At 45.8% G+C, this 125,737-nt stretch overlaps 1 protein-coding gene across 2 annotated transcripts; it reads right to left on the minus strand.

The window, feature by feature from the left end:
• Positions 1–67,527: 67,527 nt before the first annotated feature.
• On the minus strand, positions 67,528–105,335 carry NRROS (negative regulator of reactive oxygen species). 2 transcript variants are annotated; one of them, XM_086943948.1, is made up of 3 exons: positions 105,151–105,335; positions 85,818–85,941; positions 67,528–69,696 (listed from the first exon to the last, which is right to left on the minus strand). In XM_086943948.1, the coding sequence occupies exons 2-3, from the start codon at positions 85,923–85,925 to the stop codon at positions 67,726–67,728; spliced, it is 2,079 nt and encodes a 692-aa protein (XP_086800074.1). In that variant the 5' UTR covers positions 85,926–85,941; positions 105,151–105,335; the 3' UTR covers positions 67,528–67,725. The 2 variants fall into 2 exon arrangements, with proteins under 2 accessions (XP_086800074.1, XP_086800073.1); XM_086943947.1 differs by having other exon boundaries at positions 85,818–85,894; positions 105,151–105,299.
• Positions 105,336–125,737: the final 20,402 nt, after the last annotated feature.

Below are 125,737 nucleotides of genomic sequence, written 5' to 3' on the forward strand. Positions count from 1 at the left end.
AGCAGCTTTCAATTGCACTTCGCGGTCGCGTTTGACTACTAATCGCGACCGCGTTTGAAGTGCTGATTCTTTCAGCTGAATTGATTTTTTTACCCAGTAACTGTCACAGAATCATATTGCTTACGATCATTGTATCCTTACTCCTTTTTAGGGCTCGGTCTGCGTAGGCTGCGCTTGCACAGTCTCGCTGGCGAGAAATTTTGTCTTTCAGTATGGGGGCTTGAACCCGCCTCTCTTCTCCATTGGCTGGCCTCCTAAACGGAGGCCACCATTGGAGGAGAGGGACGTCACTCCGTTGAAGACTGGATTCGGGGGCGTGTTTTTTCGATTCTTTCTGTTTTCTTTCTCTCCTCTTCCCATTGGCTGGAATTTTACATTCCAGCCAATGGGAAGAAGAGAGAACGAAAACCACGCCCCCGAATCAGAAAATGTCTGTGATTTTCAGTAGCCATTTCTGCTGGACCGCCGGCGGAAGAAGTAGAGAAGCTGCTGAGTCCTCCGGTGAGTGCTCGCTTTTCTTGCCTCTTCTTGCCCCGTGGTGATTGTTTTTCTGGCTTGTGCGTCTGCCCCCTCGTTGTATTTGCTTTCCGGCCCCATCGTTGTGCGTCTGCTCCCTCGTTGTGTTTGCTTTCCGGCCCCCTCGCTGTGCGTCTGCCCCCTCGTTGTGCTTGCTTTCCGGCCCAAGTGCCCCCGAACTCCTCCCCCCTGCCCGGGCACTTCCCTTCCCCAGCCTGCCAAGTTCCCCCTCCTTCCCAACGTCCGGGTCGGAGCACTGACGCCCCCTCCACCCGTGTGCACCCCCCGCCCGTGATCTGCCCTCTCCTCGGCCACCTTCCACCCTGATCTTTGATTCTGCCCCCCACCACCACATCCACCGACTGCCATTCCCTCTTTTGAGCCCCCGGTTCGAGCTCCGCTGTCACCTGCCGCCCGAGCCTCCACCTGAGCTCTGCTCACCCCGAGGGGTGCTGTCACCCGAACTCTGCCGCCCCCGGATCCGAGCTCTGCAAGAACCCCACACCCACCAATGCTGCCGCGTGTGATGCGGGGTCTGCTGCTGACCGGGGGTGGGGAGCTCAGTTCATTCAAACTCTGCAACTCTCGCAGGGCTCTGGTCCGTGGGCCCTTTGTACACTGCTATAAAAAAAAGGGTTACAGGCTTCTCGCTGTGCTTGCTCTCCTGCCCCCTGGCTGTGCTTGCTCTCCTGCCCCCTGGATGTGCTTGCTCTCCTGCCCCCTGGTTGTGCTTGCTCTCCTGCCCCCTGGCTGTGCTTGCTCTCCTGCCCCCTGGCTGTGCTTGCTCTCCTGCCCCCTGGCTGTCCTTGCTCTCCTGCCCCCTCTTCCCTCGTTGTGAGCGTTTGTTTCAGGCCTCTGTTCCCTGTGTGTGGCTCTGTGTGTGTGTGTGGATCTGTGTGTGTGTGTGTGTGTGTGGCTGTGTGTGTGGCTCTGTGTGTGAGATTGTGTGGCTCTGTGTGTGTGTGTGTGTGTGTGTGTGTGTATGTGTGTGTGGCTCTGTGTGTGTGTGTGTGTGGCTCTGTGTGTGTGGCTCTGTGTGTGTGTATGTGGTTCTGTGTGTGTGTGACTGTGTGTGTGGCTCTGTGTGTGTGTGGCTCTGTGTGTGTGTGGCTCTGTGTGTGTGTGTGTGTGGGTGGCTCTGTGTGTATGGGTGGGTGGCTCTGTGTGTGTGTGGGTGGCTCCTTGTGAGTGCAAATGCAATAGGTCTCGCATTTGCGAGCAATTAAGCTTTTGGCATTGTAAATGACAATGCCATTTATTTATGTTTTAAAAACAAAAACATAAATAAAAATAATGTCATGAGCAATTCCAATAGCCGTAACTTTAACAATGCTGAGACCATTGCATTGTAAATGCTTGTTATTTATGGACTCATTGGCTGCTTAATTCATGTCAATGTCTCTTTTCAAGAGACCAGCACAAGTTCACATAAAAGACTTATTGGACCTTAATACTTACTTTATCCTCCTTTGAGTCAAGATATTATTGAGTTTGAGGATTTTTGGACGTTTAGAAGCATTGATCACTATAACAGCTTGTGGAGTACGAAGAAGCATTCGCCAATCCACCTCTCAATATTAAGTGGAGACATCCAGCTGGTAAGTGGATTTTTTGTCTCTGCAGGGCAGGCACATTACCACCATTTGAATACTAATATAGTGTAGATAGAAGATACTTATATGAGTTGTTTTCTTTTTCTTTATTGTAGGCTATCTATGGTCCTTTCCTCTACCCGATGTTCTTGAGCCTGCTGGGGGAATTAGGAGGTGGCCGTTTGTTCTGGAACTATTCCCCACATCTCCCTCAGTTAGCCTTTCTTTATGAGATTTAATAAGTTCCATGATTAGGGGCTGGCTTTGGGAGTGTGGGGAGCATCTCTTTGTTCCCGTGGATTGGGCAAAACTTTAGGTTAGTGTCTCCACCAACATACAATGCATTGCTGAGTACCTCACAGATGTTTTTTATTTAACAAACAACTAGCAGCATTCAACATATTGTTCAATTTTTGTAGATAAAATCAGCAAGTCTGGGGCGCGTGGCCAAGATGGCGACGGAGTAAGACGTGCCTGCGAGCTCCTCCGGCACCCCGAGCCCTTCATAGCCTTGTGTAGCTGTACTGGGGCGATCTCAGCTCCGGAACCGACTCTCTTGGGGTTACTAAGGTGCCCTGAATGTGTTTGAGCCTTTTCCCGACGAGCTATGACCTGGAACGGCGGACTTAGCCGAGGTTTCGAGGCAGTGACGCACGATAGCTGGTGCGGCCTACATTACATCGCATGGAGTGCATTGGCTCATAGCCCGGGGGACCCTGGGTCACAGCGAGTTGCGGTGTGGTGCGATCACACTGCGGGACCCCCCGATTGGGGCCATCACGAACTTAATCTGCGCCCCTGTGGTTCATCTGGCTAACGTCGCTCGGACGGAGGTTGGCGAGGAGGCGCCGACCTGTCTGGCGGCTGCTGGACAGCGCAGAGGACCGAGGGGAGAAGAGATGCTGATCTGTCCCTACCCCTTATAACCCGGGGGCAACCAACGGACATTAAGAGTACACGGCGATTGCTATCTTCTGATTGCCCCGGCCTCCCAGTGACGGCAGAGCGGAGATCTCGGAGGGGGCGAGGGAGCGCGGCCTGATATCCCGGGACACTCCTGGTGATTGCGAAGTGCGCGGGGGCTGGCCGAGGCTCCTTATCATGACGACGAGGAACCACATGAATAGGACTGGGAAGGACGGCCCTGGAAAGGGTCCATCCGGATCGCCCCCCGGCTCTAGCAAGTCCCCTGTGAAGGACGACGGGGATGGCCCAGTCAGGAAGGCCTTCCTGATTGAACTTTTTGCGTCCATCAAGGACGACATCACGGAGCTGAAGTCACAGCTGGCCTTCGATTTGCGCGAGGTATGCCGAGATGTGGATGGCATCGGAGAACGGGTGGCGACCCTGGAGGACCACGATCTCGGCCTCACTGGTGACGTCCATCAGTTACAGCAGGACATGCTCCGGCTCCGAGAGCAAAATTTAGATAGACCTTCAGACCCACTGCGAAGATTTGGAAAACCGGTCCCGCCATAATGACATTTGAATCCGAGCGGTACCCTCGGAGGGGGAAGGTGAGAATTTGCGGGACTATGTGGAGGCCCTGTTCCTGCAGATTCTGGCGGAGGAGGACCTCTCGGAGATCCGCATGGACAGAGTGCATCGGGTTGGGCTGCCGCGTGGCGCGCGCGCACCAGCGCCGGACATTCTAGTCTGTGTCTACGATTTCCAATTGAAAGAGAGGATCCTACGAAAAGCTAGGGATACCAACAACTTACAGTTTCGAGGACACAGCCCCCAGCTCTTTCAGGACCTGGCGGCTTCCACTTTGCAGAAGCGGCGGGACTTCCGCCCGATCACGGCTTTCCTGCTGGAGCACGGGGTGTCCTACTCCTGGGGTCACCCCTTTCGGCTCATCTTTAGGTGGCAGAACAGGCTGGTTCAAGTAAGATCTTTGGCAGCCACCAGGGACCTTCTGGGTATGGAGGAGGAGGCTGCGTCGGCTGGCGCCAGCGCCTCCCGGGAAGACGTCACCGTTCCCGCTCCCCGGCTTGGCAGAGAGTGGGCCGGCATGGTATGGCGGAGGGCCTGACTCCCTCGGCGAGCCAAAGTGAGAGGGGTGAGGTTCTGGCTTCGGTGGCCCTGGTGACTGATTCGAGCCGGATGGACAGCTCTTCGGCAGCCTAGGCTCCCCAAACAGTGGCCCGTGGGGCCGGAGGGGCTCTACTACCTCAGGTACATTGAGGGACTGTGCTCCATTGGAGGGTTACCCCGACCCTGGACTCGAGGGGGGCATTACCCGGGTCTTCTACCCCCGACCCTTATGGTCATGTCCGGCTTTCATTGTTCTCTTTCTGGTTCTGAAACTGTTTTTTCTGTATGTTGTTTTGAGGCTCCTTTGGACTGGGGGAGGGTTGTTTTGGAATGGGCTTAGTGGTGGTAGCAGTGGACCTGGTATGCTTGCGAGTGTGGTCGGTTTGTTTATGGCACTACGGGGGGCACTATGTGGAGCGGGGTGGGGGAGGGTAACGTCTAAATAATGCCTGTTATGATAGGGTCCTGGAATGTTAAAGGCCTTAATTCCCCTCAAAAGCGTCAGAAGGTGTGGAAATACATTATAGATCATCATTTAGATGTGGTGGGACTGCAGGAAACTCATTTGGCCCGTAGGGACGAAACCAGACTTAAGAATAGGCAATACCCACTGATTTACAAATCCTCTGCAACTACTAAGCACCGGGGGGGTGGCACTCTTATTCCGTTCTACACTTCAGTTTCAACCCATGGGGGTACGAAGCGATAAAGAGGGTAGATGGCTGATGGTGAAGGGGATGCTCCTTGGCAAGGTTTGCACGTGGGTGGTTCTCTATGCGCCGAACACGGGCCAAAATGGGTTCCTTGAGGCTTTCATGAGGGAGGTGGGGGACTTTGGGGAGGGAGCTTTGATAGTAATGGGGGATTTCAATTTGGTTTGGGACAAGGGCCTTGATTGCTCACACCAACAGAGGACAGAGGCGGGCCTCTTCTCCCCTGAGTTGCGTGACGCTATGGACAGTCTGGGTCTTATCGATAGCTGGCGCGTCCTCCACCCCCACGCTAGGGACTACACGTTCTTTTCTCATGTTCACCACACGTACTCGCGACTCGATCACATCTTTCTAAATCAGTTGTTACAGGGGGACTTGCGGGAAAGTAGGATATTTCCACTCTCTGTGTCCGATCACAGTCTGTTGGCAGTATGCTTGACTTGGGCCCCGGAGACATCCCCACACCGCAAATGGTATTTCCCTATCTCCCTTACACGTGACCAGGAGTCATGCAAGAGACTCAGGGCGGCCACTGGCGAATTCTTTGAGTTTAACAAAGCTGGGGGCACCTCGGTTTTCACCCAATGGGACGCCTTTAAGGCGACGACACGGGGCACGTGCATCGCGTTGAACTCCGCCCTGAACAAACTTAGGCGCGAGGAAAGGGAGGTGCTGGAGGCGGAGCTGGCGACACTTGAAACTGCGCATAAGCAGAATCCTTCTCGAAGGACGCTTCGTCCACTTGCTGCAGTGCGGGGTAAACTCAGGGCCCACTATAACAACCGGGCGGAGTATACCCTCCTGCGCTTACCGCGCCTTTCTTACGCTCAAGGCAACAAAGTGGGGAAACATCTGGCTCAACAGCTTCACGATAAGCGTGAGAGGGAATATGTAGGTGGCATCAGGGCGCCCTCCAGCGCCGTGGAGCATAAGGACGCGGCCAAGGCGGAGCCCGTCGGCAAAGTTTATGCCGCCCTGTACTCGGCGGATAATCTGGAGCCGGAAGAGCAGCGGGAATACCTAGGGGCTCATCCACTTCCGCAGGTTTCCAAGGAGTGGAATGACCTTCTGGAAGCCCCCTTCACCAGGGAGGAGGTGTTGACTGCAATCAAGTCCCTTAAACCGATTAAGGCGCCGGGCCCAGACGGCTTCACGGCGCCCTTCTATCAGACCTTTGCCTCTGAACTGGGGGACTTTCTGGTGACACTTTTCAATGGCATGATGGAGGCGGGACAGACTAAGGGCACTATGGCAGAAGCGATGATTTCGATTATCCCCAAAGCCGGGAAGGACCCCTCCAAGTGTGAGTCATACCGGCCCATAGCTCTATTAAATATAGATGCTAAATTATACTCCTCCATCTTGGAGGCTCGGCTCCAGGACCTTATGCCTGCTCTTATCCATCCCGACCAATCGGGATTCATAAAGGGTCGCCAGACCCACGACAACACCAGAAGGCTTATTCATCTGATCGAGAAGGCTAATCGCTTTAAGATCCCGGCGGTCTTGGTGGGCGTTGACGCTGAAAAGGCGTTCGATCGGGTGGACTGGAACTTTCTCTTTAGTACGTTGAAGGCCTTTGGTTTTTCCCCCAAATTCATAGATATGCTTCGGGCCAACTACCATAGTCCTCGATCGAGGGTCATGGTTAATGGCCATGTTTCACCCTTCTTTGCACACTCCCGGGGTACGCGGCAGGGCTGCCCCCTATCTCCCCTACTCTTTGCGCTCAGCATTGAGCCTCTGGCCCTCAGGGTGCGGGATGACCCGGACATTGTTGGTCTCCCCTTTTCGGGGGAGCAACATAAAATTACCCTTTTTGCTGAGGACGTTCTATTGTCGCTAGCAGACCCGGGGAATTCCCTTCCACGGGTGCAGGAAGTGCTCTCTCAGTTTGAAGCAGTGGCGGGTTTCCGGGTCAACCCCGGCAAGTCATACATCCTCAATCTCACACTACCATCTGCTGAGGTGGATCGCATCCGACCGCTCACGCCCTTGTCGTGGGCCAGCTCCTCTATACAGTACCTTGGGGTCCGGCTGACCTCATCTGTTACCACCCTGTATACGGCCAACTTCCCACCTTTGCTGGCCCAGATACAGACCGAGCTTAATCGATGGAAGCCCATGTTCATTTCTTGGCTGGGCCGCGTCCATGCAGTTAAAATGACGCTGCTCCCCAAACTTCTGTACCTGTTTAAAGCACTTCCTATCGCCTTGGAGGGGGGCTTTTTCAGGCGAGTTAAATCCATGATCCTGCGCTATATCTGGCAAGGGGGCCGCGCTAGACTTTCCTTTCTCACGCTGCGTCGGCCCCTGAAGAAGGGTGGGGTCGGCCTCCCAGATATGCACCTTTATTATAAGGCGGCGCAACTCCGAGTGCTGGTCAAGTGGACCCAGATGGAATCGGAGAAGCACTGGTTGCATATGGACAGGAGTGTGGCGGGGAGATCGATATGGGACCTGGTCTGGAAGGCGAAGGGGGTTCGCCCTCGTAACGCCTATATTAGCACTCCTACGAGTACCACCCTTAGGGTCTGGGACTCAGTTTCCAGCGATGAGAGGTGGACCTCCTTCACCCCTATCCATTTTAACCCGGCCTTTCCACCGGCTCTCATGGAGGGCCCCTTTGACGGGTGGAGAGCGGGGGGTTGCCACGCGCTCAAACACCTGTTTCATGGTTATGAGCCGCTCACCTTCCATAATTGCATGCGTGACTACGCGGTGCTACCGTCCGAACATTACCGGCATGCCCAAATGCTGCACTGGGCGTTGTCACCGGAGGTGCGGGATGCAGCGACAAGGCCTCCCACAGATTTCGAATCCTATATCACCCGCGCAACGTCCATGAAGGGGGTGATCTCATTCCTCTATGGTCTTTTATTGGCCACTGCTATCTCGCCTCGCCCTAGATATATGAGTTTGTGGGAAGAGCACTTGGGGCGAGATATCTCTGACGAGGTGTGGACTCACCTCTGGCGTGATTTACACAGACTTAACCATTCCATTGACCTCAGGGAGGCCCATATGAAAACAATGCTGGATTGGTATCTTTACCCGGCCCGGTTGAAAAAGATTTTTCCCTCTGCGTCGGATAGATGTTGGCGAGGATGTGGTCTCTTTTGGGATTTTCGCCATATTTGGTGGGACTGCCCTGTCATTCACCCCTACTGGGAGGAGATATTGTCCCGGATCAAGGAGGTGCTGGGTTACCTGATTCCTGACTCGATAGGCTTCGTGCTCCTTGGTCTTCGTGACCCGCTCCTGGAGCATAAGACTAAGGCGGATAAACAAATCCTTTGGCTCTGCATAGGTGCGGCCAAGTTGACCTTGGCTGCGGCTTGGAAAAAGAAGGAGGCCCCTGCACTTTCCCTCTGTTGTGCTAGGCTGTGGAAGTTGCTGAGTATGGAACGTATGGCGGATGTTTTCAGAGGAGATTTCAAAAACTTCATCTTTAGGTGGGGCCCGCTAGTCCGCTTCCTTTCTCGAGGCTTACCATCGGCGGTCTGTCCGCCCACTTTACGTGCACTCCATTTGTTTCAAGTGTGAGAGACTGTTTGGATGTGTGCCTGTTGCTTGGCTGCCACCACTGGGGGGAGGGGGGTTGGAGGGTTGAAGGAGTTTGGGGGAGGGAGTTTTGTTCTGTCTGTCTCTAGGGGGGGTGGGTCTTTATGTTACACCTCGCTGCATTGTTCTTCTTATGGCCGAGACGTGAGGAGGCGCAAATTGAACTGGTCGAATAAGCCCCTGGCTTGGATGGCTTCTGCCCGGTGCCACTGTGAACCGAAGCCTTTCTAAGGACTCCCCGTCGGGGACAACATTGTTGGCTGGCGGACTTTGAGAATCATCCTGGCTAAGGTGGCCACGTTGTACAATCTTCAGCAATATTACCGCTCCTAGGCCATGCAGAGTGAGCTCCTGCGAGGGCGCTTGTTGTATTTACTGTGTTTCTATCTTTTCTTACTTCTTTTTCTTTTCCTTCTGGTACTCTCAATAACAATATCTTTAACAAAAAAATCAGCAAGTCTATCTTTAATAGCAGCAAACCTTTCAATAACTTGAACGTTAAAGTCTGGGATTCTTTTAACTAGGTCTCTCTCTATTGAGATCATTGCTAAAGCATTCAGTCTTTCCTGAATCATGGTGTTCCTTAAGGAATGTCTGAATTCTTTTCAAAGTGGAAAAACATTGTTCCGCCTCTGCTGTTGTCATTGGAGTGGTAATGACTATTTTTAGTAAAGATAGTATGTGTCTATTCCTATCAACTGCTTCATTGTGTTTCTTTATTGTTTTGCTGTAGACATCGCTTATGTGGTCTTCAATCGGTGGGTCTCCCAACATTCCCAGTCTCCTCAGGTTTTCCATATGTATTTTTGTGTGTGCATGCTTCTTTACTTTATCTGGCAAATGCTTCAAGACCTTTACTCCTTTTTTGTCCAAGGAATTTCACCACCAAACAGCAAGCAGGGGAAGCAGACCAGAGAATTTGTTGAAATACACCCTGTAAGCCAATCAACTTCTGTGTACCAGGTGTTTGAGAAAGAATGTGTGTAAATCTTCCCTCTGTCTTGGGAACTTTGTTGTAGATTTAGGTCTGGCCGCTGATGTCCTAATTGTTTTACAATTAGTTTCCCTTCACGTTTCAGTCCAATGAACGGCTTTGCAAGAAGTTGCTCTACTGTATTCATGGTGTTACCAATGTTAAAGTTACCTTTCAATAATCAAAGTACAACGTATGAGGTTTGATGCATGTAGACACCACCCACCATGTAAACAGCTTACATATCCCTTAACTACTAGAAAGTAAAATATAGCAGCAGTTTCCTTACCTTAAACACTGGAGTTGTTGACTGTGTTGTAAAGGCGCAAGAGCAGCAAAGGAGGTTGGTGCCTCTTCTTCTTTGCCTTATTTGCCCAAAGATTAGGTAAAGTTTGTCAGCCTGAGGCTTTACCAGATGCTGAAAAGCAAATATAACATTTTGTTGTGTCAACCAAACACATAGACTGTAAATCGTAAAGAACCCCAGGCCTCAGATCATAGTTAAAACAGATTCAACCTGTCAAGTGGTGCAGACGTTTCTACCAATTGCACAATACGCATAGTCTCATTTGTTAAAGAATGAGTCGAATTTAAGATCTTAGTGACTCCTGGAATTGGAATGTAAGAATTCTGCTTCGCAATCGATCCATGCAACAGATGCCCAAAGATATGCTATTGTGGGTGTAATTTATTCTTTATTCTAATGCCCATTTATTTTAAATAAAGCAATCTTTTTCTTTTTAAATGCAGCCCGTTTTCCTTAAAGGAAAATGGAATGCGTCCAAAAAAGAAAATGAGGATATAGGTACTCCCTTGCCAAATCCCCATTTGCCGTACATTATCATAATATGCAAACTTCCCTGAGCAGTTGCTTGCGTGAAAATTGTTTGTGAGGTATGCCCTTGCATAGAAACCAACTCAATGCATTTTGTATACAATTTCTAAAGTTGTGAAGTGAACACTGCTAGTGAAGCGTGGTGATGCCATTGTCGACTAATTGCCCTCACTGATGTGTTTCAAGCCTACAGGTTTCTAAGTGAGTGCATCTGCAGCCCACACAGGATCTGGATTGAGTGAAAGAAACAAACACCTTCGGCCTTTGAAAAACCCGAGAGTTAAGGAATCATTGAACCTGCCATGCAGTGATGCGCAGTTTAGAGCAGTATTATTCTGCATAGGCATCAGGGGAGGATTTGTGATACCCGGGGCTGTGTGTGTGCTCTGCTGCAAACAGGGAAACAATACTCCCAAAACTCATAATTAGGCCCTCAATGTGTGGTGGTGTGTGATGTTGAACCACATGCATCACACACACTGAAAGTGCACATGCTGGTAATGTGGGTTTACTGGAATTTTTATTTCACTAATAAATTCAGTTTTTACAGCTCTGCAGATGCGATGTGTGAGAGTTGACTGTTGCACTTTCATGTAATAACTTTTTACTACGTCCAAGATAGTGCTATTTCCACTTGTGTACATGTATTTCCTTACTATGGCTGCTCCACTGACACACTTAAAATTGCAATTCCATTTATTGTGAAATTAAATTACATTGCATTTATATAGCGCTTAGTACCTCAGACAAAGTGTTGACGCGATTGCCAGTGTCCTGCTTGCTTCCCTGAAGAGGGACATATCGAGTACCCACCCAAGTGAGCAAAGTTTATCAAGGTAAGTAAACACGTACAAGTGAATGTGCAATAGTGAATCACAGCACAGATAGCAAAACAGACAGTGAGACGCATAAATCATTAGGCAAGTCCCATACTTTCGGACTGTAGATCCATATTACTAATAGATTGCATGCGGGTGGACCGCGGTTAGGGTCAATGAGGATTCACATAGTCACCCCAAGAGGAGGCATATTGCCCCTCATAAAGTGTGAGGTGGGACCACCTCTGGTGTCACTGTCAAGCCTGGGGCTTCGAGGAGGATGCCAGAGAGCCCTCAGAATGCCTCCCGTCACGTCCGTGAAAGACGCGTGTCGATGACATTGGCTCGGCGGAGGATTGCATTGGACTCCTGTGATAGCTGCACATCCCCACAGGGACTTCACTCCCTTATCAAGAGGTGGATGTGACAAAGCTGATAAAGACTTTGTCCGAACCTCTGCTGCCTCCATAATAGCAGAATAGAGGAAAAGGGGACAGGGGGCTTTAAAAACACCACAGCAAGGGCTTATGGATGTAGCCTGAACAAAGAGTTTCCCTGGCCCCTCCAGGCACCATATTATGGTTGCATTGGGGAGAGAGCAGTAAAGAGAGTAAATACAAGCAAGGCATAACTTGCCAAAGTACTGGCCAAGGCCCTCTACAGAAGGAGGATGTGCCTTTCCTTCTTAGAAGTCTGTCACAGCCCTTGGTGGGGCTGAATGTTTCCTTACTTAGACCAACTCTAGACTGGGTTCTATCTCCTAGCTATTTCCCACGAGGCAGTGTATGCGTCACTCTGGATAAGTCCATGCCTTTGCGGTTACTCATATCATCGTGGACCTCTTGCTTTAGCAGCTAGAGTGGGGATTGCCACCGGACCCAATGCTCTGGTAAAAAGACCCACTAAAAGGTTTATTAGCTTAGTTTTGGATTCTGCTGCCAAAAGCTCATGAAGCGCATTAAGGAGATGCCAGGTCAAGAATGCGACTAGGGGTGAGGGTTGCTGTGGGCACCAAGGGGCATATTACCAAGAATAAGCGATAATTATCGCTAAGCTTGGTTAGCGGCCATAATTTTATCGCCGTGCTTCGCCTATTTTTATCGCTTAGAAACCTTGCTATTATCAAGGTTTATCTCCTAAGCGATAAAAATCGGCCGAAATGCATGAATATCGCTGAAAAGTCAGCAATATTCATGCATTACCGAGCTAATGCTCTTAGCCATGTTATCCACCTACCATTGGATAACATGGCTAAGAACTGCTCTGGGCAGGCGTTAGCTTTTGGAGATATTTGCGCTTAGCGCGAATATTTCCAAAAGTAGGTAATAGGAGATAGCGATGTTAGCGACTGTTTCTAGTCGCTAACATCTTGGCACTCCCACTTTGCATGTCATTAGCGATAATTATCGCTGACATGCAAAGTGGGCCCCAAGATGATCCCTATCTCCTACTAGCTGTCGCTAACTGGTGTTAGCGACAGCTAGGTAATAGGACGATAATATTTTCGCGCTTTAGAGGGAAAAATTCCTGCTAAAGCGGCGATAAGGCCCTTGGTAATATGCCCCCAAGTTTATTTAAGGAGACAAGGAAAGAAACATCGAAAATGAAGAAATAGCAAACAACAAAAGGAGAGAGGAGAATAGAGGGAAAGGAAGATTGGAGGTAGAAAGTAGAAAGGTCATGATACAGGGTAAAAAGCATAAATGAAGTATGAAAGCAGGGGCGGCTCTAGGCTCATGGCGGTCCTGGGCAGGGAGCGAAGATAGGGGGCCCCGGAAGAGGGGGTCCGGGCGGGGCGGAATGTTGTGTGCCCCCTATCCCACCAGAAGGAGCGGTCCCTATCTAGCGTTCTTTGGATATAAAAGGCGAATTATGAGTATAATTTGAAAGGTCCTGTGTACCCAGTATTTTTGGCTTGAAGGCGATGTTGAGTGTCTGATAACGGTACAAAAGGGGGTGGTGATGGACGGAGCATCTGAATCAATCAAACACTCACACCCAGTCAAAAGATCTGGGTTTAATCCATCACCGTTCTTTTGCCCACTCAGCCACCACAGTTCAGACATGGCTATATGCAAATCAGTCTGACCCTGTGCCTCATGGGAACAGTCCAGCCCGAACTGCCAAGCCATGTCTTCCCTGGACCGGAAACAAGCTTTCAAGGACCGGTTTCTGGCATTCCAGAGTGTCTGATAACATCTGTTCTGGGACTGCAGATGCAAGGTACAATTGGAGATGGGGTGATCCTATACGTTTTTTTGCCTCTCAATCCTTAACACTCACAAGCACAACTCCTATCCTAACATACAGCTTCGTGCAAAGAAAGAAAAAATAGCTACGGTACTTTGTGAGGGGATAATTCTTCTCCCTAACAGATCAATAGAAACCAGCGGGCCAGCAATGGATAGGGAAAAAAGAAGCCAATCAGGAACCAGGAGGAAAGCAGGCGCGGAGGCCAGAGAAGAGAGAGGGGGGGGTCAGGGTGTTTGGAAGTGGAACAGAGCCGAAGGGCGCCAAATCCCTGTCACTGGGGCTGCCACGAAAATATATGTCCATCCTCAGAGGATTATTATATTGAGGATATATATTGGCGTGGCGGCCCCTGGGGTTTGGCGTCCCTGTGCATGTGCACAGCTTGCACATGCCTAAGGCCAGCCCTGATGAAAGTAATATAATCTGACCAAGTCAGGAAGAAAGGAAGTGTGAAAGTATAGAGGAAAGGAGGATGGGCTGAAAAGAAAAAAAAAAGATAACATCGGATGGATGGATTGATAGATCAAAGGGTATTGGATGGAATGGTGGAAGGAAGGATGAGTGAAATGATGCATAAATGTGTGAACGTATGTCTAGAATGGTGAAACAATGGATGTATGTGTGAATTGATGGAAGGATGGAAAGTTGAAAAGATGCATGAATGAAGGGTGGATGAAAGTGTGTGAAAATGAATGAATAGACCGGTGAATGTAGGGTGAATACTGAATAGAGCTATTCTGGGAAGGGCCGCTTTGTTCACTCTGTGTCATTCAGGGCTGGAGTATGCTTTTGCTTTTTGGAGAGTCCAAATGGGTTGGTGCGAGTTATATTTTGAGGTGAGGTCTTCTTGAAGGGGTTTATTTACGCAGAGGCAGGTTTTGTATCGGGAGGCTAAGTGCTCATCATTTCGAAGTTTCATGGTCACTAAAGGGATTGTTGTGTCAGACTGAATAAATTATGCTTCAAACGTTTCTATAATTATATTAAGTATTTTATTTAAATACAAAGGGCCCGCAAGGAGGCAAGGAGCTCGTAGGAGTGATGACAGGGAAGAACAGCTGGGGCTGGAATGCGTTGACAGGGTGACGCGAGCTAAATAAAGAGGAGGGTTCCTAATGACGTGAAGGGTGGAAGACCAATGGGAAGGGGAAATTCCTTGTGATGCAGAACTTCTGATATCAAACGTGAGGCTGTTCCGCAACAAAGCAGACAGGTTATACAACATCTCCCCATTTTAAACAAACTAGAAATTCAATACATATTAAAATCTCTGAACTTATTTGGAAAATGGGATAATCTTCCAGAACTAGTGCATGTGGCTTCAAAAACATCTGATGCAGAGGCACCCTTAGTACTGAATTGAGAACTATTCAAAACGTTTGCACTGTGTGTACTAGACTCCTGAGGATTTGATACAATCAAACTTTTACTGCAACCTTACCCTTCACTTTCATTACTAAGACCAACCGGTACATCTGCTGTAACATCATGAGAGGTGCAATCATTAAAGTTTTCAACCGTGACTGAGCACCCTGACGAGGTAATATAGTCATTTTTAGAAGATTGTACATCAAACCAGAAACTATTAGGAAGTAAGTCTGAATTGTCCATATGAGCATTTGTCATAAGTTCTTTTTGACCCTTTTTCAGCTTGATGACAAAACTTTTGTTTCTCCATCCTAAGTTAGGCAAACATACTGAGCCGCCAGTGACTTCTATGACTTCACAGGGTTCATAGTATTTGGAATTTCCTTTTTGCTTAAGAACTGGCTTCTTTACAATGACCCAATTTCCTTTGGAAAAGTCCTTGACAATTGCTTTATAGGTCTTGTCGTGGTACAGTTTTGCCTTCATTTGTTGCTCACAAATACTGTTCTTCACCTTTAGTTGAGAGTCATCCAATATTGTCACGCCCTTATTCAGATTTTGATGATAGGAAAATTTGGGGGTGATGGCAGTGTTACCCTGCCTCCCTCTCATAAGAAAAAATGGTGAATAACCTGTGACACTGTTGGTCGTGTTGTTAAACATATCAACTCTTTCTTGAGTAAATTCTACTACTGGAAAGTTAGCTGAGAGGGCCATATGAATACTATCCTAAAGAAAATGGTTGACCCTTTCGACTTGACCATTTGATTTAGGAGAGTACAAAGGGATTTTCTCTTGGCGAATTCTGATTTCTCCTCAAAAATGATACCATCAGATCTGATGTAAGCTGTTTCCCATTGTCTGACACTAGAATTTGGGGAAACCCTTCTAAAGAAAAAAGAAAATCTAAAAATTATATAACATTTCTCGAGTCTATTGTTGATACAAATCTGAAATAAATCCACTTACTGTAATAATCGCGCAATACGATTAAAAATTTAGAAGAATGTTCCAATGCATGGAATGGGCCAGCAAAATCTACAGCAATTTTACTCCAAGATGCACTGGGTATGTCAATTAACTGCATTTCTTGCACTCTAGGCTTCCAGTGTTTATCAGAATTTAAACAAATAGAACAAGAATCAACAAATGAATTAACCTCCAAATCCAATCCTGGCCACCAATAATACTGCTTCAACGCCTTCTTGGTCATAGTTGACCCAAGATGGGGTGCTAATTCAATAAGGGGTTTCCTCACCTTGGTTGGTGGAATTAACAAATCACCTCGTAATAAAAAATCATTTTGAATACTTAATTCATCTGCTACTTGAGCATACGTTTTAAGATCAGCGTATAAATTTCTAATTGGTGGCCATTCAGTCAAAATATACTTTTTTTCCTTTGTTAAAACAGGGTCCTTGTCTAAGAGTGACAGCCATTCGGATTCTTCACAAATTTGTGCAGTTTGATTGAAGCCATTTATATAAGATACTACACATTCGATGTCATCTTCAATTTTGGATTCACAACTATCTAACGGCAGACGTGATAGGAAATCTGCTCTTACATTACATTTTCCTGCAATGTGTTTTATGGTAAAAGTATACTCTTGCAATTTAGATAGCAAACTAACCAACCTTGAAGAAACATTTCCATTGCCTCTACCGCATCCATCCATTAGATAGGTCAAAGGTTTATGATCTGTGCTCAATTCAAAACTCTTTCCCCAAAGGTACATCTTGAGCTTCTCCACAGCTCACACACAAGCAAGCGCTTCTCTTTCTATGGTGCTATAGTTTTTCTCGGCATCATGTAAACTTCTAGAAATAAAAGCTATAGTATGCACATTACCTGCAATCTTTTGAGTGAACACAGCACCTATGCCTACAGAGCTAGCATCAACAGTGATGACATTAACACCATCAGGATCATAAGGTTTCAATGTTGGCGCTGTCACAATGGCATTTTTAATCACATTAAATGCTGCATCCTGATCAACAGACCATACACATTTTTCACCTTTGCGTAATAACATATGTAATGGTTCCACTTTTTCTGAGTAACTTTCAACAAATCGTGAGTAATATTCACTAAGCCCAAAAAAGATCTAAGAGCATCTTTATTTTTAGGTATAGGGGCGTCTGTTATAGCTTTGACTAAGTTTAATTTTGGCCTGATACCGGTGCCATTCAAAATATGACCCAAATATTCTACTTCCGTTTGAAGAAACTTACATTTGTCCTTGGCAACTGTCATCCCGCTGTCGTTCAACCTGTTGAGTACAGTATCAAGTTTCAAGTTGGACTTGATGGTACGCAGATTTGAGATCTATAAGGGAAAAATACTTTGAACCTTTGGGGGCAGCTAAGATTTCCTGCATTTTCAGCAAAGGAAAACAATCAACTAAGATATTTTTGTTTAGCGACCTCAAATCGGCTCATAAACGTACCTCGCCATTTTTTTTTAATCAAAATAATAGCAGAAACCCATTCTGAAGAATTTGTCTGCTCAATCACACCTTCTTCAACTAACCTGTTGAGAAGTTTTTGTAAATCTGCCCTCACTGATAAAGGAATAGATCTTACCTTATGCTTCACCGGTATAGCGTTTTTCTTCAACTTTATAGCATGTTCAAAACCTCTAACACATCCGATTCTGTCTTCAAAAAGAGTCTCATATTTGTTTAGTATAGAATCCACATTGTTTAGTGATGGTGATAGCTCATAAGTAGTTACTGTCTGCACAAAATTCTCATCAAGGACAATAGGATCATCTGCACCAGGCTTAAGAATGATGCCTAGCCGTGCCAAATTCTTCCACCCCACTATATCTCTGCCTTTTTCAGCCACATATACTTTTGTAGAAGTGATCCTTCCTTTAATGTCCACATTGTCATGAAAATACCCTAACATATTTATATCAAATTCCCCAAAGGCTTTAGGATTGATATCTGTGGCAAATAAATCTGTATTAGGCCAATGCGTCTCATATTTCACATCTGAAATAATAGTTATAGGCGAACCTGAATCAGCCATGATGTTAACTTCGACTACACCAATGTGTCCAATGCCAAGGGGACCTTTTATGGTATCAGATCTATTGCCAAAACAATATTGGAACACTTGTCCTCTTCAAACTCCTCTACAGAACTAACCTTAACTTTCTGAAATCTTTGCGGTTTGAAATTATTGCATACAGTTGCAAAGTGTCCTACCTTAAGACATTTAGTTCACTTCCTCCCTTGTGCAGGACACCCATGAAAATCCGCCTTATAGTTCTTTGAGCCACATCTAAAACAAACAAAAACATTTGAATCTACACTTTTACAATCTCTCCCTTTTTTGTCATAGTACGTTATATTTTTCCTATGATCATGCACATAGTACACTTCAGTTTTTGAATTTTTATCAGAAGCAAGTACTTTAGATGTTTCCAACGACCTCTCAATGCCTTTAGCTATGTCAATAGTTTCTTGTAAAGTAGAGTTTTTGCAAGATAACACTCATTCTTGAATTTTCTTTTCAAAGCAATAAAAAACAAATTGGTCTCTGATATATATATCAACCATGTCAGTAAATTCACACTTTGTGGCTAAAACACGTAATGCAGAAATTAACTCTTCAATTGTTTCATTTTCCAATTGTTTACGCATTGCAAAATGATGTCTGCCTATCATTATGTTGGGCTCTTCTCCAAACTGTCTTTCTAATCTTTTAATTGCTTCCTGGTACTCATCCATGGGAATAAACTGAGGTACTTCATATTCTGGCAAACTGTCAAAAATCTCCTGGCCAGCTGCACCTAATAACCCAAATAAAATGGCCTTCTTCCTTTCCCAATCATATTTTCTCTTGTCTATTGCAAACAAATAGTTCTCAAAAGCCCTTAACCAGTTTTTCCATCTCATGACTGGTTTTCCTGAATCAGTTAAAAATGCAGCAGGGGCATTGATGTTAGAGTTAGTAGACATTTCAGAACTGCCCCCCTCCATTTCTGTTTTTTAACTCTGAAAGCTATTTTGCCAGAAATATTTACTTTTAAGCTGAAGAGATAAAATACTGCTTTTCCTCTTTTCAAAACATGAACACTTATGACATTATTCACCTTAGATTACCATGGAAAATGCAGTTTTTTTTAATGTATTGGCAGAATCAAGTTATTTAATGGTAATCACAAAATAATGTTAATTATCCTTGTTAAATTGAAACCGATTTAATATTACCTCTGATTAAGCTTATGAAGAGTTATCCTCACGTTAAGCCTTCGGCTGAGGAAACTCTATCGGCGCGTACCGCCGATCAGAAAACAAAATGGAGTCACGCAGGGTTGTACGTGCCCTCGTAACTGCGTTGCTCGTGACGTAATGCTTTGACAGTTACAGCTGTAACTAACAATGTCAACCGCCTCAGCTGATCACCGTACGTCGTTGAACTTCACATACTGTCAACCTCCACACACCCGAGCATGTAATGAAAATATGTAATAATAGTCGGACCGGCAAGGAAAAAATTGAAAATAGTAACTTGCCTGAAAAACTTCTTCTTGAAGTTTGACTTTCAACAAACTTGCTCGAAATTCTGGGAACTCGTCGTGTCGAGGTCCGTGACGTCGCACCATGAGAAATCTGTAACGTCGCACCAAGAAGAATAATCAACGAAGTTTAGTACGACAGAATTACCCCAAATTTAGACAAATTACAAGAAACTTGCCTTCAGTAAAAATTTGAAGTCATCATGAAATAATATCCTCCACACTTCTGCTTCAGCGGGCCTTATCGTCAAAATTTCGGTATCCTGTCCTCGTCGCCATTTGTTGTGTCAGACTAAATAAATTAAGCTTCAAACGTTTCTATAATTATATTAAGTATTTTATTTAAATACAAAGGCCCGCAAGGAGCTGGGAGGAGTGATGACAGGGAAGAACAGCTGGGGCTTGAATGCGTTGACAGGGTGACTCGAGCTAAATAAAGAGGAGGGTTCCTAATGACTTGAAGGGTGGAAGACCAATGGGAAGGGGACAACCTTGTGATGCAGAATTTCTGATATCAAACGTGAGGCTGTTCTGCAACAAACCGGACAGGTTATACAACAGGGATGTTTACAAGTCAGGTGCTTGGCCGGGCCCAGTCATGAGCAAGTTTTGATCATCAGACAGTCTATTACAGAGGACTGTATCTGTGAGGAATTCCTTGTAATTTTCAATGACATATAGGGCTTGTTCAAAAATGTTCAACACAAAATTAAACCTGCTGTTCATTAGATGAGATCTATTCCCCATCTCATAAAAGAACATTTTGAAAAGGAACTCAATAGATTGAAAAGGCATTGGATGGTTGAACCTATTGAGAGTTTGGATTGTTTGGCACCCATTGTTATAGCCAAGAAAAACCATGGTAACAATATAAGACTTTGTGTGGACCTTCAAGACCTCAACTGCTGAAGCATATGGATTGCTAACCCATTGTGCATTGCACGCGTGGGTTCAGATCCTATCCTCAGTGTTATAATAAATGTACTGTGGGTAAGGGTATAAAAAGGCTTCACTCTGGTACCAGGAGATAAGGCTTTATTAGTGGTCTCCACTGCTCCATATCACAAATAGCTTGCTTGCCTCACAAAAGCAAACCTAACATTCTATGTCAAGCTCCAGACCTAACTGTAGGAACATTCTAAGGTGCTAAAGGGAGGAGGGGAGAGGGAATGTACCAAGTGGGTATATAACCAGAGGCCAACAGATAGCTCACCTGTTGGCATCTCAGTTCCGCAGTTATGGGTGCCAACATCTGTTTCTTCTTGAAAGTATTCTGGAAGATTTTCTGGAAGAGGACTTTAGTCTGATCCAGGTGACAGCAGTCATTTTTCTGGCTTATCATTATCATGTTTTATAGAGACAAAGAAGCTAATTTCACAATTATGTCCCTTAGGTGGGCCCCTGGTCTCATCATATACAGTAAGGCAGCCACCATGTCAAATGTCAGGGCTTGTATATGGGTGGTGACCATATTGGAGATCTTGTTGTGGACGTCAGTGAGGCATGTCTGCAGGTTCTCCTTAGCCAGGGGAATTGGGGCACCCTTTTTCGGTGTCATCTTCTCAGAAATGTTCTCCAGCCCAGTGACCCCAGACACATCTCTCTTGAGGTATTCCACTCCACTCCAGTAGTTGACCAGTCCCTTTTGCTTCCTTGGCTTCTTGGGTCACATAACAGGAGGTGACAGCATCTCACCTTAGAGGTTGCTGATATATTACACAAGGAAAAGCCCAGGCGCTGTTATGGGTCAGCAATGTATCTCTTTCTGCTCCGCTCTGCTTCACCATTGCCAGGTGAGGGGCCAGTCCTCAGTGCAAATCAGGTGACAGTTCCTCTCCTTCCTCTGTGATTGGGAGTGTTAAATGGCAGATCCTCCCCTAATGTACCACCACGATCCTCAGATACAAGGCTACCTGCAGTTGGGCTGCAGTCCAAAGCAAGCTGCAGGACCTGGAAGAGCATGTTGGCTAACCTCAGTTTTTACCTAGTCACCAGTGTTAGGGCTCAGCAGGCCATTCCCTGCAGCTGGCAGTCTCCTCCCATGGCCTCCGCACCACATTAGTAACACAGCAGACATTGAGGACGGGCCTATTCTGGAGCCTGCGTCTCCTGTCAAGATGGCTAGCATCTACTCATGAGCCATGTGATGATAAGCGGTTTGTGCCTCCTCAACCAAAGTCGTTACCTCTCAGCCACTTGGCTCAATGCGGGCACCGCTGGACAGGCTCACGTTCCCTGGGTTCCCACTGTTCCTCCCATTATTTTAGAAGGCAAGATGGGCCTAGGTGAGGAAGGCCATGCTGGAGCTCATCAGGAAGACATCATGCACATCCCCCCAGAGGTCACATTTATCTTTATAGTCTTTATTTGATGTATAGGTAATGAATGATCTTGCAACACACAGTTAAAGCTGTGTATAGCAAGTCCTGAGTGCAAACAATTACACATTATTCTTTTTACACTTGCTTTCCTGGCAGGGCAACCTAGCCTAGGGAGGTATGCTTTGAACCAATGAATTCCTTTGATAGTACAGTATTAGGAAATATAGGGTTTTCCCAGTTCCATTATAGCCCGAGATTTAGCAATGTCACCAATGTCACCAAATAAGAAGCGCATAAAAGGCATTTGGGAATCACTAATAATACATAATTGATTCATTATATTACACAATTGTCAGTGCGGAACAAAATATAGATAGATAGATAGATAGATAGATAGATAGATAGATAGATAGATAGATAGATAGATAGATAGATAGATAGATAGATAGATAGATAGATAGATAGATGTTCACAAAAAAGCAAATGTTAAAGGCATACTTTTACCACTGATAACATACCTTCTTCAGAGCCTATGGCTAATCCTCCATGCTAAAATACACAACACACATTTGTGAGATGAGCACAATGGCATACAACCTTAGAGCCATGCTAACAACTCCAGTATGAGTTAATCCACCTCTACACATTGGTGATGTTTCACAAACATGCCAGGGGTAGTGGAAGTGGCATTACATACTCTTTGACCTTAGTGGCATCACAGAAAGTGACAATATCTGACCCTTGACCCCGACTTTTTCCAGGAACGGCTGTCACATGATGCTAACATCAAACTCACTCTCTCTTTAACCCCCTTACACTCACTCATTTTCACTCGCTCCCACTCTTAATCTCACTCAGACTCCCTCATAATTACTGACACTCAGGCCCAGGTTTACTAACACTTTGCACCGCGTTTGTGTCACTTGTGTGTTAGAGTGGGATTTACAATCCAACGCAAATCCTGGTTTGTGTTCAGTAGTATTCTAAAGTATGTTTTGTGTTATTTTGCATAAAATGTGAGCTCACTGGGTAGTGCATGGGTGCCCTCATGCAACCGCCCATGGGTTTTGATGTCAAAATAGTTGATGTGAAAAGAATTTCAAATGCGATTTGAACTTATTGAAATTCTTCATACACCCCTCAAAGAACTTATAGTACGTCAAAGAGACTGTACCTAGACTTTTTTTATTCATATGAAACTTTTCAGTAAATGGAGCCGAATGTCTTTTTAAACTTTCGTGCGTTACCGGATGTACACACCTTGGTATTTTTTTAGAAATATAAAACGTTTCATACTTTAACAATTGTGCGCTTAAATCCAGCTCAGAAGATATACAAAATCATGATGGTAGTTGGGTCAACCCGGACCGTTTATTAGAGGTAGATCGTCCGACTCCACCGGAGGACACCCCTAATAAAAAAGACATATATATAAAATGCGGACTAGCCGCTGTATCGTGCTAGCAAACTATAACATATAAATCATTAGAAAAAACAAAAGGAATCGAGCAAAATCAGTAGGCCACTGATGAGATCTTTTTTTGACCTCGCTAAAATAGAAAAATTCGGAACAACCCCTCATGAGAAATATGAAACTAGTAAGAGAAACCGAGCTCGACGCCATGATGGCTGCAAGACAGCTCGGCTCCGCCGTCCACCCCACCCAAAATAAGGACAAATATTATAAAGATACACAACACACCAGCAAAGTAACAGGGTAAAACGTTTTATTAAATAACTATTTACATGGTAGCCTACTGCAACATGAAAACAACACTTTCAATTGGTTCTTAATAGTTTCAATTCTGGAATTTACACGCAGCACTCCACCCACTTCCCTCACTATCTTTTCTACTCTCAAGAGACAACAACGTCCTACATCTTTTGGAAGACTTTGGTGAAATGGCTACCGTATCTCATTCATCTTCCGAATCTGACCAAAATGATCGACTACCTTTAATAAGAAAAAATAAATCTTTCATCTGGCAATTTTTCACTTATCCTGAAGATCAAAAGAAAGTGAATGCACCAAAAGTAACCTGCACGATATGTGACTTGGTTCTCTCAAGAAGAAATCCAGCAAAAAAAATATTTCTTTTCCATACATACCATGGAGCGGCATGTCAAACAAGTGCACCCTCTGCAATTTGCAGAGGCAACGACAAGAGCCCTGGCCACGCTATTACCATTAGAGGTGGCCAGCACATCTTCTGATCGACGACCTGTATCTCCATGCAGTGCAGAGATGGACTTCAGATATTTAACTATATATGGTCTATAACCTATGGTTTTTTCAGTGTTTTTCTTTGTTTTTTAATAGCAAATATCAAAAGCTTTTTTGTGGAAAATGACTACAATTAGGTATACATAAGCGGCGTTCATTTATGTTCACCACAGCCATTGTTAAAAGTAAAGTGAAAGTCGCGAAACAGTGGCCACGCCATCTAGTCCCTTTTAGGCCCCACCATGCACGTAAGTAACAGCCATTTTCTGTGTCATGGCCTCTCTGCCCACTGCCAATAGCCTATGATTGTTCAAAATTGATTCTCTTTGGGTCATTCTCTGTTCACAAATAAGCATAAAGTCGCAATACTCTATTTAGTTTTTGCAGATAGTGAAGGATAGGTAGTGCACACTTTTGTCCCCTTTGTAACCCGTCATGCCTATCTCTGCCCCGTTTGTTGCTAGTTGGTTCAACCCGGACCGTTTATTAGAGGTAGATCGTCCGACTCCACCGGAGGACCCCCCTAATAAAAAGGACATATATATAAAATGCGGACTATCCGCTGTATCGTGCTAGCAAACTATAACATATAAATCGTTAGAAAAAACATGAATCTAGAGAGAGGAACCGAGCTCGACGCCATGATGGCTGCAAGACAGCTCGGCTCCGCCACCCACCCCGCCCAAAATAACGACAAACACTATGCAAATATTATAAATATATACAACACACCAGCAAAGTAACAGGATAAAACGTTGTATTAAATAACTATTTACATGGAACCTACTGCAACATGAAAACAACACTTCTAATTGCTTCTTAGTAGTTTCAATTCTGAAATTGAACACCCAGTACATCCAGAGGTCATGTCCGACAAGTTGTGTGGGGGGATGCCTTGCTAATGCCGCCACCCCCACCACCTTCTGTAGGAAGGACTCTGGATATCCTTGGTCCCTGAGAGGCTTCGATGTCCCTGCCTTGCACAAATGTCATAAGTTCTGGATGTTGAGAGCCATACTTCAGGGTCCGACAAGTTGTGTGGGGGGATGCCTTGCTAATGCCGCCACCCCCACCACCTTCTGTAGGAAGGACTCTGGATATACTTGGTCCCTGAGAGGCTTCGATGTCCCTGCCTTGCACAAATGTCATAAGTTCTGAATGTTGAGTGCCATACTTCAGGGTCCAAGAAACGCGGACTCGGAGGGGGCGCTTGGCTCCTGCCCCCTCCCCAAGTCTTGTTCCCCTGGTATGGCCTGAGATCGCCCACGACATAGGCGGCCGGCTCCCGGGGTCAGGCGGAACTTCTTGCCTTTTGATGCCTCTTCCATTCTGGACCTTGTCCCACAATCCGTTTGACCTGAAGACACGTCCTGCGGTGCCCTGGTCCAACCATCACATTTACACCGTCTCACCCGCCATCCGGCTGAATTGCACCCACTCTTCCGATACAGCGACAGGCGGCTGCCACGGAGCTCAGGAAATGGCGGTCGGCTCCACAGACTTGGGCCTGGCCTGCGAGGATGGCTCTGGGCAACCCTGGAACTCGGACGCTTGACTGCTAGGGCATGAGCCCCATTCCCAAAAGCGTCCCGTCAGCCTTGAAGATTCTACAAGAGTCACCGAGGCCCCCGACTCCTGCAGACTTCCGGTGGGGAGCGACTGCCATGATTGCTTGCGGAATGGCCACGAGGTGCTCTCATGCTGACGCCAGCTTCAGTCTGAAACATCCAGAAACACTGTAGACTACCAATTCAATCAGTTCCGGTGGAGCCCCAGCGACTTATCGCGTTCTTGCGTAATCCGTCATATGACGCGCCGCGTTAGCGCACCCGGAAGTGCTCCGGTGCGCGAGGTGCGAAGCGCAGCTTCCCGGAAGCAATGCGGAGCGCGTAACGTAAGCAATTACATTTCAGTTGGTTCTCCCTCACAATATTTTCAATGTCACATAAAACTCACCCATCACCCACTGCCATCTCTGGCTGTTTCCATGGTAACACCTCATTCTGCACCTGGCTGAAGGCACAGGTCAAAAGTTCATATCTCAACATTCTACAGCAAAGTAACAACACTGTTTTCCCTCCAGAAACACCTGCCAATCCACAGCTCTGTTACATGTCTTTTTTTTTTCACACCCAATAGTACTTTTCGTTTAACATAAACATTAACATGCAACGTACTGTTCAATCTCCACTTCTTACAATCAACCAATCATTTTTATTTTTTAAACCACACCCAGCCTCTTCCTTTTTCTTTATTTAGAATTTCAACTTCTAACTACCATTCCACTTCCAGAACCGATCGGAGGACGACTACAAATCCCTTGAAAATGAAGGTCTGGCTAATAGGACACAGTTATATTCACTGGAGTGAAAAATATGCAGTAAGCAGACGAATTTGCAACCTCAGCTTACCAAATGTACACATAACATGGATTTCCAAAAGAGGATTGAAATGTCACCAATTGATTCCATTGGTGAAAACTTTTATGCATCTCCCAGAACCAGACCTTATAATTGTGCACTGTGGTGGAAACGATCTAGGCACAATCACTGGGGTAGGTCTGGAAATGCTTCTAAAAGACACCTTTCGACAATTGATGACACTTTTTCCTCGATCTGCCTTGGTATATTCCAATATATGCCAAAGACAGAAATGGAATTGGTCCAATCACCATTGTGCACAATTTGAGAAAGCAAGGAGACATGTAAATAAATCTGTTTCTGCGTTCCTCAGAGATTATAGCATGGGTTCTATTTACCACAACAACTTGCGATACCACATGCAAGACGTCTATAGGAGAGACGGTGTTCATTTCACGAATGAGGGAAACAGAATCTTCCTCTGCAACATCAGGCTCTGCATCGGTACTTACTTATAAATGCAGAAAACACTCAATTAACACAATGGCTCTTTTCAGAGCCACCTTATATCTAAGCACTCAAACTTCTGATTTATCTCCATTTTCACACTCTTGTAAAAAGGTGTGCGCAACCGAGTGCGCGCACCACGCAACTTTAAAAAAAAAATATATATATATATTTTCGCCTTTAAGGGCCTTACTGCACACCCTGAGAAAACCTACGCAGCAAAACAATCTCTACCTTCTCCCCTTTCGATATTCCAACGCTTTGAAATCAATAATATATTTACTCGCAATCACAAAATGGCGGTCAACACTTCCTGATTTCCTTCGAATCGAACGTTAACAGACGTCACGCAACAAAATTCCGCTCGCGCGCGCAGCCGTTTGGGTGCGCGCACGTGTGCGCGCGTCTAGATATATAATTGACTTTAACTTTAATTTCCTCAGCAACTACTGAACGGATTTACACCATTCCAAAAAAAGCGTAATCTGCGAGCCGGACTGTACAGTTTTGCCAAATTTCTTATAAATCCATTCACCCGTTCGACCTGTAGCCGAGTCTAAAGGTCCTATGGAAAATAACATGGAGAAAACACGTTTTGGGACCCCCCTTTTATCTCAGCCCCCACTTGACCAATCCCCCCCAAACTTTCAGGGAAGGAGCGCAGCGGACCGAGCCATCTTCTTTGAGAAATTCGCTAAGATTCTTCAACCAGGGCCAAAGTTATTCCAAATAGAATGTTGAGGATTTCCTATGGAAACTAGGTCCTAACTATAACTACCTACTGGCGACCGCCAGTAGGTAATATATATATATATATATATATATATATATATATATATATTACCTACTGGCGATAGCCAGTAGGTATATATAGTTAGGATTTTTTCTCTATGGAACTTTTGAAAATTCTATGTCTAATAACTTTGGCGTTTGTGGACGGAATCGGCTGAAATTTTCAGGAAAATGGCACATTTTGTTTCTGAGCAGCCCCTGAAAATTTGGGGGGGGTTCCGTCAAGGGGGGGCCGAGAAAAAAGGGGGGTCCCAAAACTCGTTTTTCCCATTCATTTTTCCATAGGGCGTTTGGCCTCACTTTTAGCTCGAACGGCTGAATGGATTTGCACGAAACTTGGCAAAATTGTAGGGACTGTTAGCCCGATGTGCCTTTGCTGGGTCTCAATATATGTGCTCCAGTGGATTTTGAGAAATTAACGTTTAAAAAAACAGATATATCTGTGACAGCGTACCGGATAGCGCTCCAGTTCGCGTACTTTTCGCGTAACGGAGCTTTGCGAAGCGAAGCTGATTGGCTCTACGGTGTCTGTCAACATTCTAAACAGTCCGGAGCGGCCGCCATCTTGTTTCTCGGTAGGATCGAGAGACAAGAGGAGGCCAAAACGAAGGGGGAAATGAAGGAAAGGGGGCAAGGTAGACCCCTTTTGACTCCCTAGGATTGATGAGGGGGATATTAAAGTGCCCCGCGGGGCAAAAGAAAAAAAAAGAAAATTGCGATTTTTCGCCGTAGAGGCACTTCCCGGTACGCCAACCGGGCAGCTAACCGGCAGCGTAACGGGAGTCCGACATCTTGTGTTTTTGGAGCGTCCAGTTTGCGTCCCGGGTAGCGTTCCGGTAAGCGTAACAAGGGGAAAACCAAGAGTAACAGTAAAATAAAATTTAAAGGAATAGATTTCCACCAAACTTGGCAAAATTGTAGGGACTGTTAGTTTGATGTGCCTTTGCAAGGCCTCAAGATATGTGCACGTGTGGATTTTGTCTAATTAAGGTTAAAAAAATATATATATATCTGTAAGCGTGCTCTGGCGCGCTTATGTTACGGGTTTTGTTTGCGCTGCAGAGACGATACGTCACGTTTATGCGACCCGTCATGAGGCGTCTCACGTGGCTACGTGATACGTCACGTAATAAAGAATATATTTTACAGCTATAGATATTAGATTTTAAAAAACCAATGAAATTCACTGAAAAAACCATAGGTTATAGACCATATGTAGTTAGGAATTTGCATTTACAAAACCATGAAAATTCACTGAAAAAACCATTGGTTATAGACCATATATAGTTAGGGATTAGCATTTACAAAACCTTAATTTATTCGCACAAAACCATAGAAATTCGCATATATAGTTAGTTGCAATAACTATATATCGCGCACCCGCAATCCACTGCTGATGATGTCACATATTACATCATTCATGACATAGTCAGTGACATCACTGATGAAGTCACTGATGACATCTCAAATGACATCACTGATGACACCTCAATTGACATCACTGATGATATCACTGATGACATCTCAAATGACATCACTGATGACATCTCATTTGACATTACTGATCACATCACTGATGATATCATTCATGTGATAATACGATGAACCTCTTCAGACTCTAATATAACCTTAGATACAATCAGTGTAAACAGACACTCACAGACTGTCACTCATCCATGGAGTTACTCACACACCTAGTCAGTCATGCAAAGAATCAATCACACCTCCATTTCCTCAACAATACAGTTATACACACCTTACTTAATCAAACATATACTAACACATATTTACTCTCTTATACAATCACTGATACAAGTTCACAATGATCCATACAGCCACTCACACATTCACTGGCTCTTATGCACTGTTATTTATATATGTCAACTCTTACATGTACTGTGTTTTACATATGTACTTACTTTGACATGTAGCACTGAGAAATCCAATCACTCGCCAATACACTCATGCAGACAGTCAACCGCCCATACAGCTGTTTCCACATGCACTTTTGAACCCATACATCTAGTGAATCAACTGCTCACACATCTATGCACAGAGTCACATACCTCCCAGCCACCCCCACACACACACTCACTCTCCCATACAAATATTTGGGCAACCAATCAATAACCCATATAGTTACTCATATAGCTACTGATCAACACATGCAGCAGTTTACAGAACTACAGAAATAATGATGCACAAATTAAGACAGTTTAGTCACTAACCCATGCACTCAGTGAGACACATTTAATCATTCTCTCATACAGTCAGTCATGCACCTACTAAATCCTTCATCCAAACACTTATACATCCACTCATTCTTCAATATGTAAGACATATTTTAACTTTACAGAAACATACAGTCACTGGATGTTGTCATCAGTGATGTCATCAGTGATGTCATTTGAGATGTCATCAGTGATGTCATTTGAGATGTCATCAGTGATGTCATCAGTGATGTCACTGACCATGTCATGAATGATGTAATATATGACATCATCAGCAGTGGATTGCGGGTGCGCGATATATAGTTATTGCAACTAACTATATATGCAAATTTCTATGGTTTTGTGCGAATAAATTAAGGTTTTGTAAATGCTAATCCCTAACTATATATGGTCTATAACCAATGGTTTTTTCAGTGAATATATATATATATATATATATATATATATATATATATATATATATATATATATATATATATATATATATATATATATTACCTACTGGCGATAGCCAGTAGGTATATATAGTTAGGATTTTTTTCCTATGGGATTTTTGAAAATTCTATGTCGAATAACTTTGGCTTATGAGGACAGAATTGGCTGAAATTTTCAGGAAAATGGAATATTTTGTTTCTGAGCAGCCCCTGAAAATTTGGGGGGGTTTCGTCAAGGGGGGGCCGAGAAAAAAGGGGGGTCCCAAAACGTGTTTTTCCCATGCAATTTTCCATAGGGCGGTTGGCCTCACTTTTAGCCTGAACGGCTGAATGGATTTACACCAAACTTGGCAAAATTGTAGGGACTGGTAGCCCGATGTGCCTTTGCTATGTCTCAAGATATAGGCTCCAGTGGTTTTTACGAAAATTAACTTTGAAAAATATAAATTGGGCTACATTGGGCTATATATATGTTGGAGCCCAAATGTAGCCCAATGTAGCCCAATGTAGCCCAATGTAGCCCAAAGATGGCCACCAGAGACAAAAAAAACAAATGTAGCCCAAATATCAGCCAGATGTAGCCCAACTATAGCCCAATGACAGAGTGTCCCAGAGTGTTCTAAAGAACAACTAGAGTGCTAACAGTCCTACTTATTACAAAGGTATGGCACACCTGAAGCCATCTTGATTGGAATAAAGTGGTAACTCTTAAAACATTTAATTTAAAAAGGAACAAAATGAGGGGGTTCATTTTGCCATAGAAAGTATGATTAGCGAATATATGACGAAATCCCGCATACCATCAGTCCGCAAAAAAAATCCCGCATGTACTATTAGGCCGCAAATTAAAATAACGAAAACTTTTAGAACGAATATGCCTTTAGCATACACTAAACAACTAAACTACCCTAAACCCTAAAACACTACCCCCAGCATGACCCTACACTACACAAACAGTACAACACTACCCTAAACCCTAAAACACTACCCCCAGCATGACCCTACACTACACAAACACTACAGCACTACCCTAAACCCTAAAACACTACCCCCAGCATGACCCTACACTACACAAACACTACAACACTACCCTAAACCCTAAAACACTACCCCCAGCATGACCCTACACTACACAAACACTACAACACTACCCTAAACCCTAAAACACTACCCCCAGCATGACCCTACACTACGCAAACACTACAACACTACCCAAAACCCTAAAACACTACACCCCAGCATGACTCTACACTACGCAAACACTACAACACTACCCTAAACCCTAAAACACTACCCCCAGCATGACCCTACACTACAACACAACCCTAAACCCTAAAACACTACCCCCAGCATGACCCTACACTACGCAAACACTACAACACAACCCTAAACCCTAAAACACTACCCCCCAGCATGACCCTACACTACGCAAACACTACAACACTACCCAAAACCCTAAAACACTACCCCCAGCATGAGCCTACACTACGCAAACACTACAACACTACCCTAAATCCTAAAACACTACCCCCAGCATGACCCTACACTACGCAAACACTACAACACTACCCAAAACCCTAAAACACTACACCCCAGCATGACCCTACACTACGCAAACACTACAACACTACCCTAAACCCTAAAACACTACCCCCAGCATGACCCTACACTACGCAAACACTACAACACTACCCAAAACCCTAAAACACTACACCCCAGCATGACCCTACACTACGCAAACACTACAACACTACCCTAAACCCTAAAACACTACCCCCAGCATGACCCTACACTACGCAAACACTACAACACTACCCTAAACCCTAAAACACTACCCCCAGCATGACCCTACACTACGCAAACACTACAACACTACCCTAAACCCTAAAACACTACCCCCAGCATGACCCTACACTACGCAAACACTACAACACTACCCTAAACCCTAAAACACTACCCTCAGCATGACCCTACACTACGCAAACACTACAACACTACCCAAAACCCTAAAACACTACCCCCAGCATGACCCTACACTACGCAAACACTACAACACTACCCAAAACCCTAAAACACTACCCCCAGCATGACCCTACACTACGCAAACACTACAACACTACCCAAAACCCTAAAACACTACCCCCAGCATGACCCTACACTACGCCAACACTACAACACTACCCAAAACCCTAAAACACTACCCCCAGCATGACCCTACACTACGCCAACACTACAACACTACCCAAAACCCTAAAACACTACACCCCAGCATGACCCTACACTACGCAAACACTACAACACTACCCAAAACCCTAAAACACTACCCCCAGCATGACCCTACACTACGCAAACACTACAACACTACCCAAAACCCTAAAACACTACCCCCAGCATGACCCTACACTACGCAAACACTACAACACTACCCTAAACCCTAAAATACTACACCCCAGCATGACCCTACACTACGCAAACACTACAACACTACCCAAAACCCTAAAACACTACCCCCAGCATGACCCTACACTACGCAAACACTACAACACTATCCTAAACCCTAAAACACTACGCCCAGCATGACCCTACACTACGCAAACACTACAACACTACCCTAAACCCTAAAACACTAGCCCCAGCATGACCCTACACTACGCAAACACTACAACACAACCCTAAACCCTAAAACACTACCCCCAGCATGACCCTACACTACGCAAACACTACAACACTACCCTGAACCCTAAAACACTACCCCCAGCCTGACCCTACACTACGCAAACACTACAACACAACCCTAAACCCTAAAACACTACCCCCAGCATGACCCTACACTAAACAACCACCACAACTCTACACTACACTAACACAACACTACACTACACAACACTACACTACACTACACAATCACTAACCCACGAAAAAATTAACACAAACCCACTTACCTCTCTCGTCATCGTGGTTTTCACAACGCAAATGCATTTACCATACATGCCTTTAAAACGTAATTCTTTGTAAAGGCATGCGCGATAAATGCACATGCGTTTTGAAAAAATGCGGGATAATGGTATGCGAGCTCAATGACCTTGCGGGATAATGGTATGCGGACTGAAAGTCTGCGGGATAAAAAATGCGGGAAAATGGCTGCAAACCATGATTAGCAGCAGACTTCCCTGGTGAGCACTAGCTTTACTACAGTGATCTAATGAGCAACTAGAGTGCTAACATTCAGAATTTATGGCAAATGTGTGACACATCTGAATGCCTTCTTGATAGAACCAAAGTAAACAAGCATTGAAAATGCAATAGATCTCGCCCTCGTTTAAGTTAAAGCCATTCTGTTTGTAATGAGGTGGCTTTTTAGCTTTGCTTTTATTAGTGTTTTTAAAACTTTCATGTAAATAACGGGCATATGTATGCATATATGTATATGTATGCATGCATTTATATTTATATAGATATGCAGATTACATATGTTTATATATGTATATTACCTACTGGCGATAGCCAGTGGGTATATATAGTTAGGATTTTTTCTCTATGGGATTTCTGAAAATTCTATGTCTAATAACTTTGGCGTTTGTGGACGGAATTGGCTGAAATTTTCAGGAAAATGGCACATTTGTTTTCTGAGAAGCCCCTGAAAATTTGGTGGGGTTTCGTCAAGGGGGGGCCGAGAACAAAGGGGGGTCCCAAAACGCGTTTTTCCCATTCATTTTTCCATAGGGCGGTTGGACTCACTTTTAGCTCGAACGGCTGAATAGATTTACATGAAACTTGGCAAAATTGTAGATATGGTTTGCCCGACGTGCCTTTGCTATGTCTCAATATATGTGCTCCAGTGGATTTTGAGAAATTAACGTTTAAAAAAATATATATATCTGTGACAGCGCTCCGGTTAGCGCCCCGGTTCGCGTACCTGACGCGTAACGGAACTTCGCGAAGCGAATCTGATTGGCTCTCCGGTGTCTGTCAACATTCTAAACAAACCGGAGCGGCCGCCATCTTGTCTCTCGGTACGATCGTGAGACAAGATGTGGTGAAAAACGAAGGGGGAAATGAAGTAAAGGGGGCAAGGTAGACCACTCCTGACCCCCTAGGATTGATGAGGGGGATATTAAAGTGCCCCGCGGGGCAAAATATTTTGCGATTTTACGCCGTAGAGGCGCGTCCCGGTACGCGAACCGGGCAGCTCACCGGGCAGCTCACCGGGCAGCTAACCGGGCAGCTAACCGGCAGCGTAGCTGTCAACATTGTAAACAGTCCGGAGCGGCCGCCATCTTGTCTCTCGGTAGGTTCGAGAGACAAGATGTGGTGAAAAAAGAAGGGGGAAATGAAGGAAAGGGGGCAAGGTAAACCCCTCCTGACCCCCTAGGATTGATGAGGGGGATATTAAAGTCCCCCGCGATTTTTCGCGGTAGAGGCGCTTCCCGGTACGCGAACCGGGCAGCTAACCGGCAGCGTAACGGGAGTCCGCCATCTTGTGTTTTTGGAGCGTCCGGTTCGCGTACCGGGTAGCGTCCCGGTAAGCGTAACAAGGGGAAAACCAAGAGAAACAGTAAAAAAAAAATTAAGGGAATAGATTTCCAGCAAACTTGGCAAAATTGTAGGGACTGTTTTGTTTGATGTGCCTTTGCAAGGCCTCAAGATATGTGCACGTGTGGATTTTGTCTAATTAAGGTTAAAAAAATATATATATCTGTAAGCGTGCTCCGGCATGCTTACGTTACGGGTTTTGTTTGCGCTGCAGAACCGATACGTCACGGTTATGCGACGCGCCATGAGGCGTCTCACGTGGCTACGTGATACGTCACGTAATAAAGAATATATTTTACAGCTATAGATATTAGCTTTTAAAAAACCAATGAAATTCACTGAAAAAACCATAGGTTATAGACCATATATAGTTAGGAATTTGCATTTACAAAACCTTGAAAATTCACTGAAAAAAACATAGGTTAGAGACCATATATAGTTAGCTGGACATTTTATTGACATAAAACCAATGAAATTCCATATATAGTTAGTTGCACTAACTATATATCGCGCACCCGCAATCCACTGCTGATGATGTCACATATTACATCATTCATGACATGGTCAGTGACATCACTGATGACATCACTGATGACATCTCAAATGACATCACTGATGACATCACTGATGACATCTCAAATGACATCAGTGATGACATCATGACACACCAATACCAGTTACTACATACGCACCCACTGATTCCTACGTCTACACACACATTCACTCATTCACCCATACAATCACTCATACATACAGTCACTCATTATTACAACACTATCATATGCACTCATACACCTATGCAGACACTCACACACTGCCACTCATCCATGTAGTTACTCACACACCTAGTCAGTCCTGTAAAGAATCAATCACACTTCCATTTCCTCATCTATACAGTTAAACACAGAACACCATACTTCAGTGACATCACTGATGACATCTCAAATGACATCACTGATGACATCTCAAATGACATCACTGATGACATCATGACACACCAATACCAGTTACTACATACGCACTCACTGATTCCTACGTCTACACACACATTCACTCATTCACCCATACAATCACTCATACATACAGTCACTCATTATTACAACACTATCATATGCACTCATACACCTAGTCAGTCCTGTGAAGAATCAATCACACTTCGATTTCCTCATCTATACAGTTAAACACAGAACACCATACTTTTCACACATATACTAACACATACTTACTCTCTTATACAATCACTGATACAAGTACACATTGATATGCACAGAGTCACACACCTCCCAGCCAGCCACACACACACTCAGTCTTCCATACATCCACTCATTCTTCAATATGTAAATCATATTTAAACTTTACAAAAACACACAGACACTAGATGATGTCATCAGTGATGTCATTTGAGATGTCATCAGTGATGTCATCAGTGATGTCATTTGAGATGTCATCAGTGATGTCATCAGTGATGTCACTGACCATGTCATGAATGATGTAATATGTGACATCATCAGCAGTGGATTGCGGGTGCGCGATATATAGTTAGTGCAACTAACTATATATGGAATTTCATTGGTTTTATGTCAATAAAATGTCCAGCTAACTATATATGGTCTCTAACCTATGGTTTTTTCAGTGAATTTTCAAGGTTTTGTAAATGCAAATTCCTAACTATATATGGTCTATAACCTATGGTTTTTTCAGTGAATATATATATATATATATATATATGTTACCTACTGGCGGTCGTCAGTAGGTATATATAGTTAGGATTTTTTCTCTATGGAACTTTTGAAAATTCTATGTCTAATAACTTTGGCGTTTGTGGACGGAATCGGCTGAAATTTTCAGGAAAATGGCACATTTTGTTTCTGATCAGCTCCTGAAAATTTGGGGGGGTTCATCAAGGGGGGGCTGAGAAAAAAGGGGGGTCCCAAAACGCGTTTTTCCCATTCATTTTTCCATAGGGCGTTTGGCCTCACTTTTAGCTCGAACGGCTGAATGGATTTGCACGAAACTTGGCAAAATTGTAGGGACTGTTAGCCCGATGTGCCTTTGCTGGGTCTCAATATATGTGCTCCAGTGGATTTTGAGAAATTAACGTTTAAAAAAACAGATATATCTGTGACAGCATCCCGGATAGCGCTCCAGATCGCGTACTTTTCGCGTAACGGAGCTTTGCGAAGCGAAGCTGATTGGCTCTCCGGTGTCTGTCAACATTCTAAACAGTCCGGTGCGGCCGCCATCTTGTCTCTCGGTAGGATCGAGAGACAAGAGGAGGAGAAAAACGAAGGGGGAATTTAATGAAAGGGGGCAAGGTAGCTCCCTCTTGACCCCCTAGGAATGATGTTGGGGTTATTAAAGGGTCCCGTGGGCCAAATAAAAAAAAATTGATTTTTCGTGGTAGAAGCGCTTCCCGGTTCGCGATCTGGTAGCGAAACGGGAATTCGCCATTTTATGTTTCGATTTAATTAAATTACAAGATGGAGGAAAAATAATGTGAGAAATGGGTATAAGGGGGTACGGGAGACGTATCCTGACCCCCTATGTTTTCTGAGGGTGGTTGAGGAGGCTCATATATGTTGATACTTGTCTTCCAGCGGCTGCGCATGAGCGTTTTTTTTTGTTGCTGCGTGACGACATGGAGAGAGAGAGAGAGGGAGAGAGAGAGAGAGAGAGAGAGAGACGTGTACAATAATAGGCCATTTAGTGCGCACACAACACAGAACAGCAGGGGTTAAGTAATATGGAAACACAGGCAGAGGGACGACGTAGATCCATACATTACGTACACACAAACTCGGGCGGGGGGAGACAGTATATGTATTATATACAAGAAATCCAAGACAAAACATAGAACAGTTGCTGGCCAAAAAGATCTCTTTCTGCATGCTGCGCATCCTTAGCATCCTACTTAATTCATCTGGGGGCTGAGCTCTTTTTACCTTTTTCTTCTCTCTTATCGTCGGCTGCCTTCGCTGGTGGCTTTGGTTGCAAATACTTACACGTTTGTCAATTGGTCGGGAACTAACCTGGTATGGCTAATACTCAGGGGGGATCTTCGAATTATTTTTAGCGAATGGGTTTCCAGGCTGAGGCAACGGTAGGTGTCAGTCGGTAGAACAATGGGGCAGCTTTGAGTTTCATGTCTATGAGGGTGCGAGAAGGAGGTGGTAAATTTTAAACATTGGCAACATTCCTAGTCCTCCTGACGGAGGGTACTTGGGTAAACCTCACCTCGGAATATTCCTTAAACTTTCCCTATTTAGTTAAACGTAGGAATTTATTCATTGGTGCACGTCATTCTTGGTTGTATTATTCGGGGTGCCAAGCGAAGTCATATGTTGTCATCCTGTAATAACCCGTCAAGTTTCTGCTTCAGGCTGCCCTCCCAAGCGCTGGGTTCAGAGAGAGACATAATCATTGTTTGCTCGTTGTGTATAGGCACCATATTCAAAGCCTTTTTCCCATCCCATCGGCCGTTAAGTCACCATTTTTCTGTACTTTAATCGACGTTCCGAAGTGACCTGCAGAAAAGAGGGAAAAAGAAGGGGCGGGGGCAGCGTTTAAAACACATCAGCGCGCATAAACCCGAAAAGGCTTTTACTTACTACATACTCGGCCTATCTCCACAGGATGCAGTCCCTACCATCTCGGCGTTTAAGCCCAGGGGGGACCGGTAATGTGGGAGAGATAATTATCGGAGGCCTGTGGATAGCATAGGTCGCCCAAGTGCGTCATTACGGATCGTGTGCAGGGGAGGGTCAAAACAAAGGGCAGTCGGTGTAAAGTGGGGGCGAGCTCGTGCTCTCCTTTGAGGAAGAGAGATAACCTACAGTGGTACGGGTCGTTTTCGTTCGTACTAGGGGGGCCAGGTGACATTCGTTCGGGGTGGCTTAGGGGCATTTAAAACAACTTCCCTGATACAGGTAGCATATAAAGTAGAGGCTAAATACCAGGATCTTTATCGATTGCTTTATGCTGTACAAAAATGAAAAACACATACAACAAACCTGGACCATTCATATTTGCAATGTTTCTGCGTACTATACTTTTTAACCCTTAACTAATCGAGCTGCTTCATTTCACCTGCTTTTTTTTTATTTATTTTTTATATCGGAAACAGTGGCCATTTATTCGAAACTTACCAATCTACGCGTTACAACTACGTTTGCTTTTTCAAAAACCTTTAATAAAAATGTTGGTGCACAAATACGGGCCTACAACCCCGTGGGCCGGCCACGGAGCAGGCTGGAACTGTAAATGGGGGGGGGGGTATTTATTTGTGGAAAACATAACAGAGTCAGTGGTCGTTGATTTCATAGTAAAAAGTGCGACAAGTGCAACAAAATCATATCGATAATTCATTGTGAGCAAGTACCAAAAGTGTCGACAATTCGAACCTTCAATAAATACAGTAATCAATGATGCATTAGAACTTAATATCAATTCATTGTCCGAACGTGTAATCAGTACCCGTCCCATGTCAATTCATTGTTCGAACGTATAATCAATACCCATCCCGGATCAATTCATTGTCCGAACATATAATCAGTCTTATCCCATATCAATTCATGTGCTAAAAACTGCATACATATCTTATGATATCAAGGCTGAGCAATCGGGGCACAACAAGGAGTTGAGAGTTTCATTTGTACCGGCGCCATTTTGGGTGAGGTCAGGAAGGTCCAAGTATAGTCAAAATGTCTCCACCAACTCGTGGTTGGACCGGGACCTCTTTCGGCAGTCCAAAAGTTTTCGTTGAAGGGTAGCAGAGGGGACTGGCGACATGAACCATCAGTGAAAGTGGGGTGGGAGGCAACAATCTCTCCTACCGGGTCATACTGGTGTCCCACCGGAACTGATCAAGTTGGTAGTCTTGCAGGATTTTGGTCATTTCAAGACTGAGGCCGGCGCCGGCATGAGCGCGCCGACGTCCCGCGGCTACGTCGTGGTCGTTCCGTGGGTGATCATGGCAGTCATTCCCCATCGGGGGTGTCTGCGGGGGTCGGGGGCCCCCGTGGCTCTTATAGAATCTTCAAAGTCGAGGAGAACGTTTTTGGACGCAGGACTCATTTTCTAGCTGAACTCAGAAGCGTTGTTGCACCGCAACAGTGGACGAGGCCCTGCTGGGTGAGTGGAGCGCCGCTGCATCGCAAGAGTGGAGGAACCCTTGTCGGGTGAGTGGAGCGTCGGGGTGCAGCTGAGGGGCCCCCACCTGGGGGGGTGGGAGAGGCTCATTCGCGCCGCCTCTCCCTCCCAGCGCACCCCACGCCGACACCTGGCGTTGATATCCGTGATGTCCGGACCAGGCGATAAGAGGGGGGGGTCGGAGGCAGAGGCAAGACATCCCCCCCCCGTGGCCTGCAGGGCGCCGCTTCAGGGCCGAACGGGGAGCTCATACCAAGCCGGGGCCAGACCAGGAGATATGAGGGCAGGGGGGGGGTCGGTGGCATGTGCAAGACATCCCCCCATTGTCGCAGCCATTATTGAAGAAAGAAGAGGGATCCCGTCGGCCTCGGCTCCTCTCCTGGCCCAGGGGGGGGGGGCGGTGGCATGTGCAAGACATCCCCCCGTTGTCGCAGACATTATTGAAGAAAGAAGAGGGATCCCGTCGGCCTCGGCTCCTCTCCTGGCCCAGGGGGGGGGGTCGGTGGCATGTGCAAGACATCCCCCCCGTTGTCGCAGACATTATTGAAGAAAGAAGAGGGATCCCGTCGGCCTCGGCTCTTCTCTTGGCCCGGGGGGGGGGGTCGGTGGCATGTGCAAGACATCCCCCCCCGTTGTCGCAGCCATTATTGAAAAAAGAAAAGGATGGGACAAGGGATCCCGTCGGCCTCGGCTCCTCTCCTGGCCCACCTTACGCGACCACCTCCCCGGCCAACGGCTGCCAGCAGAACTCGCCCTACACGTGCCGAAGGCCTCGTCTTCCGGATGGGCGTAGCCGCGAACCTGTTGCACTTTGGGAGTTTCCGGAATGGGGGTAGGTATCTGCTGATTTGTATCTATTTCATGTTACCGTTATTGGGCGTGGCGGGCGGTGAGACAGACATGCTTGGAGCAGTGGGGGGTGGCGGAGCCTAGCTACCTCGTGGCTGCCGTAACGTCAAGCTTGGCTTCTCTTACCACTTTCATGTTTCTTATTTCTAGCGAAGTCAAAAACTCATCAGTAGCCTACTGATTTTGTTCGATTTCTTTCCCTTCCTTTTCAAGTGTGTTTCATGCTAAAGTTTCTGTTTAACAGGATACAGTGATTACTTCGTATTTTACATATGTCTTCTTTATTAGGGGTACCCTCCGGTTGAGCCAGATGATGTACCTCTAATAAATGGTCCGGGTGGAACTAGTTTATCAATCAGTGGGGAGTAGATGGGCATGACAGATTACAACGGGGGACAAAGGTCCGCATTACCCACCCTTCACTACTTGCAAAGACTAGACAGAATATTTCTATTCCACGTTATTTGCAAACAGAGAATACCTCGAAAGAACTATTCCTTGAACAATAAATGTCCAGCCAATCAATCAATCAGTGGGGAGAAAAACAGGCATGACGGATTACAACGGGGGACAAAAGTCTGCATTACCTATCCTTCAGTATCTGCAAAGGGAGACAGAATATTCCTATTCTTCTCTGTTTGTAGACAGGGAATATCTCAAAGAGCAATAATCGATAAAAAATTAGTAGGATTATAACACTTTAATAACTTATAAATATATACATCGCAACAAAAACAGTAAACACCTTAAAACATTTTTTATTAAAACAGAAGCAACAATGACAACTAACAGTAGTGATATCCTGGGCGGGTGATGGAACTGGGATTGTTAATGGAAAAACATCTACAGAGAAAGCTATTGGTGAATTATACTTCTCCGGAAATTTAAAACTCACAAATGTTTCATTTGTGTAATCGTTTCATAAACATGTACATTAAAAAACGAAATACGCTCCACTGTTTTAGAAAATCTTTACAACTTGCTAGATCACCCTTTAAAGTTACAACTACGAAAACCTACTTACTTAAGCTGTTGAATTTGGCTTCAAATGTAAAGCATAAGTTCAAGCTAGCATATCATATGTCTAAAAGGTTTAACATAATTGATATGCAAATTTGAATACTACCCTATCTTAATGGTGACACCTTATCTCTCCAATATCCCACAATTTCCATGAGCAAAGCAAAAGAAATTCTGAGGCCCTGAAGAAATAAGGCTTACTGTGGGGTTCAACTCAATCTGGTGTTTGGGAGATTCCATGTTTTAGGGTGATATTCTGTGACAGGGTGCAGGCACCAGAAGAATTTTAGCCTAGTTCATCACATTGGAGAATGAGGGTCTGGGAAAATATCTAATCTGGTGAAGAACCATTCGTTCTTTAAACCCTATGGTGACCAACTATAGTTTATTCTCTATTTCGTTCCCTTGCCATAACAAAATAAAAGTCTTGGGTTATTTATGGAAGGGAATACTTTTTGTTCCTTCCAATTTTTAAAAGAAAAGAGGAGGGGGGGGCAGCGTTCAAAGCATATCAGCATGCATAAATACGAAAATGTTTTTACCTACCACGTACTTGACATTTTACAGCTTTTCATATTTGCTATTAAAAAACCATTGAAATTCACTGAAAAAACCATAGGTTATAGACTATATATAGTTAGGGATTAGCATTTACAAAACCTTAATTTACTCGCACAAAACCATAGAAATTCGCATATATAGTTAGTTGCAATAACTATATATCGCGCACCCGCAATCCACTGCTGATGATGTCACATATTACATCATTCATGACATGGTCAGTGACATCACTGATGACATCACTGATGGCATCTCAAATGACATCACTGATGACATCTCAAATGACATCACTGATGACATCACTGATGACATAACAAATGACATCACGGATGACATCTCATTTGATATCAATGGTCACATCACTGATGATATCATTCATGTGACAATACAATGCATCTCCTCACACTTTAATATAACCTCTGTTACATCAAGTGTGAAATACAGAATATAATTTTTTTAACCATTGACACACCAATACTAGTTACTACATACGCACTCACTGATTTCTATGTCTACACACACATTCACTCATTCACCCATACAATCATTCATACATACAATCACTCATCTTTATAACACTATCATATGCACTCATACACCTATACAGACACTCACACTCTGCCACTCATCCATGGAGTTACTCACACACCTAGTCAGTCCTGTAAAGAATCAATCACACTTCCATTTTCTAATCAATACAGTTAAACATAGAGTACCTTACATTTTCAAACATATACTAACACATACTTACTCTCTTATACAATCAATGATACAAGAACACATTGATCTGCACAGAGTCACACATCTCCCAACCAGCCACACACACACTCAGTCTTCCATACAAATACTTGGACAATCAATCAATAACCCATATAGTTACTCATATAGGTACTGATCAATACATGCAGCAGTTTACAGAACAACAGACATAATGATGCACAAATTAAGACAGTTTAGTCACTAACCCATGCACTCAGTGAGACACATTTAATCACTCACTCACTCATGCACCTACTAAATCCTTCATCCAGACACTTATACATCCACTCATTCTTCAATATGTAAGACATATTTTAACTTTACAGAAACAGACAGTCACTGGATGATGTCATCAGTGATGTCATCAGTGATGTCACTGACCATGTCATGAATGATGTAATATGTGACATCATCAGCAGTGGATTGCGGGTGCGCGATATATAGTTATTGCAACTAACTATATATGCAAATTTCTATGGTTTTGTGCGAGTAAATTAAGGTTTTGTAAATGCTAATCCCTAACTATATATAGTCTATAACCTATGGTTTTTTCAGTGAATATATATATATATATATGAATGGAAAAGGTCAGGTCAAATTCCTCCCAGCTGTTCAGCTGTTTAAACAAAGACCGAGTCCCAAAGTTTTTGGCAAAAGGGTTTATTCCTGCAAACTCAGCAGCGCAGTAGATTGTATATATTACCTACTGGTGGTCGTTATAGTTAGGATTGGCTACCATATGAAATCCGCAACATTCTATTGGGAATAACTCTGGCGCCGGTTGAGGAATTTGTGTGTAATTTTCCAGAATTTTGGCCAGCTCCGCTGCGCTCCTTCCCTGAAAAAAAGGGGGGTCCCAAAACGTGTTTTCCCCATGTTAATTTCCATAGGACGGTCTGACAAGTCTATAGCCCGAACCGCTGAACGGAATTACGCCAAAATTGTAGGGACTGTTACGCAGATGTGCCTTTGCTATGTTTGGTGAAAATTGCTCCAGTGGTTTTTACGAAAATTATCTTCAAAAACACATATATATCTAGAGGTGCTCTCCGAGCGTTGACAGGTGCGCTACGGGAGTGCGCAAGCGGAAAGCTGATTGGCTGTTGGGTGTCTGTCAACATTCTAAACAGTCCGGAGAGTCCGCCATCTTGTGTCTCGGTAGAATCGAGACACAAGAGGTGAAAAGGAAAGGGGGAAATATTTAAAAGGGGGCAGAGTAGACACCCCCTGACCCCCTAGGTTTTCTGAGGGGGGCCTACAAGGACATTGAAGGGCTAAAAAACGTTTTTTTTTTTAAAATTCGTGGGGTAAACGCTGGCGGCGCTCCCCAGTATGCTCTCAGGTACGCGCACCCTGAGTGCACCACGGGGAAAAACAGTGTAAAAAAATAGAGTACAAAAATAATGTTGAGTGTTTAGAGGAAAGTGATGCATTGCTGGAGTGTGTCACAAAAGTGGCACAACTCCAGCAATGCATCCTTTCACATGGGGCAAGTCCCATGTGAAAGGGCCTGCACCAGTCTTACGCCTGCTGTGAGACAGGGGCAAGATTTTGACACAACGGCATCCTAAAAGTGACGCAGTGAAATCTCTTAGATTTCACTGTGTCACCTCTACGACCCTTTCTTGCGTCAATACACCCCTTTTGCATACATTACACCTGACGTAGGTATAATGTGGCGCAGGGGTTTACAAAGTGACGCATCTACCTAGATGCGTCACTTTGTAAATATGACTGAACAAGGTGCATTTTTTACAGCACTGGTGCGTCACAAAAAGTGACACACCGGTGGCATAAAAGTGATGCATGGCCTCATAAATGAGGCCTTCAGTCTTCTACTCATGCGTCATATTTAATATATGACGCATTATGTCGCAAGTACTTACAGATACGTTAGTATTTCAGACATATCTGTAAGCGCACAAGTGATACATTGCTGGAGTGTGTCACAAAAGTGACACAACTCCAGCGATGCATCCTTTCACATGGGGCCAGGCCCATGTTAAAGGACCTGCGTCGGTGTTACGCCTGCTGTGAGGCAGGTGCAAAAATGAGGCCTTCAGTCTTCTACTCTTATTTTTTCTTTCACTTTTTCTGTTTCTTCACTGCCTTACTTACCTGGTCTCACACTGACTTGTCTTTATCCAGTCTGTATCTCCACTCTTTCCAAAACATCACTGCTCTTTTCTTACCCTTCCACACCCCTGTTCCTTTACTACATTTTCTTCGCATATCCACATTCCCCATGTTCACTCTCCTTCTCCTCACTCTCCTTCCCCACACTCACCTTCTTTCAGTCCCCCTACTTCACTTCCCTTCTCCTCTCGTCCCTTTCTGTGCTTTCTTACTCATTTTACTCTCCTTTATCAATGCACTCCACTTCACTTACTCTTTTTCATTTTTTTAAGAACACAGCTCTTTGATGAGAATTGGAGGTAGTTCTGAAAAGAACTTTTTTTTTCTTCTTTTTTCCTTTTTTAGAACAAAAACAAAAACAGGGAATGGAAAACTGCTCAACAGGAGCAAAAAAAACAAACAAATTTAGGGCTGGGAACGGCAGCGATGGTTCTCCAATGCTCGAACCATGAGCAGAACACTTTGTTCCCCATTGCAAAGTAGCTGATCACAGTCTCTGCATTTAATAACGCCTTTATTAAAAGCAGGCTGAATGTTAGGAATCAGCTCTTGCGATCGCCCCCTCACTGAAGTAGTTGCTCCTCCGGTTGAAGTAGAGGCCCCATCACTGGTAACCTCTCGTGCCGGAGCCCTGACACTCTCCCGGGCAAATTTCTGAGGGTGCCTCCTCTCAACATGGCGAATCATAGTGGAGTTTCCAAAAGAATGTTTCTTGGTGGGGTCACCCTGTGACAGGACCGTGTGACAAATCCTGCACTCCACCTTTGGAGCATTTACTTTTTTCTGGTCATTTGGAATGGAAAAAAGCTTCCATATGAAGTGTTCTTTTATTTTCGGCTGAGGAACCTCTTCATCAAGAAATCCATCTGAGTCATCTTCACTGCTGGATGGTCTGGCAGCCATGGTAATCCAAGATATTAATCCAACAAAGATCCGACAGCAGAAAGACAGGTCTTGCAGTCACAAAAGTGAAAGAAGAAGTGAAGGAAATGGGTGGGGATTTCATTCTTTGTAAAAAAACTGTTAGCAACCAATGAAAGGAGTTATTTTAAGGTCACATGACTTGACGCGCTTACGCTGCGCGCACCGAAGCGCTTCCGGGGGCGCTTACGCGCCGCGAACGTAGGCGTTTCCAGGGGCGCTTACGCAGCGCGAACGTATGTGCTTCCGGGGGCGCTTACACGGCGTGCCTAAGTGACGTTTCGATAGCTTTACGGAAATGCAAAATCATTTTCATTTAGTAAATCAAAAATACTGCTTTTATAAGTATGGTACTAAATGTCTTCCATTATTATTTACTTTTCATACATATTTTTTTTTACGAACGCAGAAATATCGCTGTCGTTGCGCTCTCGGGAGAGCTTACCGGTGCGCGCACCGGGACAAAATGTAAAAAATATATATATACATTTAACAAATGTTTTTCCTAAAAATATATGAATAATTAATTGTTGTAAAAAACAGCTAACAAAAAAAAAGAATCGTAGGTTACAAAGTCCATATACAAATGAATTAGCTTTTAAAAAAACTATAAAATTCACTGAAAAAAACATAGGTTTCACAAACGTTATAGTTAGGAATTAGCTTTTAAAAAACCTTTGAAATTCACTAAAAAAACATAGATTTCACAATTGTTATAGTTAGGAATTAGCTTTTAAAAAACCTTTGAAATTCACTGAAAAAACCATAGATTTCACACTTGTCATAGCTAGGAATTAGCATTTAAAAAACCTTTGAAATTCACTGAAAAAACCATAGGTTTCACACTCGTTATAGCTAGGAATAAGCATTTAAAAAACCTTTGAAATTCACTGAAAAAAACATAGGTTTCACACCAGTTATAGTTAGCTGAACAGTTTACTCATACAAAACCATTGAAATTTCCACGTTATAGTTAGTTGGACTCACTATAACTCGCGCACCCGCAATCCACTGCTGAGGACTGAGAGGACTTTATTTCCCAAGACCCACCATTTTACAGGGTTCCTTATACATACTGGAAAATTAGCTTTAAAGTATGCTGGCATTTATCAAGGGTGAAGCAGATAGATGGCGACAAACCACTAGTAGCAGTGTTTTCTCTTTCCCTTAAGGATACCTTTTTTATATGTAGAATTAAGTGCACCTGGCATAAGTGGAAAAATCATCAAGGGGGAACTCACATGAAGTTTTGGACCCAGTCCCCACAAAACACTTCTGAGCGTCCATGTCTATGCAAGCACATGGATTCTTACCTCACTAAGCACCGCAAAATCAGGGGCTATTTTAAAACCCTATGACCTGTGGGAAACCAAAAAGGGAAACAAGGGAAACAAATACACCTTTCATAAGTAAAGATATTTAAATGCTTTAGAGTTGGGGCTTACTGGTTCCTTCTCCTGGGAAGCCACCTATATAATTACCCTAACATGCCAAAAATAGAAAATGTAAAAATAATAGTCTGACTAATGTAAGGTACTAATGGAAAATGCTCCTGCTTGTGCAGGAAGTGTTAAATCTGGAGGACAATCACCTAGCCAAATGTTCTCCACACTAGGGATTGGACGTTGAAATAAATTCTGCAACACATTCATCTTGGATTTAGCATTTCCTTCACAATCTTAATCAGGCCCCTGGTATCAAACCCTATTGACACATGTTTCTTCATCAAGTGAACATAGCCAGTGCCTAGATGCATTAAGTGGTAATGGCAAGGGGGATTCAGTTTTGACTTTTGATATGTATGTGGGCAGCGGACAGAGAGAGGGTTTGGGTTTGGAAGAGTAGGGAGGAGTGCATGCCAATGTTAGATGAGGGCGGCTTACAATCAATGGTAGCAGAGCAGAGCAAGGATGGGGAGCATTGTCAGACACACTGTAGAGGTGCGTAGTGTTGTGAACTTATCTAGGACCCTAATTAAATATTCCCGATTCATGCCCTCATGTGGTTATAACAAATCATATCCTTATAAAGGCATGAGAATCATATCCATATTTAGTCATAGCCAATGCAGTCCAAATACGGCAAGGCTAATTCCCTAGACTCCTAGAAAGTACAACGCGTTCCTTAAACAAATCAAGCCTCCAGCAGCCCGGGAATTTCCCCTGCTTCTGTTTTGATTTGTCCTAGAACTCCTGAGAGTCCTGTAAGAACTGCCAGTTCTTAGTGACAGTTCTTAGTGACGTCTTATGTCCAACCTTACGTCAAACACGGCACCTTCCAGGTATAAATATACCAGCATTTGCCTTAAGCAACACACAGTGGTTTGGAGCAGAGCGGCTATCTACTTACCCAAAGCCCAGCTGATGCGAGTGCCGAAGGAAGCCGACCCTCCCATTTGACGCACTGAGAAAGACGCTGTCTTTTCTCCTGCCGAGAAATCCAGCTCCAGTGTTTCCAGTCACCCTTGCGGGTTGCTGGGAGATCGAGTCCTGAGAAAGAGATACAAGACCTCCTTCATTCTAAAACCAAGGTACGGAGCTGATTAGATCCTTAGAGAATTCTTGATTCAGATTCTTGGCAAAACTAACTTAACTTAAACTGCAGCTCACTTACTCCTTCCCACTTACTAGGCTTAGGTTAGGTACACCGGGGTAGGCGTATTTTAGAAGCACCAGTTGAGTACGTTTAGTCAACTTTTATCATTCTATGTATTGTATATATTTCATCTGTTTTAAGTATCATATGGCTCAGAAACCATATAAATGCTTTTACAGTATTATTTCATAATACTCCTTTTACTGTACGCACTTTACTTTATGACAAGTATGGAAAGGGGCGACCACTCGGTCCCCCCGAACGTATGGTGGAGTACCCCGATCTCCCCGGGAAACCATTTTGGGCGGGAGGCGTGTCACGGCTGGTATGCCCGAAGCGGCGTAGCCGGGGCGCGCCTTTTCCCGCCCAAGAAGGGGTTGTCCTAGACACCAACACCGCCAGCCACGCCCGGGGGGCGGTTTGGAGGAGGGTCTACGCCCGCCCGACGAAGGATAAAAGGAGCGACAAGCCAAGGAAGCATCCTCTTGTTCCTGTGCTCTGAAGCTGCACCCACGCGTCACACGTGAGCTCGAGACGGAACGAAGAGCCAATTTTGAAATTTGTAATTTCTCTTTTTTCTCTTCTAGCGCTGCAAGTCTTGTCCAGGACCTTCCATCTACGTGCGGAGAATGCCGGGCAAAAGGGTCGCAAAGAAGGTTAGCACCGACCAAATGCTCTGGATGCTGGTGAAAGACATGGCGGAGATGAAGAAGAAAATGGCGGCCAGGGATGGTACAGGACGGCCAAAAAGAACCATCCCAGTGGAGGTCCCTGCCGGGAGACGGAAGAGGGCCAGGAACGGGGCAAATGAAGATGAGGTCCCAGTTCCGGAGGCTCCCCCGGCGAGCCCTCCCAGTCCAGTGGAGGCTCCGGCGCCGGCTCCCGTCGAGGGGCAACCGATCCCCGTAGTGGTTATCCCGGTAAACGAGGGGGACATGCCCCCGGAGTTGGCCGCCCAGCTGGCGGCATGGTTGGGTAGTAACAGCGTGGGTTCCACTGCTCCAAGGGACACGGCCGAGGAGGCCAAGCAATTAATGAGGCAGATGCGGCAATCACGGGAGGCCGCAAAACCACCTTGTCCTTTTGTTTCCCCGCAGGCGCCCGTCGGTCACCCAGGATCAGGCGTTGGTACGGCAGGGTCGGCAGTTGCAGCGGTAGCTCCAGGTAAGCCATTACCGATGGTTGGGGAGGGATCGGTACCTTCAAGGAGGGAGAAAATTGTACAACATATCCCGAAGGAGGTGAAGGAGAGGATATGGGCTGATAAATATGTAAACATATTCTCCTTGTTGTCCGATCACTACGAAATTGAACATGTAAAAAATCAGAAAGAGTTCTTGCATCCAAGTGTATGGCGAGCCAAGATGGCCGGTTTTAGAGTTGATGAATCGTTAGGCAATTGGGGCAGAGCGTTCGGAATGTTCATTGCAATTATGGGGGAACGTAGGCCCGATTTGTTGGGAGAATTGGCTGTGTATCAGACACGTATCATGGGTTTTTATGAAACGTATGGAGGGAATCAATGGTTTGCCTATGATAATATATTTCGTAAATCTAAGGAACATGATGCATCCTTGACATGGGACTGTTTTGACTCCATTTCATGGCAAAATATGGAAGTGGGGAAGTCACCAGTAGTGGGGAGTGAGATGGCCGGGTATTCCCGCCATTCGTCAGGGACGCCCTTTCGAGCAGGTTCCAGCAATGACCGGAACTCGAAGACTAGTGGCAGCACAGGGAAGAAAGGGGTCTGCTGGGGCTTTAACAGGGGCAAATGTACTAGGCCCCAGGGTTCTTGCAAATTCAGGCACAAATGTTCAGGGTGTGGTCAGTCCTCCCATCCGGAGACCACGTGCAGAGCCAAGACTAGTGATACGGGGAATAGGGGTAGCGCCAAACAGGTGTGAAATGGTCCAGGGTACACCGCTACCGACCCCGGTTGATATCATGGCAATGATCCCTTGGCTAAACGAGTACCCAGATCATATCTCCGCTGGGGTGTTGCGAGATGGTTTCTCATATGGTTTCCGCTTCCCGGCGGGGGATTTTCGGGGTGAGGCACAATGTAAGAATCAGTTATCGGTGCGAGAGAATGCGGCGGTGGTACAAGCAAAGATTGGTAAGGAGGTGGCCCGAGGTCGGGTCGCTGGACCATATGATAACCCGCCAGTTGCTAATTTTGTTTGTTCACCCCTCGGTGTAGTCCCCAAAAAAGAGCCGGGGGAATTCAGGTTGATACATCATTTGTCAGCTCCAAGGGGTCTTTCGGTGAACGATGCGATTGACCCTGATGTCTGTTCAGTGCGGTACGCATCATTCGATGAGGCCGTCGCCATTTTGAATCGCCTAGGGCCCGGAGCGCTGATGGCTAAATCAGATATCGAGTCAGCGTTCCGGTTGCTCCCGGTACACCCAGACGATCAGCGTCTCCTTGGTTTCATGTTTCAGGGTCACTATTACATGGATAAATGTATGCCAATGGGTTGCTCCATCTCTTGTGCTTATTTTGAAGGTTTTAGTTGTTTTTTGCAATGGACCTTCACAAAAATAACAGGGTTTACTCATGTGATGCATTATCTTGATGATTTTCTGTTCCTGGGGGCAGCTGGGGACATAGAGTGTACACGGGCTTTGAATGCATTTTGTGATCTCATGAGGCACTTTGGCGTGCCATTGGCGCCCGGTAAGACAGTGGGGCCGTCTACTTCACTCGAGTTTCTTGGAATAGAGCTCGATTCCGAAGAGGGGTGCTTCCGCTTGCCCAAAGAAAAGGTGGCAAAATTCGAGACATCGCTCAAAGCATGCATTAGCGCGACCAAAGTAAGATTACATCAGTTACAGCAGGTCGTGGGTCAACTGAATTTTGCCCTGAGGGTGATCCCAATGGCGCGCCCATTTTCCCGCTCAATTGCACAGGCCATGGTTGGCCTTAAGGAAGGCCACCACCGCACAAGGCTCTCGGCTGAGGTTCGGCAGGACATGCTCATATGGTTGGCATTTCTGGCGGATTTCAACGGTCGGGTCGTGTGGAGCAAACCCGGGGTCTCCTCGGAGGAGTTAGGGTTGTGGACAGACTCGGCAGGGAGTGTAGGATTTGGCGCCATTTTTGGCAATCACTGGTCAGCACAAAGCTGGCCGGCGTGGTGGCACGAGAATGGGCTCACAGGTAACATAGGTTTTCTTGAGCTTTTTCCTATTCTGGTGGCCTTAAAAACATGGCCCGAGGGTTTTCGTGACCGCACTGTGGTGTTCTGGTCTGATAATATGACCGTTGTTGAGTGTATCAATAGTCAGGCTGCCCGCTGCAGATGGATCTTGAGATTGCTGAAGGAAATTGTTTTGCTCTGTATGAGACTGGACGTACACTTTAGGGCAAGACATGTGCCAGGGGTGTTAAATCAGGCTGCTGATGCGCTTTCTCGTTCCCGTATGCAGGCCTTCTGGGGTTTCCTACCCTCAGCGGACCCGGTAGCGGCTCCTTTTCCCGAAGCTCTCTGGTCTCTCGGTGCCCCGGACTACAAGACCTCGTGGGAGAGAGTCTAGCTCCCAGAACAAGGAAGGCATACGAAGGGGCGTTCCGGTCTTATTGGTCCTTTTTGGGTTCTGCTGGGGGGGAGCTATGGGGCCAGGAGGAGTATGTCCTGAAGTTTCTGTTATCATTACGTCAGGCAGGCAAATCAGTAGCCACGGCGCAAAGGCACCGGGCCGCTATTTCTTTCATGACTCGAGCTCATGGTCTACAGGACCCCACAGCGTCTTTTGTGGTTCAGAAGGCGCTACGTGGGTGGCAACGCCTTGAGGGTCGCAAAGTAGATGATAGACACCCGATAGGTCTGGAAAGGTTGGCCCTGTTGATGTCAGTCCTCCCTGCAACATGTTCATCACAATATGAGACTGTGCTGTTTAAAGCCGCTTTTTTATTAGCATTTCATGGGGCTATGAGGGTAAGCGAGCTTGTGGCAAGGAATAAGCAGGATACGGGGGGGACTGTGCCGAGAGCACATCCGCATTGCTGGGGAATCAATGATAGTCTCCTTTGCCAGGTCCAAGACCGATCAAGGAGCAAACGGCGAGTGTGTAATAGTCCGCCGTATTCCCGGATCGCCCATATGCCCAGTAGCCTGCGTGGAGGAATATTTGGCACTGAGGGTGGCAGCATGGGGGGGAAGCTTACTGAGGCATGCCGATGCCACACCGCTGACGAGGTTTCAGTTTCAACGGGTGCTTGCGATGGCAATTACAGCCGCAGGGTTAAACCCGTGTGAGTTCGGGACCCATTCCTTCAGGATAGGGGCTGCAACAGAGGCCACAGCCAGGGGTCTGAGTGTTGATTAAGTGAAACAGTTGGGGCGTTGGTCCTCGAGTTGTTATAAACGGTACGTGCGGTTCCACATGTTATGAAGCTAATATCATGAACTCACGCTTCTTGTTTTTGTTTGGTTTTACAGTTTCGCATGCTTACGAGGCGGGGCAGACTGTGCAGTCGACCCGACACCGGGGAACCAGCGGTCAAAGGACACCGGCTGTGGACAGAGTGGTGTGGGTCGTGGGCCACTCATACGTGAGGCGTGCCGCAGACGTATTCAAAGCAGGTGACATGATTCACATGGCTGGGGAATACGGGTACAGGGTGACCTTCTACGGAAGGGGCAGGCTCTGTATTGACCAGTTTCAGGTGTTTATGGAGGGTTTGTTAGGGCGGACGAGGTCACCGCCGTCTATACTCATAGTGCATCTTGGGGGCAATGATTTGGTGACCATTGGTCGACGAGTGCTTCTCGAAGTAATACTATCCACTGTAAGTTGGTTGGCAAAGAGGGTCCCTGGGTGTACAATTGCATGGTCCCACATGATCCCACGGAAGGTGTGGCGGGGGGCTAATTCTGTGTCTGCTTTAAATCACTCCGTGAAGAAGGTAAATAACAAACTTGGTAGATTGTTTCGTACGAATACATTACATTCTATTCCACATGGGTGTATCAGGGGGGATCGGATGTATTTGGAGGACGGGGTTCATTTGTCCCGGGTGGGGAATGATTTACTTATAGGAGACTTCATAGCTTGGTTAAAGAATTTGTAGCCATGACCTTTAAGTAGGAGTTTTGTGGGGGGTCCGGATAGCCGGTCAACTATCCGGGCCTGTGGCGGTAAGGTCATGATCGGTGAGCAGTAATTGGAAGATCCCTAGAGGTTTGGGCGTCACCCATTACGGATGGGAGCGCCCGGGGGAGGCGGCCATTGGCCCCTCAAACGGGAGGCGGTCCCATCTAAGGATGGGACGCCGAAAGGGAAGGCGGCCATAGGCCCCTTCACTGGGTAGGAGGGGATACGGACCCCTCCTTGGAATTTCCCGGGGCCCGGACATCTGCGACGGCAGGTGTGGTAAGTTGTGTGGGGTGGGAGGGGGGTCTACGCTACCTTCTAGACACCTCACACGAGTCCTCGGACGACCACTAAGATGGCGTCGAGTTAACAGGGGGCCCCCGCTAAGGCAAGGGAAATTGGAAGTTGGCACAGAGGTACAGTCCTCTGTGCGCCCGCCCCTCACAAGTGAGGGGGGAATTGGTAGTGGGGATCTGACACCGGTTACGACCTTGCCGTTGGCCCGTAACGTTAGGATGTACAATTTCAATGTTCAGAAATGCATTTGCAGGATGTTTAGTATCGGCTAGGTGAACCTTTGTATTAGAGATGTGTTAAGGTCAGCCAAGAACATCGTACTGTATAACTGAAATTGTACATGATATGAAACTGTTATTTTAATGTTTTAATTTTGTTTCATATTTTAATAAATACGGCCGGGAAGGGTAACTCCCTTCCCACCTTCCAAAAACTCAGAACCGTTTCCGTCTTCCCATCCTTGGGGATTTGTGTTGAGAGGGGGTGGCGGGTATCTCGGCCATATGGAAAGGGGCGACCACTCGGTCCCCCCGAACGTATGGTGGAGTACCCCGATCTCCCCGGGAAACCATTTTGGGCGGGAGGCGTGTCACGGCTGGTATGCCCGAAGCGGCGTAGCCGGGGCGCGCCTTTTCCCGCCCAAGAAGGGGTTGTCCTAGACACCAACACCGCCAGCCACGCCCGGGGGGCGGTTTGGAGGAGGGTCTACGCCCGCCCGACGAAGGATAAAAGGAGCGACAAGCCAAGGAAGCATCCTCTTGTTCCTGTGCTCTGAAGCTGCACCCACGCGTCACACGTGAGCTCGAGACGGAACGAAGAGCCAATTTTGACCCACCCACCAGCCCCTGTTGACAGCGATTTGTTGGAATAAAATTGATTGACGTGAATTGGTTTCGTTTACAGGTTGCCTTGGAATAAAGTTGATAATGTGTGTATAATAAAGAATAATTTCGTTTCCAACATGTTCCCATTAGCTGAAATGTTTGCGGATAAGTTTAATGATGATGCTCAGTAGAGTTGGTTTCCTTTACAGGTTGTCTTCGAATGAAGTTGGTAATGTCTGTATAATAAATGATGATTTTCGTTAAACATGTTTTCTTAGCTGAAATGTTTGCGAATAAGTTATAATGGTGATGCTCAGTAGTGAGATCGTTTGAATGTAATTTCCTTTTTGTTAGCTTAGTTTAAAAAAAATGTCGTATTTATTTTTTGGTCGGGCGGTAAGGTCATGATCGGTGAGCAGTAATTGGAAGATCCCTAGAGGTTTGGGCGTCACCCATTACGGATGGGAGCGCCCGGGGGGAGGCGGCCATTGGCCCCTCAAACGGGAGGCGGTCCCATCTAAGGATGGGACGCCGAAAGGGAAGGCGGCCATAGGCCCCTTCACTGGGTAGGAGGGGATACGGACCCCTCTTTGGAATTTCCCGGGGCCCGGACACCTGCGACGGCAGGTGTGGTAAGTTGTGTGGGGTGGGAGGGGGGTCTACGCTACCTTCTAGACACCTCACACGAGTCCTCGGACGACCACTAAGATGGCGTCGAGTTAACAGGGGGCCCCCGCTAAGGCAAGGGAAATTGGAAGTTGGCACAGAGGTACAGTCCTCTGTGCGCCCGCCCCTCACAAGTGAGGGGGGAATTGGTAGTGGGGATCTGACACCGGTTACGACCTTGCCGTTGGCCCGTAACGTTAGGATGTACAATTTCAATGTTCAGAAATGCATTTGCAGGATGTTTAGTATCGGCTAGGTGAACCTTTGTATTAGAGATGTGTTAAGGTCAGCCAAGAACATCGTACTGTATAACTGAAATTGTACATGATATGAAACTGTTATTTTAATGTTTTAATTTTGTTTCATATTTTAATAAATACGGCCGGGAAGGGTAACTCCCTTCCCGCCTTCCAAAAACTCAGAACCGTTTCCGTCTTCCCATCCTTGGGGATTTGTGTTGAGAGGGGGTGGCGGGTATCTCGGCCATATTGCAATTGTGGCAATTCATTTCTCTTGCATGAGAAAGAAGACTGCTCAAAAAATAACAACTTTTATTGAAAACGCCCGTCTCTCAATTTCTCTGCACTCTGGTGAAACTCAGCATGCAGGATTGACTGAGTGAAATAGCTATCTGTTGTTTTCACATGACTCTGGACATATACTCCTTATTCTGGAGGGAGCAAAGTTGTCATGTTTATGCAGTTGTCAGAAGCTAATCGTTTCTTGTCTATTCAGGAAAGTGAACTCATTCCTGTTCACTCGAGAAAATTTCTAGTGACCTCTGAGCTAGCTGGCATTCATAATTAAGTCTACCATATTCAATAGAGACCTAGTCGACCTCAGTCCTACGTCTAAACTATTGTTTATGTTATTCCAATGCGCAGAGCCTATAGGGAACTACACTACATGGCGCCCAACGTTTGGTAAGGCGATAATCTAACGCAAGATACTAGAGTAACTCAGTTATGCTTTTCACACAGACCCCTTTTCCCGTAAAAACTCCAATAGACATCTGGAGTGGGTTAAAGGTTAATATCTGCCAGAACATAGTAGGAAGAGATTCCTATGTATTAGTTTTTGGTTTAGTCAACGTTGAAGGATACAGTGTTCCAAAATATTGTGCACCTAATCTTTGTTTCCTTGAAACATGCTCTGCAAACTTTCATTAAACAATGTCAACTAACGGCGACAACAAAACCGGTGGAGCTGCAGTAGATGCGAATCAACCGAGTTCAGACGTTACAGGGTTTAATGAAATGACCCGGATGCTCTAATCATCCCGGTCAATATAAGGAAAACTATAACTATAAAACTTATAGAAAACTGAGTATCATCAAGAGGTGGTACAGTTGTATTTGTGGTTGAGACCCATGAATGTCAGCAGACAGAGGTATTCTATTCCTGGATACATTTTCCAGCAGCACGCGCTGTGACACACGAGTTCCACTTCTACAAAATAGAGGAATCTCCAGAGGAATACTCTCCTTTTGAGGAAGTTGAAATTCCACTAATATACCAAGAGCACCTGCTCTGGTTTAATGGCGCCCTAAAACATCAAAATCATATTACCAGGCTCGGTCCACTAGGTAGACCAGGAGCCACAATGCTGGTTCTAGCCAGCTACACACCACATCCCGACATTGAAAAAATGTCAGACGGGAACTTTTAGTTCAGCTAAAACAGCTAATTAAAATACATAGACAATTGGTCCAATATGTCATGCGCACTTCAACAGTCCAACCTGCAAATATAATTCCACAGCACACCCCTCATCAGGGGAACACAAATAAAATTACACCACAGAATATACAATCATGTATTGGTAAAGTACCCGCAAAACGGGAACAAATTCCATTCTGGTTAGCTCAAAAAATCACTCAAATAGAGGCAGTATTTCCTGATACTACCCCTCACGACAAACACAGAATTCTGACTATCTGTCTTCCAATGGGGATCGCACCACATGTGGAGGACTGTGACACTTGGGGCACAGTCTTTGCTTCTATCTACACAAAAACACATGGTGTTCCGTCTATGGCGGTTATACCAGACATACTAAGACAGATTCAAAATGAATACGGTCCAGAACCTGCTTTAACTCTAGGTATGAAATTATTTAAGCAGGTCTCTGCTATATTACTAGCCAACATAAAAGGAGAAGCAGCATCTGTGGCTATCCGCCAAAAATGTAAAGAAACAGACATAGCAGAACAACCTTTTGAACTTGACAGAATAATTGAAAAATCCTATGAAGAATTAGGTAGAGATCGCTTGGGTGGTAAACCAGTAAAACCACAACTAACTGAAAATCCTGAAAAAACTTTCATTAAATAATTTAATTACTCAAAAGAAGAAGTGGGAGGGTAATAAACAAACCTCTCCCAGAGAAAAACAGTTTCAGACCAGAGGAAGGTCTCCTCAAAGAAGGGATAGATCTCCAGAAGGATGAGGCAAGTCTCCCCAAAGGGAGCCCTCTGAAAAAAGATACAACCTTAGAAATAGGGACAATTTGAGAAAACCTGACAGATATCAAGATATTGATACACGCCCCTCTCAATCTTTTCAGACTTCCTCACAGAAATCTGAAAGAAAAGGACAGTCAGAACATAAAGCTCATCAAAGTAAAACATTACAATTTCCCAGAAAGAAGGTAGCCAGTATTAAAGTAAAACATGCCGAGAATTCTGAGGACACAATTGAAAAACGGAGAGTGGGCCCAGACAATGCTAGACAGCGCAGCAGAAGTGACCATAGCTCGCAAGATCCTGATGAATCTTCTGGAGACAGTGGACACGAATGAATATATTCAAGTGGAATCTGCAGACACCAGAGTTAGCGTGCCCCATAAACTATGTGAAATAACATTACGTATAGAGGGAGATAAAGATAAAACTAGGAAAATAAAAGGTCTCTTTTGGGAGAATCTATCTAAAGGTTATGATATCCTTCTAGCAGAGAAAGACTGGCCACCAGAGTTTGTCAGGGAGTGCCCACATGGTGAAGAAATGATTATGCCTGCCTTCTCAAATCACATTCCAATTCATTAAAAATACACATTTGCAAGAATATGGGCAGTGGCCCAAGCCCCTGCATTATATAAAAATCATGTGGGACGGGATGAGGGTTCTCCTCACCTTAAAATCCAGTTAAAAAATCAACCAACTGCACAGAGGCAGTATCCTGTTAAGCAAGAAGCTAAAAAATAAGTCAGAGAAATTTTAGATCAACTTGAATATCAGGGGGTGATTGAAACATGCACCTCACAAATGAACAATCCTTTGATTCCTGTCTCCAAGCCAGACGATTCATATCGTCTAGTTTTGGACTACAGACACCTAAACCCTTGTTGCAAAACATTTGCAGTACAAAACTCACACAGTGCAGCACTAATGAATAACATCGTGCGCAAGAAATATAAAACGACATTAGATATTTCAAATGGTTTCTTCTGTCAAAACATAGCACCGGAAAGCAGATATTTGACCGCTTTCTCCAGCATGGGGACCCAAAAAAAATGTTGTCGCCTCCCACAGGGATTCAAGAATAGCCCAGGTTTATTTTCAGCCAGGGTAACAGAGCTACTACAGATATATGATGATGAGGCATTATCTTATGTCGACAACATCTATCTTACAGACGATGACCTGGAGACACACTTGAAAAGAGTGAACACCATCATACTTGGGTTCGCATCTGAAGGGTACAAATTTAACTTTAAAAAGTCACGAATTGCCCACCACACTGTCCTATTTTTAGGATATAAATTATCAAGTGAGGGCAAAAGCCTAGCAGACAACTTCTTAGAAAAGTGTGCAGTACTCCAAGCTCTAAAAACGCTGAAAAACTTACAATCAATTCTAGGTTTTCTGAATTTCGGAAGAACATACATTCTAAATTATGCAGAGAGGGTTAAACCTCTCTATGAACTAATAAAACCTGATTTTAAACCAATTAATTGGACTCAGAAACACACAGTAATTTTACGATTGTTACAAACAGACATGTTAACTAAAACAAAACTGCAAACACGCGCAAACGAACGCAACCTTGTAATCCGAATCATCCCAGGAAGATGCGGATTCACATACCTGACCTCTAATGAGGGAGAAACGGTACCAATAGCTTATAAATCACACTTGTACACACAACCTGAAATGAAATTCAGTTCTACTGAAAAAATTCTGACTGCGGTTCAAACTGCTGTAGCAAAAGAAAGAGCCCTCGTACAAAGTAAACGTTTAATATTCGTTACACCGGTACCTGCCCTAGAAGCGGTAACAAGAGCAAGCATTCCCAATGCTAAAGCTTTACATCCGAGATGGATACAATGGGTTAATTCTCTTGCTGCATCAGATGTAGTTTATGAATTTGATCCTAACTTGAAAAAACACAAGAATTTCTCCAATACGAATATGAATGTCCTCTGCCGACTGACATCCTGCCTCTCGAACATTACGGCTGTATAATATATATAGACGGTTCAGCAAAACCCGCAGTTGGGGGTAAACAAGCCTATAGTGCTGCGTGCGTGATTGTTAAAGGTCGTTGGCACGAAGGAAAATTTAGACCATTGGTCACTAAAACTCAATCACTCAGAGAATGTACAGCTCAGCGAGCTGAACTACTAACTTTGAAGATGGCGCTTGAAAATGCAGATCGCGAATTCGCCACACTGATAGTGTGCGATTCGTATTACTGCGTCGAATCTTGCAATAATTCCATGCAGATCTGGATTGAAAACGGTTACAAAGATGAGACAGGTGCCACAATAACATATAAAAAACTATGGGAACAAGTAGCTCTTTTGCAGAAAGAACTACGAAAGACTCACGTGATACATACGCAGAGTCTTCAACGTGATGGCGTTCACGTTGCAGGGAATTCATTGGCTAACAAAACCTCGGCGACAGCTGTTCAATTGGCTTCCGTAGCTACAAAAAAGTGTACCGAAAAAGAAATAGACGGTGAAACGCTGCTAGGAGTAAAAGCCTCATTGAAAGGCAACTATGCAACATTACCTCTAAATTATCCACTCTGAAATACATAATTGATGCGAACTCCGTTCCTTTTGCTCAAATCCCTGGAGTGGGGGATAGAGTAATTCCAAACACGAACCGGAGAGTCTTCTTGATTCAAGAAGCACACATGGGATTGGGTCTGAGGCACCAAGAGATCCTGAAATCACTAATAGAATTACAATCACGATACTGGTGGCCGGGAATGAGCGTGCAAGTATATAACTTTGCAATGGAGTGTCGGGACTGCAATAGAGATCGCAGTTATGAACCGGACCAGATATCTGACTCTAACACAGTAAGACCAGCCCAGACACCTTTATTAGACAGCATTAGACTATCTACATGCAGGCGTCCGACCGGACAAATGCGATCCCATAAATATTAAGACGAGATTCATTTGGATGTGGCCCCAGCGCTCTGCTGACGCCAGAACTGTTATAAAAGATTTGCGAGTCTTTATCGGCTAATACGCAATTGGCATGCTACATTCTGACCAGAGTCCTGCGTTTAGCTCACGGACTTACAAGGAGGCCATGGCCAACATGGGCATTGCGTTGCGGTGTTCTAGTCCATTCCATCCCGAGGGAAATGCGGTAGTGGAGAGAAAAAACCGTGGCATAAAGCAATCTATAACAGCGAGGGTATTAGGTTTGGGTGACGGGTGGGTCAAACATCTAATAAGTGTCCGACGTAGTCTTAATAATCTGCCAAGAAATTCTCTAGGAGGTATCACTCTGTACGAACTTTTGTTTGGTACAAGAATGATCATTCATGATCTCGATTGTCACACTTCAGTGGTGAAACAAAAAACCTTTGATATCAAAGATCGTTTGGCTGTTTTACAGGACTTGAATGAAACAGGAAGGAGTCTAAGTAACACAAAGCTAAATCCAAAGACCACTGTAGAAAAACCGCCTGTCCCAGCAAAACCTGTCTGGATTCCAAAGATTGGGGATCTGGTCAGAGAAAAGATCGCGGTGAAGAAGGAATTTGGGCCTTCTTACAGAAAAGCAGTACCTGTCTTAGCTGTCAGCGGAACAAGATCAGTAGTACTACCGCCCCTTGCTGGTAAAAAGGAGAACCGAGTTATATCAATCGACCTGGTAAAACCACAATCATGTGGCCAATCATAAGTAGTAGGCTGAGCGGACTCCCAAGAAATAGCAGAAGACCAATATTTGCTACAATCCAAGAGGTTCAAACTGAAAGATTAATCACTTTTGATAAACCTGCAGTGAATAAAAAAGGACTATGCAACAAAGCCATGGAACGTGTGCCTCTTGAAACCCAAATTGCAACAGTTCGTCAAGAAACACCAGTCTACAACGATGTAGCCTCGGACTATACTAACTTGAAAAAGGAAGAAACAAATCCAAAGATCAATGGAAATCCGGAAGCAATTCCACCAATTGACAGAACTGCATCTGGCTACTTTATCAATTTCGATGACTTGAAGAAACACTAGCAACAAAAACTTTAAAAACGAAAATTACAGAGCTCTCTCATCAACTCAGAGAAACATATCTGATTCCACCATGGATTGAATTATGGATTGTGTTAGGCGTACTTTTCCTCCTTCTATGGCTCATCTTGGTTTTAAGTTTGGGTAGATTTATTGATGGAAAATATAGTACAATGGACACAGCAAGTCAGAACATCAACTTGGTCCTGAAACCACACAGATCTTCTCACATCGAAAAAAGAGAACTATCATCAGTGAACATCACAGCCATCCCTATACCTGGTGGTATAGCATGGGACAAAACTGACTATGAAATCTATGGCCCGGTTGAGCTCTTGAAATGTCCACACCAATTCAAGATCTCTTTAAGTGACTTTGTATCACCTAGTACTTTCTCTGATGATTGGGACTTTGAAAATATTAATAATATGATGTCAGATTTAGAAATGTCAGCAAAATTTACAGTACATGATTATTTACAGGGTTCTTCGAATTATGAAGAAATGTATTGCTTCAATCACTTTGGGCATCATTATCTGCATAAATCTGCTAATCCTAGAAATGTTTTCAGTTATAATCAGTGGGAACATTGTCCAACTCCACCAATAGGCAGTTCAAAAACATTTTATGAAAAGTTCCCATACTTCTCAGGGTTTAATATCACTAATCCCGAAACGTTTTATTTCAAAATGTTAAATAAGACAGGAATGAAAAACATGTTGACAAATACTAAACTGATTTATTCTGAAAAATTTTATGAAAAAATGTCTACATTTGGTTTTGAATTTTGGAAAAATAACATTGAGACAAAAACCATCTGGGGTACAATAGAGTGGCAGGTACAAGGTTTAGAATCATTATTTAGAGCCTGCATGATCCCAGAACAAATAATGTTCCTGAATGACACCATTCAACAAACAACCTGTCTTGGCCTAGCCAAGATAAAAGAATTAAACAACCCGTCTATACCAAAGCATATGCCTGATAGAAACACCACTACAGATGAGGGGTTAGACGTGTCCTATATTTTAAAACAAAACAGAACTATTCCTGATTGGAACAAATGGTTGATCTGGCCCACAGACACTAATAACTGTCAAGATAGTTACCTGAACAAAATACAGGGGTTCAAACAGAACAGGCCAGACCCAAGATATTCCCAGAGACAACATCCAGGGCTAATTACAACATACAGTGTAGGAAAATTATGCTTCGATTGGCTACAGAAATCCACACTACCCGAAATTAAGCAACACTTGACTTTACTTAAAGAAGGTGCTGACATGCGAGATTTCATAATGGGACCTCGCAAACAGAGTCAAAAACGTTTCATATATGCCGGTATATATGCAGCTTACAATGAAGCTTGGAAAATAACACAAATTGAAACTGCTGAAAAAATACGAGAAATTGATTGTATTAATTTGGAAAAATCACTTTCTGTAGTGGGCAATGGGTTAACGACTCTGTCCTCCAGAATTTATTTACTGGACAGCATTGTATCATCTGCTATTGATATAATAGAACAGGATATGCTAATGTTACAACATGGCCAGTCCCAATTACGTTCTATTTTACAGCTAGGCTGGACGTTTCAAAACCTCCATTCAGGCTACATGGCATGGCGTCTAATCAACACAACGTCATTATTTTCTATCTTTAACCTTATTGATAGACAAATCTCGTTGGCACAAAAGGAGCAGACTATACGGTGCTTAGCATTGAAAAACTAGAAAGATTACCATTGACAATGTCAGAAAGACCTGTCATTGAATGGATAATACATGGCACCATTACAATCCCAATAACAACTTTCCAGTTTCAATACTGCCAAAAGTATATACCAGCAGGCCTGTATGAAAGGTTGGGTAAATGATACATCAAGTCAACCTGGAATTTACCTTATACACATAGATGTTATAGTGAAGGGAAAAAATAGGTATTTCTTAGTGGTAACAATTGTAAAAAAATCACTAAGCGGTACACTTCTGTGTCAAGGTATTAAATTGCATGGAGCTTGCGAAGGTTCATCAAACAACCTTTCATGTCATCTGCACGGCACCCCTGCTACACAGATAGAGCGCTTTTTCAGGCAACTTTCTAACGGTAGCTATGTTATAATAATTGACCACAGCTGTTGTGGCATGATGCCAGGAAAAGCCTATCTCGTGAGCGTTACTTCCAGGGTCATTTGTTGTATGCAAGTATTGTATCCAAACAGCAATCCAGACATGGAGGCAGCAATATGGCCTTCTGTGAATATCTCTTCTATTCGAATTGATACTTTAAGCAGAATGAAGTCTATTCTTTTACAGACAACTGTGCCATTAACCTCGTCCAAAGAGACGTATGACCTGCAAGTTTCAAGGACAGCAGCAGAGATACATACCCTATTATCGACAAATTGCCCGTGCATTTCATAGAAATGTTAAGTCAAATCTTAAACATGTCTGATACCAGTGGCATCGCACATGTATTTAAGACAATTTTTTCAGGACTGTTAGCACCCTTTGAAACAGTTCTGGGCATCTTCCCGAATTTTGTGCATTCCTTTTTCGGTGGCCTGCCTCTTATTTTGGGACTCGTAGCAGGAATTATATTTTTGTTCCTTCTGCTCCGATATGGCAAGTCAAGTCACAGACAAAACTCAGGCTACGATGGAAGAAACGATCCTAGCAATACGATACCGAGAACGTATCACTAAAGTCCTCGGATTGGCCCAGCTAAGAGATCTGAATACTACCTGGTTTCTTTCATTCAGACCAATCTGGCAAGATTGCATCTTACCTGTGCTTCGATGTCTGCTATGCGGAGAAGAATGCGTGTTGGACGTCTGTCTTACACTACCATCAGCAGTACCAATGGATATCGATGCTTTGCTTCATTCGGTAACGGCTCATGCAACGTGTTGTCCCCAGCGGCTACCTATTCTGATGACGGCATTCGTGGAGACTTCACCATTACGATTAGGTGGCGGTGAAGTACAAGATGAAAGCGGCACCACACAGGTACAACCTTCTGTGACAATTGCTGATCTAAAAATCGATGATGGCAATGCATTGCATATATGCACTATTTCCGATTTCTCTGAGTTGGCCCAACTTTCACCTACTGTTGTAGACAAATTTTTTGCCGGCCTATCTGAGGTAATGTTCTCTCCTAACAACGGGAATAATATTTTAAATAGCGAGCACACAGCGTTCCCTGAACTCTGAATTCAGCCTTCAGTTTTTATAAACAACACTACTGAAAACATTTGGAACTATTTTTTTTCCCATGAAAGCAAAATTATTTTTTCCCAAGTTCCCAAAATATTTACCTTTTTTTTGGCACATGGTACTCTGCTTAAAGTAGAACTATTCTTAGAGAACAGAACTTCTATTTTTAGAAACTCTAGAGACAATATTTTGAATCAGCCTCCAGCACACGTACAATCTTGTATAAATATGCGATGAAATGGTCTCGACCTTTTTTTCTGTATTAAGAGCCATTTCATAAATGTAAATTTCGTGATTCATTCAGTGAAAATTGTAATGCACTACAGAAATTTTATCTGAATGATACCACTGCTTTAAAACGTACAGTATAATACTCATTTTCGAGTATCTATACCATTTCAAATGCATTTTATGTATTTTGGGGAGGGCTGGAAAACACATGCATATTTATATGTTTATATATTGCTTAGTATTTAGTAATGATGGACATTATACGTGGAGTGGGTGTTGTGAACGTATCTAGGACCATAATTAAATATTCCCGATTCATGCCCTTATGTGGTTATAACAAATCATATCCTTATAAAGGCATAAGAATCATATCCATATTTAGTCATAGCCAATGCAGTCCAAATACGGCAAGGCTACTTCCCTAGACTCCTAGAAAGTACAATGCATTCTTCAAACAAACCAAGCCTCCAGCAGCCCGGGAATTCCCCCTTCTTCTGTTTTGATTTGTCCTAGAACTCCTGAGAGTCCTGAAAGAACTGACAGTTTTTAGTGACAGTTCTTAGTGACGTCTTAAGTCCAACCTTACGTCAAACACGGCACCTTCCAGGTATAAATATACCAGCATTTGCCTTAAGCAACACACAGTGGTTTGGAGCAGAGCGGCTATCTACTTACCCAAAGCCCAGCTGATGCGAGTGCCGAAGGAAGCCGAGCCTCCCATTTTACGCACTGAGAAAGACGCTGTCTTTTCTCCTGCCGAGAAATCCAGCTCCAGGGTTTCCAGTCACCCTTGCGGGTTTCTGGGAGATCGAGTCATGAGAAAGAGACACAAGACCTCCTTCATTCTAAAACCAAGGTACGGAGCTGATTAGATCCTTAGAGAATTCTTGATTCAGATTCTTGGCAAAACTAACTTGACTTAAACTGCAGCTCACTTACTCCTTCCCATGTACTAGGCTTAGGTTAGGTACACCAGGGTAGGCATATTTTAGAAGCACCAGTTGAGTACGCTTAGTCAACTTTTATCATTGTATGTATTGTGTATATTTTATCCGTTTTAAGTATCATATGGCTCAGAAACCATATAAATGCTTTTACAGTATTATTTCATAATACTCCTTTTACTGTACGCACTTTACTTTATGACAAGTATTGCAATTGTGGCAATTCATTTCTCTTGCATGAGAAAGAAGACTGCTCAATAAATATCAACTTTTATTGAAAACACCCGTCTCTCTATTTCTCTGCACTCTGGTGAAACTAAGCATGCACGATTGACTGAGTGAAATAGCTATATATTGTTTTCACACGACTCTGGAGATATACTCCTTATTCTGGAGGGAGCAAAGCTGTCATGTTTATGCGGTTGTCAGAAGCTAATCCCTTTTTGTCTATTCAGGAAAGTTAACTCATTCCTGTTCACTCGATAAAGTTTCTAGTGACCTCTGAGCTAGCTGGCATTCATAATTAGGTCTAACATATTCAATAGAGACCTAGTCGACCTCAGTCCTACGTCTAAAACATCGTTTATGTTATTCCAATGCGCAGAGCCTATTGGGAATATAGGAATAGAGGAGAGTGGGGCTTTTGTGAGGGGTGAAGAACTACAAAAAGGGGGCAGTGCAAGTCATCAGTAAATGGAGGGCTTGGATAGGACACGAAATAGAGGATGGTGTCGAAACAATAAGGAGAATGGCATGCAATGGACAGTGGAAGCAGACAGAATTGAGTCACTGCATAAGATACAAAGGTAGCAGTGGATTGTCAGACTGACACTAAAGGGCAAAGTAAGAAAGACACTGAGGCACAGGATGGCTCTTAGAGGTCTCCCCATTTAGTACTAGTGTCCAGTGTCAAGCTGTTTCAGTTGTCATATATTTATGTATGTTATATTCCACATTTTAATACTAAATGTGCTAACCCATGAGTCCTTTAACAGACCATGTTAAAATGTTAAAAGCAATAATAGACGATTATGTATTTGACAGCCTGTAATACTTGGCCAAGGGTGCCTTGAGCTATGGGAATGTGTTAGAAGAGCATCATATAAGCAAGCTAGTTTCAGATGACTGCCTTTTCAATATACTGTATTTCATGAATGGGAGCTTGCAAATCATATGTGATAAATCACTCCTTTTATTCCCTCCTACATTTTGGATGACCACTGAAAAATCTCACTATATTTAACTAGGTTAATCATTCCCCCCTTCACAGCACCGCATCACATTTGCATGCTACAGATTTGCAAATTCAACCTCACTCAGCATTGAAAGTCTGGTCTGTGACCTCATGGTTCTATTCCAGAACTATATAAAGTCAGTAGCTTCTAGAAGTCCTGCACCGTCGTTTCACAACTTTGAGTATGTTCTCTTTGAATGTAAGAAAGACAATGATTAAAGCAACCACTAGAGTTAGACTAGTTGGAAGAATGAGCACTAGATACATCAAGGTAGTGTCTGTCATCTTCCACCGGCAACTCTGTACAATGTTCTCTGGTAGCTGCATAACTGGGAAAATATTAGAAGAGTGGTTGCAGGTCACTAACCAATTGTCAGCTATATGTACAGTCCTGAGATTCATGAGGAAATTCCACCAGGTCATCTTGCAACAATCATAAGGGTTCTGGCTGAGGTAGAGTGTGTGCAGGCTTTTTCCAAGTTTCTGTTGAGCCATTTGCAGTGGGAAGGACTGGAGGTTATTGCTTCGGACATTTAGAGTGTGTAGCTGCAAGTTACTCAGAGATTGGGGAAGGTGTGCAAAGGAATTCTCAGACAGGTCTAGAAATAGGAGGCTTTGGAACCTAGAGAAATCAATATCTATGCTGTTGGATGAGAAGCCTGTATTACTTAAAGATAAGTATTGCAGTGTTGAAGCCACATCTTGCAGTGGGCGAGTACCCAATATTAGTGCCCCATAGTTATTAGAAAGGTCTAAATGGGTGAGTGAAGTTCCAGTAAAAGCATGGGTGACTACCAGACCACACCCCGCAAGGTAAAGGTGCTTCAGTGATATAATGTTCCTGAAGTCAGTGCAAGCCTGATCCTCACCCTTGTCAGCCTGGACTATCTTCGGACAGAGGTCCAGATGATTGTAGCTGAGGTCAACTGTAGTTATGTACTTCATGTGCTTAAAAAGTTGTGCTGGTAGCCTATTTAACCTGTTGGTGCTTACATTCAAGGTTCGAAGATTTGGCAAGACATTTTTTGAGTTTGGGTCCACCTGGACTTTTTTAAGCTGGTTCTGGCTAAGATCCAACTCAACTAGTGACCCAGGGGGATTCAGTTCAGTTAAATGGATACTTTGAAAACAGTTCTGGTTAAGCTTCAATTGAGACAATGAAGTCATCATTGCCAGGAATCCTTCAGGAAGATACCAGAACTCATTTCTGCCCATGTCAAGTAAGTTCAGAGAAGATAAATTCCCCAGTGTAATATCTTCCCAAATATTGACAGCTGTTACGTTGGTGATATTGTTGCTAATGACAATGAATTTCACTGTGCCATCCTGCATAAATGTGGCATTAGAGAGTTTTTCATAAAAATTCATCCGGTTGTCTGATAGGAGAAGAGAGCGTAGTTTGTTGCGCTTAGGCAGTAGTGGGAAAAAAAACAGTTGGTTGCTGGACAGATCCAGTGTCTCCAAATCAAACTCATTGCTTGATTCATCTGACAGAAACCACTCAATGCTGTTGTAACTGGCGTTTAACACCCGCAGCTGAGTAAGGCTGAAGCCCACAATACAGGTTATTTGGTTGTAGGCCAGATTCAGCCTCTGCAGCCTCTGCATGGCCATGAAGGTTCCTGCCTCTATCTCATATATGTAATTTCTCTCCAAACTTAGCTCCCTCAGCTCAACCAGATCAGCAAACGTCATTGCATCCAACCTCATGAGAACATTCCTGGCCAGTGATAAGGTCTCCAATGTGGACAGGTTCTGGAGCAGTGTAGTCGCCATATCCTCAGTGAGATAGTTCCCAGACAGATCCAACTTCCTTAGAGTTGGGACACCACGAAGAGCAGCAGCTGTCACATTGTAGTTTACAAAAACACAATTGCCTTCTAGGTTTAGGACTGAAAGCCTTCTGCTGACCAGGAAGGTCCTTGGCTCAATGAGTTCTAGTTTGTTCTGGCTCAAGCTAAGGCTCCACATTCTGCCATAGTGCTGCAAGGAAGAATCTGTAAGAGTCCGCACCTCATTAAAGTCTAAGAATAGCTCCTCTGTGTTAACTGGAAGGTCCTGCGGGACTGCTATAAGATGCTTCCTATTGCAATCTGCTGCTCTGTGGACCTAGGAAAAAAGAGACTTATTAGTTACTTATAGGTACTGCAGAGTAGATAATAGTATATAGACAAATCTGCAACATGCCTTTAGTGATTGACACAATTGTTCAATATCTACTGAACTTATTTCTTTAAGCACACCCAGCCTTTTACAACGTTCATTCAATTAACATTTTTTCTCTTCTTCCCAAATTCTTTCAGGTGCTTTCATAGTATTCTGCCTCATTTGAGTTCAGTAGTTCTTTCCTTGGTACCAATAGAACACTAGCTAATGACTTGCAAATATGGATTCTGTAGGATGGACTGTCCCACCGAAAATGAAATGCAAAGAAAACCCCGGAACCCCGGAACTGGACTGACTACTCACACATGGACATGGGAAGCTTGAGTGCTCTGGATTTAAGATCATTAAATACTCCTACAGATGTGTGTAGGGCAATGGGGTACTTATCTGTGACTTGCCATTTGCTGCAAACCCCGTATCTTGTTTTTCAAAATTCACAAGTGGAAGTGTTATGTACGATATAGATCCCGGAAGCATGCACAAATTGTAGGTGTAGTCATGTTACCCAACCTGCATGGCTCCGGCAGCTGACAACACATATGCAAGCAAAAAGAAGTGCAGAGCCGGAGCATGGAAAGAAATCCAGATCAGAAGTAAGCAGCAAGCAGACGTTGACCATCACAGTAGCTTGTCGTGACCAGTCCTACTGCATTGACAGTATTTATTTATTTATTTAGTTATTTATTTATTTATTTATGCTGTTGATTACTTAAGTCCAGCCCTGAAAATAGTTAGAAATGTGTACTGGAGTATCCATCAGAAGGTGTGTAAATCACAGGTTCTTAGAACTTCTCTTGAAAAACTTTTGTCAGTGCGTGAAAAAAGCCTTCTTATTCGTATAAAATTCACATTTTGCGCACGACAGGCATCGCTGTACATACTTGTAAAAAGGGTAAATTACATCTTGCAGCTGAACTTACACTTCGAAATGACTATGAATAATGCTCCTTGTATACAGTACTTTGGTGGCAATCACTGAAGTAGTGCTGCACGATATGTACTGTTTTGTGTGCTGCTTGAGGGTGCAATTTATTTTTGTCACCATGCAGCCTCTCACCTTAAAAGCAGTCCGAGACATGAAGATCTACTGGGCTCAGCAGACCACCATGTCTCGGACTGCTTTTAAATAAAGCATTTTTTTTTTAATTCATCTCGTTTTCCTTAAAGGAAAACGGGATGCTTTTTTTTTTAATGAAACATTTTTGTTTCCTTTTATAAGGGTAGGTAGTAGTCCCTGGGGCTACTGCCCGCCGCTAAAAAATATTTTCCCCTGCATTTGCAAAGGGGAAGGGGTCCCCTGGGGACCCCTTCCCATTTGCGAGTGAATTACCACCCTCTTGAAGGGAAAGGTAAATTGCGAGTGTTCTGCGACTGCAATTGCAGTCGCAAAACATTCAAACATGGGGTAGAGAGTCGCTATTAGGAAGGAAATCCCTTTAACCCGTTAACCGTGGCGGTAATTCAGCCGCGGTGCGGGCGTTTCCGAGCATGGGTGGAATGCCGTCGGCCAACGGCCGACGGCAGCACTGGCGAGGTAGCGTTGCCGTCGGCCATTGGCCGACGGCAGCGCTTAAGGGGTTAAACGCCTTTTCCTAATAGTGAGTCGCAATTCCTATTTAGCGAGTCACAAAATAATTGTGACTCGCTAAATAGGAATTGTACATGGCCCTATTCGTTTTTGCAAGCACAAACAGTTCGCTAACCTGTTTGCAATGAAATTTAGGGTCGTACATCTGGCCCCATGCTTCCCAAGAAGGAAGATCTGCTGTTGGTTCATCATTTGCGTTTGGAAGGCCAGAGCATCTTACTTTCTGAATATAATCATGGAGTTCAAATTGTTTGGATAAACTATAGGATTCTGTGAAAGATTAGAGTAACATTTTGATATTCCCTAAAAGTATTACTATACATACTGGCACATGCATCAACCAAATTAGCTCCTGGTAAAATAGCGAATCAGTAAAACAGGCCGTTACCGAACACAAAACCTGAATTACCAATGCATCAACCCAAATACTGAAAAAAATAAAGAATCTCAAAAAAACCCTCAGTAAATTACCAAATCGCAAAAAAGCGAATCGGTAATACTGAGAAAAACATCGCTATTAAAAAATCGCAACGAAATGCATCAAAATTCGCAAATACCAAAATTCAACCAAATCGCAATTTAGCATGAGAAAAATAAGGGGAATCTCAACCAGGAGGTGAAGCTGGTTGAAGGAAAAAAAAAAGTTTTACCTACAGGTGGATACAATCAGAAACCCCTCAAGTATGCTTTTGGAGACCCTGTATGTCTTCCAAAATGGCTACCATCTACGTGCTTGCTGGGAGGAGGAGAATCAATGCTGCAGCACAGTGCTAGAGGAGGATCCAGGAGAGGGTATTCAGGGTGCTCATCACATTGCTGGGCAGACTGAGGAACTAATCTATGACAAGTACAGACTGAATCGTGCCATGATCATGCGCCGCATTGCTGACCTGGAACCACCACTGCAGCACCAGACCCGTAGGACCATTGCCATCCCTGCCTACGTCCAGGTCCTATGCAGCCTGCACCTGCTGGCGTCTGGAAGTTTCCAGGGGGTCGTAGCGTTTTCCGGAGGCGTATCGTAAAGCGCACTATTACGCTTCTTCTGAAAATTCCTAGATGCCATGCTGACAATGATACATACCCACATCGCCTTCCCCACAACTCCACAGCAGTTGAACTGCACCAAACAGGATTTTGACCAGATGGCACAATTTCCCCATGTCATTGGATGCGTTGACTGCACGCATGTCCCCATCTGTCCCCCCTCAGCCAACGAATACATATTCCGCAACCGGAAGTCCTATCACTCCATAAACGTGTAGGTCGTGTGCAATGCCAAGCACATCATTACAGACATTGTAGCGCAATTTCCTGGAAGCACACACAACGCCTACATATTCCGACACAGTGACATCCACAGGTGTCTGCTCAACTGTGAATTTGGAGAGGGACACCTACTAGGTACATACTTATGCCTAATCATCAACTCCATCCTCACATATGTGATTGTATTCATGCCGCTAACCCTTTGCTCCCCACCCTGCAGGTGACAGCGCATACGCCTTGCGTGAATATCTCCTCACTCCCTACCTCAACCCAGCAACACCTCAGGAGCAGCACTACAACGCAGCACATATCAGTACCAGGAATGTGGTAGAGCGAACCTTTGGCATCCTCAAGAGTCGCTTCCGGATCCTACACAAGACAGGGCATTAGAGTATGACCCAGTAACCTGCTGCCAATAATAGCAGTGTGTGCCATGCTGCACAACATTGCCACAAGTGGGGGGATAACAATAGAGGTGAACGGAGATGACAACTTTCGTGCAAAGCATCCCCCCCACAACACCGACAGGCACAAGTGCTTAACACAGCTGAAGGTCAAAGGAGGCGGACATACATCACACAACATCACTTCAGAGACAGGTAAGAATGAGCCATCACTACATAATCTGGTGTGCAAATGTTTAATACACATGAGCACTTGTTAATTGTATATGAATGATACGTCTACATGATGCAGACTCAAAACATTGTCAGCGATACATATCCGTTGGCATCATGGGAGTATCTTGAAGTAATGTAGGTGGCCCATGGTTACATCACCATGGCCAAATAGCCGGTAGTACATGGCTATTTGCGCCTTCCACGTACTCCCAGCCTCCTGTCGCGTGACTCCTCCACATCACCACGATGTGTGTCAGTGGCTGTGGAGCTGCGCGAACTGCGCCTCATGTCGCTGTGTTCCGGCACAGAGACACTGCTGACGCTTGATGCTGCCTCACTCCCCTCCTCCACTCCCAAATTGCTGGCACAAAGGGCCATATGTAGGTAATTGGCATTTACGGATTCTAAAATACCTAATTTTACTGATTCGGTATTTCAGAATCGGTAAATGTTATGTAACAAAAAAATCGCTAAATATTACTGAATCAGTAATATTCGGTATTACCGAATCTGTATTTACCGATTCAGTAATTCCCATTCATTCCTATGGGCCTGGAGGCCCATAGGAATGAATGGGAATTACCGAATCGGTAAATACCGATTCGGTAATTTGGGGAACACATTCAAGGGTGGCAGGGGTCACATTGACACCCTGTTGCACCCCTGAATCGTGCATGTGTGCACATGTGGCACACATACATGCCCTAAGGGCATGTATGTCTGCCACATGGCACAGTTAAAAAAGCACAAATTTGCTTTTTTAAAGGTTTACGATATTTACCACCAACTTGTAGTTGGTGGTAAATAACGAATCCTAAATGCACATAAGCACTCTAATATGTGCTTCCTACATAGCATTTACCGATTCGGTAAATGATGATTCGGTAAATACAGAATCGGCAAATTCTGTATTTACCGAATCATCACCTACATAGGAAATGGCTCAATACTGGTCGGTAAGACTGAAATTTACTGAATTTTGGGTTTACCAACCGGTATCGAGCCACCTACATCGGGCCCTAAATGTCCCAGACTGCAGATGCTCCACTGCAGTGGTCACTTGTCCCAAGGTCTTGGCCACATCAATAAAGTAATGGCCCAGGTCGACCTGCAGTGACACAGATCTTCGTGAAAGTACAGCTGTGCTGTTGCAGAGCTTTGTGAAGGCCCTAATGGATGCATTGGAACGGAGCAAGTTCTGGCAATGCCTCCTGCGCTCGCTGTGTTGCCCTGCTAGGACCGCATGGGTTAGCTCCTGTAGGCGCACTTTGATTTCTCTATTCCCCTCTGCAACGGCTGTGATCATTTCACGCACAGCGTCTGTCATCGTGACCATTTTGCTAGCCAATTTTGCTATGTTAATGTTCATTGCTACTATGTGTCTCCCCTGCAGGTGATGAACACGCAGCATCTGTGACTCAACCACACCGTAGCTGTGTGCAGGCTCTTCAGATCCCTCTGCAAGTCTTCCCAGGGGCCTACGCCGCTGTCTGACTCGGACACGTGCTCGTGTTGGAGCTGGCGGAGTGACATGTGACTGTTGTGAGACATTTGTGGCTGCTGGACTCTGCTCCGTCTCCATCACCTGCAGAGAGGGGACAATTGCCCTGCGTCTTGGTGGTGTTGTCTGTGGTGGTAGGGGTGCTGATGTTGTTGTTGGTGGTGGTGGTGGTGTTGTGGAATGACGTCCCTGCGGAGTCTCTCCATCGGTCCCTGCCTGTGTTTCTGATATGATGAGGCGTCCGCTGTCATCTGAGTACAGGGGTGATGCATCTGTGTGTGAAACAGTGCATACTTATGATATTTACTGACTGTATATGTTTATCATTTTGCATACTTTCTACTTCATAAATGACATATTTGGACAGACTGTTGGCCCTGTGCTTCTGGTCTCATTTCTTTAAAATATTGGATCATACATGCGCACTTGGATGACATAACTACAACTCCCATGATGCAACACTTCTGTGAGGGTATGTGTGTTAGGCACTTCTACCTGTGCACTGTGATTGGCCTGGTGGGATGGGCATGGGTATACAACACGCTGCGTATCAGCACAGGCATGCATCTTACCTTGTTCTCCAGTCGCAGCGCCGGAAGTATCCAATTGGGTGACCCCCACGACTGCCTCAGGCTCAATGATACCCTCAACGAGGTCCTCCAGGGCTGTGTTGGGAGTGACTGTAGAAGTCCCCCTCCTGTTATGTTATGTTATTGGTCTCTTATATAGCGCATGACTCACCCAGAGGCATCTCAGCGCTTACTTAGGCAGAAAGAAACCGGAGGAAAAAAAGGAATAACAGAGCCGAAGAAGGTTAGAATAAGAAGGCCTTGAGTTGTTTCCTGAAGACCAGAGAGGAGGACCATTTACGTAAGACCTCAGGTAGAGAATTCCAGTATTTAGGGGCAATATATGAAAAGGCTTTGCCCCCCAGAAGAGTGCGTTGGATACAAGGGATCTTCAACAATGCCCTAGTATTTGATCTCAGGTTACGGCAGGAGATCTGCTTACAAAGTTTCTTTTGCAGGTAACCAGGACCAGTACCATTGATGGCTTTAAAAGTGAAACAGCAGACCTTAAGAATGATCTCTTTTTCACTGAGAGCCAGTGAAGCTCTCTGAGCAGAGGAAGTGATGGAGATCCTGGGTGGTGATTTAAGACCACCCTTGCCACAGTATTTTGGATGACTCGAAGTTTTGCTACCAAAGTTTCATCCACTTCGGCCAGTAGAGCATTTCCATAGTCCAACCGACTCACCACCATCGCCTGGACCACCGTTCTGCCATGTTTCACTGGTAATTATGGACTGATTCTAGGAAGAAGAGGAAGACTATAGTAGCAGGAGCTTGTGATGTTTTTGACATTTTCCTTCATAGGCAATTTGTCATCCAAATGTATACCCAAACTCTTCACTGATGGTGAGGGGTTGGGCGCCCTTTTCAGCTGGGTGGGCCACCATTCGGCGATATTGAGATTATTAGTTCTTCCCAGAAGCATAAGATCCGTTTTCCCTGGATCCCTGGATTGAGTTGGAGACAGCATTCTGTCATCCAGTTTGAAATGGCCATCATTCCAGCCGAAAATCGCAGTCTCGCCTCATTAGGGTTTGATCCCATAGGGAAGATCAACTGAGTGTCGTCAGCATACGATATAATCTCAAAACCGATGGGTCGAACAATCTTGGCCAGTGGAGTCATATATATGTTAAAGAGAGTAGGGCTCAAGCAGGAGCCCTGTGGTACTTCCTTATCAAACCGGAATTTTTGAGACCTGAAAGGACCCAACGTGACAGTTTGCCCTCTGTCCATCAAAAAGCTTTTTAGCCAATTCAGGGCAATGCCCTCAACACCACACTCCTGTAGCCTCTCCAACAGCAATCGATGGGAGACAGTATTGAAGGCTGGGGAGAGGTCCAAGAGGATGAGTATTGTGGAACCATCCTCATCCAGGGATTGTCTTATTGAGTCAGTGACGCCAATAAGGCGGTCTCGGTACTAAAGCCTGGCCGAAAGCCTGATTATGAGGGATCCAGCAGGTTATTCATCTCTAAGTAATGACTCAATTGTTTATTTATATGTGTTTCCAGTATCTTCCCCAACAGGGGTGGCAAGGATATTGGTCTATAAATATTCAATACTTTAGGATCTGCTGTTTGTTTTTTAAGAATTGGTTGGACATATGCTTCCTTCCAGACTGTTGGAAGGAAGGCCATTACAATGGAGGAATTGAGAATTTCCTGAATTGATGGGGCACAAATGGGAGAAAGAAGAGCCATTGTATTAGGGGAGCAGATGTCACTCGGATATCCCGATTTTGCTGTCTGAAGTTGATGTTTTGTATCCTCCAAAGAGATAGTTTTGAAGTGCTTCAGATGACGGCAATGCACTATAGTGGCAGCATCAGTGTCCCCAGTAGATCTACTATAATCAGGATTGCTGGTAGGAAAACTGTCATAAATTAGTGAGATTTTATTTTGAAAATATGTCGCTAAGGCGTCACAAAGCTTGTGTGTTTCTAGAAATGATTTTTTACAGGCGGGAGGGGAGGCAAAGTCTTTCACGATATCGAACAGTGCCTTAGATGAGTTTCCGTCTTGTTCTATTTGAAGCTGTATAAATGTGCATCTAGCCATTTTGATTTTATGATGATAGCGAGACAGAGCTGCTTTATATCTTTGTTTATCCGCCTCATGTTTAGTTCTTCCCCATCGCCTCTCTAAGTTTTTACATGAGGATTTATCAGTTTTTAGATCCCCTGAGTACCAATGGGCCGATTTCCGCCGGGTAGAGGATTTCTTATTGCACTCTGGGATGACTACATCCAGAGTCTGTGTCACCGCCAAATTGAAACTAGCCAACTTAGTGGAGTTGTCCTGAAGATTTTGACCGGAGTCCTTGTAAAAAAGAGGGAAAGTCTCCTTGAATGCTTCCAGGGTAAGCTTCTGCCAGGGTCTTCCCCTTTGAGAATTTAACGGGTTGCAAAGCTTTCGGTTAGAGCAATCCATGTAAGGCGGACATGAGAATAGAATCAAATAATGATCGATCCATGTCAGAGGGCACTATAACTGAAACTTTAAATGTTCCATATTCGTGAAGATCAAATCCAACATGTGGCCTGCGCTGTGAGTGGAGCCGCAGACCTGTTGTAATAAGCCCATGTCCTGTAGACTTGAGAACAACTGAGTGACATCAGGGTTAGACAAATCCTCTCCATGAAAATCAAAATCCCCCAATAGGATAAAATTACTTGACGCAAAGCCTGCGTAGCTATGAATTCCGTCAAGTAATTGACAAAATTCATTTTCTGTCCTGGTGAACGATAAAGTAAAGCTCCATCCCAGGTCACGGTAGGCGACATGGAGACCCTAAAGATACCCACTTCCACTGTATCATTACAAGTTGTCGCCAACCATTGGGCTTGTAGATGATTTTTAAAAGTTAGCCCGATTCCTCCTCCCAATTTTCCCTCTCTATCCAAATGGTTGAATTTATAGTTATCAGGGATTGCCAGATAAATCGCAGGGCAGTTATAAGGAGTTAGCCATGTTTCTGTAAAAAAGCAAATGTCTGGAGAGTAGGTGGACAACATATCCCAGATTTCGATAGAGTGTTTTACCAGGGATCTTGCATTACATAAAATATAGCTTGGCCCAGAGTAAGCTTGCGAGAAATCCTCAGGACATTCGCTCAGACCGAAACCCTCGATACAACACTGATTCTTTCAAGTATTACAAGTTACAGGCCCTTCTAGTACTGCATGAAATTTAGTGGAACAGATATTTATCGCTTCTCGATTATTAGAAACAGAAGAACTAATCTCCAGTAGCGCTTTCCTCATGTAGGAGATGAACCCAGCAGGTAGGGTCTTGGGAGCGAGTTGGGCAGCATTTCCCGCCTCCCGGCTCGGACTGGCGGGGATGGGCACAGACGGGCTTGCCTTTGGCGTGCCATCGGCGCGCCCACTGCGCGTACCACCTGATGGTGTCATTATATACAGCAAGAGCAGTAGGTGGACAAATAAACTAGCCTGCTAACTTGGATTCCCCCCAAGATGGAGTCTAGTGTTCTGCGAAAGGAAATCCTTCCTGTGTCACCCAACAGCTCCTACACGGCTGCGGTGCAACAGTGGAGTAGCACAGCAAGCGGAGAAAATATTGCGGTGAGTTAGTTAAAAATATACCAAAGCAAGAGTTAAAAAGCCTCTACGAGTTATGATTCCCGGCTTCCGCCTCAGGAATCCCCTAAGTGTCTGCTCGTGCAGCCAGGTCCGGATTATATATGTTGGCGGCAGTAGGTGGACAAATAAACTAGCCTGCTAACTTGGATTCCCCACAAGATGGCGCCTAGTGTTCTGCGCAGGGAAATCCTTCCTGTGTCCCCCAGCAGCTCCTAATTGGCTGTGGTGCAACAGTGGAGTAGCGCGGCAAGCTGAGAAAATATTGAGGTGAGTTAGTTAAAAATATACCAAAGCAAGAGTTAAAAAGCCTCTGTGAGCTATGATTCCCATCTGGCAGCTGCATCCTTCACCCTTTCAGCAATCCTCTCCTTCACCCTTTTTCTGAGGTCATACCACCTTTTCTTCAGGTCATCTATGCTGCGGTGCGTGACTCCAACCACATTCACCCTCTCCTTCATGCGCAGCCAGATCTTGCGCTACTCCGCCTCAGGCACCATTAGTGACAGCTTACCAAACAGCTTGTCATGCTTGCTGCTCACCCCCTCAATCAGAAGTTCCAGTTCCTTGTCAGAAAACGTCCTCCTCCTCTTTCTGGGCGTGTCTGTATTTTGGCGTGCATCCTTCTCCATCCTGGATTGCAGTGGTGTTGCTTGTTTGTGGAATTAGTGTTTCTCTGCTCAGCTCCTGTGCTCTGACTCCTCCTCTGGGCTCCTCAGGGCACTGAATGAAGCATGGGCTGGATGACTTCCTGGTTGTGATGTCATCAACCTGCTTCCAAAAGCGACTCTTTTTTTGCGAATTCGCTAATACCGAAATCGCAAAAACCGATTCGGTAGTTGCTAATTCGGTATTAGCTAATCTTTATTTATATACCTGCTATTGTGGTTTTGGTATATTTTAATGATTTTTAGCGATTCGGTAAATAATACCGAATCTGTTGATGCATCGCGGAAAACGAATCCTTATTTGCGACTTGTTTTACCGAATTTTGATGCATGGGCCCATATGTCTTTAGGAGGAGGGAATATGTGCTCTAATCATTAGGGGGCATATTATCAAGGGGGTTTATCTCCGCTTTTTTGGCTTTAAAAGCCAAGAAAGCGGAGATAAAATTATCTCCCTATTACCAAGCTGTCGCTAACACCAGTTAGTGACAGCTAAAAGGAGATAGCGACCATCTTGGGCCCCGCTTTGCATGTCAGTGATATTTATCACTAATGACATGCAAAGTGGGCGTGCCAAGATGTTAGAGACTGAAAACAGTCCCTAACATCGCTATCTCCTATTACCAACTTTTGGAGATATTCGCGCTAAGCGCGAATATCTCCAAAAGCTAACACCTGCCCTGAGCAGTTCTTAGCCATGTTATCCAATGGGAGGTGGATAACATGGCTAAGAGCATTTGCTCGATAATGCATGAATATCGCTGAGTTTTCAGCGATATTCATGCATTGCGGGCGTTTTTTATCGCATTTGCGATAAACCTTGCTAATAGCAAGGTTTATCTGCGATAAAAATCGCCGATGTGCGGCGATAATTTTTGTCTCTAAACAAGTTAGAGACAAAAATTATCGCTAGTTGTTGGTAATATGGCCCTAGATTTGTTGCAACCTTACATGATCTTGCTACGTTTTGTGAGTTCAATAAATATACCACCTAACTAACAAGGCATCAGTTGTATGATTTAGCCAAAAACGTTAAAGGTCTTATGAGAGTATACCAATGTCATTAATAATGACATACAAAAGTATTGCATCCACTACATCGTCTACCACAATATCATCAAGGTAAGTATATATTTGCTAAACAGGTGTGCCCCCTGAATATCAATACATATTATTGTGGTACGGAAACATCAAGGACAAAATATAGAAACCAAAATTTCGAAAGGTATGTATAGAATTTCTATACCGATCTACACAGATGTGTACCTTGACAAGAAATATATCTACAAAGTGCATAGATGTGGAGTTTTAACTGTGTGTGTAAAGTGTGAAAGAAGGAAGGAAGGAAGGATGTATGCGACATGGAGATCATTCACAATGGACAAAATGCTAAACGTTTTCCAGGCGTGAAAGCTGAATATCAGGCTTGTGATTTCTTTATGCTTTTTGCTACTGTTTGCAAGACAATGTTTGTGATGGAGCCGTGATATGTGCTACTGATGATGTTGAAAGGTTATGAGAGTGTGGGAATGTATAGTGCTCACTGTTATGGGCTTGGCCATATGTGAGGAAGTGTGTGAGGATCTTCATGTTAAGGGGAAGACTGGAGACAAGACTGACAATCTACTGTCTGATTTGGGCTCAGCTTTACAGTAGTGTCAGTAATCACATTTCATGCAATGTGGAGTGATGCTTAGTTTATGTCACATGATATCTCTCTTGGACAACATGGATGTTTGAATATTTTGGTTAAAATATTGTAAATAAAGATATGTGTATTAAAAGAAAAAGTATAAGTGTCTCTCACATGGGGAATAAACAATAAGGAGGAGGCACAATGGCAGTTTAAGGTTTTGAGGCATGCTAGACAGATAGCAAAGATGAGGAGTAAGTGCTAAGTAAGTATGAAGCCTGTTCTTGTAAAGGTTAAGGGGTTCAGGGATACCATCAGGACTGGACTGGCGTTTCCCAGTGGGCCCGAAGGGTGGGGGCCGGTTTTGTACTGGTGGGGGCCGTTTTTGTTGGTGGCTGGCGGGTTTTGCAGCAGTGCTGCAAAATCAGCCCCTTGTAGCAAAAGCACAACCAGATTCACCCCCGCCCCCCCACCCGAGGCCAATCAGACATAATTGCCAGGGATGATTTGCGATCCCAGACCGCCACTGGATGCCATTAGGCTCAGAAGTGGTAGAATAGAAGTCAAGCACTGTGCGTGGAATGGGCCATTTGGCTTATGTGTCGCGGGACAAGTATAATGAAGGTATACCTGAGTCCATGGGGTCTCCTTTATGGTTACCCCCTTATTTATTTTATTTATTTTCAGAATTTTGTATAGGGCGAACAAGATCCTTGCAGATATCAGAGCGCTTTACATACATATGAGATGAGAGCGCAATAAAGATAAGGCAATTCGTACATACATATAAAAGGAGACCGCAATAGAGAAACTTAATAAGGCAATTTGTGCAGGGAGCGCACAATGCCAGGTAGTAGAGTGTGATTGTGTGGTCGATTGAGGCACTGAAATACAAGGGGGAGGAAAACAGGCAAACAGTAATTGCATAGTTAATGTTCAAGTGAATTTAGCCATGAGGATATATTTGACTTCTTTTTTGAAGGAGGCAGTGGATGAGATGAGTCTTGTTTCTGGCGGGAGGGCATTCCAGATCCTGGGGGCCATCCCTGAGAAGGAACGCTTGTAAGTTTTTTTCTTGTGGAATCTTTGTGGTTTCAAAAGGGGAGTTTCTGTGCTTCTTGTGGCTCTTGAGCCTCCTGAGATTGTCACTTTCTAGGTAAAAGGAAAGGCGAGCTGAACAGGTGGTTGGATTTGAGCAGTCTAAACAAGTTTGTTTGACTTAACTGCCATTGGCTTCCGCTAATAACCATTGCCTCCCGTGGAGATGCGAGCCTTTTTCAAAATATGAATTCTAGTAGATGTACCTTCAGGTGGAGTTGTGGCAGCAGTCACAGCACATTACTGCCTTTATTATCCCACATTGTATCTTTACATTTTTCTGAATCCCTGTTAGTTTGTTCTTACCATCATCCGTTTGAAACGGCTGCTGTTCCACATATTATGGAATTTCATTTTGCTGGTGTCATTCTAACATAATATATAAGTGTGTGTGCAAACTTCGGAAGAAAATGATGGTGTGTTGGATAAGTGATGTCTATTTTGGAAGAAAGAGGGATTATTCAGGGAAAGCAAGGATGTGTTTTTGTCAGAAGAATTTAGATTTTTTAGAGCATGTGGTGGTGTCCAGCGATAGTGTGGGTTGTCAACAATAATTGGTGTATAAAATGTGTGTTCTCCTCCACCACCGAGTGGAGAACAGATGACATCCTTTTTGAGGTTTATATGACTTTTATGCCAAATGTTTAAAGAACTTTGCAGGTGAGCAGGATATCTTAAATAGTTTATGCACAGCGTAGAATGTATTTTTAAATAGCTAAAGGCATGACTGGCATGAATATGTGAAGACTTAAATCACATTGTGCCAGCACTGTAGTCATTTGTTGCTGGGCTGTAGTGTTGTATCATGGTCGATGCCAGCACATATGGTCTAGGGCGGTACTGATTCTGATGAAGGAAAGGTCTGAGTACATACTGGTTTTTACTTCAACAACTTGGAGCCCTTCTCATTCATTGAGAGGAAATACTGTTTATGTTGGGACAGTTGAAAGGTTCAGATGCCACCTGTTTGAGGGACATTTCATATTCGCACAGATGATAAACCACTCACATTGATCAACCCTGTGCTGAAAACATAGAGAAATCCAAAGCTTTGTTAAATGAAGCTGATAGTTGAAGCATGGCCACCATAGCAGAATGCTGAAGTTGGGTTGCAGCCATACTGGAAGACAGCTCATTAACTATCCAGTGAGAATGGTGTACTGATGTGATGTGATACACTTCTCCCTCGCCTGTTTCCGAGGCCCAAGGTAGCAGTATTAGCCCAATAGCAACATTTAGGCGGATGTATGTCGTTACTACGCATGCTTTTACAACGCATGCCTTTACCTCGCAGGTTTTACAACGCAAGTCGTTACAACGACTTGCGTTGGGGGGCGCTGGATAGTGAATAGTTTCATTTACTATTCCAACTCCAGTCCCCGTGGATAGTAGGGAAGGTTTTGGATAGTAAATTAAACTATTCCCTATTCTACAGCGCCCCCCAGCGCAAGTCGTTGTAACAACTTGCGTTGTAAAAGTTGTGTGGTAAAGGTACTGCTTGGTAAAAGTTCCGTTGTAAACGCTGTTCCCCCATTTAGGCATAACCCTAACTCAGAAAATAAGCCATGTAGTTTACTAGAGGTCTTTTCTGGATGGTAAGCCTTTGTATTTAGAAATCTCTATGATGGCACACTTTTTTCCTCTCATTGAATGGTGACTGTTATGTTCTATATTCTGCGTCTGCTATTGTATTAAAAGGATGAATCTGCAACATATCAAATACATTTTTCCATGTTTTTCTAAAGTGGAATTACAATAAATCCCCTACACGAAAAGGACATGTCTATCTACCGCCGTGATTTAGAATGGAATTCGGGGAGAAATTGATAAAATCCCTGAAAACAGAAAGAGAAAGACGAGGTGCTTCTATTTCACCAAATCCGAAAAAAAAACACAGTGGAAGAAATAACACCATAAATTGAAGGGTTAAATGACATCTGAATAACCGATAACAAAAGGAATTCCCAAATAGGAGAGGAAGATTGAAGGATTATTTTAATGAAAAATCATAGTTTTCTACATAAGGTTTCCAAAATTGAGAATTGGAGAATCTGTCGGCAGTCTTTCCAGATGATCCATTGGAGACTAAATTAAAGCTTTTTATACAAAAAAAAATATTGTGTTTTTAACTGTCCTAAGGAAGGTGGTATGAAACAAGGCTCCACCGAAATGCGTCGACATAAAAATGTATTTTTCAAAAACTTTTTATGCATATGGTTGTGAATACATGTGGAAATTTTGGAATCACGTATTGAAATATGTAATTTTTGCAGTAAATGTATTAATCCAGTATAGAGACTTGAAGATTTATGGCCTCTTGAGAACAAAACTGTTAATACTGAAGAGAAATGTTTTTAATTTTAATTTTGTTTTAATAAAACGAAACAATTTACAACTGAAATAGTGAGATTGCATATTCTTATCGAATTTAGCGCCTTTTTGTGGTTCTACTTACACCAAGGGAGCACAGTCAGTCCTAGTATGTTGGAGATGTGTTTTGATGAAAGAGTGTAGATACGTGGTTTGTAAATGTTTGGGTCAAACATAATATTTTTAAAATAGACGCTTGAGGAATCACCAAGGGAACACCTTTTGACTGACGATTGTGACTTACCCAGTTCCCTTCCAGTTAATGTGTTACTCTCTACTGTTTTTTCCTTATACACACATACATACATACACACACACACACAGAGATTTAATGTATTGAAAAATATTTATAATTATTATATTTTTTTAATAAATGTAATAATAAGCTCAAATGAAAAAAGAAATTCATCTTTTAAATTAAACAAGTTGTTAAATCAATTAAATGTGTAATGTTCAGCTAATGTAACAAAATATCAAATAAAAGTGATAGTGAGAAATATTTTTAAATTATAGTAAAAATTCATATTTACAAATACATTTAGTATAATGTATTCATTTTCTTACTGAATACACATCAATTGAAAAGTTAATTTGCTGTATAATTGTATGTTATTATTGCATATTGTTATTTAATATTTAAATTATTTTACATTTATGTTGTACATTAGAATATATTAAAAATAATAAACTTTAATCATTTTTTTCTATATGTAAAATTACACATAAGTGTAGTAGCAAATGTACATGTGAATAAATATACACACATATATTTATCTTTCAAAATCGGATCCATAATGTTTCCCTTTGAGATCCAACCTCAGTGTTGTACATAACCTCACAGAATCTGGTAGTCCCTTTCTCTCCTTTTCATTTTTGATGCACAGCTTATTGATAAGCATGCTAGTGAACATGTGTGTTCCTATCTAGATTCAAGCCCTCATCAGAGCTTTAAAGGCTATAGAATTGAGTAAATGTTTTCTAGCCTTTATCATAGCAAATGGAATCCTCCCATACATGCATATGTCTAAGCTCGCCTCCTTCTGTTACAATATCTCCTCCAAGAGCTCTCTGTAATTTCAACCTTCTATAAATCAACCCACCTTATTCTTGAAAGTTTAAAAAACAAGTATTGATGAACACTCACAAGTTTGCAGGGACCCTGGTAACCTGGCAGGACTGCCATGACCTTGCTCTTCCATGCCACAGCCAAAAAGGTGAGACCTAGGGAGAAGCAGAAAGAGACAATCTCCATTTCAGAAGTGATGCACCTGTCAGGAATAAAGACAAATAAAAGACAATCAGATATGCTCACATGCATAGGCAATGACAAAGGTAATCTAGATCTCTACCGATCAGGACAGACCAATCTTACAGAACAGCAGCACTGTACGACCCAGGAATATTTGATTGGTCAATTTTGAAATGAGATCACTGTTTTAGGGACAGGCTTGATAAAGGTCTGCTGGCTGAGGAATGTAGCCAAGCATGGCGTAGCAATTTCATTTAGCTTTGTGGTCCATTTCACTTCCTGGACGTCAAAGTGTGTGTGTGTGAACTTGGGCACTAATAGTTGCTGCTTATCAGTCTGTGTCAGACAGAGTCCACACCAGTTCTTCCCCATAGTGGATATAAACTTACTTGGGATTTTATTTGTTTTCCTATAATGAGCGTGCAAAGAAGAGAGTAGTAGATTTCTACCCAATTTCCAACCTTTTGACCATAGTAGTTTTTTTTGCCAAAATTCCAGAATTACGGGTAAGCAAGACCTCTGAATGATTTTGAAAGAAAACTGTTTCTAGGAATCTTTATATAAGTTACATCAAATAGTGAACATGAGTTATTGTAACAAGCAGTTGACACATCTCAACTGTTTCTAGGAATCTTCATATAACTTACATCAAATAGTGAACATGAGTTATTGACTCAAGCAGTTGACACATCTCAACCTTTCTTTAAATTTGCAGTCTACCACCGAGCATAGGGGTGTCTTGTAACCAATGTTGAAATCTAAAGAAAGAATTAACATTCAAATAATTTATTGAGTCCCATAGCTGACACCGTATTAAATCGGACAGAGCCCTTCTTACCCGCATTCCATGTCCTTATTGAAGTTAAAAAAAAGTAATGGAGGGAGCATTGTACGGCCAAGAATATTAGAGTACTGTTCTCACTAGATTGCAAATCTCTTCCACTGGCTCCATGTGTTCAGGTTATTCTGATCAATCTCCAAGTAGACAAATCATAAAACTTTCATCGTCAGTCACAAGCCAATTACTTTTCATGCTGCCTCATACACCAGGTTGACTGGAAAGTGACCAGACGCTTTGGGATTTAAGGTCCCAAATCAATATTCAAATAAATATTTATTAATCCATTGATGGATGGGGTCTTAATGAAAGCAAACGAAAGTGTCCAAAGTCAAAACCCATGAGGCGTGGAGTATGGTAACTCCCACGGAAGTTTGAGTAAATGCAAAGACCCCATCCATCATTGGATTATTACTCCTTTATCAATTTTAAATATTGTATTCAATTACACAAGTAACCATAAAAGTACAAACGTAAATAAAATAATAAAAATACTTAAAAAGACATTTACACCCGGCAGCATATCCAACAAAGATAATAAAACCAATGCGATCATAAAAAATGTAAAACCGCTAAGGGCTAAGCACTTCGAAAACAGTCATCGAATATCGGTCCCGCACTGCCGTTTTCAGAAACAATCAAACATGAAGATGCATTTCTCATTATTTCATTGAAGCAAGGTCTCATAGGTTTCACAAAAAACTGTATTGCAGTGGCGAAAAAAAACTTTTAGTGTATATTAAATTAAAATCACAGAACAGTAAAAATGTCTCATTGATTGACCTGATCTCCCATTGGAAGGACAGGTACAAGAGTCTAGACTGGTTTGAAAACCGAGTGAAAAGCTTAGCAGATTATTGACCTGCTTTCCCTGAGGCAGAAAAGCAGGGAGTGCTCCCACTGCCCCATCGATCTTGTCAGATACCTTTGAATTGGGATACGCCCCATCAGGGTTCATGTTCAAATATACTACCACTCTTGGTTTGTCACACTCATTCTCCAGTCTCTCCGCATGTTTGAATTCAAACCAGGCGGTACACAATGTCTTTTGGTAATGGAAAGAGGGTCAGCCTGTTTCTCAAATAGTTGTTGGAGGCTTAACTTATACATACAGGCTACAACGTATGGCAACCACATATTATTTCTACCTTTGTTACATGAGAGACAATCAAATATAATATTATGTGTAAGATCTACCTCTGCATTTTTCCAGATTGCAAACAAGAGGAGCAGTGGGCTACTGCTAATGAAGTTCTCAACAAAAGGAATATTCAGTTCACTATGGCTGAAGAAGGTACCGCTCGAGATTGGTGCCCCCCCGGATTCTCCTCCAAAATCTATTCTCTTCCGATTGAATTTGGGGACATGTATCAATGTCCCAAATTTCAGCCCCTTAAGTGGAAATTAGGAGATAATGTTTCTTAAAGATGTTCAATAACGGAACCAAGGTTCATCCCTTTCTGGGGAGAGGTAGACTGAGTATAAGCCCTGCTGCTCTGAAAAGTTTGCTCCAACTAAGTGCTATGTGGGATTGCCAAGATCCATTGTCAGAAAAGATCATGCCAAGGTAGGAAAAAGTGCTTGTGTATTGGAGTGATGGATCCCTCACTTTCAGGTTAACCCATGTATGCTTCTTTGGGGCACACAACATTATAAAAGACTTATTCAAATTAGTCTGCAAATTTAATAGCTCCATAAAATTTACAAAACCACTTACCAAATGATGCAATGCATTAGGGCCGGGGGCCATCAATACGGCGTCACCAGCATAAAATAATGATGGCAAGGGAGAGCAAGGGAGAACCTTTTATTTTATATCTGGGCTAATAATAAGTAAAAATGGGTGAAGATCATTTATATACAAGATAAATAAAAGCAGAGCTAAAACGCAACCTTGTCTCACGCCTCTAGGAATGCTAACATCTCCAGAAACCTCCCCCTGAGTATTAATTCTGATCCTCACTTTCATGTCCCTGTGCAAATATGCGAGAAAGTGCACAAGTGCTTTATCTAATCCTAGGGATAATAAAATGGCCCACAGCTTTGAGCAAAAGTGGTGGAAAAATCCATAAAGGCCAAATAAATTGGGGACTTCTTAGCTAAAGTATATTTGTCTATTAATAAGCTTAAATTAAGGCACCCCACTACTGTGCCAACTTTGGGTCTGAAGCCATACTGGATAAAGTATGGACTTCTCTTTGACCCACTCCTTTATACGATTATATAGGACCCATCCTAAACTTTTTAGGGTGGCATCGATTAAGGATATGGGTCTATAACAACTAGGCAAAGAGCGATCCTCTTTTTTTTAAAAATAGGGACAATTATGGAATTAGACCATGTATGTATAAGGTGCAGGGACAAAGGCAAGGCTATTTAACACATTTAAAAATAGAGGTGCCCAAAACTCAGGGTTATATTTTGGGAAATCTCTGGGTACCCCACCTGGCTTGGGAGCCTTTCTCTTTACACTCTGATGTAATACCTCCTCTATTTCTTCAAGGGTCAATAATACTAAAGCAAAGTCAGGCTCAGGCAGAATGTTTACATCAGGTTGTTCCAGGGCATATACATTAGTAGAATGTGCCTCCCAGTTCTTGCTAGTGATATTGAAGCTTATCTGAGTCGCTTTTAAGTTTGATTGTTTCATTTCTTTAACAGCATTCCAGAAAACATTATTATTATTATTGCTAGCTGCTGTAACTAGTGAATCCCACTGGCTATTTATCAATTCCGCTTTCCTGACTGAAATACCCTGTTTATATTGCCTATGGTATTCGACCACTATCAGAGGGTTCCTTGGTGGTGCCTTGAGGGCACATCGCAGCTGGCGACTCGCAACAGAGCACGACCGATTGAACCATCTGGGCTGGTCTGAAATTGGATTACTTGAGACCATAAGCTCTTTTTTAATTTTAATATAAAGGTGAGTGAAAGAAGCGACTTTGGGGTTGACATTAACAGTCTCAGTAAGACATGCCTTAAACAAGGGAAGATTTTCACCAATCCTTTTTTTGTAGTGCTCAGAAGCTGCTGCTCTCCATTTTGGTCTTAGTCCATCACTGGAAGCTGGCAGGCCCAAACCTCCTTACTATATAAAGATTTGGGAGATATAACAAAAGATATTGCAATGGGGTCATGATCACCATCAAAAGAAAGTATCACTTCACCATGAAGTAAAAAGTCAAGGTCAGAGGAAACAAAAATGTAATTGATTATGGAGGAATGGCCTTTGGCCCTGAAGGTGGAAGGTTGTTCTGTGCCACTATATGTAACTTCCAAGGCATTTTCTAAGTCTTGGGCGACCCAAAAAGATGTCAACTCGTCCTATTGCATCAAACCTATTTAGATCAGAAATACTATCAGTAACATTGCCGAATGGGACCCTACAATGGAGGGAGAGTGAGATAACTGAATTAAGTCTAGCATTAAAATCTCCTCATATACAAAAACCTGCGAGCTGACTGCTATTACTTACACATTTCTGGATTGAGGATATATTCTTAGATAAAGATATACATTTACTATTGGGCAAATCTGTAAAATCGTTGTTATAAAAATTTGTAAAATTAATGTTAAACCTCTTTAATATCTGCCGGTCAGGTACTTTGCATCAGCTATCTCAAGGGCCTTAACACTGCCACCAGGTTCAATGTTTACCCAAGTTGCCTACCCGCCTATCACTCGCCCAAACCTTGATAAAGATGCTGGGTTATAACAACATACAAAACCGGCAATATGAACAGTATTCTTCAACCCGGTCTCCTGGAACATTAATATATCATATTGGCTGACAAAAGAGAGCCAATCCAAGCAAAGCAACTCAGAGCGTAAACCAAGTATATTCCAACTCAAAATGTTCAATTCGTGATTTTCCAAGTTGCCAGTTGTACTTGGTTTGATTATAGCTTGTGGTACTGGATCAGTGGTCAAATTACTTATTGCCATACTTAGCTGGCCTAAAGGGGTAAACATTTGTCAATCGAGCCCATCAAGGCCCTCTAAGCTTGCAAATATATTTTCTTCTATAGAAAATAGGGTGGGGGCAAGAGCCCTCGCAGGTGATGGTTTGTAGAAGTAGCCTAAAGGGAGGCAACAGATGTTAGTATCGAGGCCATTAACGGCCTCCTGACAGTTGAGTAGATTGCGTTCAATTGCAGGCCTGCTAAAGTCAGAATCAGAAAAAGCTTTATTTGATTTAAAAAAATAGATACAATCATAAAAGCTACATAGATATATACAACATTTCATAATTACTAGATTTCACTGGGCCCTAAAATCCTTTTTAAAAAAGTATTAAACTAATACAATCATTGTTATAAACATTTTACATATAAGGATCAATTCATTACTCAATTATGCATAATCATTAGTTTCCGCTTCCTCAAGATACTCTTTAAAAAGCCAGTCATTACCATAATACATTTCTCATTTTCTAATTCTTGTAAACTTAGGTACGCGGGTCTACATTGTCGCCAATAGCCCTGTCTCAAATATTGCTTGATCCATCTTCTACGTTCACAGTCATAATATTTACAAAATAAAATAAAATGGAAGGTGGACTGTACAGACAAATTATCACATGGGCAAAGTTCCAGGCCTGCTAAAGTGTATAATAATACCATCGCCTTTAAAGTTCTTCTTGGAGCGACTGACCCATCCCACCTTCCTTACCATCAATACATTTTTACTTTGGGCAAGTCTACAATTTTTATGTTTACTAAGCCAGTCCACACTTTTATTGCGCAGTTCCTCCCAGGATTCTCTTTAGCAACCCTCAGAGGCCGTCCCCCGGCTAGGACCACAATGTAGGGACAAGATGCAGGTGGAAGGTCCAGAATGACCATGCTTGTGTCGGCCTCACAGCCTATTAAAGAGCTTTCAGGATCGTTATTTGTTTAAATGGCTTTATGTCCCGATTTACAGGTGGTACTGCTGTTGTCATCGGTCTGGCCTTTCTAAAGGGATTTAGTGTCGATTATAGAGATATTTCCTAGTGAAGTACAAATGGTACTTGGAATATGTCTGATTTGGGAGTTATGAAGGGCCTTAATTTCAGCAAGGCGGCCAGTTCCTTGTGTTGCATTATCACATAACGTGGAAAGCATAAACAATGCAGTTAATGGGGTAGCACAAGTTCCACTTCCAGAGATCTTACTGACATCCAACACTGCAGGGGGGGCGCACAGAGTCTAATTTCCTCTCTATGTTCGTAAAATGCACCATTAATGGCTGAAGTATGTCATCCAAGGTATTACTGATTCGACTGCACAGGACTTCATGTGAGAGAGAGTCGTTACTGGGTAGAGGGAAATTAGGGAGTGCACTACCGCTCAAGTCAATATTATCCGGATTCTGAGATAAAGACTGCTGAGTTTTGTCAGGTTGGGAGGGCTGAAGTGGCTGTGCCCATGTAAGGAGTCAGTTGTTTCCATTTATGGCTCTGGTAGGTTGTTTTCTTTTGTTAACCACCTGTTTATTTTGTACTCTTTTCCTTTCTGTTGCTGTATTTTTGGAAGAAAGGTGGTCTGCTGTTGAATGGCCGCATGGGTCTGGATTGTTGCTAGCTCGAGGGGTTGGGAATGGGGTTGGAATGAAGGTTCTACCTACGTTGGTGCGAGGTATAGCACTAGAAGGTTGAATATCACCCTCCGATGCAGCTGTATTTTGGGCATTACCCCCAGATACTGGATCCTGTAGCAGTCTCCCCTTATTCCCATAATCAAGTGATAGATGTTGTTCAGTCAATTCAATTTCGTTGGTTACAATCCCCACCACTCTCTCCAGCATGGACTCGATAGACACAGAGGGGAGGGGGACTACACAACTCCCTTCAATCCTCTGTTTCACCATTATAATAAAATCGTCACTCCACCTGACTAATGAATACCTTTGTGGTAGGATCTGGAGTGGTGAGATAGAGCCAAGAGGAAGGGACCGGCCTTGTGCAGCCGCAGACGGGAGTCCAGCAGGGAAATTATAGGTGCATCTGGGCGCAAGGATTGGCGTAGCGGCTGCTGCCACAAAGGAAACTGGTGCTGGCAGTCCGCCCCACCAGCTGTTCGTCACTCCCAGTGATGCATTGATTGTAAGAAATATATTTCCCATACATTTTCTGCCACTCAAAGCACTTCTAAGGGTGGTATGCAGTCTCTAAATTCCAAATTTACTCTTGAATGATCTGCCAACTTGAAGAACAATCTCACTATTTATTTAAGTATTTGTTTGGGAACGTAGAAGTTGATGTTTGGTCACTTTCCGGTCATCCAGTTTCTTCTACTCTTGGATTGGCTTGCAGGAACTTTCAGTGTATATACAGATTATTTGAACATTGCACTATCTAGCGCTCTTGAATCTTGAGTGGAGAACATTCTGTTGAAATTCCGAGGATATGTATTGAACGAGCCCTGAAGAAGTGCTATTAAACAAAACTCGTTGGCTACAGCAAAAATCCAAGATGAAATGCTTTAATGAAAGAATTAATGAATAAAAAATACCTTTTGAACAAGGAAAAATATTCTGGGGGTGTGTGAATAAATATTGCTGTTGAATTACTGCTGTTAATAATCAAGTTGTTACCAACTAGGAAATTGTTGGGGTATGGGTGCAGAGTCACATTTTCTTTGAATTTGAAGGAGATTTATTTCCTGGCTTTGCAGAAAAAGATGGCTGGCCCTCATGACTCGAGCACCACAATGGTTTGAATTACAAGCAACCCTTGAATGTGTTGTGTGTGGTATATTCGTGACTCAGCCTCTTCTTTATAAATAACCTTGTCCCACACTGCATCGCGGTCAGCCTAAACTTGTTATTTTGCCACCGTTCTAGCATGTCCAGATGACCACAAGTGATAGATGTTGTTTGTAAGAAGTTCGCCTGACATATGATGTCCACTATTTTAGTGGGCACCTTGCACCAGTCTAAACGACCCTTATTGATGGTGGTTGTAAAGTCAACGTGGAGTTCGTGGAGTGTGGAGGGCTGAGCTTTGGTGCAAATGGCACTTGGGTCTGGGACTTATCAGAAACTTAACCTCCCTCTCCCCTCTAGAAGTGAGCGCACTCGTTGCTTCATACGAACTCCCCCCGAACCAGCCTGCCCTGGCCCCACCCGTGAATTCGACCCTCTCCTCCTCGATCCAAGTCATCACCGGAGTAGGTAGGGACCTGCCCTCCCGTAGAACCGTCAGACCCCCACTCTATCTGTCCCCCATTCCCAGAGCCAACCCTGACAATCTGAAAGCAAAAGAAGACCCGCCCCACTTGAATTGCATGCTTATCAATAGCCGGTCTGCAGTCAAACATGCAACGGAAATAGCTGAATCCATCCTCTCCCATGACCTGGATGTAGCCTTCATAACTGAAACGTGGCTAAACTCCCTATCCCACCCCATTCTGGATATGCTGGTGCCTCCCGGCTTCTCAATTATCTGCAAAGACAGGCCCATTCACAAAGGTGGCGGCATAGCGATCATCTACAAAAGCAACCTCGCAGTCTCTGAAGCTCCCTCCTACCTGCACAGCTCCTTCGAATGCCTGTCGGTCAACATCAAATCTCACGGTCATAGCTCTCGTCAGTGCCACCTCCTCTACCATCCCCCAGGCAATTCCAACAAATTTAAAGCTCAGTTATCGGATCTGATCACCCAATCCGCACTTAATGGCGACGACAATCTTATTATGGGCGACCTCAACCTTAGATGGAACGACCACAAAAACCCGCTGATTCAATCTCTCAACACCCTTCTACAAGACAACAACTTGGTCCAACATTGTTCAGAAGAAACACACTACAGAGGAGCGACCCTGGATGCCATCATTGCGAACAAAACTGCAGTCTCGATTGACCACATCATCCCGGTGGACTGGTCAGACCACCACATCATTTTATTTCATATCATCCAGCCGGCTGTGTCACTCCCACCCACTCAAGCCCCCCCCAAATGGGTCAGGAACACCTCCAGAGTTCCCCGAGACAAGCTTGAGGAAGGACTCAGCACTCTCCTCCCGAACACGTCGGAGCCCCTCTCTACCTCGGAACTCACCTCGCTCTACCATTCCAATCTAGAGCTCGTCCTAGATCAGCTGGCACCTCTGAAACTAAAAAAACCCAGAAGCATCCCCTCCAGAGCATGGTTCTCTACTGACATTAATGAGGAAAGAAGACACCTTAGATCCTTGGAAAGAACTTGGAGAAACAACCCCTCCGCCATGCATCGGGACCAACTCAAGGCAGCCCGCAAAATCTACCATACTCACATCAAAAGTAAGAAGACTTCCTTCTTCAGTTCTGCATTAGACAATGCGAGAAACCGCCCCAAGGAACTCTTCGACATCATTAGAAACCAAACCTCCATTCCCAAGGCAGCCAACTTAGCTGCCTCCAAAACCCAATGCGACAACTTCGCAAGCTTCTTCAATGAAAAAATCGCCAAAATCGATCGCTCCTTCATCCAGAGCACTGCAATCATCCACAACCCCCCAGTAACCTCATCTTTCCGCTGGTCTTCTTTCCAGCCGGTCGAGGTTGAAATGATAAGCAATCTTATCGACGCAGCGAAACCCTCCTCTCACTCTCTCGATCTACTTCCCTCGAGACTGACCAAGGACCTGAAGCTCACCCTAGCCCCAATCTGGGGCAAGATCATCAATAGCTCCTTAAGCGAGGGCCTCATCCCTGACTGCCTTAAACTAGGACAAGTCACTCCTCTGCTCAAAAAACCCGGCCTTGATCTCACCGACATGATCAACTTCAGACCGGTCTCGAATCTTCCGTTCCTAGCCAAAATTCTGGAAAGATGTGTGCTTTCACAATTAAACCAACACTTAGAGAATTCTAACCTACTGGATCCTCTCCAATCCGGGTTCAGAAAGGGCTGCAGTACGGAAACCGCTATCCTAAATGTCCTTGATGACTTGCACATGTCACTTGACTCCAACCAATGTAGCCTCCTCATTCTCCTTGACCTCTCGGCTGCGTTTGACACAGTTGATCACTCCCTCCTACTTAATGTCCTCCGAGAAAGAGCGGGCATCGAAAACACAGTCCTAAAATGGTTCGCCTCCTTTCTTAACAACCGCTCTCAAAGAATAAAGATCAACAGTTTCGAGTCAGACCCCCTCCCCATCAACAGAGGTGTTCCCCAAGGATCAGTACTCTCCCCGCAACTTTTCAACATCTACATGGAACCCCTCACCTCTCTCCTAAGGAACTCTAACATCCCCTTCCACCTGTACGCGGATGACACGCAACTCTACTTGGAAACCACTTCGATCGCTGCCATTCACAGACTGAATGCCACACTCATGGAGGTTCAACACTGGCTCTCAGCCAACCACCTCAAGCTGAACGAAGAGAAAACGGAAGTCCTCCTAATTTCGAACAAAGATGAAAACCCACAAATAGTGGAATGGCTCAAAGCCTTAAATGCCCTCAATGTCTCTCTTACTCCAACGGACTCAGCAAAATCACTAGGAATCACTCTCGACCCCAAACTGGACATGAAGAAGCTCATCTCCAATACCGCCAAAAGCGCGTTCTTGAACTTGAAACTTCTCTACAAAATTAAACCCTTCCTCCCCCCCAAAGATCTGAAACATGCCACCCAGGCACTTGTGCTCTCAAGAATTGACTATGGCATTGCTGTACTGACTGGAACAGCCAAGTCACACCTGGGACCCCTCAACTCCACCCTCAACGCTGCCGCAAGAATGATCACAGGAACTAAGAAATTTGACCACATCTCACCGGCACTCAAAGAACTGAAATGGCTCCCGATTAACCAACGAGCCAACTTCCGCACAGCTTGCCTCACACATAAAGCCTTGCATACAGGCAAACCAGAATACCTGGCCTCAAAACTCAAAAGGGCTGGACAATCCAGGAACCTCAGAAGCTCCAACACACTCCTGCTCATCCCGCTGAAATCACAGAAACGCAAGACCTCAAACAAATCCTTTGCGGGGAACGCTCCCAGGATTTGGAACTCCATCCCCCCACATATCAGAACGACCGCCTCCTTCCCACAATTCAAAACGCTACTTAAAGCCCTCTTCCTTGAACGCTCCGGTGCTTAGCGAGAAGCCCATCTCCCAACAGCAGAAATCTGATAGCCTTTGCGGAACTCAGAACTAACTGATTCGCCCCCGAACTCCGTCTCTTACTACGTTATCATTGTTGTTGTTCTGTTGGTGTACAGGCTATATTTCCCTCCTATCGTTTCCGATTCTTGTTTTCTATGCTTATTGCCCTGGTTGCATCTCTCTATTTGCTGTGAAGTGCTCTGATACCCTCGGGTCCAGCTAGCGCTATACAAAACTTCAATAAATAAATAAATAAATAAATAAACCCCAATGCACAACTGTGAGGGTGCCTCGATAGTTGCACTGTTAGCAAAATGCAGGATGTCCAGGGTGTCCGGTCCCACGTTTCTTGTGTCTGCCACGGGTCTCAGCTTTGCTGTGGATGTGGGTCGGAGTCAGAGAAGTCTGAGAGTCCAGTTCCTGAGCCGCTGAGTCTTCGGGATCCATCAGGAGCATCAACAAAGCAGACCGGCAAGTTACTGGCGGTGCCTGTTTGCACAGGGTGGTCACTCCTTGACCACAAGAAAGATGTCTTCAGTCTTCTAGTCGATATAGAATGTTGAAGGTCCAAGAGTTTGTATCAAAGTTTCTTTCAGGATTAATCTAAAGTCTCTAGACACAGCTCCTATGTTTATACTGATTTTAGGTGCTGGATTACCTGCTAGGTCCCTCCTATGGGTGGACCCTGAGAAGGGGTGGTTACACCCCTTTTCCTTTGTCCAGTTTGGCGCCAGAGCGGGCTGGAGTACCCCAGCAACTGGTTTGAACCGGGCTATGCATGGAGCACCTTGTGTGCCCCAGGCAGTATCTGGAAAAGCATCTTTCCATTCAACCCACCATGCCCCAATACACTACAGGCTGTCTGGGGAGGTGCTAGCACCTCTCTCGACAGGAAACCTATTGTCCAAGCCTCCCTTGCTGGAGTTTCCCCAGCTGCAGGAGGTCAGACTCGTGTCTGTGGCAGCAGCATCCATTTTGTGATGCTGAGGCTTTGTTTAACTTTAACCGGTAAAGCAGTAACTACATGTCTTCTCTCTCTAGAAGGTAGGAATGCTACTCCCAACGCCAGAACAGGCGGGGGGTAGTATTCCAAAGTGTTTGACACCTTACACAACATGTTTTGATAAAGCCAAACCAAAGTTAGCATTAACCGCGATGATTATAATGCACTTAAGAGTATATGGTATGGCTATATCATAGAACAGCTATAAGGAGTTGGTTCCGAAAGCTGTAGAAGGGCTCTGCTCATGCTAGAGCACCCTCTCACATAAAACCAAGCACTCTGACTTCAGGATTGTCAAGGCCTGTCATAGGAGTGACTTATAGGTATATATGTGTCTATATATACAGGTAGATATAGGTATACTATAACTAAGCAAGGGTTGATTACACCACCTTGCCCAAGCTGAGTGATCAGCCTGTGGTGTCAGTTTGGATGGCCAGCCAGGGGTGGCATAATACATGCTGCAACCCCTGGTAGGCCTTGGATGCACCTATGCCCTGGGTACCTATGGTACACTGTACAGGGGCTCCCAAAGGTGACCCAATACCCAATCAGGTATGTACCTAAAATACATGGTATCAATTTAGAGAGAGAACAGCTGGGTTGTGGGTCTGATTAGCAGGCCCACAGCCACACTAAAGTTGAAAAACCAGAGAATCACAGCAAAAAAGTGGGGGTGACAATAGGAAGCAGACCATACTCTCCTACATTGTTCAGTCAATTTAATTTTGTTGGTTGCAATCCCCACCACTCTCTCCAGCATAGACTCGATAGACACAGGTGGGGGGGGGGACTACACAACTCCCTTCAATCCTCTGTTTCACCATTATAATAAAATTGTTGCTCTCACCTGACTAATGGATACCTTTGTGGTAGGATCTAGAGTGATGAGATAGAGCCAAGAGGAAAGGGCCGGCCTCGTACAGCCGCAGACAGACCTCAGACGGGAGTTCAGCAGGGAAATATAGGTGCATCCGGGCGCAAGGATTGACATAGCGGCTCCTGCCGCAAAGGAAACTGGTGCTGGCAGTCCGCTCCCACTGGCTGTTCATTGTTCAGCCGCTGCAGGAGTCCAGCAGAGAAATTATGGGTTCCTCAGGGCTCAAGGATTGACGTAGCGGCTCCTGCCGCAAAAGTAACTGGTGCTGGCAGCCCGCCCCCACCAGCTGTACGTTTCCACCCCGCTGTGGGAGTCCAGCAGGGAAATTATAGGGGTGCAAAGATTGATGCTGCAGCTCCTGCCACAAAGGAAACTGATGCTGGCAGTCCGCCCCCACCGGCTGTTCGTCGCTCCCAGTGATGCAGTGATTGTAAGAAATATATTTTCCATACATTTTCTGCCACTCAAAAGCACTTCTTTGGGGGATATCCCGTCTCTAAATTCCAAATTTACTCTTGAATGACCTGCCAACTTGAAGAACAATCTCACTCTGTATTTATTTAAGTATTGATTTGGGAACTTAGAAATTGATGTTTGGTCATTTTCGGGTCATCCAGTTTTGTCTACTCTTGGATTGGTTTGCAGGAACTTTTAGTGTATATACAGATTATTTGAACATTGCACTATCTAGCGCTCTTGACTCTTGAGCGGAGAACATTCAGTTAAAATTCAGAGGATATGTATTGAACGAGCCCTGAAGAAGTGCTATTTGACAAAACTCGTTGGCTACAGTAAAAATCTAAGAAGAAAATGAAATGTTTTAATGAAAGAATTAATTAATAAAAATATCTTTTGAATAAGAAAAATATTCTGGGGGTGTGTGCATTTTGCTGTCCAATTACTGCTGTTAATAATTAAGTTGTTACCAACTATGAAATCGTTGGGGTATGGGTGCAGTGTCATATTTTCTTTGATTTTGAAGGAGATTTTTCTCCTGGCTTTGCAAAGACGGCTGGCCCTCATGACTCGAGCACCACAATGGTTTGAATTACAAGCAACCCTTGTATGTGTTGTGTGCGGTATCTTTGTGCCTCAGCATCTTCTTTATAAATAACCTTGGTCCACACTGCATCGCGGTCAGCCTGAACTTGTGATTTTGCCACCATTCTAGCAGGTCCAGATACACTCGGTAACACTAACACAGCCACAGCATGCCTTTCAGATTTACACTGACATCCAATATCACAGACAGACACACAAGTCTAAACTACTACAAAATACGCGCAGGCAAACAACGAAAGAAAACACATAGAAATGTGCACAAGCACATGTACGAATGAAACTCAGTCTATTCCGAAGTTCCGAGCTCCACTGCACCCCATAGCACAAACCCACGAATTGCCACCGACACACTTGTCACCAAACAATTCTTGTCTAGGACGATAAAATGCATCTCTAATTTGTTTGATTTATTTGTAATCTCATACTCACAGAGGTTAAAAACAACCATATTTTTGCAGGAATGGCATGAAATTATGTACTCTGGGAAGCCGACAGCATGTGTTGATAGGCAGCACCACGAGCTAGACCATACACCATTTTTTAGGTTGAGCCTAGTGCAGCGCACATGCACTTCTCTAAGGGGAGGCTTCTTGTAAGCACTCCAAGCTTCCCAGAGATGTCTCCATGTGGGTCTCCATGTGGGTCGGGAAACTCCCACACATTCCATTGACCTTTGCGTGCAGCTTTCAATATTGAAAGCACACAATTGGCCAACGACGGGTGCATGTCCCACCTTTTCTGTAAACGTACACTCCCATGGTGTATGGGTCTCGGGCGCGGACAGCGGCGCGCAGTGTGGCAGCTGCATTCCTCCCTAGTCATGGATAATTAAACACATCGTGGTTGCTTTCACTTTCGCGGCCGTGCTTGTTCTTGAGTGTCAAGAATACCCCTTTCCAAGCATTTCAGCTTCTTGGCCAATGGGAAATGCTGCTCCCTCAGTGAACCATCAGTTGTTTAAACCTCTTGCGGTTTCTAAGATCATGCCACTTCTATTGATAATGGTTGCCATGATGTTCACACGCCCATGTTCTATTTGTACTTGGATATTTATGTATGCTAAATATTGCAATTTAAAGCTAAGGCAGACCTCAAACGCATGTTTACGAAAGAAGGAGAAATTACAAACATAGTTTTGCCAGTTTCTCGCATTAGGAGCCTTAAAAAGCTAAAACAAAACTTGTATAACACGATTCTAAGCACACTTTCAACACTATGAGCATATTTTGAAAAGAATTTCCGATGCAAATCGTTTCTAAAAATCTGGCAACGGTTTGCAGTCGGCACAGCCCTGACGCTCCCGTCGCCCCCTACCCCAAGGCATATTCCTGCAGAGGAGGGTTAAGATAGCTCTGGCATTACATCATCAGTTTGAGGCAGTACGCACGTTATTAACCTGTGAGAGGGCTGATCTTTAAAACCACACTGGGTTTATAGGAGATGTATTCTGGCCTATACACCGTTTTATATTTTAAATAGCTGCACTTTCCAACAAATGTTATTCTTCATCAGTCATTGTTTTAATTTAGCCTTTAAAAAACACAAGCATGAAATATCCTTTCTTAAACCACTATCGGGGTGTAACTATCAACAGCTCAGCAGGTGCTGTGCAAAGGGCCCAAAAGAAGCAAGGGGCCCCCTTCATATGGCTGTCTTCTAAAATTCAGCATGATATTTTGTGTGCTGGAGGCCGGAAGCATTTTTCTTGCTTGCATGAGGATCCAAGGTAATCTTAATGCGTCTCTAGATGGTTTTGTTTTCTGTAAGCTATAACATTGATTCCAACTAGTTCAGGTATATAAGAGATTAACCCCTGTGTTGTTCGTTTTTTATGTTCTTTGAGTTACAATATGATTCTGTGTCAGGAGAACCTTATATTCCAGTCCTGGACTTTCCTTTTGCATATCATTGTTCTCACGTGTGGTCTTTCGATGTGTTCAATTGAACAACTAAACCACAACTACAAGACCCAGAATGCACTTGAGCGGTAAAGGAAAACTTAACGTTGGAAACAAATTGTTCTTGTGGCATGCACAGTAGCCCTCTTTCCAACCCAGAACCCCCTTTTGCAGGTCTTGGTCTTGTCCAGTTAAGTTTTGAGCGCCAAGATAATCTTCTTTACTATGAGAAGCGAAGACACTGAAAATTTAAACTCATTTGACCAGAGCCCCCAAGATTTCTATGTCCTTCGATGAGTAGGTCATTTAGTCTAGGCTTTTGCTTTGCATTCTGGAACTTGTAGTTATGATTGTATAAAGGGCCAAACTGCACTACAAGCCCCAGATAGCAATGATAAAACCTGGACTATTCAAGCACACACACACAATTTCTTTACAAATATCTCTGGCTAAACACTTATAAGGTCCCAAAGGCGAGACCTATTGGCTATGCCAATGCTTGTTGTTTATAGACACCTTTCTTTAACAGATATATTAGGAATGCTGCTCACTATTCTGGGCCGGCCTTTAGATTCTGTTCAGTGTGGAGATTTGAATCGATAGTGTGACCTTGCAAAATTCCACATTTGTAGCATGGATTGGTGCCAAAGAATGGTAATTGACGAATGATGGATATTGATCAGAGAGCGAGTAGGGATAGCAAGTTGATGGCCACCAATGCGTAGTTATGAACTGGTAACTATTGTTCAAGAATACTTACTTTAGATAAATCCTGGCAGGCACAAGACCACAAAGGATATAGACAACGGATTTATTTACTCCAAAGACTGCAGCAGCATTGGTGATCTGTAGACACCAGAGACCAAATATTGACAGGTGGGCAAGAAAGACCAGTTACTTGTTGTTGGACGCTAGAGACTGGAACTGGTCAGATGATTGGTAGACACCACAAGCAAGTTATGAAATATGTATAGTTGATTGGAGTATAATGAAGATAAGCTATGGGCCAGCAAAGGTTAGAAAGACCAGCTAAGGATGTGCTTTAGGGACACCAAAGTTCCATTATGCACATATGGAAGACGGATACGAAAGGCTTTGTTGTTAACATACAACAGGGGGACAATAAAACAAGTCAAAGATCTCTATTGGGTTGACACTAAAGACCATTTACAGACAGCCGGAGGATTGACACAGGTAAGTAGATGAAGATTAAAATAAAATTAAAAATTATGTTTAAGAATTAAAACCTTTAATATTTTTCCATACACTTTCCCACAGGCATATCTCTGCCACAGAAGTAGTCGTATCTTTATACTTGTAAATTCAGTCCTGAACTGAGGAGATGGAAACATCTACGTCTACACTTGTGTGTACATCTAGATTCAGAAATGGTGATTAGGAAAAACGTGTAGGATTACACCTAGGTGTAGAAGCAAATATACAAATGTATGTTTAGATTTGTAAATCGGGTCTGAAGTGTTTGCGCTAGTATGAAAGTATTACAGATGCCACCGCTGTGATGTGGCACAAAATCAAACCACTGCTGAAATTTGTGATGGCAGTCTCCAAAGACCAATTCGCTTGAGGTTAAATTGGTGAAGGATTGCCTGGGAAGGACAGACAAGGGCAGATGATGAATTTGTACCAAAAACTGTACATGGTCAGGTGACATTTCTGCACCAAAGACCAGCTATACTCGGGTGATGAACGGACAGTTTTGGGTAGGTGTGCACCAAAGACCCAATATGGAGAGCTGGTCAATGGACACTAATGAGCAGTTATCAGTAGGAGCTATAAGGGGGCCAAAGATCACACATTGACAGAACTTAGGTAAATTTTTGGGGAATTAGTGGATGGATGCCAATGAACAGGATGTATATGTGTGTTGGATGACTATGGTAGGTTGTGTATGGCCAGATGGCAGTGGAACACCTATTGTTTGGTATAGAAAATAGCACTGGGGTGGCCAAAGGCCGCTTATGGGTGTTTTAAATAGACAAAAGTCTGACTGTCGATTGAGAGTGGATGGAGACTACAGGATGATTAAGAAAACTGTGTTATAGGCACAAGACGCCGAAATATGTCAGTTGTTGTTAGACAAAGAAAAACCAAAGGGGATGATGGACAGAGCGTTGACAATACAAACACTCACCCCCAGTCAACTGATCTGGGTTTAATCCATCACCGTTCTTTAGCTCACTCCGCCACCCCAGTTCAGACATGGCCATATGCAAATCAGTCTGACCCTGTGCCTCATGGGAACAGTCCAGCCCGAACTGCCAAGCCATGTCTTCCCTGGACTGGACTGGAATCAAGCTTCCCAGGACCGGTTTCTGGCATTACAGCCGTCTTGAATCCAGTGGCAAAGTGAGCAAGGGACTCACGTCTGAGCATACCCTGCCAACTTAGGGCGAACAAAGAAAAACCAAAGGGGATGATGGACGGAGCGTTGACAATACAAACACTCACCCCCAGTCAACTGATCTGGGTTTAATCCATCACCGTCCTTTAGCTCACTCCGCCACCCCAGTTTAGACATGGCCATATGCAAATCAGTCTGACCCTGTGCCTCATGGGAACAGTCCAGCCCGAACTGCCAAGCCATGTCTTGCCTGGACGGGAATCAAGCTTCCGAGGACCGGTTTCTGGCATTACAGCCGTCTTCAGCCGGGCTTGCTTGAATCCAGTGGCAAAGTGAGCAAGGGACTCACGTCTGAGCATACCCTGACAACTTAGGGCGAACAAGTCCCAACTAGAGGTGTCTGACAGTGATAGCCTAATCATAGCCAGGAGAGGTTGAAGGATCACATGTGGCAGATGGGCAACATTGGCGTATTGTGCATCAATGTTTAATGGAAAAGAAAAGCTAATCGGGGTCACTTTGCATAACCCACTGAAGGTGCCCGAGTGGGTAAGAGACTTTTAGGCTAAATATGGATTACGTGATTGACGTGCATGTCATACCCAATATGTAGTAGATGGAAACGACAAGCTGATTGTATTCATATATAGTCAATGCAGTTTAGAAAAGAAGCATGTTTACGTTTAGTAACAAGTACTTTAATGACCTCCACTAAACGTTATCCTAGTTAGACTAATGAGTATTGTTTTCATTAAATACCCTCTAGTAAGATGTTTTCTGTCGATATTCGAGTCACACACTTCCCATCAACCTGGATATCTTTCTCACTGATTCCCGCAGCTCTACATGAAGGCACTGTCGGGAAACGTCCAAGCAAACACTGATCTAAGCTTTCCTTTGACTCGGATCAGCCCCAAGGGCGGTGATGTCAGCATAATGGTGGAACCGGTGTATCTCCCTGAAGCCTTTGGTTTGCGGCTTGCATCCCTGCGCCGGGTCTCGTGTAGAACAGGCACAACCTCCTCTCTCTTTTTTTATTTTTTTTGCTCTGTTGGTCACCCACATCCAGTCCCGCAAAGGCTTTGAATACCAGCGTCACTCACCGTACACAGCCATGCAGGCAGCTTTCCCGGGCTGGCCCTGGTGATGACGATGGGCGCACCACAGGGATCGCACCTGCGGCTCATCCCGGGTCATCAAAGATGGTGCGAGGGGTGTTCAGAAAGCCCGTGCATCATGACGCGGCTCACTCCCTGCAGGACGACTGCTGTGTCTTTTTTCTCTTACTGAGATATCATTTAGAAGTTGCGGAAGGAAGTACCGGAAGTTAAAGTCACATGGACTGCCGAGCAAGCAGAGCGCAAGTTACTTGCTTCTGTGCCTCAGATCTGCTCGACAAATAGTAAAACAAACTTTAACCCAATCACAAAAATACTCTACACAGGAATTAAGGATTATGGTTTACTTGATAGACAGGCGAATATGTATGTGCTGAATGCCCCGTGGTGTTATTTCAGTTTATTGTTGAGTAATACGCGCGGTGCTGCTTCTTATCAGCACAGCTAATGTCACGGGGGATGGAAGCACGTAAAGGAACTTCTCAACTTTGCTTCATGTCGCCTAACAGCCCTTACAGATTATCGGATTTGCCGCTGGCCTAAACACTGCAGGGAGGAACTTCACGAAGGGGCTTTCTTGATACACAGTGTATTTGATAACAGCTTGGAGTCGGACTTTACGCATCGGTTAAAACTAGATACGACGTTCTAAAGTTTTATTAGCTTCCTCCTCTATGTTTTTCAATGAGAAACGATATTAAGATTTTTTATATTATAGCTTGTTGGGTGGTTAGGAAAACCACTTCAACGTAAAGAGAAAACCAAATAAAAACTCAAAATCCTTAGTTACGTTATTAAAAATATCAAAAAGAGCCTCAAAGTTCTTCTTACATGTATACCAGAATAATTGATATAGTTATGCAATGTATATGAATCATCGTATTCTGTATACTCCACATTTAACTTATGTATTTAAGTAGGGGCATATAGGGCTGGGCGTAGTGCCACTACGCACACTACGCACACTACGCAGAATTTTGGAGAAAAAAAAGTGGAAAACGGGGGGCACGTCCTGAGGGTCCGTGTGCCCGGGACAGGGGTCCCTTGTGCCTGGGCAGACTCCCTGATCTCCCCGGGCCGGTTGGAGCCCGGGAGCCCTGCAGCCCCGGAGCCCTGCAGCCACGGAGCCCTGCAGTCCCCGAGCCCTGGAGCCCCGGAGCCCTGCAGCCCCCAGAGCCCTGCAGCCCCGGAGCCCTGCAGTCCCCGAGCCCTGGAGCCCTATAGCCCTGCAGCCTCGGAGCCCTGCAGTCCCCGAGCCCTGGAGCCCCGGAGCTCTGAAGCCCCGGAGCCCTGCAGCCCCCGGAGCCCTGCAGCCCCGGAGCCATGTAGCCCCGGAGCCCTGCAGTCCCCGGAGCCCTGCAGTCCCCGGAGCCCTGCAGTCCCCGAGCCCTGCAGTCCCCGAGCCCTGGAGCCCCCGAGCCCTGCAGCCCCCGGAGCCCTGCAGTCCCGGAGCCCTGGAGCCCCGGAGCCCTGCAGCCCCGGAGCCTGCAGCCCCGGAGCCCTGCAGCCCCGGAGCCCTGCAGTCCCCGAGCCCTGGAGCCCTGCGGCCCCCGGAGCCCTGCAGCCCTGGAGCCCTGCAGTCCCTGAGCCCTGCAGCCCCGGAGCCCTGCAGTCCCCGAGCCCTGGAGCCCCGGAGCCCTGCAGCCCCCGGAGCCCTGCAGCCCCCGGAGCCCTGCAGTCACTGAGCCCTGCAGTCCCCGAGCCCTGGAGCCCCCAGAGCCCTGCAGCCCCAGAGCCCTTCAGTCCCGGAGCCCCTGAGCCCCGGAGCACTGCAGCCCCGGAGCCTTGCAAGGGCAGGCGGGAGCCCTCCCGCGGAGGCTCGGGGCAAGCAAATTGGCGTAATTTCGGTCCCGGCCATCTGGTCGCCCCTCTCGCCTCGGCCATCTGGTCGCGACCAAAGCTTTCCTATAGGGCGACAAGATGGTCGGGCTTCCCTGGAAGTCCCGATGACGTGCCATTCGCCTCCCGGATCCCAGGCAGGGCTCCAGGAGGTCGGGCACGTTTGCGCCCTGGGTCCCCTCTGTCACCTTGAGTGCACGGATTACAAGAAAGGGGGGTAATTTTCCTCCGGATTACTAGGGGCAAGGGTATGCCTGGACACCCTCCCAGGAGGGCGGTTCCCTGCCGGGGACCAGATGGGCTGTGTTCCCGGGCAACACCTCCCAGGCGTCTGGGGCTCCCTCCTCCGGCCCGCGGCGTGGGAAAGTACACAGGAAGGACTCCATGGGTCCTGGGCCCTGCAACCCCAGAGCCCCGCAGCCCTGCAGCCCCGAGCCCTGGAGTTCTGGAGTCCTGGAGCCCTGCAGCCCCCGAGCCCTGGAGCCCTGGAGTCCGGGAGCCCTGGTTTCCTGGAGCCTCGGAGCCCTGGAGCCCTGGAGCCCTGGTTTCCTGGAGCCCTGGTTTCCTGGAACCCTGGAGCCCTGGAGCTCTGGAGCCCTGGAGCCCCCGAGCCCTGAAGCCCCCGAGCCCTGGAGTCCTGCAGCCCCTGAGCCCTGGAGCCCTGGAGCCCTGGAGCCCTCCCGCGGAGGCTCGGGGCAGGCAGATTGGCATCATTTCGGTCCCGGCCATCTGGTCGACCCGCTCCCCTCGGCCATCTGGTCGCCCGCCATGCTTTCCTATGGGGCGACCAGATGGCCGGGCTTCCCTGGAAGTCCCGATGAGGTGCCATTCACCTCCCGGATCCCAGCCACGGCTCCAGGAGGTCGGGCACGTTCGCGCCTAGGGTCCCCTGAGCCGTGCGGTGCGCACTTGTTCCCAGAAAAAGGGGTAGCCTTCCTCCGGATTACTAGTGACAAGGTACTCTGTGACGCCTCCCGGGCTGGCGGTTCTTTGCCGGGGACTAGATGGGCTGTGTTCCTGGGCAACACCTCCCAGGCGTCCGGGGCTCCCTCCTCCGGCCCGCGGCGTGGGAAAGTACCTGAGAAGGGCTCCATGGGTCCTGGGCACTGTAACCCCGGAGCCCCGCAGCCCTGCAGCCCGAGCCCTGGAGTCCTGGAGCCCTGCAGCCCCCAAGCCCTGGAGCCCTGGAGCCCTGGAGCCCTGGAGCCCTCCCGCGGAGGCTCGGGGCAGGCAGATTGGCATCATTTCAATCCCGGCCATCTGGTCGCCCCTCTCCCTTCGGCCATCTGGTCGCCAGCCATGCTTTCCTATGGGGCGACCAGATGGCCGGGCTTCCCTGGAAGTCCCGATGAGGTGCCATTCACCTCCCGGATCCCAGCCACGGCTCCAAGAGGTCGGGCACGTTCGCGCCTAGGGTCCCCTGAGCCGTGCGGTGCACACTTGTTCCCAGAAAGAGGGGTAGCCTTCCTCCGGATTACTAGGGACAAGGTACTCTGTGACCCCTCCAGGGCTGGCGGTTCCCTGCCGGGGACCAGATGGGCTGTGTTCCGAGGCAACACCTCCCAGGCGTCCGGGGCTCCCTCCTCCGGCCCGCGATGTGGGAAAGTACCCGGGAAGGGCTCCATGGGTCCTGGGCCCTGCAACCCCGGAGCCCCGCAGCCCCGCAGCCCTGCAGCCCCAGAGCCCTGGAGTCCTGGTGCCCTAGAGCCCTGGAGCCCTGGAGCCCTGGAGCTCTGGAGCCCTGCAGCCCTGCAGCCCTGCAGCCCCAGAGCCCTGGAAGGGCAGACGGGAACCCTCCCGCAGAGGCTCGGGCAGGCAGACTGGTGTCATTTCAGTCCCGGCCATCTGGTCGCCCCTCTCGCCTCGGCCATCTGGTCGCGCCCAATGCTTTCCTATGGGGCGACCAGATGGACGGGTTTCCCTGGAAGTCCCGATGAGGTGCCATTCGCCTCCTAGATCCCAGCCAGGGCTCCAGGAGGTCGGGCACGTTCGCGCCTAGGGTCCCCCGAGCCTTGCGGTGTGCACTTGTTCCCAGAAAGAGGGGTAGCCTTCCTCTGGATTACTAGGGACAAGGTCCTCTGGGACCCTTGTCGGCCTAGCGGTCATCAGCCGGCAGCTAGGCTGGCCAGGATGCCGCCCCAGACCTGGGTCCGTCCCTGGGACTGACACGTGGCAGGGTGCCTGGGACGTGGTGCAGAGGGCCCGGGGAAGGCTTCCCCTGCGCCTCCGTGCCCTGGGAGCCACGGCTGGGTCCAGTGGCCCCGCCGGGCCCCGGGTCGGGTGCTAGGGCCCTCGGCCCTGTCCCCCGACCTGCCGCACTGCCAAAAGCCTGGGACGGGGTTCCTTGGTGCCCAGGGAGCCTCCCCGTGCTTGACCGGGTTCAGGAGCTCCGCCCGGGGCCCCTGAGAGCCCCGGGGAGGGTGGCCTCCCCACCCGGGGCTCTGTCCTGGGTCCTGCGGCATGGCAGGGTGCCCGGGACGGTGTCCGGCTGGCCGGGGGAAGGCTTCCCCTGCGCCTCCAGGCCTGGGAGCCCCATCTGGGTCCAGGGGCCACGGCGGGCCCCGAGTCGGGTGCTCGGGCCCTGGGCCCTGTCCCCCGGCCTGCTGCACTGCCAAGGGCCCGGGTCGGGGTTCCGTTGTGCCCGGGCAGGCCTCCCCTGCTTGTCAAAGTGCCCGGGGGCCCCGGGTTGGAGGGCCTGTCGGAGCCCCCTGGGAGCCTCCATGGCTGGGGCCCAGCTGGGGCTCTGGGCCTCCGGTCGGCCATGCCGCGGAGCCCGCTGACTCCTTCGTTGGGGCACAGGGTGTCCAGATGGCTCCTCTTTCGTGACCCGCCATCTGGTCGTCGGATCCCCTCGGCCATCTGGTCGACCGCAATGCTTTCCTATGGGGCGACCAGATGACCGAACTTCCCTGGAAGTCCCGATGAGGTGCCATTCGCCTTCCGGATCCCAGCCAGGGCTCCAGGAGGTCGGGCTCGTTCGTGCCTTGGGTCCCCTATGTCCCCTCGGGTGCACGGATTTTCAAGAAAGGGGGGTAATGTTCCTCCGGATTACTAGGGAGAGGGTCAGTCAGACCTCCAGAGATTCTGAATCAGGGGAAGGCAGCCCTGGGGCCTGCCCGCCGTGGCCCCCAGGGTCCTGGGGACACCCCTGCCTCTCAGCCCCTTGCCGATGGTCCTTTTTCTCTGAGTTTGAGGGGGATGGTGTCCCGGGGCCTGCCTGCCAGGGGCCCCCAGGGGCCTCCAGGGGCCCGGGACGCTCCTGCCTCTCAGCCCCTTGCCGATGGTCCTTTTTCTCTGAGTTTGATCAGGCACAGACCTCCGTGAGGTCCGGCCATGCTGAGAGGGGGAAGGCGTCCCAGGGCCCGCCCGCCAGGGGCCCCCAGGGGCACCCAGGGGCCTGGGGACGCTTCTACCTCTCGGGCCCTTGCCGATGGTCGTTTTTCTCCGAGTTCAATGGTCGTTTTTCTCCGAGTTTGATCCGGCATACTTCCATGAGGTCTGGCCATGCTGAGAGGGGGAAGGCATCCCGGGGCCCGACCGCCAGGGGCCCCCAGGGGCTCGGGAACGCACCTACCTCTCAGCCCCTTGCCGATGGTCCTTTTTTCTCCAAGTTTGATCAGGCAGACCTCTGTGAGGTCCGGCCATGCTGAGAGGGGGAAGGCGTCCTGGGGCACGCCCGCCAGGGGCCCCCAGGGGCCCCCAGGGGCCTGGGGACGCTTCTGCCTCCCAGGCCCTGTGGTATTGGGTTCCCAAGGCCTACATGTTCCGAAGATAACCCACTTACACCGAAAGAACTGTTGGCACGGAAACTGAAAAATGCAAAGAACAAGTTTATTAAGACCCCATGGGGTGGTGGTACATTCCTACAGCACCCTTCGGTAATGCAAGAAGTATCACACCGAACATCGGTGTGACCCCCTCTTTTATACGTTTAACAGGTAATAAAAAGAACAGGCGGTACAAAATTACAGAGTATTATGGACATATATGGTCATGTTTTGGAACACTGCCAGCTCATTGGAGGGTTTCAAACCCACTGGTCAGTTTGCGACACATTCCTAAGGGGTGACTGGTCAATGGGGACTGCGCATGTACAGGCTTGACCGTTACTAAAAATAGCCTGTTGCTGGGCAAACTCAAGTGGTCAGTGGCACGGACAACGGACTAAAGGCCATGCTGGCCTCGACGCCGCTCATGATCTAAGATGGCCGCCGCAACACACAAAATGGCGTTTTCAAGTTTGGCCAATATAAGAATGAAACGTGTAGCTACAGTTAAACGCTAACTCGGCCATCATCAAATTACGACAGACGACCCTTTTAGCGTTCAGCTGAAGCTACCTCATAGTGAACATAATCTGGGTGTTCATCTTCGATATCGATCAACATTATCTGAGTTACTTCTTTATGAAGCATCATTTTGTCATGAGCAAGAGCTCGTCTTGATGGTATACAAGCCGATAAACACATAGAACACAAAGCTGGACCACATTGAATGCATAAACATATAGAAAACAGTATCCCCACAAGAATACATAAAATCGTTAGCAGCTTCCAACCCCAAGTGGTGAGCATTGACCAGAACCACCCTGAGAGAGTCCAAGTACCATTATCTGGATGTATTTCTGCAGCAATTTTATGTAGTTTAGAAATTGCATCATAAACAGATGGTGAGTTGTCAGGCACGTTGACACAACAGCTACTTCCGATAATTCTACATGCCCCCCCACGGTCGGCTAGAACTACATCTAAAACCATCCTGTTCTGTAACGTAACAATTCTAGAGATCTGCAGTTCCTCAGTAATGTTCCCCAATGCTATAGCAGTGTCATTTGCTACAGCCTCAACCACACGAGTCAGTCTTCGTATTTTCCGACTATTCAGAGCTGCCCCAACAAATGAAAACAGTCCAAGATTAAAATCCACATACTGTTGCAAAGCAGTGTCTGTCTGGTCTATGTCATCTAACACAACGGCACGTTTAACACGGTTCAGTATGAAATCGTGATACAAAATATAGTCATTATGGTACATTGGTGGGGCAATGAATACAGAAGGCAGTACAAAGGATACATAACAAGTACCTAACCATCCCAAAGGGAGCTGATGATAACCCTTCGTTCCGCAAATAAAATACGTATTTCGTGATGCTACAAATGATATACCATTCGGGCTGTCAAACGTTATCGTGTTATTACATTCGCTTTTCCCAACCGAAATCGTGCCTTTATTACGTATACATAGATCAGCTTTCGTGGCAATGACATTTATAACATGAGAGCTGGAGACATTTATGTTACGTTGATTGCTGTAAACACGTGGGGCAGAGATATTGTCAGGCCGGTATTCTTCCCATTCAAATCTAGTACCCTCAGCTTGCGGATACCCATCTCAATCATGGTAGCACACTTTATTTAAACGGAAAAGCACCCCCCCTTTGGTTGGCCATCTCAAAGTGAAGAGCAGGGTGTACCAGGCGTTACAGGATCCATTATGTGAGAACGGAAGTGGAATAAGTGGAGTGCCCCCTTTCTTCTGGTGCCCCGGTAACATCCCACACACCCAACAATTTGAAGTATTGGTCATATTATGCGTATGATGCAGGATCTGAATGAAAATTATTCAGATAAGTTTGTCGGTGCCGTTCTTCATGGTAAGGCAGAGTGAAGTGAAAATGTTCAGATGGAGCCGGGGTAGTCGGCAGCAAATGTTCACGTGCAGGTACCACAAGTTCAACTACCCAGGCTATCACTGCTATTACCACAATCGTTAGAACAAAAAGAATGGCACCCAGTATACGTTTATCCCGTGATGCTGACAACGCCATAGTTCGATTGTAGTTCAAAAAAGTCTTAAATGTTCAAAAGTTCAGGAAATGCACAAGTTCTCAAATGTACATATGTATGTATTATACCTAAAAAAGAAAAAATACGGTGCTGAGCTCCGAGGTAGCCGTTGTTTTCTTCTCCGGGCCAAGACGGGTGTCGCTACACTTGGCAAAACTGATCCCCCCCCCCCTTGGAATTCCCGGTTTCCGTTTCACAAACCTGGAGCGGTAACCAATCCAGTTAAAAAAAAACAACCCCAAAAATAAATCTTCTTATCGTGGCCGTAGATTGTAGCGCTCTCGTCCAGAAACGGTGTGGTCCGGGAAGGCTCCCTCAACTTCGGCCGATGTCACTGCTGGGCTCTTTTCTTTATCCAGAATCTCTTTATAGTCGGTCAACACAGCAGGATTCACCAGGTCAGGAGAGACACGACGGCAGTGAGTCGAGTGTATCCACCGCTTCCTGTTGGTTACTCGTACAGCCGTGCGAGTAGCCAGGAGGACCTGCTCGGGGCCACGCCACCTCGGTTCCAAGCTGTTCGTCCTCTCAAACGATTTAATCATTACATGATCACCAGGGCGAAGATCATGGCTCTCTCCAGTAGAGTTGTCAGGGAGCGCTTCTCGAACCTGTTGATGAATAGAAAGCAAATCATTTGTCAATCGTGCCAAATAATCGTTCATCATTATACAAGGCACATCATGTATCAATCGCGGCTTGGGCACCCCCCAAATATTCATAGGCCTTCCGAACACCACTTCATATGGTGTGAGGCCTGTTCGAGAGTGGGGTACTGATCTAAGAGAGAGTAATGCCAGCGGTAAAGCATCCGGCCATTTCAGTGACGTGGACGCCACGATCTTAGCCAATTTTAGTTTCAACGTAGCATTATACCGCTCCACAAGACCTGCTGACTGAGGGTGGAACACAGCATGAAACTTCTGCTGGATCCCTAACCCCTTCAGCACGTATTCCACAATTTTCCCGACAAAATGAGGCCCATTGTCGCTCCACAAAAATTTGCAAACTCCAAATCGAGGGAAGTACTCCTTGAGCAAAACCTTAGCTGTTGTCAGCGCTGTATTGTCTTTCGTGGGGAAGGCTTCAACCCATTTGCTAAAAGCACATACCACCACTAGGACATACTTGAGGTTATTGCAGCGCTCAAGCTGGATATAATCCATTTGGAGTACCTCGAATGGTGCAGAAGGTGGAACGAACCCTCCTTTCGGGGTATGGGTCCCCTTAGCAGGATTGTGCTGTAAACATACCAAACAGGTCTGCACTACTCTCTTAGCTGTATTAGCTATCTCGGGATGCTCCCAAACTCGTGTTAACAATCGAGTAATTGCAAGAGCTCCCACGTGCGCTAACCCATGTGTCATTTGGACCATCGCTTGCAAGTAAGCTGCAGGCAATTTCCATTTCTCCATGTCTTTGCTTCTCCAACACCCTTCATCGTCTAGCACCCCATCAGTTGCCCATGCCGCAAGTTCTGATTCAGTAGCTGATTTCTGAATATCTAATATTTCCGCTCTAGCATCATTCCATCGCTCTGCTTGGGATTTGGTCACATACATGGGTGAGTTAGCTCGGGACATAGCCGTTTGTCTCGCTATGCTGTCCGCAAAGGCATTTCCTACTTCATCAGTGATCTTTTTATGGGCGCTACATTTTATGATCGCTACTTTCTTTGGACAAAGCAACGCATTGAGGAGATCACGCACCAATTCTCCGTGCATAATGTGTTCTCCGTGAGAAGTTAAAAACCCACGCTCTCTCCAGAGTAGACCGAAGTCATGTGCTACTCCGAAGGCGTACCGGCTGTCTGTGTATATGTTCACACATAGGCCAGCACTCAATTCGCAGGCTCTTGTCAGGGCTATCAGCTCCGCTGCTTGAGCCGATTTCTGTGGTATTCTAGCTGTTTCTACCACTGTCTTAAGTGTCGTTATTACGTAGGCTGCGGAAGTCGTGCCATCTGGCAGCCTCAGACATGATCCATCAACCCACAGTTCCCCATCCACATCTGAAAGCGGCATATCCTGTAAGTCAACATGACCCTTTGTCTGTTCCTCGGTGAGGAAAACACAGTCATGGTGTTTTTCTTCCTGACCCTCCTCGACTGGATAGGGCAATAAAGTGGCAGGGTTCAGAGTAGCACATCTTTTTAGTGTGATATGTGGCGCCAACAGGGTAAGCTCATATCCTGTTAACCGTGCACTAGTGAGATATTGGGTCTTTGTTTGGTTTAGCAGGGCATCTACTGCATGAGGAACCAACACCAACAATTTGTGCGATAACACTATTCCCTCACTCTGCCGTATCGCTACTGCTGTTGCTGCAACTGCTCGGAAACACCCAGGTAACCCTCGCGCTACAGGATCAAGAATGGCAGAGAAGTATGCACATGGCCTCTGCTTGTCCCCGTGTGCCTGCACTAACACTGATAATGCACACCCATCTTTCTCGTGTACGTACAATGTGAAAATCTTCGTATAATCTGGCGTACCTAATACGGGTGCAGAGCAAAGAGCTTGCCTCAATTGATCAAAAGCATTTTGACATTCATCTGTCCATTCAAGGGGCATTGGTGTCGTTTTGGACAGTAACGCTAACAAAGGCTTGATAATGTGCGAAAATCCCATAATCCACTGCCTACAAAAGGACGTTAACCCTATGAAGGCGCGTACATCTCTTTGCGTGCGGGGGACTGGTGTATCTAAAATTGCTTGAATTCGATCTGATGTTAATGCACGTCCCTCCTTAGACAAAAGATGACCGAGGTAGGTCACCTTGGGTCTACAATATTGAAGCTTTTTCTTAGAAACCTTGTGATTATTCCGTGCCAAAAAGGAAAGCAACGCAATCGTACTCTCCTCACATTGCGTATAAGAATCTGCGGCAAGCAGGAGGTCGTCCACATATTGGATCAGAACAACCCCCGATTGCAGCTCAAAAGAATCAAGCTGTCGTTTCAAAGCCTGGCTATAGATACTCGGGCTCTCAGTGTAACCTTGGGGAACACGACAAAATCTATACGATTTATTATTTAACGTGAAGCCAAACAGATATCTGCTATAGGGATGGACAGGGATAGAAAAGAAAGCATTCTTCAAATCAATTACACTAAAGGTCGTAGCCGTTGGTGGTACCAGCGTAAGCAAGGTCGTAATATCGGACACCACCGGGTATTGGGGAACGACAATTTTGTTGATCTCTCTCAAGTCAATAATAAAGCGATAGATTTTGTCATCAGTATCTCTTTTAAGAATCGGGAGAATAGGACTGTTACAAACATTATAAGAAACCTCTTCCACCACCCCAGCCGCAATCAGATCTTGGACAATGTGTGTCAGGGCAATTTCTCCTTCCTTCGAAATCTTGTACTGTGGCACCCGTGGCAGGGAGGCCCCCTCCTTAAAAGTAATATGAATGGGTGGAATACGCATCTCCCCCACATCCGTGTCTGAGATCGCCCATAACGTGTGCGGGAGAGAGGCCAAAGCGGGAATGTCTGATATAGTATAGAACCTATTCGGATCAGGGTAGTTGTCATTCAGAATAACCCGCACTCCTTCAGGAGCACACCGGATCGTTGCTCGAAAATATTTGAGCAAATCAAGGCCCAAGATATTATCTGGGGTATAGGGAGATAACAAAAATTGGCCAAAACTAAAAAATGTATCAAGACAGAGTGCAAGGGGCTTGGACAAAGGGCTAGGGGAGGGTGTGCCATCAAACCCTACACACGTTATCATTTCGCCAGACAGGGGAGCCCTCGGAACCAATTTCTTTGACAGAGCGCTACGAGTAGCTCCAGTGTCGACTAAGAATTGATCAGTAGAACCCAAAATGCCCGCTGTTATATATGGACCTTCCTGATCTACCGGCACTTCAATTGGCTCCGCACCCCATCCTACGCAATCCTATGCATGCACATAATCCTGATGCTCCACATTCTCACCCTCTGAAATCTGATATTGGTTCCGTCTATCAAAAACATTTCGTTCATCCTGGCCACGGCCCCCTTGCTCAACCCTTCCACGATCACCTCCGCCACCTCTCGCTCCCGTATAACCACCCCGCGACCTACCACTCCCTCGACCACGCTGGCTACGCTGCTCCCGTAATACCGGAAAATCCTCAGCCCAATGACCAAACTCCTTACAATACGCACATTGATCCTCCGCAATATCCGTACGACCATACGACGTATTCCCTCCACCTCGTCTACCTCTATCATTCCCTCTACCCTGTGTTCCCCGAACCTGCGCCAACATCACCTTCGTTTTCAATTCTTTCGCCTTTTTATCAACACTTTCTTTAGCCTCCAACTCCTGCCGCTCGTAATACTGAGCCATAGTTAACAAAGACGCAGGGGTCGCCGTGGCCCAGGAACTTTCGCTCGATTTCAATCGCTTTGCAATCTCCGGTAGGAGATTAACCACATACTTATCTACGAACAAATGCCGACCCGTATCGTCTGTTAAAGATTGACCACTGTAATCATGGAATGCCTCCTCAAAGCGTGTAAAGAAATCTGAAACCGTTTCATCAGGCTTTTGTTTGCACGAAGCTAACATGGTCCAATCTATCTTTTTAGAAGGAACAAGCGTTTTTAATTTAATCAAAATAGCCGCAGGAAGGTCTAAAATCAACTGACAAGGCTTACATGCCGGTTCCCTATCTAAATCAGCAGCAGTTATTTCTTTCCATGTCCCCCCCAGTATTGTTTCATCATTATTTTTACGAATTTGCCTCCACATATCAGGTGGAAGAATTAACCCAAAAAACAAGTCTATGTCAACAAGAGTCATCACACAAGACGAAATAGCCCCTTCCACCCCTTCATAAAACGCAGCCGGATTTTTCCGAAGGTCGGGTAAGGAATTTTTCAATGCCATAACATCTGCTCTATTCCAAGGCGTATACACCCAGTTATATATAAAATATCCTTTCGCATCCTTTGACAATTTATCATCGTCTGTACCTTGCCCTTTAGGAGGGACATACAAAGGGCGGCTTCACGCATAGGCATAACATGCAATGCAGAACTCTTATCTGAACCCCGGAGAGAACACTCCTTAGTCTGCCCGTTAGGCTCCGGCCCGGACTCCTTTTGTTTCCTTTTTCGCTCCTCCCGCATTCCGGTGGTCTCATCTCGCAGCTGGAGCAGTTGCTTGTAAAAGTCATCGACATCTGCAAGATCAAACAAACCTTTATCCAAATTCTCACGATGAACCGACACAGCTTTACATTCTAATGTATCAGAAAGTAGGCGATACGCGGCAACAACTTCATCCGCCAAACTAGACAGAAAATACAATAATTCATGATCCGTCCAATTACTCCTTTCAGCAGTCACCTCAGACTGAGAAACACAATTCTTATTCACTTTACGAGCCCAACTACGTAAATGCGCGGACCTCTCCGTAGTAAACCTGAGAGCAGATATACCCTTCTTTTCCAACTTATCCTGCCCATCATCGTCCGAATCTTCAGCTGGAGCCGTAGGCGAAACGTACGGAGGCGGTGACCGATCTAGCAATGAAAAATCATCAATTTCATTATTAAGGACAGGATAAAGCGGTCGGCGAATAGGAAATTGACCAGTCGTTTGCAATTTACGTTCCCGTTCCTCCCTCTCTTTTTGCTCCTGAGCCTCTTTTTCCTCAAGCTGTAAAGCCTTATCCTGAGCAGCCTTGCGCTGCTCTTTGTCCGCCAAGGCAACTTCACGTTTCATTCGCTCACGCACCGCTTTCTCCCACATTCGCACACAATCAAACATGTTCTGTCTAGACCTTCGTTGAAACAAACATTGCTCCACAAACTGTACTTTTCGCAAATCGAACGACCCATGTAGTGGCCATTGCAATTCAGAATCCGACTTTGTATACTTATGCCATAATTTGCTGTACATTATAGGGGGAAGGCCATGCTTTATATACATGTCCCTATTTGGTGTTCCTTCTGGGGGAGCCGGCTGTGCTTCTGCTAACCTAATTGTGGTACCATTTCTAAAACAGCACATCCCTCGGAGTGTGCTTAAAACAGGCATGTTCAAAGGGTACCACGAAAGCGTGATACCGTAGAAAAATGGCACTTACAGTACTACCCACAAATGTGCCGCTCAAAGGAAAAAAAAAAAAATTAGAGAAACATCTCTACATGCCTGCCTATGTGAAGTGCACTACACATATACTTTTTCAAAGATCACAAATTCACAAATTCACAAATGTTAGCTAACTCAAATCAAAATCATAGATCATAGGACTTCGGCAAGCGTCCGAGGACTACCTTACCGATCACAAATCATAGAACTTCAGTAAGCGTCCGCAGACTACCTTACCGATCACAAATCTTACCCAAAGCCTCAAAGGTCCAGTTTCCAACTGCCAAGGTCTTGCAATCGAATCAGCCAAACGGCACTTTATCCAGCAACACGGACAATCGAGGACTCAGTCGGAGACCGGCGCCACCTGGAAGGTCAGATCGGAAGGAAAGGAAAAAACACCGTGGGTGCCAAGACTCGGGTCACTCAGTGGCAGCGCGCGTCCATGGCGAGTATCCAGACCTTCGTCACGACCTCTCCTTCGGGCATCCGAGTCGCCGATGAGTCCCACCAGAGTCGCCAATTTGTGGTATTGGGTTCCCAAGGCCTACATGTTCCGAAGATAACCCACTTACACCGAAAGAACTGTTGGCACGGAAACTGAAAAATGCAAAGAACAAGTTTATTAAGACCCCATGGGGTGGTGGTACATTCCTACAGCACCCTTCGGTAATGCAAGAAGTATCACACCGAACATCGGTGTGACCCCCTCTTTTATACGTTTAACAGGTAATAAAAAGAACAGGCGGTACAAAATTACAGAGTATTATGGACATATATGGTCATGTTTTGGAACACTGCCAGCTCATTGGAGGGTTTCAAACCCACTGGTCAGTTTGCGACACATTCCTAAGGGGTGACTGGTCAATGGGGACTGCGCATGTACAGGCTTGACCGTTACTAAAAATAGCCTGTTGCTGGGCAAACTCAAGTGGTCAGTGGCACGGACAACGGACTAAAGGCCATGCTGGCCACGAGGCCGCTCATGATCTAAGATGGCCGCCGTAACACACAAAATGGGGTTTTCAAGTTTGGCCAATATAAGAATGAAACGTGTAGCTACAGTTAAACGCTAACTCGGCCATCATCAAATTACGACAGCCCTTGCCGATGGTCGTTTTTCTCCGAGTTCGATGGTTGTTTTTCTCCAAGTTTGATCAGGCAGACTTCCATGAGGTCTGGCCATGCTGAGAGGGGGAAGGCATCCCGGGGCCCGACTGCCAGGGGCCCCCAGATGCCCGGGATGCTCCTGCCTCTCAGCCCCTTGCCGATGGTCCTTTTTCTCCGAGTTTGATCAGGCAGACCTCCGTGAGGTCTGGCCATGCTGAGAGGGGGAAGGCATCCCAGGGCCCACCCACCAGGGGCCCCCAGGGGCCCGGGGACGTTTCTGCCTCCCAGCCCCTTGCCGATGGTCGTTTTTCTCTGAGTTTGATGGTCGTTTTTCTCAGAGTTTGATCAGGCAGACTTCCATGAGGTCTGGTCATGCTGAGAGGGGGAAGGCATCCTGGTACCTGCCCTCCGTGGCCCCCAGGGGCCCGGGAACACCCCTGCCTCTCAGGCCCCTAACCGATGGGCCTTTTTCTCTGAGCCTGCTTTCCCTGGGTGACCGGGCAGGCAGGGGATGCCTAGCCAGCACCCCCCATCCCCGTGCACAGGGCAGCCTGCCAGGGGATGCCCCGGCTGTACTCTTATCGATTGGGCACTCTCGGTCCGTTTAGGGATGGACTGCTTGGCCAGCCTCTCCCTCCCGTGGGAGACGGCTGGGCCTGCCGGTGTCCATGTGACCGGTGCACCTCTCCATACCCCTCCAGTGAGCACTCTCGCCCAGGTGAGTGGGCTCCTTCCCCTGACAGGCTTCCAAGAGACGGAGGGTTGCTGGTCCCAGCCAGGGCTCCAGGAGGTCGGGCACGTTTGCGCCATGGGTCCCCTCTGTCACCTCGTGTGCACGGGTTACAAGAAAGGGGGGTAATTTTCCTCCGGATTACTAGGGGCAAGGGTGTGCCCGGATACCCTCCCAGGGCTGGCGGTCTCCTTCCGGGGACCAGATGGGCTGTGCCCCAGGCAACACCTCCCAGGCGTCCGGGGCTCCCTCCTCCGGCCCGCGGCGTGGGAAAGAGCCCGGATGGGCTCCATGGGTCCCGGGCAGTCCTCCCCCGGGTGTCCGGGCTCGAGAGCTCCAGCATCCCCACCTGTGCCTAAGGCCCAGCAGCCGGGGTCTCCTTTCGGTCCCGGCCATCTGGTTGCCCCTCTCCCCTCGGCCATCTGGTCGCCCGCAATGCTTTCCTATCGGGGGCGACCACATGGCCGGGCTTCCCTGGAAGTCCCGATGAGGTGCCATTCGCCTCCCGGATCCCAGCCGGGGCTCCAGGAGGTCGGGCACGTTTGCACCTAGAGTCCCCGGAGCCTCGCGGTGCGCACTTATTTCCCAGAAAGCGGGGTAGCCTCCCCCCGGATTACTAGGGACAAGGTACTCTGGGACCCCCTCTCGGCCTGGTGGTCCTCAGCCGGCAGCCGGAACTGCCAAAGGCCCGGGCTCCGTCCTGGGTCCTGCCGCGGGGCAGGGCGCCCGGGATGGGGTCCGGCGGGCCCGCAGAGGCTTGCCCTGCCCCTCTGGGCCTGAGAGCCCCGGCTGGGTCCAGGGGCCCGGCCGGGGCCCTGGGTCGCACGCTCCAGCCCTGGGCCCTGTCCCCCGGCCTGCCGCTCCACCCAGGGCCCAGGACCGGGGTCCGTCGTTCCCTTGCAGGCCTCCCCCGCTTGTCAAGGTGTAAGCGGGCCCCGGGTCGGAGGGCCCGCCGGCCCCTGGCAGCCTCCACGGCTGGGGCCCGGCTGGGGCCCTGGGGCTCCGGTCCGCCATTCCCCGGGCTCCCGCTCTCTCCTTCGTTGGGGCACAGGGTGACTAGATGGCATCCCTTTCGTGCCCGGCCATCTGGTCACCCAGATCCCCTCGGCAATCTGGTCTCCCGGATCCCCTCAGCCATCTGGTCCCCTGGATCCCCTCGGCCATCTGGTCGCCCAGATCGCCTCGGCCATCTGGTCGCCTGCAATGCTTTCCAATGGGGGCGACCAGATGGCCGAACTTCCCTGGAAGTCCCGATGAGGTGCCGTTTGCCTCCCGGATCCCAGCGAGGGCTCCAGGAGGTCGGGTACTTTCGCGCCTTGGGTCTCCTCTGTCACCTCTAGTGCACGGATTACAAGAAAGGGGGGTAATTTTTTTCTGGATTACTAGGGAGAGGGTCAGTCACACCTCCGTGTGGTGTTGCGATTTTGAATCAGGGGAAGGCAGGACCTGGGCCCGCCCGCCGGGGCCCCCAGGGGCCCGGATACGCACCTGCCGCTCAGCCCCCTTGCTGATGGGCCTTTTCCTCCGAATTTGCTCAGGCAGGCCTCCGCGAGGTCTGGCCATGCTGAGACGGGGCCAGGCAGCACCCGGGCCCGCCCGCCGGGGACCTCCAGGGGCCCGGGTACGCACCTGCCGCTCAGCCCCACTGCCGATGGGCCTTTATCTCAGAGTTTGCTCAGGCAGGCCTCTGTGAGGTCTGGCCATGCCGAGATGGGGCCAGGCAGCACCCGGGCCCGCCTCCCGGGGCCCCCAGGGGCCCGGGTACGCACCTGCCTCTCGGCCCCTTCCCGATGGCCCCTTTTCCTCGGAGTTTGCTCAGGCAGACCTCTGTGAGATCCTGGGTTCTTAGGAGACCTATTCCCGGCTGTACTCTCTGATCGATTGGGCACTCTCGGTCCGTTTAGGGATGGACTGCTTGGCCAGCCTCGGCTGTTGTTTCAAGCAAGGAGCTTCCACCCCGCATGGACCGTCTGACTTGAGGGTCTGCCGCCTGGCGGGAGGCCCCTTTGAACCCAGCAGAGCGAAGGCCGAGCGGCCCTGGCAGCTCGTGCCCTCCAGTGGTCTGACCCGAGCAGGTGGGGTCGGTTGGCGCCACGCCCTCGGATGCTGCTGCCCAGCAGGTCCGTTAGGCCCCGCGCGCCACACCGTCACCCCTCCCTGTCCAGCACGTTTCCACAGCAGCTCGGAACGGCCGTTCCGAGGGGTGCCGCCGCCGCAAGGCTCCGGCACCCCTGCGTCTCGCTCAGGCTGCGCCTCGGCCCGCCTCTCCCTCCCGGGGGAGACGGCTGGGCCTGCCGGTGCCCATGCGACCGCACCCTCTCCTCACCCCTCCGGCGAGCCCTCCTGCCCAGGCGGGCGGGCTCCTTCCCCGGACAGGCTCCCGAGAGACGGAGGGGCGCGCGAAGGTGGCCGGTCGGGGAGATGGGCACGCGGCTCCCACCCCGTCGTCAGGTGCGGCTACCTGGTTGATCCTGCCAGTAGCATATGCTTGTCTCAAAGATTAATATTTACAACAAGGGGTGGTGAGGAACAGAGTCTCTGAATTAAGCAGAAAACTCTCACCCAGTCAAGAGATCAGGGCTAGATCCAACACCGTTTTTCAGCTCACTGCACCATCCCAGTTTCAGAACCTGGCTGTATGCAAATTAGTCTGTTCCTGTCCCAGTGCATGATGGGAACAGGGCAAACCAAACTACAAAAGCCAATTCTTACACTGGGAAGGAAACAAGCTCCCAGGGACCGGTTTCTGGCATTACAGCCGTCTTCGGCCCGGTTTGCTTGAATCCTGATGGTGCAATGAGCAAGGGTCTCACATCTGAGAATACCCTTCCACGCTTAGGGTGGACAAAAATATTTACAACAAGGGGTGGTGAGGAATAGAGTCTCTGAATTAAGCAGAAAACTCTCACCCAATCAAGAGATCAGGGCTAGATCCAACACCGTTTTTTAGCTCACTGCACCATCCCAGTTTCAGAACCTGGCTGTATGCAAATTAGTCTGTTCCTGTCCCAGTGCATGATGGGAACAGGGCAAACCAAACTACAAAAGCCAATTCTTACACTGGGAAGGAAACAAGCTCCCGGGGACCGGTTTCTGGCATTACAGCCGTCTTCGGCCCCGTTTGCTTGAATCCTGATGGTGCAATGAGCAAGGGTCTCACATCTGAGAATACCCTTCCACGCTTACGGTGGACAAAAATATTTACAACAAGGGGTGGTGAGGAACAGAGTCTCTGAATTAAGCAGAAAACTCTCACCCAGTCAAGAGATCAGGGCTAGATCCAACACCGTTTTTTAGCTCACTGCACCATCCCAGTTTCAGAACCTGGCTGTATGCAAATTAGTCTGTTCCTGTCCCAGTGCATGATGGGAACAGGGCAAACCAAACTACAAAAGCCAATTCTTACATTGGGAAGGAAACAAGCTCCCGGGGACCGGTTTCTGGCATTACAGCCGTCTTCGGCCCGGTTTGCTTGAATCCTGATGGTGCAATGAGCAAGGGTCTCACATCTGAGAATACCCTTCCACGCTTAGGGTGGACAAAAATATTTACAACAAGGGGTGGTGAGGAACAGAGTCTCTGAATTAAGCAGAAAACTCTCACCCAGTCAAGAGATCAGGGCTAGATCCAACACCGTTTTTTAGCTCACTGCACCATCCCAGTTTCAGAACCTGGCTGTATGCAAATTAGTCTGTTCCTGTCCCAGTGCATGATGGGAACAGGGCAAACCAAACTACAAAAGCCAATTCTTACACTGGGAAGGAAACAAGCTCCCGGGGACCGGTTTCTGGCATTACAGCCGTCTTCGGCCCGGTTTGCTTGAATCCTGATGGTGCAATGAGCAAGGGTCTCACATCTGAGAATACCCTTCCACGCTTACGGTGGACAAAAATATTTACAACAACGGGTGGTGAGGAACAGAGTCTCTGAATTAAGCAGAAAACTCTCACCCAGTCAAGAGACCAGGGCTAGATCCAACACCGTTTTTTAGCTCACTGCACCATCCCAGTTTCAGAACCTGGCTGTATGCAAATTAGTCTGTTCCTGTCCCAGTGCATGATGGGAACAGGGCAAACCAAACTACAAAAGCCAATTCTAACACTGGGAAGGAAACAAGCTCCCGGGGACCGGTTTCTGGCATTACAGCCGTCTTCGGCCTGGTTTGCTTGAATCCTGATGGTGCAATGAGCAAGGGTCTCACATCTGAGAATACCCTTCCACGCTTAGGGTGGACAAAAATATTTACAACAAGGGGTGGTGAGGAACAGAGTCTCTGAATTAAGCAGAAAACTCTCACCCAGTCAAGAGATCAGGGCTAGATCCAACACCGTTTTTTAGCTCACTGCACCATCCCAGTTTCAGAACCTGGCTGTATGCAAATTAGTCTGTTCCTGTCCCAGTGCATGATGGGAACAGGGCAAACCAAACTACAAAAGCCAATTCTTACACTGGGAAGGAAACAAGCTCCCGGGGACCGGTTTCTGGCATTACAGCCGTCTTCGGCCCGGTTTGCTTGAATCCTGATGGTGCAATGAGCAAGGGTCTCATATCTGAGAATACCCTTCCACGCTTAGGGTGGACAAAAATATTTACAACAAGGGGTGGTGAGGAACAGAGTCTCTGAATTAAGCAGAAAACTCTCACCCAGTCAAGAGATCAGGGCTAGATCCAACACCGTTTTTTAGCTCACTGCACCATCCCAGTTTCAGAACCTGGCTGTATGCAAATTAGTCTGTTCCTGTCCCAGTGCATGATGGGAACAGGGCAAACCAAACTACAAAAGCCAATTCTTACACTGGGAAGGAAACAAGCTCCCGGGGACCGGTTTCTGGCATTACAGCCGTCTTCGGCCCGGTTTGCTTGAATCCTGATGGTGCAATGAGCAAGGGTCTCACATCTGAGAATACCCTTCCACGCTTAGGGTGGACAAAAATATTTACAACAAGGGGTG

Source organism: Lissotriton vulgaris, chromosome 11, assembly GCF_964263255.1.
Source record: "Lissotriton vulgaris chromosome 11, aLisVul1.2, whole genome shotgun sequence".
In the NCBI taxonomy this organism is placed as follows: Eukaryota; Metazoa; Chordata; class Amphibia; order Caudata; family Salamandridae; genus Lissotriton; species Lissotriton vulgaris.

Bases quoted from the DNA above. Each gene is read 5' to 3' on its own strand.
- NRROS (XM_086943947.1), bottom strand. From the start codon at position 105,244: ATGACCCGGGATGAGCCGCAGGTGCGATCCCTGTGGTGCGCCCATCGT. The intron at 85,895-105,150 runs GTGAGTGACGCT...GCTTCTCCCTAG, and splicing joins TGCCTGCATGGCTGTGTACG to GTCTCACCTTTTTGGCTGTG. The intron at 69,697-85,817 runs GTGAGTGTTCAT...CTTTTTTCCTAG, and splicing joins ACCAGGGTCCCTGCAAACTT to GTCCACAGAGCAGCAGATTG.